At 40.2% G+C, this 144179-nt stretch overlaps 3 protein-coding genes across 4 annotated transcripts; 2 read left to right on the top strand and 1 right to left on the bottom strand.

Moving 5' to 3' along the window:
• Window positions 1-12110: 12110 nt before the first annotated feature.
• LOC126234465 (PI-PLC X domain-containing protein 3) lies at window positions 12111-16183 on the top strand. Its single transcript, XM_049943157.1, has 3 exons — window positions 12111-12584; window positions 13766-13940; window positions 15279-16183. Exons 1-3 carry the CDS (start codon window positions 12458-12460, stop codon window positions 15997-15999), a joined length of 1023 nt encoding a protein of 340 aa, XP_049799114.1. The 5' UTR covers window positions 12111-12457; the 3' UTR covers window positions 16000-16183.
• A 12072-nt stretch (window positions 16184-28255) lies between these two features.
• LOC126236463 (PAT complex subunit CCDC47) lies at window positions 28256-101992 on the bottom strand. Its single transcript, XM_049945782.1, is given in 11 exon segments — window positions 28256-28446; window positions 34108-34155; window positions 34157-34243; window positions 34963-35131; window positions 43030-43220; window positions 49406-49564; window positions 65301-65425; window positions 77367-77541; window positions 79232-79348; window positions 85893-86150; window positions 101974-101992. Coding segments are annotated over 10 exon segments (1428 nt in total). The 5' UTR covers window positions 86145-86150; window positions 101974-101992; the 3' UTR covers window positions 28256-28341.
• LOC126236464 (uncharacterized) lies at window positions 56344-61793 on the top strand. 2 transcript variants are annotated; one of them, XR_007544920.1, is made up of 4 exons: window positions 56344-59866; window positions 59998-61046; window positions 61136-61218; window positions 61402-61793. XR_007544920.1 is itself a non-coding variant. In XM_049945783.1 (3 exons), the coding sequence occupies exons 1-3, from the start codon at window positions 60863-60865 to the stop codon at window positions 61684-61686; spliced, it is 552 nt and encodes a 183-aa protein (XP_049801740.1). In that variant the 5' UTR covers window positions 56344-60862; the 3' UTR covers window positions 61687-61793. The 2 variants fall into 2 exon arrangements, 1 of the variants encoding a protein (XP_049801740.1); XM_049945783.1 differs by having other exon boundaries at window positions 56344-61046.
• Window positions 101993-144179: the final 42187 nt, after the last annotated feature.

Here is a 144179-nt window from a genome sequence, read left to right on the forward strand (position 1 = left end):
TATGAATACACCTGTAAAAGATCACGAAAACGCAAACTTCATGATGACGAAGAAGCGGACTGAAGAAGTTTTTCTGACTAGAAGGGAAAAATTTAGAGTCGAAGCATTTCTCCCACCACATGACAACTTGTACACCGAATTAGTGAGGAGGAAGGAAAGCTATAGAACAGTTGGACTCCTTCACAGTTTTCAGTAACCTTAAGAACAGTTCACCTAACGATATTGCTGAACGTGCAGCAAAACTCCAAGTGTCATATAACACAGATTTAGAGCCTTCCTTCCCTAGCGAATGTGTACATTTCGCGGAATCTTTGAAATCTTCTAAGATTAGTGATATACCAGTCGAAATGAGTAAATTTTTACGAAAAGAGCAGTTACAGTCCGTGTTTCTGAATGTTGACATTGCTCTTAGAATATTTCTATGTAAGGCACTTACAAATTGTTCAGCAGAACGCTCGTTTTTGGCTCTTAAAAGACTGAAATCTTGCCTACGTTCTACGTTGTTGGAGGAGAGATTGAATTCCTTGTCCATTCTTCACGTCGAAGCCGACCTCCTAATTGATAACCGTCTGAACTATGAAGATGTGATCAACGAGTTTTCTGCCATCAAAGCCAGACGCAAACTTTGCTGACTGGTGAGTTTGTTTATTTATTCATATTAGTTTTAAAAATTTATGATCATAACGTGATTTTTATTATAACTTAGAGCACATTCATTGGATTTACAAACTACGTATTACCTGTTTATTTTACGATTGCCGATGGCAGAAAGAGGAACTAAACCTCGTTTACGTGCAGACGTGACCGAAGGCGCGTGACAATGCTAAACGGTACCCGAATGATCCAGGCCGCTCGGCACTGTACTCCAAATCTTACTAACACTCTAGTATATTACAACTGATGCGTATTCTTGGCTTCTACTGAAATGTATAGTTATCGTAGAAACATATATTATGAGAGAGTACGCTCGGATGAAAAAGTGTTAATAACGTAGTTCAGTTCTGTCGATAAATACTTAAAAGCTTTGCTAATACTATTAGAAAGAGCTATGGTGAGAAGAGTAACTGCAGTACAAATTGTTCAGCCCTTACATGGACCAAAGGTATGGTGTACACTTATTATGCAGCATCTAACTACACAAACCCTAATGCTTTACATATTAATTATTAGATTATAAAACAAATTTGATTATTCCACACTAGTCTAAAATTATGTAATAGCAAATTCAGTTTTGTGTTTGTTCGTCTGTATTTAGTTATCAGTTCGTGCACCGAAATCTCTATTTCATTTTCATTTCTTATGCTTTCCTATAGATTCACGTATTAATACCGAATGTGCTTTTTTTATCTGCTACACATTCAAGTTATTAGATCGTAAAACGACAGTTTAATTTTAATTTTGAACGCATGTCTGTAAAAATACGTATTAATTTCTAATATATAACACGTTCGCTTCAATTTTTAGATCGTAACACAACTTCTCTGTTTTCATTTTCAACGGTTTCGTGCAAATGAACATATTAAAAGTGAATGTATAACAAAAATCCGTTGTCTCCTACACGCTCTGCCGAATTTTTAGGCCATAAAATAAAAGTCGCCCCTCATGAACCATGGACCTTGCTGTTGGTGGGGAGGCTTGCGTGCCTCAGCGAAACAGATAGCCGTACCGTAGGTGCAACCACAACGGAGGGGTATCTGTTGAGAGGCCAGACAAACGTGTGGTTCCTGAAGAGGGGCAGCAGTCTTTTCAGTAGTTGCAGGGGCAACAGTCTAGATGATTGACTGATCTGGCATTGTAACACTAACCAAAACGGCCTTGCTGTGCTGGTACTGCGAACGGCTGAAAGCAAGGGGAAACGGCAGCTGTAATTTTTCCCGAGGGAATGAAGCTTTACTGTATGGTTAAATGATGATGGCGTCCTCTTGGGTAAAATATTCTGGAGGTAAAATAGTTCCCCATTCGGATCTCCGGGCGGGGACTACTCAAGAGGACATTGTTGTCAGGAGAAAGAAAACTGGCGTTCTACGGATCGGAGGGTGGAATGTCAGATCCCTTAATCGGGCAAGTAGGTTAGAAAATTTAAAAAGGGAAATGGATAGGTTAAAGTTAGATATAGTGGGAATTAGTGAAGTTCGGAGGCAGGAGGAACAAGACTTCCGGTCAGGTGAATACAGGGTTATAAATACAAAATCAGATAGGGGTAATGCGGGTTTAGTAATGAATAGGAAAATAGGAATGCGGGTAAGCTAGTACAAACAGCATAGTGAACGCATTATTCTGGCCAAGATAGATACGGAGCCCACGCCTACCACAGTGGTACAAGTTTATATGTCAACTAGATCCGCAGATGATGAAGAAACTGATGAAATGTATGATGAGATCAGAAAAATTATTCAGATTGTGAAGGGAGACGAAAATTTAATAGCCATGGGTGACTGGAATCCGGTAGTAGGAAAAGGGAGAGAAGGAAATGTAGTAGGTGAATGTGGATTGGGGAGGGGGGGGGGGGGAAATGAAAGAGGAAGCCACCTGGTAGAATTTTTCACAGAGCATAACTTAATCATAGCTAACACTTGGTTCAAGAATCATAAAAGAAGGTTGTATACATGGAAGAAACCTGGAGATACTGGAAGGTGTCAGAAAGATTATATAATGTTAAGACAGAGATTTAGGAACCAGATTTTAAATTGTAAGGCATTTTCAGGGGCAGATGTGGACTCTGACCACAATCTATTGGTTATGAACCGTAGATTACAACTGAAGAAACTGCAAAAAAAAGTGGGGAATTGAGGAGATGGGACCTGGATAAACTGAAAGAACCAGAGGTCGCAGAGAGCTTCAGGGAGAGCATTAGGTAACGATTGACAAGAATGGGGGAAAGAAATACACTAGAACAAGAATGGGTAGCTTTGAGAGACGAAATAGTGAAGGTAGCAGAGGATTAAGTAGGTAAAAAAGACGACGGCTAATAAAAATCCTTGGGTAACAGAAGAGATGTCGAATTTAATTGATAACGGAGAAAATATAAAAATGCAGGCAAAAAGGAATACAAATGTCTCAAAAATGAAATCGACAGGAAGTGCAAAATGGCTAAGCAGGGATGGCTAGAGAACAAATGTAAGGATGTAGAGGCACATATCACTAGGGGTAAGATAGATACTGCCAACAGGAAAATTAAAGAGACCTTTGGACAAAAGTGAACCACTTGCGTCCGCAGCTCGTGGTCGTGCGGTAGCGTTCTCACTTCCCGCGCCCGGGTTCGATTCCCGGCGGGGTCAGGGATTTTCCCTACCTCGTGATGACTGGGTGTTGTGTGATGTCCTTGGGTTAGTTAGGTTTCAGTAGTTCTAAGTTCTAGGGGACTGATGACCATAGATGTTAAGTCCCATAGTGCTCAGGGCCATTTGAACCATTTGATTTTAACCACTTGCATGAATATTAAGAGCTCAGATGGAAACCCAAGTCTAAGCAGAAACATGGAAGGAGTATATAGAGGGTCTACACAAGGGCGATGTTCTTGAGGACAATATTATAGAAATGGAAGAGGATATAGATGAAGATGAAATACGAGATATGATACTATGTGAAGAGTTTGACAGAGCACTGAAAGATCTAAGTCGAAACAAGGCTCCGCGAATAGATAACATTCCATTAGAACTACTGACAACCTTGGGAGAGCCAGGCCTAACAAAATTCTACCATTTGGTGAGCAAGATGTATGAGACAGGCGAAATACCCTCAGACTTCAAGAAGAATATAATAATTCCAATCCCAAAGAAAGCAGGTGTTGACAGATGTGAAAATTACCGAACTATCAGTTTAATAAGTCAAGGCTGCAAAATACTAACTAGAATTCTTTACAGACGACTGGAAAAACTTGTAGAAGCCGACCTCGGGGCAGATCAGGTTGGATTCCTTAGAAATGTTGGAACACGTGAGGCAAACTGACCCTACGACTTATCTTGGAAGAAACATTAAGGAAAGGCAAACCTACGTTTCTAGCATTTGTAGACTTAGAGAAAGCTTTTAACAATGTTGATTGGAAAGCTCTCTTTCAAATTCTAAAGATGGCAGGGAGCGAAAGGCTATTTACAATTTGTACAGAAACCAGATGGCAGTTATAAGAGTCGAGGGGCACGAAAGGAAAGCAGTGGTTGGGAAGGGAGTGAGACTGGGTTGTAGCCTCTCCCCTATGTTATTTAATCTGTATAGTGAGCAAGCGGTAAAGGAAACAAAATAAATATTCGGAGTAGGTATTAAAATCTATGGAGAAGAAATAAAAACTTTGAGGTTCGCCGATGACATTGTAATTCTGTCAGAGACAGCAAAGGTCTTGGAAGAGCAGCTGAACGGAATGGACAGTGTCTTGAAGGGAGGATATAATATGAACATCAAGAAAAGGAAAACGAGAGTAATAGAATGTAGTCGAATTAAATCTGGTGATGCTGCAGGAATTAGATTAGGAAATGAGACACTTAAAGTAGTAAATGAGTTTTGCTATTTGGGGAGCAAAATAACTGATGATGGTCGTAGTAGAGAGGATATAAAATGTAGACTGGCAATGGCAAGGAAAGGATTTCTGAAGAAGAGAAATTTGTTAACATCGAGTATAGATTTAAGTGTCAGGAAGTCGTTTCTGAAAGTATTTGAGTGGAGTGTAGCCAAGTATGGAAGTGAAACATGGACGATAAATAGTTTGGACAAGAAAAAAATAGAAGCTTTCGAAATGTGGTGCTACAGAAGAATGCTGAAGATTAGATGGGTAGATCACATAACTAATGAGGAGGTATTGAATAGAATTGGAGAGAAGAGAAATTTATGGCACAACTTGACTAGAAGAAGGGTTCCATTGGTAGGGCATATTCTGAGGCATCAAGGGATCGCCAATTTAGTATTGGGGGGCAGCATAGAGGGTAAAAATCATAGCGGGAGACCAAGAGATGAATACACTAAGCAGATGCAGAAGGATGTAGGTTGCAGTAGGTACTGGGAGATGAAGAATCTTGCACAGGATAGATTAGCATGGAGAGCTGCATCAAACCAGTCTCTGGACTGAAGACCACAACAACAACAAAAGAAAAGTAATTTTCCTTGTGTTCGTTTTTGTTGTCTTTCGACAGAAGAATGTGTTAACACAATGCAGTTTTAAGTTTTTTTTTATCAACTGCCATACATCAAGTACAGTTCAGGAAACATATTACATTTTGATAGAGCGCTACTAGACCGGTGAATGCGTCCTTTAGAGCAACGAACATCGGAGTACGGAAACAGCTCACAGTGCTCCCATCCAAAACGGCAATTGTCAAGTGATCCGTTAATAGTAATTATTTAAAACATTTTTTTTTTGGGGGGGGGGGGAGGGGGCGCATATAATATGGCCGTAAATTTTTAAATCCGCCACTGCACAAAAGGTATGTGGTAGTGTGGTGTTGCGTCCCCAAGGTGGTGAATACAGTTGGCCAGACATCGCAACATGGAGTTGTACAGGTTTGAGATGCAGCCCTGTGACACTATATCCCATGCCACGTGGACCTGAGCGCGCCTAAAAGTAACTTTTCACTGCATTCTAAAGTGAAATGACCATATAAAACTAATTGCAGATAAACAGATGTCAGGCTGAAACTTATTGGAAGAATCTTAAGGAAATGAAATTCATCCGTAAAATAAGTGGCTTGCAAAACACATGTAAGATCGATTCTTGAGTACAGCTCATCTATCTCGCACCCTTAACGGCTTGTTTTAATAGAAGAGAGGGAAAGAAGATCTAATGAAGAGCGTCACATTTCATCTATGGGATCATGCAGTAAGTGGGAAAGTGTTATGGAGATATTCAACAAGCTCCAGTGGCAGACCCTACAAGAAAATTGTTGCGTATATTGAAGAAATTTACTGTTGCAATTCCGACCGCCTATGTCTCAAGTAGAGTTGAGCAGCGTATCAGTTCCCACCACATGCGTCTCATGAAATAACCACAATGATAAAATCATAACTCAGAAAGATTGGGACACACATGTCTAACTGTGTCAAGACCAAGCAGTATATATATGAATACAGTAACTGTTCTCGAAAGAACAGAACACTGTTGATGACCGTGCAGGGTTTCAGTTAGTCATCATTTATTCCAGGGAAAAGCTGCACGGTCATCAACAGTATTCTGTTCTTTCGAGAACAGTTACTGTCTTCATATACATACAGTAGTTAAAGGCTACCGAGCCATTGACCTTCGTCTGTGCGAATGCGCACTGGTTGTCCAAACTATTACGGGCATCGCCAAAGCGTGCGCGAGTAATGAGTGAATGGGCAAATGTCTATAAGGTACATTACATATATAGAATTGTGGGCAGTTGGGAATGTGAGTCTCACGGGAAGCGTGAGAGTGATAAGTCCCTGCAGTCGCGCTATTCATCTGTGTCCTCGGTGGCTCAGATTCCAGCCCTCTGTAATAAAAAAACTGAGTTAATCGATCAACAACGAACCTAAACGGCTGTCTTACGACGTCCGCCCCGAGCAGATGCAACGAACAAAAGCGAACAAAATGAGATTTAAAAAAAAAAAAAAAAAAAAAAAAAAGGTGGATAGAGCGTCTGCATGTAAGCAGGAGATCCCGGGTTCGAGTCCCGGTCGGGGCACACATTTTCAGCTGTCCACATCGAAGTATATCAAGAACACCTGTCGGCAGCTAAGGGTTTCAGTTAGTCATTATTTATTCAAGGCCAAGCATTGGACAAGTGATGCCTGTGCTCCAGCCTGTTCCTCTAGGAACTACATGTAACCCTTTCAGACTCTAAATATTAAACTTTTTTAAATTTTTTCTTGTTTTTATTGGATTATTGGACATATATTATCACAGAACAATGTGAAAAACAAAAGTTACATACATTAATTGAACTCAAACAGAGTGGTTTCAAATGGAGTCACTGTGGATGAAATGTTTTTAATTTTGGTGATAAGGTAAAATGCAGTTCCCTTCTGCAATTGGTCATAGGGCTACTTGATAGAGAGCACACTTCTATCTCCTTTGTGCTATAGTGTACACAATGCCTTGAGGTGCCATGTACCGGAAGATGCTTTGCTTCTGTTGTATGTTTTTCAACTGAAACAACAGTTTCACATTTTTTAAACTGGCAGTTCTTTGCTCTCATTCTCAGTATTATTGCAAGACAACGCTGATTTTTTCGTTCGAAAATCGAGATAACTGTCTTTAGCTAACACATCATCTCCACTTTCATTGCTACACTGAATCTGACTCAGTGCTGTGTAGACGCACGGTCTTGGGCTCATTGCCATGATTCACATAGCTCCTCCTGTTGGAGGTTCTAGTCCTCCCTCGGGCGTGGGTGTGTGAGTTGTCCTTAGTGTAAGTTGTATTAAGTAGAGTGTAAGTCTAGGGACCGATGACAGCAGTTTGGTCCCATAGGAACTTCCGCTAATTTCAAAAATTTCTGAGTCAGTATCAAAAGAAAACCCCTCTGAAAGGCACAACAGACTCCTTTCTTTATTCTGCAAGAGTACATCATGCAAAACTGGAAATACAACAACCTGTCACATCTAGTCATGTTGCCTTTAGAACTGCAGTGGTTTCGAAAGGAACCAACGCAATAATTATGAAAATAAGTACACAAATTTAATTACTTTCGCAATACACTATGTAAAAATTTGGACAGGACAGTTTTCTGTACCTAATATATGCGCAAAACATGCCTTATAGAGGTAAATTCGGCTACAGTTGTGCACTGCATACAAAAATTACTCCTATATTTGCTCACCAAACTGCTAAGGTTCTAAACATATGAAGTTGTTCAAGCTGCAGTCACTGCATGGCAGCATCTACTGAAGCCATGTGGGTGGCTAATGTGCATAAGCCAAGAAATTAGAAAACCCTAAGTGGCTTCAGACTGAACCACATCATCTGAAAGGGATAACCTTGGCTCGTACACGTTTCTGTTGCTCATTGTACTGTCTAAGAAGTGGTGGTCTGTGTTTCTGTTTGTGGAAGTTGTAAATATGTTCGCTAATTTTCGTAACACTGAATTAGGACCTATGGCACCTACTTTAGAGAAAGAAGAAAAGGAAGCAAGGCAAAAAATAAGAAACATGTGGATCCACAGAGCCTGCAAAACAAGACCAGTGCAGGGAGAGTGTCAAACACTACTTTCACATCTCATGGATTATGAGAAAAAGTGTTAGGGATATTTTAAGATGATGCAGCACACCTTCTGCCAACTTTTTTTTTTATCTTACCTTTGGCTTACAAATCTATTGCAGTTTCCTTCCAGACACTGTCTTTGTACTCCGTATCCCGATATTTTTCGTTTGTCTGACCGTAAAGCACAGGAAACTTACAAACTTCTGCAATTAGTCTTTCCACATCCATTTTTTGTATACAAAACAGTCTAGCACAGTTGCACAGCCTACAAAAGGATTCTACCATCGCGTCGTCCACAGCCTGAAAAATTAAAGCTTACTGAGTTTCCTCGAGCATGGAACAGTCATGTCTGAACCACTACATTTATTTTAAGGTCTGGTCACACATGTCCCGGCCACGTGACGACCGAGCGTCGGACAAGTTCTCTGGCCCGTTCCTGTAAGAACCACTCATAACCGAGGACTGTCCACGTTCCTGTTGTTCCTGTTTGTGAAGGTTGTAAATATCTTCGCTGATTTTCGTAATAGTGAATTAGGACGTTTTGCACTTGCTTTAAAAGTCTTATGAATGTTTAAGACGACGCAGCACACCTTCTGTCACCTCTTAAACAAATTAGAACCAAAATTGAGAAAAAACGACACATTTTGGATACTGTTCTTAAATTACAAGAAATTTACGAATTTGTTCAGGTAACCTACGAATTTGCACAGGAAACTTACGAACTTCTTCTATTAATCTTTCCACGTCCACTTTTTTGTACACAAAACAATCTTGCACACTTGCACAGCCTACAAAACAACTCTAACGTCACGTCGTCCGTCATATGAAAAATTAAACGAAACAAATTCCGCCTGGATTGCTCTCGGCTCACTGACGTTCCTCAGGTGCGGCCCGGTCATGTCTGGACCGCTACATATACGAGGCCTGTTCAGAAAGTAAGCTCCGATTGATTGCCAAATTGAAACCACAGTGAACATCAGAAATGTTTTACTTGTAACAATTAGCTACAACTTTCAGCTACTTCTCTACGTAGTCGCCGTTCTGACTTAGACTTTTGTCATAGCGTTTTAGCAACTTTTCAATAGCCTCATCATAGAAGGCAGCCGCCAGTGCTTTCCGCCAATTCTCCACGCTGGCCTACACCTCGTTGTCTGTGTCAAAATGTTGTCTTCAAAGACATCGGTTCATGTGACCAGAGATGAAACTCAGGGGGAGACAATTGCGGACTGTATTGTGGGTAATCTCACATTTCCATTTGAAAACGATGCAGGAGCATCTTCATTGCCCCTGCAGAATGCGGCTGAGAATTGTCTTGAAGAAGAAACAGCACGACAGTTATGTAATGTTAGCTGCATAGCTTCAGGCGAAATGTCTCACCAGGCCCTCGTACTTGGCGGCAGACACTATTTTCTAGACATCTTTACGCACTCACTGCGAGCTCAGAAATGAGAAGAGCGACGTGATGCTAACTGGGGTTATACTAGAGACACTAACCAACACATCTGTGCAAAGCTTTATCGGATTTTCATAGTCGTTTCCATTTCGCGACCGATCGGAGCTTACTTTCTGAACGCCCCTCGTAGTTTAATGGTATATTTCGTCCTCCGGGTGATGGCTAATACTCGGACGTGTCTCGACATGGACTTCGTCTAGACATGTGTGACCAGACCCTTAATGGTATATTTTGTTCTCCGGGTGATGTCTGATATGCGGACGTATCTGGGTGTGGACAAAGCTCGAACATGTGTGTCTCGACCTTGGGGGGGGGGGGGGGGGGTTAACAACAGCTGCTCTTCCCACAAACTGTTTGCAAATAGAACAGAGAAGGTGCAAATGATAGTGGTACCAAACGTACCCTACGCCACACACTATAAGGTAATGCACCGAGTATAAGTTGGAAGTTGATACTACGTGAAGTACTGATAACTGTGAATGCACATATCGATTGTATATTGTGTAAATATATTGTCTAAGTTGAGTGTGTTGTTATTATAAATATGAAATCTATTATACACCACTCAAACTTTTCAAATTTTTGGACAAATGCTTTTCAATTGCTATGTTTCTCTGAATTACTACTTCTTGTAAGGTACGCCAAGGCAATGTAAACAAATTGTTATTAGTATAATTACACAAAAAAATTATGTCCTCACATTGTTATTATTATCATTATAAGCATCTGTGGGACATTCAAAGTGGGGGTGATGCCATGTTATATTGAAGGAAGAGAGCGCAGGGAGTGAGACTTTAAAAAACTTTGACCACCCCAGAAATGAATCCTGGAGCTGCCTCTCATTCAAACTGACTCGATCCGTATTATCAGGATTTGCCTACCGAAAGCCAGGTATCGCAGCAGCATTTTGACAGCGATGTGTACCAAAAATACCTTGGTGAACAGATCGCGAGGACAATGGAGTTCGTGCAGAGACGGTTTGATAACATTTTTCCATTCAAGCGACTTACCATTTGGTGCCACCCCCCACTCCCTCGTTTCGTTCGTACACTTTCACCCGTGCCAGTTTTCGCAATTAGTTACGGTACTCACTGTATGCAAATCTTGCATTTGGGTGGCCCCAGCGCCCCTGGCCACGAGTTCAAGTCCCATGTAGGTTCCGTATTGTCTTCTTTTGTTACGTTTTTTCTTATTATTGGTGCATTACCTTGGATATCTCATGCTTGCACCCTCGTTCCCAAAGATAACTTTGTTTCTGTTATTATTACTTCATACGCTAAGGAGCTGGGGTGGACTAGGATTAGACTAGTATTACCAGTAGGTAATAGTGCTCTATTGACTGCATCACCTAGCGTTTGCTCAAAATTACGACCCCTACAGTTCAGACCACAGGATTACCTAGTTTTGTACATATACAATTGTTTTAAATAACTCCATAGGGAAAAAGTTTTTTGGTGGGTGTAAGACGTGGACATCTGGTGAACCAGTGGACCATTCCTCCCTTACATATCCCACTTTCACATAATACAGAGACCATTCTAAACGAGTGCTATCGAGTTCGGTTGATCTATATTAAGTAAGACTGAGGCTGAAGAAGAACTTTCTACGATAATTAGAGACCGGCTTATAAAAGAACTGATTAAAAGATTCACAGACTTGCGTGGAAATGTGTATATGTAAACAAATGTGCAACAGGTTACCGGTACGCGTTATAGCTCGGAGGCATTCATCTCACCCACAGATATCTCTGCCCAAGATAACCCTCTGACGAATTCGTGATTGACACAGAGTTTTATGGTCTACGGGTCCAGTCTTCGACCATAAATAGTATCTATGGTCGAAGGGTCCAGTTAAAAGTGCGGGAAAACAAAACACAATTAGCACAGCAGTGATTACTGCAGAAACCTTAGTGGGTGATGTATTCGGGATGCGAACTAGTAATTTTGGAAAATAGTCCTATATATTTACGAAAACTGAAGAGTTCAAATCTAACAAATGAGATACGTTGTGTATTAATCGAAATATTTCTGTTTCCTTCCTTTTGTTGAAATCTTGCTTAATTTCGAGTAGACACATCCTGCTGCTGTTCTTTGAACTGCCCATGTAAGAGCATAACTTAACTGCAGTGTCACAGCAACTACAGTTCATTATGGAGCCATGGAATAAATTGTAACATTATGCATTACCACTAAACACCTATTACACTTCCATGTGAACACCAGACGTTTTGTTTGCGAAATACTGCCTTACCGTCGACGTTCTTTTATTTTTGCCTATAATCCAAGCGGGAAACTTCACACGGGGGTGCTAGTTTGTTATCTCCTGGGAAAAGTTAATATGTTGAAAATCCAAATTTTGATTAGAGACTTCCGTCGATGAATTTTACAGGAAAATTGTCAAAAATGATATTGTTAAGGATTTTCTATTAATGCACTTTACAATGTAATCACCAGAATTAAATCACAAACAGGGAAATCCCAATGAATTCTCAATGTTGGCAACATGCCAAAAATTAGACGCTTGAATTTCTTGATTCGCAATTGCTCTGCGGGTTGAGTACCCGCAAGTGCATGAAATCGTGATGCCTGTGGGAATTTGGTGTGTTTGTTAGAGGCTTTGCATCGCATTCGACATGTAAACAGTAGTCAATGCGATGTATGATATTGATGTAGTCCGTCACACTTACAAAATTGCGTACAGTGTAAGGAGTCATGGATCTCATTCCCGTAAAAATAAAAGTTCGTCAAGAAATTTACCATCATAGTAAATAGGGCATAATGGCGAATTCTGCGTTACTTAACTAACGTTTTAAAATTTATTATACCTTGAGAAAGTGTCGGCTGAGGAGAAACACGAGAATGATCAAAGAAAAATACGGCGATTCGGACACAGCTACTAGTCCGGTCATTCTCGATTTAGAGAATTGGATGTCAGACCTCCCAGAAGAGTTGCAAAATTTGCCGATAATATGTCTGGCAATACCAGGTACATAAACTTTTTTCTCCTCAGAATAATATGTATGGAAAGTGGTGAATGACTAGCGAATATACATTAGACTTTTTTTGTAGGCTGTATTAATCTTCCATTGAAGGTTACCTATAATTTGTTTATAAAAATAGCGTATAATAGTGTTCTGGTAAATCCAGTGAAGTTTCCAAACCCAAGAATAATACAATTTGACATACTGACGTTTTTCATCGTTGCTGAAAATTGATGGTTCCAGAATTTTTATTTTGCGTGTTTCATATAGCATTTGGTATATTTTTCACAACTGTACCACGTACATTGTACTTTCATTCAAAATGTAACTGCTCTTCCTTTGAAGATATTTTGTATTGCAAGAGCATTGATTATTAAACTGTGCAATTAACATGATTTCTGTTACCTATCTGTTTTTTTCAGTCACTCATTCTTATCAGCTTCAGTGACTGTTAGTCATGCAAGTGCCCTATGTATTCATACCAGTTTGCATATTTTTTTCAATTTTGTGTACCACTTTAAATGAGAGCCAATCTGCAAAGTGCATCACATTGATTACATAATCTGTTATATTCTATTTCCAGCCGAAAAGCAGTCTACGGTGTCAAGAAGAGGCAGTGTATCACACTATAATACTCATTTAATGTGATACGTATTCCACAGGATCATTTCCTCAGATGGTGATTTTTCTGAACTCTTACTTATCCTGTGGTACATTCAGCATGCCTGTTAAGACTTCAATCACATGTGTGTTGTTTAATTTTATTCATTATTTTTTTAACTTCTGTCTACTCATGAGTAGATTATCTTCTGTTGCCATTATACATATTTTGTGTTCATTTCTTTCCACACGTTGGACTCTATTTTGAGCATGCGGTTGAGTTCTGTAGTAGCAGCACTGCGCTGTCCCCTGAAATATCTTTTCTATAGATGCTAGTTTTAGAATTCATCCTTTTGAATACTTCACATTACTTTCTTCGCCTGTAACATGATGAATGATTCTCCTTTTTCTTCTTCATATTCTATCCACCCTCTGTCATGGCATCAAAGATATCTTCATTTATTGATGTCCGGAACAGCCAAGTATTACCCTCTGAATGAAGTCTGATTCTGCTGATAAGGAATATTAAGATTGTTACTGTTATCAACTCCGGCAACACCTCTGTTAATTTGTTATTATTTGGCAGGTACTCATGACTCTGGTAGCAGCTCCATTACTCGAATGTCACCCATTGCCCCGGATTCAGGACCCCTTGTGCGGAGATTGGGGAAGATATTTGGACCAATTGTTAAATTCCTGGTTTACAACTGGGTTGTCACTCAGCAAACCTCTCTTACTGAACAACTGAAAGATGGTATCAGGTAATCACTGCAAATGTAACAACATGTAAAGCTCTGTAATAATGTGTAATTTCAAACACTGGATGTTTTTAAGTAGGTGACAACACTTGCTTTCATATTTTCTTTAAATAATATTTATCTTTCACTGTGTCTTTCCCATTCTTTAAACTGAGATGTTATTTTCGGTAACAACAAAGTTGTTTTGACCTCAGTGGCTATGAGCCTATTTTTAGACAATTCAGCCAGAAAATTAAAAGGTGCCCTGTGTAGAAATAGCTGCTACATAATTCTGAAGTGAAGGTGTATTAAAATGGTCAGTATTTTAAATAAAATAATCAGATTCCCACAATACTGCATAATAACTTGTTCCTGACTATCTAGAAATTTCTCTTCTAGTACTCATTCAATCTCTCCATTTTCTTGGATCACTTATTCCAGTCAACATCCAGTAGGCCCCAGCATATACCAACAACAACAACAAGAAAAATTGTAACAGCACGGTTGCTATAAGGGGAAGCAATATATATTAAAGTGTCAACATAGCTCACAAGCATATATTTGTACTGCCTTTTGTGCCATGACTTTAACTACTGAACTTCCCATTTATATGAATGGACAGGTAGAATGTGACCATGGCAATTTGTAGTACTTGGTTGCCCACCATGCACCTTAATGTTACATGTGTGCTATTTACTGTTCAACCCACATCATGTAGATACCCACACTGTCTTCCATCATAGGTTGAAATGATATGCTTCACTGTGTAAATAAGTGAGTGACTGCATGTGAAGTGTGTTGTACATTTATTGTTTGAGATAGAAATGAAAGTGAAACATAATGCGTGCCTGTGGTTTACAACTGTTTACAGATACCAAAGGGGTGTCAGATAAGTTACTTATATTTTTTCTAAAAATATTGCTCCTTTGTTCATCTGAATACCATTGAAGAATAAGTGGACCACCATTTCAGATAGTGTATTAATTTGTTCTGCTGATTGGCTTTGAGAAGCAAAAATTAGCAATCCACATTTTTCTTGTGCTCATTCATGATTTGTCCTAATTTTTTGCTAGAGTACTCACTTTTTATGAGCATAATCTGTGGTCCGCCATCAGTACACATAATTTTAAATTAATTAAAAATTCCCAGTGAATAAAGGAAGTTGTTATATCTCTAAAGTTTCTTGGCAAAATATATTTTTTCTGCAATAAGAGCAAATTTATATAGGCTATGTTTATTTTTTACAGTGGTTCAGGGTACTGTTTTATTCAAAGATTTAAAATTGTCATGTTTCATGCTAAGAATTTATTTGTAGTGGCTTGTAAAATATAGGCCTATACATTTGTTCTCTCTTTGTAACAGGTATTTTGATTTGCGAGTTGCAACAAAAAAGAACTGTAAGGAACTTTACTTTGTACATGGTTTGTACGGCAGTGAGATAAGTTCGCTGTTACAAGAAGTGCGTGCATTTCTTGACACACATCAAGGAGAAGTGGTGATTCTTGACTTCCAACATTTTTATAATTTCTCAATTGAAGATCATAGTCAGCTTGTATCACTTTTGGATTGTGTCTTTAATGGCATGATCTGTCCAGCTATTAGTGATGTGAAAAGTATTAGTCTTTCTTGGATGAGAGAGAAAGGGTTCCAAGTGATTGTAATATACAGGGATGCTGCAGGGCAAGGGTTTTGGCCAGCACGGCGCTGGCCTACTCCCTGGCCAGATACGACATCCCCACAGAAGATGCTTACCTTCCTCACAGAGACACTGAATCGACGTCCTGCAGGGTCTGGGTTTGTTAGTCAGTGTGTACTTACACCTAATATAAAGTTTGTACTGTGTAATCCATTATCCACATTGAAGAAAACGTGCGGTGAACCGTGCAACCGAGCTGTACTGCCTTGGATAGAAAAACAGTGCCCTGGTCCTGCTGGAATCAATGTCATAATAGCTGACTTCGTACACGCCAAAGGTTTCCCATTCACAGAGACAGTTATCATGCTTAACCTCAGACTGTTGCAAAATAATCGAGAATCTGAGAAGACCAACTACGAAATGGAAATTTATAGCTCAGAAAATTAATATTGCAGACATGTGGGACCACCAAAGTCGAGCACACAAAGAACTTTAAGGTATGGCGTATATACTTGTCTGCCCCTATAGATAGAACTGATATTTATCTTGAAAAGAAGCCACTGATATGCAAAAAAATGGCTTTTCTTGATCTTTGTATGTAAATAAGCACAAATAAAGGTATTAATCTTCACATGTCATTGAATAATAATAATAATAATAATGATGATGATGATGATGATGATAATAATATTAATAATAAAATAATAATGATGGGTGTATGACACACACACACACACACACACACACACACACACACGGTCATAATTTATGTAATTTAATAATTCATTCAAAGCAGTTATACGGGACATTCCATGGTGACTCATGTTATATTTTGAAATAATCGGTGTTTTATTATGTTATCAATCTATAAACCCATTTTTTTTTTTTTTGTAAAGCATCGTTATAAATTGTGTTATTAAGGCAAAGATTTTGAAGTGTTGTTTAAGCAGGGAAGGGCATTAAAATTAAAGAACAAGAATGTAATTTATGTTATGACTCATGTTACAAATTTGGGACATACAATTCCTAATGTGCATTTTAGGTCAAAGGTATCCTCAAACTATTAGGAGTATGGTTTTTATCACAGAAAATGTTTATTAGGTTGGCATTTAAATGACAGTTAAAAATTTCTAAAAATATTTATACCCTGTGAAATATTGTGATATATTGAAAAAGCCCCCCCCCCCCCCCATGAACCATGGACCTTGCCGTTGGTGGGGAGGCTTGCGTGCCTCAGCGATACAGATAGCCGTACCGTAGGTGCAACCACAACGGAGGGGTATCTGTTGAGAGGCCAGACAAACGTGTGGTTCCTGAAGATGGGCAGCAGCCTTTTCAGTAGTTGCAAGGGCAACAGTCTGGATGATTGACTGATCTGGCCTTGTAACAATAACCAAAATGGCCTTGCTGTGCTGGTACTGCGAATGGCTGAAAGCAAGGGAAAACTACAGCCATAATTTTTCCTGAGGGCATGCAGCTTTACTGTATGATTAAATGATGATGACGTCCTCTTGGGTAAAATATTCCGGAGGTAAAATAGTCCCCCATTCGGATCTCCGGGCGGGGACTACTCAAGAGGATGTCGTTATCAGGAGAAAGAAAACTGGCGTTCTACGGATCGGAGCGTGGAATGTCAGATCCCTTAATCGGGCAGGTAGGTTAGAAAATTTAAAAAGGGAAATGGATAGGTTGAAGTTAGATATAGTGGGAATTAGTGAAGTTCGGTGGCAGGAGGAACAAGACTTCTGGTCAGGTGACTACAGGGTTATAAACACAAAATCAATAATGAATAGGAAAATAGGAATGCGGGTAAGCTACTACAAACAGCATAGTGAACGCATTATTGTGGCCAAGATAGATACGAAGTCCACACCTACTACAGTAGTACAAGTTTATATGCCAACTAGCTCTGCAGATGACGAAGAAATTGAAGAAATGTATGATGAAATAAAAGAAATTATTCAGATAGTGAAGGGAGACGACAATTTAATAGTCATGGGTGACTGGAATTCAAGAGTAAGGAAAGGGAGAGAAGGAAACATAGTAGGTGAATATGGATTGGGGCTAAGAAATGAAAGAGGAAGCCGCCTGGTAGAATTTTGCACAGAGCACAACATCATCATAGCTAACACTTGGTTTAAGAATCATGAAAGAAGGTTGTATACATCGAAGAACCCTGGAGATACTAAAAGGTATCAGATAGATTATATAATGGTAAGACAGAGATTTAGGAACCAGGTTTTAAATTGTAAGACATTTCCAGGGGCAGATGTGGACTCTGACCACAATCTATTGGTTATGACCTGTAGATTAAAACTGAAGAAACTGCAAAAAGGTGGGAATTTAAGGAGATGGGACCTGGATAAACTGAAAGAACCAGAGGTTGTACAGAGTTTCAGGGAGCGCATAAGGGAACAATTGACAGGAATGGGGGAAAGAAATACAGTAGAAGAAGAATGGGTAGCTTTGAGGGATGAAGTAGTGAAGGCAGCAGAGGATCAGGTAGGTAAAAAGACGAGGGCTAGTAGAAATCCTTGCGTAACAGAAGAAATATTGAATTTAATTGATGAAAGGAAGAAATATAAAAATGCAGTAAATGAAGCAGGCAAAAAGGAATACAAACGTCTCAAAAATGAGATCGACAGGAAGTGCAAAATGGCTAAGCAGGGATGGCTAGAGGACAAATGTAAGGATGTAGAGGCTTATCTCACTAGGGGTAAGATAGATACTGCCTACAGGACAATTAAAGAGACCTTTGGAGATAAGAGAACTACTTGTATGAATATCAAGAGCTCAGATGGAAACCCAGTTCTAAGCAAAGAAGGGAAAGCAGTAAGGTGGAAGGAGTATATAGAGGGTCTATACAAGGGCGATGTACTTCAGGACAATATTATGGAAATGGAAGAGGAAGTAGATGAAGATGAAATGGGAGATACGATACTGCGTGAAGAGTTTGACAGAGCACTGAAAGACCTGAGTCGAAACAAGGCCCCGGGAGTAGACAACATTCCATTGGAACCACTGACGGCCTTGGGAGAGCCAGTCCTGACAAAACTCTACTATCTGGTGAGCACGATGTATGAAACAGGCGAAATACCCTCAGACTTCAAGAAGAATATAATAATTCCAATCCCAAAGAAAGCAGGTGTTGACAGATGTGAAAATTACCGAACTATCAGTTTAATAAGTCACAGCTGCAAAATACTAACACGAATTCTTTACAGACGAATGGAAAAACTAGTAGAAGCCAACCTCGGGGAAGATCAGTTTGGATTCCGTAGAAACACTGGAACACGTGAGGCAATACTGACCTTACGACTTATCTTAGAAGAAAGATTAAGGAAAGGCAAACCTACGTTTCTAGCATTTGTAGACTTAGAGAAAGCTTTTGACAATGTTGACTGGAATACTCTCTTTCAAATTCTGAAGGTGGCAGGGGTAAAATATAGGGAGCGAAAGGCTATTTACAATTTGTACAGAAACCAGATGGCAGTTATAAGAGTAGAGGGACATGAAAGGGAAGCAGTGGTTGGGAAGGGAGTAAGACAGGGTTGTAGCCTCTCCCCGATGTTATTCAATCTGTATATTGAGCAAGCAGTAAAGGAAACAAAAGAAAAATTCGGAGTAGGTATTAAAATCCATGGAGAAGAAATAAAAACTTTGAGGTTCGCCGATGACATTGTAATTCTGTCAGAGACAGCAAAGGACTTGGAAGAGCAGTTGAATGGAATGGACAGTGTCTTGAAAGGAGGATATAAGATGAACATCAACAACAGCAAAACGAGGATAATGGAATGTAGTCGAATTAAGTCGGGTGATGCTGAGGGAATTAGATTAGGAAATGAGACACTTAAAGTAGTAAAGGAGTTTTGCTATTTGGGGAGCAAAATAACTGATGATGGTCGAAGTAGAGAGGATGTAAAATGTAGACTGGCAATGGCAAGGAAAGCGTTTCTGAAGAAGAGAAATTTGTTAACATCGAGTATAGATTTAAGTATCAGGAAGTCATTTCTGAAAGTATTTGTATGGAGTGTAGCCATGTATGGAAGTGAAACATGGACGATACATAGTTTGGACAAGAAGAGAATAGAAGCTTTCGAAATGTGGTGCTACAGAAGAATGCTGAAGATTAGATGGGTAGATCATATAACTAATGAGGAAGTATTGAATAGGATTGGGGAGAAGAGAAGCTTGTGGCACAACTTGACCAGAAGACGGGATCGGTTGGTAAGACATGTTCTGAGGCATCAAGGGATCACCAGTTTAGTATTGGAGGGCAGCGTGGAGGGTAAAAATCGTAGAGGGAGACCAAGAGATGAATACACTAAGCAGATTCAGAGGGATGTAGGTTGCAGTAGGTACTGGCAGATGAAGAAGCTTGCTCATGATAGAGTAGCATGGAGAGCTGCATCAAACCAGTCTCAGGACTGAAGACCACAACAACAACAACAACACATTGAAAAAGGCGTTTGACTCAATGTTACATAACTCATGTTACTTGCTACTTTTTTCCTGCTAGCAGAGATATGAAAATATGAAATAAGGTAAACTTAACATTAACATTTCACACACTATGAAAAATTATAAGAGTATGACATCTGGGAAAATGAACTGTAAATTCAATTAAAAGTCAGAGAACTGAAAATATCCTCTTGCATTTACAACATCAAGTGGATTAATTTTCTTTATAATTTCATCACATTTTACAGGCCATTGCACAGATTAAGTAAGAATTTCCAAAAACTGCATGTACTTCTCCAGCATTGAATTTACTGTCTTATCATACTTTGTACCAGTCTCCACTTTTCACACTTTCTATAGTTTCTACAGTACCATGATCTGCAGCAGCAAAATTGTTTGGAGAAAGTAGATATGTTTGTAGTATTCCTTTCTTGTAGTGATAGCAGTCAATTCTCTATATGTTTGGTACTGAAGAAAGTGTTTGAGCCAGATTAAGTATTACATTGATTCCTTGAATTTCATGAATAGACACATGAAAAACCTGCATAGTTGTGGTACTTGCAGCTACCTGAGCAAAAGTTGATGCATCACCTACTATGAATTTTCGCTTTTTTTTTTTTTTTTTTTTACTGCATTCCCCAGTAGCTGTTCCACAACTTCACCAATTCCATCAATGGCTTTTTTACCATGGGATGTATCAAATAAATTCTAATAGTTTTCCACATTATGAAATTAAGGTACAGCAGCAGTAATATATTAGTTTTTAAATTGTGAGGCAGGTCTGTCTGACCAGATTGAAACTAGCTTCACATTTTCACAGGTATAATTGAAGTACGTTGCTAATGTAAGCAATTGTAGCATTCGAGCCATGGTGTTGTCCAGCACTAAGTGACTTATATGGTGACAAACTTGCTTTACTAGGTTGCTGATCTTACATCTTGTTTCCTGTGTTTTCTGACTCTCTCCCTATTTTTAGCTCTTCTTCTAATAACAGCTGTTGCATATGTTGACTTAAATGTAGAAACTTTTGTTTCTGCCTCTGCTGCCCTTTTCGAGCTTCTTCCAGATGCTGCTTCTTACATTCTTCGTATTTTCCTTTATTCTTTAACTTTTCCCTCCTCCTACTCAGTCTTTCTGCTGCTGCTAAGGGCATCCTCTTCTTCTAATCTTAAAATAATACAACTGTCACTCAGATTACGTGACCCATGTTTTCTGTTTCTACAATATTGGTTGAAACTGGGAAATTTTTAGTAGTGATATTAGTTCCACATTCACATTAAGAAGTAAATTACTAAACAAGATAAAGTTATTTCCAGTATCTCTATTTGTATAAAAACTTAATTACACGAAAGTGACTCATGTTACATGAAAGTTCATGCTATTGTATTATTTTGTTTACCCAAACCTATAATTTCCATACTTCAGTTTTAAATTATTTATGCAATACATTAGGGTATGTAATAGTAATATAAATAATGATATTCTAATTCTTACCTGCCAATTAGTTGAAATGAAGGTCCAAATCTCCAATAACTCACACTCTCATTACATGAAAAACATAAGGTGTTATAAAAATGGCTACAAATTATGGAGGGAAAGCAATAATGGGTCACAAACCATTGTTGCTATACAGTAGAAAGTCAAGCCCTTTCAAAAAAATATGTATAAAAAGTACCAAATTTTAAACTTTTAAATATTGTACGTGTGTCCTACGTTACATGGAATATCCCATATGATTCATTTTAGCTTCTGTTGCAATGCCATTATTTGGCTTGGTTAGACCAAAAATTCAAAGGTCAGGGGTTCACTTATTGCTGGTTTCACCTCTGGCAATGACTGTACACACAAAAAATGCAGGTTCCCCTATAACTAGCAGTTACTTTCAAAGACCTGATGGAGACAAGTGCATACCATATCCAATAAAGCAGTGTGATGTTAAAATCTTTCGGAGGGTTGACGACAACTTTTCCACAAGTATCAATAAAGGTATTGTTTGCTGAGAAAATGAAAACTGACATCCACTTTTAAATTCTGAAACTAATCTAACAGTTATTTACTGTAATTAAATCAGTAAAAAAGAAACCATGAAATACAAATCTTTCAACAAGCGTAGAAATTCATTTTATTACTTTCTACCTTCATAATAGATTTGACCTTCATTTGGTGAATACCGGCTTGACAAAGTAGTGTTGGACTGGCAGATGACTGCTCATGCTGTTACTTCTGTCTGTAAGTCAGTGCTAAATATTTAACATGATTAGCAGAGTTATCTTACAGTCAGTGGCAGTACAGAAAAACCTAAGAATAGGCACTAAAGATATCTTGAGCTATCTTTATTTTTACCTTAATAAAAAATAATAAAAGTCACTTGCAAAGTTTAAGAAAGGTTTATTTTAACTGACTATACACATATACACTGCCATCTTAAGATATAAAAAAGTTACAGTTGTGGTTCTCTTCCTTAAATGATTTCTTCTGTGTGCCTATTCTTCCAGGCAAATTGTTTAATTGCATCATCAATAGGGCAATCCATGTCAGGGTGAGTGTTCAACGGAGCTAAGCCATTAAGTCGGTCCTCCTCCATTGTTGATATCAGCCATGTCTTTGTACGCAGCAATCTTCAAAAATTTCTTTGTACTGTAGTAATAGATGCAGGTAGACAAGCATATATTTTGAACAGCATGTGCAAAGTTGGATAGTGAGCTCTAGGACAAATAGACAACACTTGCATAACAGTATCACGGTCATTAAGGGCATTTATGCTCATTTCCTTGTATTGAAGAATCTCCCCATTAGTCTCTTTTTAATCACAACGAATGATTTCTCTTCAAAGAATGGTAGTTCAGTTAAGCACCGATTTTTTGTGAGGGCAAAAGTATGGTGAATTTTAAATGATAAATATTTTCTTCAACAAAACGCTCTTGTGTGAGTAGTAACATGGCCCAGTGTTGGAATAAAGACAGTTCTTTTCCAATATGTCATAGCATCATTATTATGATCAGTTTTTGCCAGGCAGAAACGTATAAAATACGATGACGCAGAAGTGGATGCTACATACGAAAGTACAACTACTTGATAACTAGATTCAGTCAAGTTGACTGATTAAAGAAATGAACGAATAGTGTGTGGGCTAATTGAGGGCAATGCAGACGGCCCTGCAAGGGGGGGGGGGGGTCCCCCTTATATATCCGCCACTGCCTACAGCAAGTACTGGTACATCAAGTTTGTCGTCTGGCTCTCTTGAATAGTCAAAGATAAATGCCCACATCATGAAAGTTTCTCTGCCTGTTGTTAACGACAATTAGCTTTGACTGTACTGGACTCTTGCAATCTGCTGCCTATATTTTACCATATCTAACTTTACAGCTTACTCACCTTTTACGGAAATGCCAATAAATAAATCAATTTCCTCAAAAAAAATTACAACTGATTTTGGCATATTTATCATACTTCCTGTGTTTATTGTATATATTTAACAACAGCACACAAACAGATCCAAATATATTCTTAGGTTGTATTCATCTGGTGAGTTTGCTGGTGAAGTTTTAGGCCAACTGGTGCCTTAAATTCCCTTGATGATACTTGTTAGCACTTTTTTCCCTCCTTCCTCACTCATGCTCTGGTACAAATCTGTCTAACTGTTGTCATTTTGGTAGGTCTCTTGTCAAGTGTCAGTGTGACTGTAGTTGCATTTGCGTAACAATCCAAGAAATCTGTGTATGGATGGTGATAGGTGAATAGAGAATTTCAGTGCTGCTTCTTCGTGTGACATTTGCACAAGATACCGAAAGCATTGCTCTTTCTTATAGAAACGAACACACAGTTTTTTTTACATGGAAATATACTGACTAACATTAATCTCAAAGAATATATGACAAAATTATTAAATGAAGGATATTTCAGGTTGGGATATCAATATAAGGAGAAGGAATAGATTGCTACTCATAGTTAAGATGGCACACTGTAAAGACTGTTACACATTTAGCTTTTGACGTAAGCTTACTTCAAAAAAGGAAACACGTACACATTTGTCCAAACAAATTAGTACACCTCACATACACATGATGCCACCTCCGGTGGCTCGAACCAGAATGCAGTTGTCATGTCAATGAAAGCCATCACCCTGGACTGGAACAGCTGAACCACATCCTTTGTCAGGACTTTGATGACATATCATCATGCCCTGCAATGAGGGACATCCTAACTAAGATCCTTCCCGATCCCTCCTAAAATGGTGTTACATTGCCCACCCCACCTCCACAACTTCCTAGTCTATCCTTATGCCAAAGTCCCAATCCCTTGCTACAAGGATCATATCCCTGTGGAAGACCCAGGTGCAAAACCTATCCCATCCACTCACCCAGCACTTCCCGTTGCAGTCCTGTCACAGGATTATCCTACTCCAAAAGAGGGCGGGCCGCCTGTGACAGTAGCCTTGTCCTATACCACCTCTGCTGTAACCATCACACAGCTTTTTATGTTGGTGTGACTCCCAACCAGCTGTCCACAAGGATGAATCTCCACTGCCAATCGATGACCAGGAGGAAAGTAGACCACACTGTGGCACAACATCCAGCTGAGCATAACACACTTGATTTCAGTGGCTGCTTCACAATCCAGGCCATTTGGATCCTCCCCTCCAGCACCAGATTTTCTTAACTGTGCAAATGGGAGTTATCCTTAAAACACATTCTCTGCTACCAAAATTATCCCGGCCCTAACCTAAGATTACTGTGTCCACACTCTCCACCCAACAGTTTGACCCCTCTGTCCTATCACTTCCTCCCTATTCATATCCCCTCCCCCTCACTGTGTGCTTCCCTTTGTCAATGCACCTGTCCATCCTTCCCCATCTGTGCTCCTCTACTTTTCAGCTCTCCATCCTGCTCTCCCTCCCCACCCCCCTTGCATCTCAGTGCTGTGCCTAGTGGCAGTCTTCTCATGCCTCCATTTAGTCCCTGCACACTCTTTAAGACAACACTCTTCTCTCCCTCCACCTGTACCTTGCTATCCCTTTCCCTACCCTGCCCCCTCTTGGTTGTTGCATTCATTCACGTGACAGTTGCATTCCAGTCTGAGCTGCCGGAGATGGTGGTCATGTGAGCATGAGGTGCGCTCTCTCTCTCTCTCTCTCTCTCTCTCTCTCTCTCTCTCTCTCTCTCCTCTCTCCGCCCCCCTCCCTCCCCCCTCCAACATCCCTGTTTCACTCTCTCTCCCTCTCCCCCCCTCCCTCCCCCCTCCAACATCCCTGTTTCACTCTCTCTCCCTCTCCCCCCCTCCCTCCCCCCTCCAACATCCCTGTTTCACTCTCTCTCCCTCTCCCCCCCTCCCTCCCCCCTCCAACATCCCTGTTTCACTCTCTCTCCCTCTCCCCCCCTCCCTCCCCCCTCCAACATCCCTGTTTCACTCTCTCTCCCTCTCCCCCCCCTCCCTCCCCCCTCCAACATCCCTGTTTCACTCTCTCTCCCTCTCCCCCCCCTCCCTCCCCCCTCCAACATCCCTGTTTCACTCTCTCTCCCTCTCCCCCCTCCAACATCCCTGTTTCACTCTCTCTCCCTCTCCCCCCCCTCCCTCCCCCCTCCAACATCCCTGTTTCACTCTCTCTCTCTCTCTCCCTCTCCCCCCCCTCCCTCCCCCCTCCAACATCCCTGTTTCACTCTCTCTCTCTCTCTCCCTCTCCCCCCCTCCCTCCCCCCTCCAACATCCCTGTTTCACTCTCTCTCTCTCTCTCCCTCTCCCCCCCTCCCTCCCCCCTCCAACATCCCTGTTTCACTCTCTCTCTCTCTCTCCCTCTCCCCCCCTCCCTCCCCCCTCCAACATCCCTGTTTCACTCTCTCTCTCTCTCTCTCTCCCTCTCCCCCCCTCCCTCCCCCCTCCAACATCCCTGTTTCACTCTCTCTCTCTCTCTCTCTCTCTCTCTCTCCCTCTCCCCCCCTCCCTCCCCCCTCCAACATCCCTGTTTCACTCCCCCTCTCTCTCCCCCCCCCCTCCAACATCCCTGTTTCACTCACTCTCTCTCTCTCTCTCTCTCCCTCTCTCCCTCTCCCTCCCTCCCTCCAACATCCCTGTTTCACATTGAAAATCAACAATTTGTGAATAAAAGTGTAATTAAACATTGAAAATTTAATTTTTGTTATACTGTTTATTTAAGTAACTCTGTAGAACAAAAATGTTTCGTAGGTTAGGCGGCTTTTTATATATACCCACCGAGTTTCGAGACAATTCACCACTTCAGGTCTCTAGGGGAACCCAGCAAGACACCAACTGCATTAAAAACAAAAAGATCAAAATGGGGTAACGCCACTAGTAGGTATGCGACACGCCTCATATACTGACCAAGGCTACTAAGAAAACTACCATAGTCCATGGTTATTTATGATAGTGTACAGTAGCAGCTGGTAGAAACTTCTATGAACTATCTGCATTTATTCAGTATAAATGTAACACAGCAAAAATACGCAAACGTTGCTTCCTCAGTCTTATTAAATAGTTGGTCTGCATCTCCTATTTCTTGCTTAATACCTATGGTGGCAGCACTAATTTATCATATAACTGAACATTGTTTACACAACCAGCACTGCTATTTGGTACATAGCTAACATAAAGAAAAACTTTATTTAAAAAATTAAGATTCAATATTTGTCAATTAACATTGTCATTTGTTAATAAATAGAGAGTTTAAATAAAAGAAAGAAAACATGCTGCGACTACTGAGGTTCAAACTGACGACTTCACAATTACAATACTTCTGTGCCACACACTCAGCCACCAACGACAGTGAGTAAGATATTAATAGTGCTCGGAAATCTTCTAAAACATTTTTTTTCCCTATTTCATTTTATTTTTATAACTGTGACTTAATGCTTTAAGAAATTGATGTCTGGGCACTGAGCTCCAAATTTTAGTATATGAAGAAAACAGAAGAGAGTTGGTCCTTGAAACTGAAATCTGAAAATCATTTCAAGTTCTCACTACCTGCCTTTGTATATTGCTCATAATGAAGCAGCCACAGGAAACCTCAAACATGGTTGAAGAAATTTTGCCCATTTTAAGATCTTCCATTTTGATGTATTTCACCTTCACTGATAGTCACTATAAAGGAAGCTATGTGATCAGCCTGCATTCTTCATATTTTGTTTCTACTGTACAACTCACTTAACATATACGGGATGCAGGTTTGAAGATTTTCAACAGCTGGAGAAGGGACAACGGCAAGCACCTTATTTTAGGGTGCCCCAACCTTTCACCTTAGATATCCCTCAGTGTGCCCTTCCACTTCAGAGGACAGTATGAGGTAGGTCATAATCTTTTTATTTTTGGAAGATAATTTATAAACAGTCATCTCTGGCTAAAGTCATTACATGTAACACTTTGACTATACAACAAACTGAGATGTAAAAAGTTTACTCTCTAAAACATCACAGATACCTCACATAATAGGTACAGAAGCTCAAATTAAGGTTTTGTTTTAATTCAGAGCCAATGATTAAAGCAAGAAGCTCTGGATGTACTGGATCTATTGTTTTTGTGTGTAGTCAGTTTCAACAGAGAATGGCATTAGAAAGTCTTGTGATCTGACATACCTACATGACTAGCAATATGCGGTGAAATATCCTTGCTGCAGTGTCGAAATTATTGCAAGAAAAGATTGAAAATTGGGTCTTGGAGCCAAATGAGAGTAAAATTGTCCTAACTTTAACCCACTAACTTAAAATTCCCCACACAAATGAGGGTTTGCTGTACAGTTGTGCATTAACACATCTGAGTTACTTGTGTTAAATAAGGTACAAGGGGGCTGTTGGCATTATGTACTGTTGATTTTATGAAGATTACACTATTGATGTTTTAAGGACAATGACAACTATTTAATATTTAACCAAAATAAAATTCTTTAATAACAATGTTGCAATAAAGACACATACACCACACAATAAATAATATATTTATTGCACTTCATAAATACAGGTTGTAAAATATGAGTATGCTAGCTGCTTAATTTTCTGTATCCACTTTTAATTACAATTTTCCAAAATTTTGTTTGGAAGACAATAATAAATATGACAATTAATTCTAAAAAATGACCTAAAGGTAGGTATCAAAATTTGAAAATACTTTATTACAAAGAATTAATGAATATATGTATGGTATTCTTCATAAATAAATCTTTTTTTAGTTAAGTACTAAATGTTCACTTACAAAAGCATAACCCAGGCGGAGAAGTGTTCTCATAACTGTCAAAAGAAAATGGTGATCATATTCTTTGAAAATAAATTATTACTGTGACATAAAAAAATGAACTGATCAGGGACATGGGCACAATGAGAAAGATTACAATGCTTTTACCTTCAACTGCTTCATTTTTGGCGCCTTTTTCTTCATTTGGCGTTTCATTTCACGGTCTTCCCATTTGCGCTGCTTATCCGGGTCATCTTCCTACAAATACAATATTAACTGATCAACACCTTGGTGTTATTTGATTGGTGGTCAGGCAGAGAGAGATTAATTGTGCTAAGGTATATGGTTCCTCCTCTCAGCTTGTTCTAATATTATTTGCATGACATTTTTCAATATACCATGTATCGCAATTTGTCTGACCTCCAAACTGAATAGACAAGTAAGTTGCACCTTACGTCAAACAAGCCAAGAGCCTACCATTGCAGCAAGACTATACTTAGTGAAGCATTATGATGTCAAAACCAACCTATGGAAGAACAACTACTCTGCTGTACCTAAAAATTAATAACAGTAAACATTCACCATGTCTAACATTTATAACTACTAAACTAAATGTGTCAGGTCTGATCCCATTCACAGCTTAAATTTCAAACAAAAAATGAGTAATTTTGGCCAAAGAAAGACTTCCATGTCAATGAATTATCACATTTTGGAAACAGCCTTATTTAAAGATACAGAGTAGATGGTAAAGTTATGAGGTTTTAGGGAGTACTCTTATCCAGAGTGATAAAGAAGCCACAAAGTAAAGAGAATGTTATGAACAGAATTGAGGCTATCAACACTATAGTGGCCTAACCCACAGCACACTGGTTTGTGGGAATGGCCACTGGAAGATATTGACGTTTGCAGAATTGATGTGTAAGGTAGTGATTGTGGCATATAGCAATGATTGTGGTATAAATAACGTGGTATGGTGTCCGGTACTCGGCTAAACGTGGAGTTAACTGTAATACTGTATTTAGACCCTTTTTTGTGTGGGTTAGGCCACTATTGTTTCAGCGCACTTGGCCATAATACACGAAACATGCTTTAGACTGTAGTCGAACATTGGACAAGATACACATGAGGTTTTAATGTTAATCATCCATATCATCATTTGCAGGGATGGTGCAGTTGTCTTCAAGTTACGATAATAACCATGGTACACAAGGGTTACGAATTGCTGCGAGGTCATTAAATCGGTCTTTTTCAATGCGTTAATAGCATGTCCATTGGGATATAGTATGTCCAGACTCTCCATTACTTTCTAACCCCATTTAGAAAAACTGACGCCAGCATTCAGGACATCTGGCTCATTGGAGTACTTGTAAAACATGATCTGGGGAGAGGATGCTTTATACTGAAGCCACTGAATATGGAACCATTGCACCCTGGTATTTTGTGTCGACACTTTATGGTTACATATGTTTCTCTCTAAATGTACTGTGGACACGAAACCATTCTTTGTCATACGTATAGCGGTGAAGTGTTGCTGTTTTCGTGCAGTGATAATGACATTCATCCAGTCAGAGGGTGTGTGTATGTTTGGGTGAAATTTCCTGTTGTTTGCCATGATACCAAAGTCCTGGTCACATGGTAGGTATGTATGCCCACTGACTAGGAATTTACGGTGGATTACTTCCGGTGTGAAGTCTGCATGCAGAACCATGAATTGACACAGGAACGCCATTTTTATATTCCAATTTTGCCCGCCGCATTGATCCGAGTACATAATCAGTCGTTTTGTTTGGACATTATGTTTAATGTAATCCGTGAGACACGATCCAGTTTCTTGCGGTCTTCAGGATGCTTCGCCCTCACTTCATACAAACGTGGTAGCTTTCTTGGTACACAGGTCATGTATTCCAAGGCAGTATGTCGACAATTGCCACTTGTAGCAACATATCTGTCAGTAAAGTCCTCATCAAATCAAAGGCAATCACAGTTGTATCATTGTTCTGGTGCCTCCTTTCTGCTGCACTGTGATGCATTCCCGCCCGCACGCTCTGGCCTTTCGCTGATGTAACTCTCTTTCACGTTCCCATTTACTCTGCTCTTCCATGGCGTCAGCTGCAGCAAGTTTGATGTTACAGAGGTCACATTTACAGCAGGAATCACTTACAGGGGGATGAAAGGACAAATTAAATAACTGACCAAACATGTAGTACGAGACTCATCATGCTCGGCTTTATATAAATGGTATAACTTCCCCATGCTCAGGTCTGGTGACAAATACTTTTGATCCAATGTTTCATTTATTCGTGCATAATCGCTCCCATGGGCTGGAAACCATTTTATGAAGTTCTCTACTGACACCGTCTTTGCTATTGGTGTTTTGTTTTTTAGAAGGGCATGTACCTCACTTGTCGATGGGTGGGGTCTGGTGCTGCACTTTGTAATCCTGCAAAATGTTCTTAAAGAACGTTTTACACACCTTCATGTCCACTCCCTTTTCACTCTGGAAATGGTATAGGTGTGCTGTTACTCGTCGTGACGTAGGGACTACCTTCACTGTAGCAAAAATGCATGGCGGCTGCAAGTCGAAACTACCTAATGCATAGAATGACTCAAATAGATGTTGCTGGTGTTCAGGTGAAAAATGTCAACAACAATCCTTCTGACACGCGCATGCTCCAAGGGTGGGACATTTCTTTGGCACTACATTTCCCTGCATATTAATGTATTCTTCCCCTTTCCACCGCTTTTCGAATGTTCTGTGCACACAGGTGAGCATTTCGGACCTGTTTTGTTCCTCATTGTGGTGCAATCACAGTACCAGTACTACGATCTCCCTCCAATAAGTCCATGGTTGACGTAGTGGGTGCGGTATCCTTCGATGTACTGGGTAGACTGGGCTCTGCTAACATGACACGTAACTCATCCTATGTACCACTTGCACGCTGGCTGAATCGGCCAGGTGCACATTCCATGTGAAGCATCGGCACTAGTGTCTCTGATCCAAATAGGTCTGAAATGGAAATGTTCCTTATCCGCTCCGGTGTCCATATCAAATCATATGAGTCCACCATGGGAAAGTAACACTATCCTTATCTCGCAATGCACCTTCGACATCATCACCAGGGCTACTGCACACGTCGTTCTGTGGTACACACAGACTAATGACCATTCAGCAGTGTGCGACCACAATACTGTGAGTCTATACTGCAGCTATGTCCTCTGCCGGCCGTCACGTGCTGTATGACATATGGTATGCTATCCCACTGGCCTGCTTGTTATGCATACATGGCACAATAGTGACCTATGTGGCATAGGCCACTATTGCGCCCCATTTTGTATGGCACTGCACAGTGCATAAACGTCTAACGCTACCACATTGTCCATAGTGTCCGAATACATGTCCGGCGATTGTAGGATATAATGTTAGCGCATAAAGTGATGTTCTGTGTGAATATCTCATTTTTTCCAAAAATGTGGGTTAGGCCTACTATTGTGCTGATGGCCTCCATTATGGCTGATTTACACTAGACATTCTGTATGCATCTCAAATAGCAGCATTCAAACAGGACGGGACATTATTTTAACATCAATGTTTCTCAGGATGAAAGTTTTAACTCTGGTGTTTATGTGGATGGATTTTGGTATCCTCTGCTAACACATGAAGTTAACTCTTTCTCACTGCACTCATTCATGTTACAGTAGTGGATTGTGTCTCCATAGTCTTTATTTTCAGGTTTGCTTTGTTTTTAACATATTTAAAATGTTTCACAAGGACTTTTGAGTGTTTCACAAAAAGGTCAGATTTCTGGAACTGAAAATGGTTTTGGTTTTGGTTTTATAACACCCAGACAAAGAAAAAGCTTACACTGCTCACAAATCAGAACATAAATTAACAAAACAATTTTCATTAAATAACCTTTTTTAACGGTAAAAAAGGCAGCTCTAGTGGAGGAAAAAAATTCAGTGATTTAGCATTATTTGGTACCTTGGAATAAAACAAACAATGTATAAGCTGGAAAGGTTCTATGTATTGCTTGCTAAATATTGTTTGGTGTGTTTTTATACATGTATTTTCTATAGCAAATACATATAAATAATCTGAAATGTTTGCTTTTTATAAATTTAACTTCCAGCAGTTTACCACAAACACTGTCAAGAACATCCACTATGAATTTTACTTTGACCATTGCTAGTATCTTAGTTATGGTACTATATTCTGGTGATAATGGATAGCGTATTGAAAGGAGGATATAAGATGAACATCAACAAAAGCAAAATGAGGGTAATGGAATGTAGTCGAATTAAGTCGGGAGATGCTGAGGGAATTAGATTAGGAAATGACACACTTAAAGTAGTAAAGGAGTTTTGTTATTTGGGGAGCAAAATAACTGATGATGGTCGAAGTAGAGAGGATATAAAATGTAGACTGGCAATGGCAAGGAAATCGTTTCTGAAGAAGAGAAATTTGTTAACATCGAGTATTGATTTAAGTGTCAGGAAGTCGTTTCTCAAAGTATTTGTATGGAAGTGAAACGTGGACGATAAATAGCTTAGACAAGAAGAGAATAGAAGCTTTCGAAATGTGGTGCTACAGAAGAATGCTGAAGATTAGATGGGTAGATCACATAACTAATGAGGAGGTATTGAATAGGATTGGGGAGAAGAGAAGTTTGTGGCACAATTTGACTAGAAGAAGGGATCGGTTGGTAGGACATGTTCTGAGGCATCAAGGGATCACCAATTTAGCATTGTAGGGCAGCATGGAGGGTAAAAATCGTAGAGGGAGACCAAGAGATGAATACACCAAGCAGATTCAGAAGGATGTAGGTTGCAGTGAAGCTTGCACAGAATAGAGTAGCATGGAGAGCTGCATCAAACTAGTCTCAGGACTGAAGACCACAACAACAACAACATTCTGGTGATTTCATGGATGCAGTCTCATAATGTCATTTTCACCATCTGATACTGAGCTAACTGAACTGAATTTGTGTTGATGTTCTGTCTTTCGTGAACACACCACCATTTGATGAGAAAATCACCTTCTATTCCAGTCTGTTAATATCTAATGTGAATTGAGATTGAAAGAAGTATACAGAAGTAATTGTATACAGAGTTACTCAAATCAGTGGAAGGCACAAGAACTACATTATTTCATCATTCATTAAAAATCTATGAACCAGAAAGCTCACTATTATATTTTCACGAAAGTGTAATCACCATACCACTGAAGAAAGCATGAATGTATGGATGTAGAAACTATAAGAAATCTCGTGTAAGTTAAATTATGACTCAAATAATGTGTGGAGAGAGAAGAAAACATCTGCCTCAACTAAATATATAAGAGTAGCAATTCAGTACTTGCCTGCTTAGTAATGGATCGAGACCTGCTACCAAAGAACATGTGTTCTGTGTTTTGAAAAATAATGAAAAGAACAGCTGTCCTCAAGATTCACAGGTGAAAAAAAAAGTAGATACCAATTTATATAGAAACAAAGGGTGAGTGTTTAAAGTTCTCTGGACAACCTTAATCTGGCAGATCGAAGCTGATATTCAACCTGATTTCATATTCATGATAATCCTTCTGTACCTGAAGTGACCAAAGAAAAGAAAGACCATGGTCACAGAACAAACAGAATCCTCAAATGCCTAGTACACTTATTCAAGAGACTGATTTACACACAGCTCTACACTGACACTGGAAAAAAATTACGATCTTTCAACGTGACAGCATACTGAATACCATGAGTGTGAATGCAATGAAAGTCTTCCTGCTGTGTCTAGTAGTTACACATTATTATTGAACTTATGAACCAAATATCAGCTATGCATGAAACCTTCAAAATTATCTTTAAGTGTTACTGATTTTACAGTGGTGATGAACTGTAGTCTGTATTCAAACATTACCATTCCAGTAAAACTTACTTGCAAAATACGTTCCTTCTCCTGCCTCTTCTTTTCCTCACGGCGGGCCTGCAGCTGCTTCTGCCCTTGCAGCATGTGTCGTCTTGAGGAAAGCCTCATCCACACGGTTCCTATTTTTCTGTGCTTTATTCTTTGCCTGCATCAACCAGAATATTTTAAATTAAATGTCACATATTTACATCCATATGTCAACTGAGTAGGTTGCTTCAACCTTTACAACTCCGGTTAACTCACATCTGTCATTTGAAACATCCATCAATGGTCAGAAAGTGGCAAAGAGAAATACAGGTATCCTTCCAGAGTTCTAAGATACAGAATTGCAAGAGCTTGGAATCCTTTCTTCTGCTACCTAACTGAAGCTTAGGACAAACTGGACAGAATATGCACCTCATTTTTCTCTATCTAATTTTCTATTGAAATTCTGACTCCATTGTTTTTATGATACATGACTGTCTGCAGCCTTTTAGTCCCTTACATGTGTAAATTATACTATACTGGCTGGAAGTATCTACAGCTGCAGCTGCAGTTTACTCGGTTGTATTCTGATTTTGTCAAAATTAATGTTGCTGAATTTTACTGTGCTAGCAACAGAGAAATAATAGCAACACCAAATTGAACAACTGGTTGTATCTTTCTGTGATATGTCTATGAAAAGAGAAAAAGAAATGTCTTAATGTATTAACTGGCAAAGATATACAAAACAGAAGATTATGTAAATAGGACAATTTCCCCCCTTCCTCCTCTATTAATCCTAGAATCTAGTTGTATGCACATAATCATATACACGAGACAGGAAGTGAATGAATACAAATGCCAAAACTGTTTTGTGTGTTAATAAGCAATGATAATACACACCTCTCTGCTGAGACGGAATCTCTTAACTTTCTCCATGCAGTAGATAACAAGCATCATAAGAGGTTTCATCTGTTCCATGGCTTCATCTATTTGTCTTCCCTTAACAATCATGTTGAAATTGAACAACAATACCTTCTTTGTTTCAGGCAATTTTGTAAGATTTGCATCGCTGCAGAGAAAATGTAAATGACTGCAGTTAAAGTTATTTGTAGAATTCAATTAAAATGCTAGAATACTAAAAACATGATATGCTCAATATACCCTTCTACCTGCCCCCCCCCCCCCCCCCCCGCCCCCCAAAATTCGACAATCTGGAATTTGGTGTTTAAGAGCGAACACAACAGCTATCACAGAGGCCATAAATATACACACTATTTACATTAGTGGAAATGTGCCTCCTTTGTAGTGGCCATTTGTATTATGAAACAGTAATCTGATGCTTTGCTCTGATGCATTTACAATTACTGACACTCATAATGCCACAACAAACAAATGGCAGCTGCAAATTTAGTGGTCTACTTCCATGGCAGCAGAGGAAATTCAGGCACAGAACTTTTAAATAAAGATGAGAGTTGGGCAATGTTACACCTGAGCACCACTAGAGAGAGAGAGAGAGAGAAATGGCAGCAGGGTGGAGGGGGCAGGGGAAGACCTCACCATATGTTAAATTTGTTGTATCCCGTAAATAATTCAGAATAAAGCCTATGACAGTATGAAATATTCTATTTCAAACGGCTATTTTGTCATCTCTGGTGATATTGACCTCTCCTTTTGTACTAGCCTTATAACAAAACATGCAAGGACAATTTTCAATGAAAATATTTTTTTATTTAATAATCTAAGCTGGCACTTTCATAACTCTGTTCTGTCACTTTTTAATCACAAAAAGCACAGGTGAATGCACATGTGGGTATTAAATATAATTAATCAAACTCACAAATTGGTAGTGCAGCACTCACTGAAACTTGTCATAGACTTGCAGTTTTAACTACTAAAAAAATACATACAAGGCACTGAGAATCACAGTGGCCTTAAGCACATCAACATAAGCTTTGAGATTGCAGCAGGTATGCAGGTTCCTGACATCTATTGATATTATGGTGAGTCAGGTATATCTGTGTTGTAGGTCCATGTTACCTACATGAACATTCACGAAAAGCTATCTCACTTCCATATGTGCTTGATGACTATGTGCTTTAGGCCATTACGGTTCTCAGCACCTCATAATAACTCTGAGGTTTGCTGATGACACTGCGATTCTATCAGTGACAGCAAATACTGGGAAAAGCACTTGAACGGAATGTACAGTATTTGAAAGAAGAATATAAGATGAACATCAACAAAAGCAAAACAAGGGAACTGGAGTGTAGTCAAATTAAACCAGGTGATGCTAAGGGAATTAGATTAGGAAATGAACTATGTAGCCAAGATAACCACAAATCCCACACCTACCACAGTAGTAAAAGTTTATATGCCAATTAGCTCTGCAGATGAAGAGGTTGTAGAAATACACTTATATCTACACCTACATAGATACACCGCAAGCCACCATACAGTGCGTGGCAGAGTGTACCATGTAACACTACTAGCCATTTCCTTTCCTGTTCCACTTGCAAATCGAGCGAGGGAAAAAGACCTTCTATATGTCTCCATATGAGCCCTAATTTCTTGTATCTTATCCTCATGGTCCTTACGCACAATGTATGTTGGTGGCGTTAAAACTGTTTGGCAGTCACCTTCAAATGCCAGTTCTCTAAATTTTTTTTCGTAGTGTTTTTTGAAAAGAATGTTGCCTACCCTCTGTGGATTCCCATTTCAGTTCCCCTGGCATCTCTGTAACACGTACGTGTTGTTTGAACCTGCCAGTAACAAATCTAGCAGCCCAACTCTGAATGGTTTTGTTGTCTTCTTTCAATCCAACCTAGTACAGATCTGAAACACTCAAGCAGTACTCAAGAATAGGTCGCACCAGCATCCCTATGTGCCGCCTCCTTTAAGGTGAACTACTCTTTCTTAAAATTTTCCCAATAAACTGAAGTCGACCATTCACCTACCCTATCACAGTTCTCACACGCTTGTTCCATTTCATATTGCTTTGCGATGTTAACACCCAGAAATTTAAACGTCTTGACTGTGTCAAGCAGGACACTAGTAATACTGTATCTGAACATAACAGGTTTGTTCTTCCTACTCATCCTCATTAACTTATATTTTTCTACATTTAGAGCTAGCTGCCATTCATCGCACCACGTAGAAATTTTGTCTAAGTCATTCAACTTCGACACCTTACTGTACACCACAGCATCATCAACAAACATCTGCAGATTGCTGCCCACTCTGTTCATAAAATAATTTATGTATACAGAGAACAACAGTGGTCCTATCATTTTCTTGGAGCACTTCTGACGACACATTTGTCTCTGATGAACACTCGCTGTTGAGGAAAACATACTGGGTTCTATAACTTAAGAAGTCTTCAAGCCACTCACATATCTGTGAACTTATTCCATATGCTCATACCTTCATTAACAGTCTGCAATGGGGCACCGTGTATAATGCCTTCCAGAAATACAGAAATGTAGCATTTGTCTGTTGCCCTTCATCCATAATTTCCAGTACATCACGTGAGAAAAGGGCAAGCTGAATTCCACACAAACAATGCTTTGTAAAACCATGCTGATTTGTGGACACAAACTTCTCACTCTCAAGAAAGTTTATTATATTCAAACTGAGAATATGTTCAAGAATTCTGCACTGAACCAAAGTTAGGGATATTGGTCTGTAATTTTGCGGGTCTGTTCTTCTACCCTTCTTATACACTGGAGTCATCTGCACTTTCTTCCAGTCATTTGGATCTTTGTGGTGGGTGAGAAAGTCATGATAAATGCATATGGGCCTAATGCCATAGGGTACTTTTTGTAAAACCGAATTGGGATTCCATTGAGGCCTGGTGATTTATTTGCTTTCAATTGTTTCTCTATACCAGGGATGCTTATTACTATGTCGTCCATATGGCAGTCTGTCCTATGGTCAAATGACAGTCTGTTTGTAGTACGATTCTCCTCTGTGAATGATTTTTTGAATGTGAAATTTAAAACTTCAGCTTTTGTTTTCCTATCTTCAACTGCCACACCAGACTGGTCAACGAGGGACTGGATGGTAGCCTTAAACACGCTTAGTGTTTTATATAGGACCAGACAAAAGATATTATTCATACAGTTAAGGGAGATGAAAATGTAATTGTGATGGGGGGCTGGAATTCAACAGTAGGAAAATGAAGAGAAGGAAAAACAGTAGATCAATATGGACTGGTGGGAAGGAATGTAAGAAGCTGTTTGGTAGAATTTTGCACAGAACATAATTTAACCATCACTAACACTTGGTTCAAGAATTATAAAAGAAGGTTAGATGTGTGGAGGAGACCTGGACACACCCGAAGGCTTCGGATTGCTTATATAATGGTAAGACAAAGATTTCAGAACCATATTTTAAATTGTAAGACATTTCTGGGGCCAGATGAGAACTATCAGTCCAATTTATTGGTTATGAATTGTAGATTAAAACTTCAAACCACAAAAAGGTGGGAAAATAAGGAGATGGAACCTGGATAAGTTGAAAGAACCAGAGATTGTTGAGGGTTTTCGGAGGGAGGATTAGGCAACGACTGACTATAAAAGGGAAAGGAATACAGCAGAAGATGAATGGTTAGCTTTAAGAAATGGAACAGTGAATGCAGCAGAGGATCAAATATGTAAAAAGACAAGGTCTAGTAGTAACCCTTGGATGACATAGGAGATAGTGAATGTAACTGATGAAAGGAGAAAATATAAAAATGCAGCAAATAAAACACATGAAAGAGGATATAAGTCTCACAAATGAGTGTGACAGGAAGTGCAATAGGACAAATGAAAGAATTTGGAAGCACATTTCATTACAGGAACAATAGATACCACCTACAGAAAAATTAAAGAGACCTTTGCACAAAAGAGAAGCAGCTATATAAATATCAAGAGGGCCGATGGAAAACCAGTCCTAAGCAAAGAAGGGAAAGCTAAAAGGAATATATAGAAGAGGGTCCATACAATAGAGGTGAACTTTAAGGCAATGTCATAAAGCGAAATGTGGACAATAAATGGTTCAGATAAGACAAGAAAAGAGTAGAAGCTTTCGAAATGTGGTGCTAAGAAAGAATGCTGAAGATCGGAATTATGGAGGAAAGAAATTTATGGCACAACTTGACTAAAAGAAGGGAGCACTTGATAGAACACATTCTGAGACATCAAGGGATTACCAGTTTAGTAGCGGAGGGAAGTGAGTGGGAGACCTAGTTATTTGGAGATGAAGAGACTCGCACAAGATAGACCAACATGTAGAGCTGCATCAAACTAGTCATAAAACTGGTTCCTTATATCATGATTATCTGTAACCTAGTCAACAAGTAATATTTCACATTTGTTGATGATACCACTACATTGAGGTCTGTATTATTGCAAATGTTTCATAGAAGTCCACACATATGAGGGTCACTCCAAAAGAAATGCACACTATTTTTGTAAAAATAAAGTTTTCATTCTGCATTTGTGAAAGTTTTACAGTGGGTAGATACATCCTTCCCACTTGTTTTCAAACTTAGTTCAACCTGTTCCCGTGAGTGGCGCGGTCACAGCATGTCATCAAGATGGCTGCTACACTGGACGTTTGTCAGAAGCAACGTGCTGTCATAGAATTCCTGTGCTGTGAAAACGAGACAGTGGGAAACATCCACAAGAGGTTGAAAAAGGTGTACGGAGATGCTGCTGTCAATCGCAGTACAGTTAGTCGGTGGGCAAGCAGGTTACGTGATGAAAGCAGGCACGGCAATATTGAGGATTGTCCTTGCGGCGGTGGCCTCATACTGCACACACTCCAGACAATGTGACTGCTGACAGACGCATCACAGTGAATGAATAGTCACGCTATGTTGGGATAGGGGAAGGAAGTGTTGGCAGAATACTGAAAGTGTTGGCATTAAAAAAGGTTTGTGCCAGGTGGGTTCCCAGGATGTTTACAGTGGCTCACAAAGCAACAAGAAAAACGGTATGCAGCGAACTTTTGGAACAATACGAGAATGGTGGAGATGAATTTCTTGGAAGAATTGTGACAGGTGATGAAACATGGCGCCATCATTTTTCATCAGAGACAAAGAGGCAATCAATGGAGTGGCATCATGCAAATTCACCCAAGAAAAAATGATTCAAAACCACACCTTCTGCTGGAAAAGTTATGGCTATGGTGTTTTTCGATTCCGAAGGACTCTTGCTTGTGGACATCATGCCAACTGAAACCACCATAAATTCTGATGCATATGTGACGACACTGAAGAAACTTCAAGCTCCACTGAGTCGTGTTCGACCACATCTGCAAAAGGATGTTTTGCTTGCACGACAATGCGCGGCCACATGTCAGTCAAAAAACCATGGAAGCGATCACAAAACTCGGATGGACAACACTGAAACATCCGCCTTACAGTCTTGACCTGGCTCCATATGACTATCATCTCTTTGGGAAACTGAAAGACTCTCTTCGTGGAACAAGGTTTGAAGATGATGACTCCCTTGTGCACACTGCCAAACAGTGGCTCCAACAGGTTGGTCCAGAATTTTACTGTGCGGGTATACAGGTGCTGGTTCCAAGATGGCGTAAGGCAGTTGAGAGGAATGGAAAAATGAAAATATTGTTCCTAAAGGATGTATCTACACACTGTAAAACTTTCAAACATGTGGAATAAAAGATGGATTTTTAAAAAAATAGTGAGCATTTCTTTTGGAGGAGCTCTAAAATAATGATGCACTAATTCTTCGCATATCAAACAAACAACAGAAAAAGACTACTTATGTGGTCCACAAATAAATGCTCGGGAAATTTCTCAGCCTGGCAAGTGAAAGAAAGCTTTTTTAAATCTTTAGTTAATTAATGCACTAACTTTTCAATGCAATCTCCTTTAGTACAGTGCACACTGTTCAGCGTTTTTACTCTCAGTAGCTTCCATTCTTAGACTGTGATTCTGGAAAGTCTGCAAAATATCCATTAACTTTTGCCACATCTTCATTTGAAGTTAATTTCAATAAATATGAGAGGAAGTGAAAACAAAGATTCCCAGTATGGTGGATATCATGGTTGTCCCAATAATGTTTACTTCAGTTTTCCCATGTTTAGGTGCAATATTCTGATGGAAGAGTAGTATTAGTTTAATGCTTAACATCTTGTCACAGCAAAGTCACTGGAGACGGAATGCAAGCTCGGATTAGGGAAGAACGGGAAAGGATGTCAGCTGTGCCCTTTCGAAGCAACCATTTCAGCATTTGCCTGAAGCAATTTAGGGAAATCATGAAAAACCTAAGTCACAATGGCCAGACGCCATCGTCCTCCCGAAAGAGGGTCCAGTGTGCCAACCACTGTGCCACCTCACTCAGTGATGCAAGTGGATTTCATTCCTTTTTAAGTCCTGGTATTTTCTCACATATTTATTCACATATTAGTATAAAAGACTTCCATGACATTTACCAGTTGCTCTGTTATCCTTTACTAGGTAATCAAAAAGAAAAATCCCTTATGCATCACAGAAAACACTGCTTATAGTTTTTGCAGCAGATGAGTCACCTTTCCAGTGGGGACCACCAGCTTTCACTCACTGCTTTAACTGCTCTCATTCTAGCATGGATTGTAGATCTGTATCATGTTCACAGTAACTGCACGTATCCCTTACTGTCAGGCAACAATTGCTGTGGGACAAGAACCACCAACCAATGATATTTCAAGAGATATAATGTCATAAACAATGAGATGTGTGAAAAACTGCCACATCATGCATGATATTTAAATTTATTACTTCTGAGCTATGAATTCTATTCACAACCAATTTCGTAGACAGTCTCCACATATGTCACCCAATGCACCAACAAAATTATATCATGGTACCACACACAGTTCAGGAGATATGACGTCATAAACACTGAGATGTGCGAAAAAAATACCACATCATGCATTCTTGCTACTAAGACACTCCTACAGCCGAGTCACTTTGAGGAAATCCCTGACACCATTTCTGACAGCTTCTAACTGTGAAACTCAAATGGCTGTATATAGAAACAATAGCAATCTACAGAGCTATGAAGAGGCATTGCCACAGACATTTATAAAAACACGTTGTAAATGCGAGACACAGCTGTGTTCTGTGTACAGAAACTGAATGTTCCTCATAGAAAATTACTAAAATGAATGCCTGGGCAATGCCGGGTGGGACAATTAGTTCATCACGTAAAATACACTAATCTGTTTCTTTTGATATGCTTATTTCATACACATTTAACTGTTACAGGCTAATACCATACTGTGCAATTTTTTGGTGTTTTCATCTGTGAATCCACTTTGTGGGACAGCTTTTATGCCTCCCACTTCAAGGCAAGTATGATATATTTTAAATCAGCCACTCATTTCGTAATGGTTGCAAATAAACAGACCCCGACAACAATTTTGGATGAATTTCTGTTAGTGTTAAAATATGTACACTGCAAAGAATATTAATGGTGTAGTATTCCATTTTATCCATATGAACAAAGCAAAAACAACAAAATTACTTCAAAATACCTTATTAACAAAACTGTTCCACAAATGAAGCTGACACTTCACTAACATTAAACATTTACTTACATTGAACATTATCAACACAACACATGAAGATATGCTGATATCAGTATCATCACTGTGTCACACTGAGAAATTTTCTCCTTGCTCTTACATAATTTACTATATATCAGAAATTATTCAGAAACCCTTGAATTTTCTGAACAAATATAAAGTAGTTTTGTAACATTTACAAGTTACTTATATCAACAGGGAAATTCTGAACACCGCTTTATCAAAAGCGGATCTAGAGGTAAAGAAAAAAAAAGAACTATATGGAAAACATCATTTATGTGAGAACAACAATAGTATTCTCAACAGTCAGCAAGAATGCATTAACAAATTTTTGTATGTTTGACCTTCTTATGCTGCATTTAAGAAAATCAAATGAATTCCAGTACTTACTCTGGCTGCTTTGGGCCCGAATATTGATCAGAAAAATGAATGTAATCAATCATATCTGCGTGAGTTTTAATGACGTTTACAACTTTTGAATCCAAAAGAGCAGAAGATGCTTCAGCTATTTCAGATAGCAAATTAAAACTGGCTGGCAAGCCGTATTTCTCCACTGAACGCCTCTCTGGACAGTATACACTCTAAAATGGACAAAAAATTAGAAATGAATATAATAGAGGGAAACATTCCACGTGGGAAAAATATATCTAAAAAAAAAGATGATGTGACTTACCAAACGATAGACACACAAACATACACACAAAATTCTAGCTTTCGCAACCAACGGTTGCTTCGTCAGGAAAGAGGGAAGGAGAGGGAAAGACTAAGGGATGTGGGTTTTAAGGGAGAGGGTAAGGAGTCATTCCAATCCCGGGAGCGGAAAGACTTACCTTAGGGGGAAAAAAGGACGGGTATACATTCGCACACACACACATATCCATCCACACATAGACAAAGAGTTTGGGCAGAGATGTCAGTTGAGGCGGAAGTGCAGAGGCAAAGATGTTGTTGAATGACAAGTGAGGTATGAGTGGCGGCAACTTGAAATTAGCAGAAATTGAGGCCTGGTGGGTAACGGGAAGAGAGGATATATTGAAGAGCAAGTTCCCATCTCCGGAGTTCGGATAGGTTGGTGTTAGTGGGAAGTATCCAGATAACCCGGACGGTGTAACACTATGCCAGGATGTGCTGGCCGTGCAGCAAGGCATGTTTAGCCACAGGGTGATCCTCATTACCAACAAACACTGTCTGCCTGTGTCCATTCATGCGAATGGACAGTTTGTTGCTGGTCATTCCCACATAGAATGCATCACAGTGTAGGCAGGTCAGTTGGTAAATCACGTGGGTGCTTTCACATGTGGCTCTGCCTTTGATCATGTACACCTTCTGGGTTACAGGACTGGAGTAGGTGGTGGTGGGAGGGTGCATGGGACAGGTTTTACACAACCTGCCTACACTGTGACGCATTCTATGTGGGAATGACCAGCAACAAACTGTCCATTCGCATGAATGGACACAGGCAGACCAGTGTTTGTTGGTAATGAGGATCACCCTGTGGCTAAACATGCCTTGCTGCACGGCCAGCTCATCCTGGCATAGTGTTACACCGTCCGGGTTATCTGGATACTTCCCACTAACACCAACCTATCCGAACTCCGGAGATGGGAACCTGCTCTTCAATATATCCTCTCTTCCCGTTACCCACCAGGCCTCAATCTCCGCTAATTTCAAGTTGCCGCCACTCATACCTCACCTGTCATTCAACAACATCTTTGCCTCTGCACTTCCGCCTCAACTGACATCTCTGCCCAAACTCTTTGTCTTTGAATATGTCTGCTTGTGCCTCTCCTTCCCTCTTTCCTGACGAAGCAACCATTGGTTGCGAAAGCTAGAATTTTGTGTGTATGTTTGTGTTTGTTTGTGTGTCTATCGACCTGCCAGCGGTTTCGTTTGGTAAGTCACATCATCTTTGTTTTTAGATATACAAAAAATTAGAAATATATTTAACCACAAACACCTTTCATTTTGATAATATTGTTCTTATCTCAAGATGAATATACAATTATAAACTAAACAATGGAAAATCTGAGATGGAATGACAACAACTTGAAAATGATAGACGCTACTCACCACATAGAGGTGTTGAGGGGCAAAAAACCGCGCGCGCGCACACACACACACACACACACACACACACACACACACACACTGTGTGGTATCGATAGCAATGAGCAGGGCACGAGACACCAATGACAGTGCACTCTAGCCCCTAGCATGAGCGGGAGAGCTCCACTCCAGATTCTGCCCATTTGGATAAAGACTAGATGGTCGGGACACTTTGCTTCTGCTTTGCACCTATGAACTAAGTTATGTATGCCTCTGTAAATATTCGTGCACCAGTAAACCACTTTTACTCACTCGCAGTACCGACATGTATTACGTTTTCCTGATCCTACCCATGCGCCACCTTCCAGGCGGGATACAAAACACTGCTGTTTCCAGATCTTAGCATCCAGGGACAACACTGGCCAAGTGTCTGTGAGGTGTGCATGTGCGCTTGTGTGTGTGTGTGTGTGTGTGTGTGTTTGTTTTGTTTTGTTTTGCCTGAATCTGATGAAAGAGTTTGTGGGATGGCTACCAGTATCTAGCACTATTTTTCAATGTGCCTCCCTGCCACTCAATGCCTCATCTATGTTGCGAGTAGCACCTATCCTTTTTATATAGTATTGCTGAGGGTTGTAAACACAAAAGGACACATCAACATTAATGGCTTCCAGTAAAGAATGAAAGTTAGGGTTTAATGTCCCATTTGGTGAGGTCTGTAGAAGTGGAGTAATATCCTTTCAGCAATGCTTAACACAATCTTATACAGCGAAAATTAAAAGTCCACTGTCTAGCTTCCAGAAGCTGATGACAATTGTTTGTTGAGTGTTTTCATGTAACAAACCCTTACAACCCAGTGGTGTCGAAGTAATTAATTTGATTTGTTTTCCAAATCACCTTTCAAAATATATTGCAATGAGAATATTTGCAAGATTAGTGCAAATGTATTTAACAGAATGTCACATTCATATATAAAAACAAAGCTGCTCATGGTACACAAATGAATACCCTCATATCAGTTTTCACCTCGAAATGAGTCTTACAACAGCAGGACACTGTGTACAGGAACAGATTCCAAAAATTTACCAAACAAAAACAACAATGTAGTTACTGGCTGGTACAGTACATTAGTATCACTATAAAATTGTTTCTCTACATGGGTTGTAAGGCGTATTTTAATCAATATGGCTGCATGATACTGAACAAAATTTCTGTATCTAATGCATATGAACGTGGCCCTTGATAGTGGTTAATCTCATTAAACTAGGCAATCCACCAAGTTTCTCTGCCAGACTATATTGGTTTGATCATTTGAAGCACTGATTGGGCTTCCATTATATAAAAGTGACAACAGGAGACAGTTAAAACAAATAAATTCTGAGGAAAAAAAAATTTCAAGTGAGACTAAATATTACGCAAAGAATCAATTTTTTAACTTTGATAAAAAGGGTTCGAAACTAATGACCAGTTGTCCATTCATTTTTATTGCTGAAGAATCTGATCCCAGTTTTATGGCCACTAATAATCAATGCATTCTCATTTTCAGAGGAAACACTTTTAGGGAGTTGTAAACTAAATCTGTTTTTACTTACCCCAGGTCAGAGAAGACAATGACGTGATTTGGTAAGAGTAGGTTTTCTGTTCACGGAGGTGAACAGGTTGGATGGCATCTTCAAACTGAAGTGCTTTTTTTTTCCCAAAAAGAACAGAATAATGAGTTGAGGCACATTGTAAGAAATAAAAAATACTTTCCAAAACAGTCCTCCTCACTGGTAATGTTCCCAGCCTTCTGTCTCCAATTATTGAGTTGAATGAAAGTATCAATTTTTTTTAATGCCTTCTAACACTACTTCCAAATTGCACCCTATGAACCAAGGGGCTATTGTCACATTTTCAAAGCTTGCTAACAGACTGTGGCTTGAGGTGAGGTTACCATCAAGACATTCAGCCACAGTTAAAGATTAAGGTGGCAATCAATATGATTAGAGATGAATGGGACAATGATCACTCCAAAATGTATTAAAAGTTTTCTTTTGAAAACTGTCGTCTGATGATGTATCAGTTGCAGAAAATGAACTGGACATTAGTTACACTGCCAATGAATCAGAAGAAAGAATGGGAATGGCACAAACAGTAGAACTAGAGATGTCAATTAATAGAAAATGTAAGGCTCTGAACTCAAATTCTGAAGAATTGAGGAATAAGGATTGGGTGGCTATTACAGAAAGCAATGACATGGACGTAATCAAAGTTTAGGAGTCTCATTCTGTGACAAAGCTAACTAAAATGCAATTTTTGAAGACAGTGACCACACAAATGGAGAGAAGTGCTGAAGTGAGAAAGAGTTTGAGTGTGTTTTACTATGTTCCAAAAACCTGCACGACCATATGGTGAAGAATAATCATCACTCACTTGTACTCCCACACTTAGATGATTGAAATGGTCCACTTAAAATGAAAAACTTCCCAAGTCATTTCAGAAACTGGACTGGGTGCGGTATCATCAATATCTTCTGTTCAAGAAGATATTTAGGGTGTGAAAATCGAATTTATAAGGATAATCTACAGTATATGTTGAAAACATTTTAGTGAGTTGTATCACTAAAACACGGCATTTCCATTTTTTATCTCCTATATTCAAATCAGTGACAGAAAGATACTTTTAGAACAGAAGGCTACACAAAATGATTCTGAGGAACCTTTTTTTTTTTATTTATTGGACTTTAGCTTACACCACAATACTATAGAAAATAAACTATATAAAATATACTGCTATTGATAGAAAACTGATGTTACAATATTTGATTATTTGCATGTGCACACATATTGTAGACAGAACATACATAGTTACAGACAGACCAATACCCTGTAAACAGTGTACAATCAAATGATATAGACCAAATTTGAGCTTTTCAGCATCAATCATATATTGGTATTAGATGTGGATACCTGTGGCAGTGGTGAATCTGTACGTCACATTATGAAGTCTATGATTCTGTATTGCTAACAAAGGCATCATACAGGTTGGCAATGGATGACAAAGCTTCACAAGTTATTGTTCAATGACTGTAATACTTCCATGCAGTCTGGGGCAACATCAGAAAAAGTGATCTGTGTCCTCTTCTTCTCCAAAAGAGCAGAAATGTGTTTCTATCTTGTGCAGCCTGTGAAGATGTTTACAGAAACATCTGTTGGTTCAATCTGAGTCTGAATATTAGAGCGCCAAGGTGTTTAAGCAATGAATATGTATGAGATTTTGTGGAATAGGGGAGCGATGGGTGAACTGCATACTTCTGATCTTTGTATCTTGTTGTTTCCTCCCACTCCTGTTGCCATCATACTGGTAACACTGACCTGGGATTGCAGTGCAGGTGGTAATAACTGTCAGAGCAGCTTCTTTGGCTAAATGGTTAAAAGCTCAATGTCAGTGACCCACACTGTGATTTTACCCAAATGAAATTAACAGAATAGCTTTCTTCACACACTGATTCAATCACTTCAACAATCCTGTATAAAATGAGGTTTTAAGTCAAACAGCTGCTGAAATTTTTGAGTGAGTTGTCAAGTAGGAAATCCAGAGATGCTGTCATCTGCTAGGAGGAGTTAAATGCTTCTAGTACTGCAACTAATTCCACAGTTATGGTTCGTGCCTCTGCTGGTTATCTGATTAGCCCAGACTTCTGCAAACATGGTTTTAAAATCAGCAACAAAGTTTTATTGTTAATGTGAGCCTCATGGTCACAGGTACATCTTAGACAATTTCAATGTGAGTGGGATGCTAAAACTACATAGGATATCTGCTCTAATGATATTTCTTGCAATCGACCGAGTATCTACATACCCATGGACTTAAGGAGGAAGAATTCTAATTATCCAGGAATGTCGCGGTTAAGCACTGTAGGGTTAGGTCTGAGGAAATCTTTTCCATATTGCTGGATTCATGTTGATTCCTTTTAAGGAAAAAAAAAATTGGATGCAGAGATGCTACTGGAGTAGACAGACCGGAGGTTCATGTGCTTCAACTTAGGCTGCATTGGTAGGGGTGGCACGTGTTGTTCCCACACAAGCTCTCACTGCTTTACACTTGCATTTATTAATTCTACTGAGGTAATTGTCAGTTGCAGATACATAACTATCACTCCCATCAACCATAATTTGATGTACTGTTGTCAGCACCGTGCTGACATTTAAGCCCCACCCAAGTCATGTCATAACTCTAATTCTGTTGACAGCCACCTCCATTTCTTAGACATGTATTTTGTGTGTACCTTTGAGGTTAACTTATGTCTGATGAAGAGTCCCAGATAACTGACTAACATCTTTGAAGGGTAGTGGTAGTGGCTTAGTGCTATTACCACTGACAGATTTACTCTATGCCTTGAAAACAATATTGCATTTGATTTAGCTGTGGACACATACAGTCAGTCTCTTGTGAACCACTATTGGAGCATGAGGAGTGTGGTAGTCAGTTGTGACTTGCAGTCTTACTTGTACTTTCCACCTAAGTACATATATCGTCTGTTTGTTGCAAAATTTTCACCTTCTCCAGTAACATCCTATAACTTCATTTTGCACTGTGTAAAATGTGGAATGTATACACTAGCTATACAGGATCTTTTTGTATATGATAAACTACTTTTAATACTGGCACATTAATGGGAAGAGGAAAAAAATTAATTAGAAACTTGATCCTATTTCTTAAAAAAGGATTTGACCATACTTACCAGATCTGCCATTTCCTTTGAAAGTCTTAAAGCAGTTTTCTTAGCAGCAATACAGAAGACAAAACTGTCCATATCTTCCTTGTTCATATCAACCCTGATGTGTACCTGATCACTGGAAGGCCGCATCAGTTGTCCTATGACAGCAACAAGATCTTGGCGCTGCAACAGAACGATTATTGGTGAATCCCTCTAAGTAATGACAGAAACAACTTCTGCAAGATATATATAACAGACAAGAGATAAACCTCCGCATAAAATACAGATCAAAAGAAAACTGATAAATGTAACAGACAACAAACTCACTGCAATTTTAAATTTCTGTAAATAACAGTTTTTAACCCTACAACTTCTTCTCTCTTTGCAGTTTGTAAAGGTTAAGATACTAAAATTTCATCTATTAGGACTATATAAAAATGAAAAGCACAAATCCGTGTAGCACTTCAAGGTGAATAATGGGGAAAGGAAAACATATGTACAGGCTTTGTCTCTTCAATTAAAGTTTTACATCAGCAAACAACTTTAACTGTTGTTACGTGACACGAACAAAAGGAGAAGCAGTGAGTGGCTAAATCTTGGAAAGCACTCATAATGACTGGATTAATGCTACATTAAATACCACAATGTCACAGTAGCAAGTGATAAAAAAAATCCAACCAATAAGCAACAATAACTACACTTTGACAGCTGCCACACAATGACAGCTGTCACATCTCCTCCTCCAAACATTCCTTCCCTCGGAATCCGCAACAAAATGTGTCTGCTTTATCACTGAGTCTGTCAACACCTACACCAGCAACCTCTTCCAGACTTTCCTCTCCTGCATCTACCCCACTAATCTTATTCACAAGTAAGTCTCCTGGGCAATATCCTCCCTCAACCTCTGAGTCACATAGTTCCCACTTTAGAAAATCTAAGAAGCACTCCCCTCTTTTCCTGGCCTCAAATCCCTCAACACATTACTTCTCCCAACCTCCGTAACATCCTAGTATGACATTTCGGACATCAAGATTCCTTCCCCAGCTGTAAAAATTGCTTCGTACACCTATCTACTCTAGCCCCACCACTGGTGAATCCTACAATACCAAAGACGGAGCATCTTACAAAACCGCACATGTTATTTAACATGTCCACCTGCATCCACTGTTGAGCATTTTATGGAGGCATGGCCAACACTTACCTGGCTGAGTGCTTAAATGGGCATAAAAGAGCTGTCCACCTTGAGAACACCCAGTATCCACTTGCTGCGCATCTTCTACAGCAGGGGCTTTCAAACTTCAAGTCACATTCTCAGAGCCATCATGACCTTAAGGTTCGGGTGTCATAAAAATAATAATTTGTATTGTTTGCTTTCTGAGTAAAGGATCAACATGTGCACTAGTAGTGATGTCTTGCAAAGCTGGTGTATAAAGTGTTATTACTATTGGAGTTATGTAGATGACAGTTGAATCACACTACTTGACTTGCTTGTTATTACTCAGTAACAGACAGCACGCAGGTTAGTTTTGTCAAATGTAGATAGCTTTTAATTGCTGCTTGTCTTCCGTCATTTGTGTTTCTCTGTCAGCATGGACAAATTTTTACATGCAAGTTCAAAATGTAATATTTCCAATGTACCATGCAGTTTTAAAGATATGAATAGACAAAAATGAAAGAAGTATGATGACAGTTACTTGAATTTCATTTTAATGTGTACTGTCATTGGAAATGGAACACAAGCACAGAACATCATTTGTTTCAAAGTCCTAGCTATTGAAAGCATGCTTCCTAAAAAATGATACTACATTTGGAGTCAATTCACAGTAGGTTGGTAAACAAACCATACGTATGGTCCCACAAGTTAAATGACAGAACAAAAGAAACACTAAACAAGCTGAGATTCCAACAAAGGCTCCTCTTTCACATTACAAAGTTGCCTATTGTGTACCAAAGAGCAAAAACCCTCACACCATAGCAGAGGTGGCACTTTATTTTACCAGCCTGCCCAGCTATAGTATGTATAACGATGGGTAAGTCAGCTGCTAAGCAATCTGGAAATATGCCCTTGTCAGACAACACTATTAGTCGTTGAATATTCAATATGGCTGATGACGTTAATGAACAGTGTGATGTGCATCTAATTTATTACGTGTGGTTTGTACATGACAACAAAATTCACAAAGATCATCATCTTTCCTGCAGAAAAAGCAACATTTGGAACAAAAGCCACAGAACTCTTTGAAATACTACACTCTTTTATGCAAGAAAACAATGTTAATTGGGAAAACTGAATGGACTAGTATACAGATAGATGTCATTGTATGGCTGGTTGTTACACCAGACTGTAAGCTCTGATCTGTAAAAACACACCTCATGCTATTTAGATACACTGTTTCACTCACCAAGAAGCAATAGCATTAAAAAGCATGAGAGTGCTGTCCTTCATGAGGTTATTTAATCAGTGATTGACAAACTTTAAAAGTCAGCCACTTATGATGTTTTGACAAAAGTGTGTTGATATGGAGGCTGAGCGCATTTTGCTGATTTATTACAGTAAATATCACTATCTTTCATGTGAGGATGTCTTGAAAGGGTTATTGAATTCAGGAATTAATTTCTCATATTGTTCAAGAGAAACACTTAGATTCATTTAACAGTGACTGTTTTGAAGCTCATGCATTTTCATAAAACTCAATTCACTGGATGTATCTGTTCAACGTAATGAGACCAACTGTCTGCAATTGATATAAAATTTGTCTTCAGGGAAACTACTGTTGTGGGAGAAAGTTGTATGATTACATTTTCCTTGCCCTTCACACAGTCTTAGAAGACAATAACATTCAGTGGAGAGAAGAACTGAAATCTGTGATTTGGTTTGTGTCATTTAACTGAATTCAGTGACTGTATGAGTACTTTCTAGAACCAGACAAGCACACCAGGATCATACACCCTTTCAGTACTGAATTCTGTCAACACTTTCCACTGAAGAATAAGAGCAATTTATTAATATTTCTTCAGACACCATGGTGAAATCAAAGTTTGTTTCCTCATCACTGTTCAAGTTTTGGAACTTAGTGAAGCAGGAGAGTTAACATGAAATATAGATCACAAATGAATGTGGAGGAGGAGATGTGAGTCACAATTTCCAATCTTGTACAAAGACGTAAAGAACTGACGATGAAGAAGCAAGCTTATACTTCCCATCAATTTCATTGCAAGAATATGATCCAGTAACATTAGAAGTGGCTTAAAATGTGTTATGTTAATAGATACAAAAGAAATAATTACTCTTATTCATTTTTTTCTAAAGTTGAATTTATTTTCCCCATACTCCAAGTCGGAGGTCATGTGCGAAAGAAGCTGCGGGTGTTCATGTTCAGGTCAAAGAAGCTGTGGATCTAAAATGATCAAAAACCACTGCTCTATAGCATGACTCAAGGGAATCCCTGCTACACCATATGGGCTATTTAAATACTCCCACTCAATGCTAGTTTCCCTGAAATCTGGAGTAGGGAACATGGCCTCCAACACATCTCCGCATCCTGACATCCCCCTACAAGTGATCACTGTCAACACACATTCTCAAAGTTTTTTTATATTATACCTTTTATTATATTTTTAACACTTTTATTTTTTCATCTCTATTCGTCTTCTTCACCACCCCACCACCATTTCCCTCTTGTCACAGTTTTATTGCTGTCCTAGTTATTGACCGCATTATTCATTTCTATCTTTACTTCTCACTCTGCCTTTATCGTCTCTTGGTCCCCAATGCAAGCTGACCTTAGTGTAAGTAGTCCTTTTGCCCAATAGGGGCTTGTCCAATGAGTCGGGCAATCAGGAGAGATGCACTGCACAAATCCACAGATGGAAGGTTGTGGTGTTGGAGGGGGGGGGGGGGGGGGGGGAATGAAGAAGCAGCAGAAAATGATATAACAGGTGTAGGATTCATTATGAATAGGAAGGCAGGGCAGAGAGTGTGTTACTGTGAACAGTTGAGTGACAGGGTTGTTCTTACCAGAATCGACAGCAAACCAACACCGAGAACGATAATTCAGGTATATATGCCGCTGTTGCAAGCTGAAGATGAAGAGAGAGAGAAAGTGTATGAGTATATTGAAAGGGTAATACAGTATGTAAAGGGGGATGAAAATCTAATAGTCGTGGGGGGCTGAAATGCAGTTGTAGGGGAAGGAGTAGAAGAAAAGGTTACAGGAGAATAGAGGCTTGGGACAAGGAATGAGAGAGGAGAAAGACTAATTGAGTTATGTAACAAGTTTCAGCACGTAATAGCGAATACTCTGTTCAAGAATCACAAGAGTAGGAGATATACTTGGAAAAGGTCTGGTGATATGGGAAGATTTCAGTTAGATTACATCATGGTCAGACAGAGATTCTGAAATCAGATACTGGATTGTAAGGTGTACCCAGGAGCAGATAGACTCAGACCACAACATAGCGGCGATGAAGAGTAAGTTGAAGTTTAAGACATTAGTCAGGAAGAATCAATACACAAAGAAGTGGGATACGGAAGTACTAAGGAATGAGGGGATACGGTTTAAGTTCCTTAAGGCTATAGGTACAGCAATAAGGAATAGCTCAGTAGGCAGTACAGTTGAAGATGAATGGACATATCTAAAAAGGGCCATCACAGACTTTGGGGAGGAAAACATAGGTACAAAGAAGGTAGCTGCAAAAGAAATCATAGGTAACAGAAGAAATACTTCATATGATCGATGAAAGGAGGAAGTACAAAAATCCTCCGGAAAACTCATGAATACAGAAAAATAAGTCTCTGCGAAATGAAATAAATAGGAAGTGTAGGGAAGCTTAGATGAAATGGCTGCAGGAAAAATCTGAAGACATTGAAAAAGAAATGATTGTCGGAAGGACAGACTCAGCATACAGGAAAGTCAAAACAACCTTCAGTGACATCAAAAGCAAGGGTGATAACATTAAGAGTGCAACGGGAATTCCACTGTTAAATGCAGAGGAGAGAGCAGATAGGTGGAAAGAATATATTGAAAGCCTCTATTAGGGGGAAGATTTGTCTGATGTGATAGAAGAAGATACAGGAGTCAATTTAGAAGAGATAGGGGATCCAGTATTAGAATCACAATTTAAAAGATCTTTGGAGGACTTAAGATCAAATGAGGCATAAGGGATATCCAACATTCCATTAGAATATCTAAAATCATAGGGGGAAGTGGCAACAAAACGACTATTCACATAGGTGTGTAGAATGCATGAGTCTGGCTACATACCATCTGACTTTCGGAGAAGCATCATCCACAGAATTCCAAATACGGCAAGAGTTGACAAGTGCGAGAATTATTGCACAATCAGCATAACAGCTCATGCATCCAAGTTGCTTACAAGAATAATATACCAAAGAATGGAAAAGAAAATTGAGGATGAGCTAGATGACGATCAGTTTGGCTTTAGGAAAGGTAAAGGCATGAGAGAGGCAATTCTGACGTTGCGGTTAATAATGGAAGCAAGACTAAAGAAAAATCAAGACACATTCATAGGATTTGTAGGCCTGGAAAAAGCATTCGACAATGTAAAATGGTGGAAGATGTTCGAAATTCTGAAAAAAAAAAAAAAATAGGGGTAACCTATAGGGAGAGAGAGGTCATATACAACATGTACAACAGCCAAGAGGGAATAATAAGAGAGGAAGACCAAGAACGAAGTGCTCGCATTAAAAAGGGTGTACGACAAGGATGTAGCCTTTCGCCCCTACCGTTTGATCTGTACATCAAGGAAAGCAATGATGGAAATAAAGAAAGGTTCAGGAATGGAATTAAAATTCAAGGTGAAAGGACATCAATGATATGATTTGCTGATGGCACTGCTATCCTGAGTGAAAGTGAAGAAGAATTAAATGATCTGCTGAATGGAATGAACAGTGTAATGAGTACAGAGTATGGATTGAGAGTAAATTAAAGAATGACAAAGGTAATAGGAAGTAGTAGAAATGATAACAGTGAGAAACTTAACATCAGGATTTATGGTCACGAAGTAGATGAAGTTAAGGAATTCTGCTACCTAGGCAGTAAAATAACCAATGACTGACGGAGCAAGGATGACGTCAAAAGCAGACTAGCAACAGCAAAAAGGACATTTCTGGCCAAGAGAAGTCTACTAATATCAAATATCGGCCTTAATTTGAGGAAGAAATTTCTGAGAATGTATGTCTGGAGTACAGCATTATATAGTAGTGAAACATGGACTGTGGGAAAACCGGAACAGAAGAGAATCGAAACATTTTAGATGTGGTGTTACAGACGGATGTTGAAAATTAGATGAACTGAGAAGGTAAGGATTTCGGAGGAAAGGAACATGTGGAAACACTGATAAGTAGAAGGGACAGGATGATAGGACATCTGGACATCTGTTAAGACATGAGGGAATGACTTCCATGGTTCTAGCGGAAGCTGTAGAGAGCAAAAACTGTAGAGGAAGACAGAGATTGGAATACATCCAGCAAATAATTGAGGACATAGGTTGCAAGTGCTTCTCTGAGATGAAGAGGTTAGCACAGGAGAGGAATTTGTGGCGGGCTGCATCAAACCAGTCAGAAGACTGATGGAGAAAAAAAACACAGAGAAGAACTACAACTGCTGACCACTAGTAAAGAAGCAGGCTATATTTGATTATAATGAACAGAACATCACGGCATTACCTACCTCCCATCTCCATAAGTACTGTGGTTCTCCATCTCTGAATTCAGTTGGTCATTTGCACTGATGGCATTTGTACCAAAGCACTCAATTCAATGATTATTATGATGTAGTGACATCCATGCGTTAGATGTTCCAGCACTTCATGTGAATGTTCCTGAGATGGTAACATCCAAATAACCATGATCTGCCACTCGTCAGACTTCGCATTTGCCGCTGGGCTACAACATCGCTGATGAGGAGACTGAGGGTCTTCCAACACCAGTACATCTCGCAGTGCTTATCACATTAACAACATCGCCTATGCTGGGTGAGAGGACCATCTGGTACTTATGTTCCTGATTATCACTGTAGGCACTTCCGGGTGCCAAGGCAAGACCCTATCTGCCCAGTGGCCTAGGATCATCCAATTACACGCCTTCCAACAGTGCGGTACACCCCAATGGGTCATCGCATATCATTGACGTCTTCCAGAGAGAGATTGAGGATGCTGTAACACAGTTGGGGGCCAGGGGCATAATCTCATGCTATGGCTTTGCCTGCCAGATGGCAGCCTGCAACTGCAGGACTTCAGCCAAATGGCTGAAGCAGCAACCTTGCCAGCTGAGCCAAAAGTGGGAATTTCACTGTGTCACTGGCACAGGGTGTCAGTTGAGGCTGACAACAAGAAAAGAACTGTAAATCTGAATGAATAAATATTAACTTGCTAATCATGTTTCACTAGTGCCAAAAGATAGTCTACACTTTACACAACACCATCCTGACGAGGAGAGGTGTCTCAGCTTGGTACCACTACAATAACCATTAAAAAGAAAGAAGTATAAGAATATAGCATGTAACTGTGGTTAGCAAATCATTGAGATAGAATGTATGAGCCAGCCTCTCTGCAAATACTAAAATCCCCAGCCTGGAGTCCACACACTTCACAAAACTTTAAAATCTTCACCACACTTATCATATATCAGCTACAACAGAGGGCTGACTCCAACAGAAATTTGTTTCTGTGTTCTCATCACAATATAAATGCACTCAGGAAAAATGTGGCTTGCAGTGATTTGCACACCACAGGCTTCACAGACTGGGGGATCCTCTCACTGGATTATAGAGCCATGTGTTTGGGGACAATGCCCAATTCAGAGGTGTATCAGGGTCACATTATCCCACCTGTGTGACCAGGATGAGGAATGTCATGGCTTGGTATCTGGCTTCAGCGACCACAGATTAATATCGCTCACTGGCAACTACTCCTCCCCTACAACTGCATGGATCTCTGATGCAATGGTGAAATGACAGTCTGCAGGGGTGTGGCGCATTTTGTTGTGTCACGTTCTCTGCAGGCCTCTTTGGTGGTTCGGTCCCCAGATTCCTGTATGTGACGGTACCCGGCAGAATGATACCTACTTCCCACCTATTGAAAGAAGTATTAGCTGGACCAGTTTTTCTGCTACGTGCTGTGCAGCAATAATTGTAAGACAATAATGGGTCAGAGCAGAGACAAAATGCTTCCCCTGAAGATTCTTCATCTGCACGAGTGCCTTCAGGATTGCATGGAGCTCTGCATTAATTACAGTGTATTCATAGCAAAGGCAAATCCTGAAAACCGGTTGAGGAAGAGTTCCCTTGTTTGAAGCTGTCAGTGTACACAACTTTAAAAATTTGCTGCCTATCTAAAAAAGCAGATTTGGAAATGTAAACTCTGGAATGTAATCCTTCTTATACTGCATCAAATAATTCTGGGTCTCTAGGGGTTACAGTGGAGGTCTGCTACGACCTTGATTAAAGAAATTACAACCAACCACACCCATCTCTAAAAGGGAATACTTTGCACAAGCCCCATATGGTCTCATCACTCGTGTTGATTACAAAAAAACCTTTCCATTGGTGAACAAGCAATGGGGCAGGATGGTACGCAGATGTGTAGAGCGTGAGCAGTGTTTTATAGGCCTATTGCACCATGAGAAGTCATTGCCTGAAGTGAAGTGAAGTGTAGGCTCACCACTTCAGCACAAAGGCTCAATGTAGGGCTAGTTCAAAACCCCCGGTGGCCAGCCAATTTCTTTAATGAAGCACCATGTCCGACATCTTTAAATAAGAAGGTCATGCAGGCCCATACACCAAGCATCCATAATCAAGCTGAGAACTCACAAAGCCCCTATAAAACTTGAACAGCCATGTTCTGCCTGCTACCCATGAATTGTGCCTAAGACACTTTAAAATACTGAATGATTTAAGGGACCATCTTTTCAGGTTCCTAAAGTGTGGCAAGTCAAGTGTAAGGCCCAGAAACCTCACCACGCCTTTAAAATTAAGAACACTGTCCCTAATCCTCAATTCAAGAAAGTTTAAAACAGAATGTGAATTGTTACAGAGAACACACACAGACTTCTTGGTAGTGAAATTAAAGCCCCTCTTCTCTGCCAATTCTTCCAACTGACAAATAGTCTGTTGCAAGGCTTGAGGAGGAACAAGACACAGGTGAGAAGGAACAAAAGACAAAGAAGTCATCAACATGTAAAGAACACTGGACAGAATGTTCAACTACTCACGACACTATTAATAGCTATGCCAAAGTCAGTCACACTTAAAACACTACCGTGAGAGACAGCATTCTCTTGCTTCAAGCGATCAGAGAGGAAGTCACTGACTTGATATCTAAAATAGTGTACCAAGAGGAAGGACTGTGTAAATATGGGAAGACATGTGTCTCAAAGCAGTATCACAGGCCTTCTCGGTGTCAAAAAATGATGGCGCAGGAAAGCCTGTTGTATAGCTGCTTCCAGAAGGGTCCGGTCATCAATGGTGGAACCCACACTGAAAGCAACTAAGGAGATTCTACAATCCAGACAAGATGGCAGCTAACCATCCACTTCCAGGTCTTTCACAAAAAGCTAGTGAGGGCAAGACTAAGAAAACTATTAGCGTATATACCATCCTTCCCAGGTTTTAAAAGTGGAATTAAAATTACCTCTCTCCACAAGTTGGGAAAGTATCCTGATATTCAAATGAGGTTAAAAAGGGAATGGAGGATTCCTTTGCTCTGCCTTGTGAGGTGCTGTAAGCAACCATAATGGACCTTATCATGACCATGTGATGTGTATCTAGCTCCCACATGGGAGTCCCAATTGCCCCTCTCAACAGCCACCCAGTGGTTTCGGAATGCTGATTTCTGGCTGGCAGTGGCGGTAGCTGTGGCAAAATAGGCTGCCATACTTTGGGCAATTTCTCGCAGGTTGGTCTGGTGGTTTCCATTCCCCATTACAACAGCCACTGTGCAATTCCCTCCTCCCCATAAGTCATCCTGATGGTCTCCCATACAACTGTACTTTTGGTGGAATGGTTTATGGCAGGGCCGCACAAACACGGAAAACCGCACGCGTACAAAGCGAGGTGCAGCGAGTGCCTGCACAGTGCATCGGTTCAACTCGGCATACTTCGCCTCAACTCGGCTTGCTAGGTGAGGCCGACGCTGTGTGCTGCCGAATGCGCTGCCAGATGGCTTGGTCAACATTGGAAAACGTAAGCGCAAGACAATTACCGGAATAACAGAAAAAAAGGGAAAATTGCCGAAAGTCAATTTAAACCGGAATGGGAACTCTCCTACTTTTTTGTGCGTTGTGACGATAAAGTCAAATGTCTAATCTGCGGTACACTAATTACGTGTGTCAGAAAATCGTCTATTGAAAGATACTACAGCAAATTGCATTCAGAAAAGTATAGTGATATAACAGGGGATGCCAGAGAGGAAGAATTACGGAAGTTGCAAACTCTTGCAGAAGAGAATTCTGTGTCTACAAACGAGGTTTGTTGAAAGTACTTTAGCATGTATATTTTGGTTAAAGGTCATTCGAAACGAAATACCATTTGTTGAGATTCCTTAGTTTTTGTTTTCGCATAAATTATTTCTAACATATCTTTTTTTCTCTACTTTAGGGTGAAGAAGATGAGGGGTGTTGCGAAAGGACTCTCAGAGCTAGTTACAAAGTTGCTCTACGTTTAGCAAGACCTGGGAGGCCATTTATGGACGGGCCATTAATAAAAAACATGATGTTGGATGTAGTAGAGACTATGAATCACACATTAGCTCCCGCGTACAGCAGAATATCACTTTCCAGAATGACAATACATCGGAGAATCAACAACATTGCATGAACAACTGGCAGCCAAAATTGAAAACTTCCTAGCGTACTCCATCGCACTTGATGAGTCCACGGATATTAACGACACGGCTCAGTTAGCAATATTTTTGCGTGGCGTGGACGACGACCTACATGTAACGGAAGAGCTCCTGGATATGATTTCGTTTAAGGACACTGTTACAGGGGCAGATATTTTAGCAGCTGTTGAAATGGCAGCTGAAGGAATAGGACTCCCTTGGGAAAAGCTGTTTTCCGTAACCATAGACGGGGCACCAGCAATGTGCGGTAAAGCAAAAGGGTTTATTGGCCTACTGCGGAAAAAATTTAACATGCCGAATTTACCTTCCGTTCATTGTTTTGCACACCAAGAGGCTCTTTGTGCGAAAGTTATCGGTCTTCAAGATGTGATGAAGGTAGTGGTGCGTGATGAAGGTAGTGGTGCTTATCGTGAACTACATTCGTTCTCATGGACTCACTCATCGTGAATTCAAAGAATTTTTGATTTCCTTTGAAGAGGAGTATCCAGATATTCCCTACCACGCTGAGGTGCGCTGGCTGAGCAAAGGGAAAGTTATTTCCCGAATTTTTCGACTACATCACACTGTGGCTCAGTTTTTGGAGAGCAAAGGACGTCCGGAGCCACTTTTTCATTACCCTGAATGGGTAGCTGGTTTGGATTTTTAGCACACATTATGGCTCTCCTAAATGATTTAAGTCTGAAACTCCAAAAAGAAAACAATCTCATCAAAGATATGATCAGCAAAATAAACGCTTTCCAGTATAAACTGAAGCTCCTCAAAAACAACATTTCAGAGAAAAATGCGCAACACTTTCCTGAACTAGGTAAGCGAGATATAAATTGTACCTTTATTAAAACAGCCTGATTTTTATAACCGCTCTAATCAATACGGTACTATGTTTTTGTTTGACAGCATCTGTGCAGGAAGGAGCGCACTTTGAAAAATACGTCGAGGTGCTACAATCCCTCGAAAATGAGTTTAACGACCGATTCCAGGTAATGTGCCGGTATATGACATACAGCTAAATAAAGGAGATTGCGTTACATATGCAAGTGTAACATTACATTAAAACTAATAGTACACATTACATGTTTATTAAAATCTATCGCATTTTAGTACTTTGAAACAAAGGCTTACATTACATTCATTTATTAACATTGGCTTTGTTATTGTTTCAGGAAATTACATACCTGCAGCCAATTGTTGATGTTTCTGTGAAACCTTCTTTGATGGATATTGAAAGTGCGCCTTCAGATTTACATTTCAAACTAATTGATTTGCAAAGCGATGTTCACCGAAAGGATGTGTTTTACAATACAAAAGGTTTGCTCCAATTCTACCAGAATTTGCCGAAGGAAGAATTTCCCAAGTTACACAGAGAAGCATCGAAGATTATTTCTATGTTTTGGTTCCACTTGTGTATGCGAAAGGTTTTTTTCTGTTTTGTCTTGTACAAAAACTAGATTGCGTGCGAGTATTTCTAATTGTAATTTAAAAAAATCTCTCAGAATTGCTGTCAGCCAATCTCTTGTTCCAGATCTTAGTAGCATAATTGCAAATAAAATAAAGAGCACACAGGAAGTTACATTTGTGTTGAAACCAAATTTAAGATTGTTACCATTACAGTTATTATATAAATCTCTTTTGTACCGGTACACCAAACTAAGCTCTCCACCTAGTGCACATTAGTATTTGGCAATGACGAAGACAACAGGGTAAAAGCTTTGAAACAGGTCGAGACAGGCAGCGCGCAAGCTAAGGAAGTGAGAGGCAGCGCTGTTGCGTAAGCCGAGGAGTGGGGGGTCTGCACCGTCGTCAACATAGCGCAGCCGTCTTCTGTGCGATGCACTGGTGCATGCACCTTGTGCGGCCCTGGTTTATGGTGTTCAGGAACTGTTGCCACAATCTCTTTTTCATGTGTCTGGTAATTTGACAACTTTTTCCCCTCACTACCTAAGAGGCAGATTGATTCCCTGCAGTTGGCCGGCACTTGAATATACACAGAGCTGTCATCCTTGTCCTGATTGATTGCAGAATGACATTTCTTTGTCCATCATGGGACTGGCTGCCTTTTCAGCTGGCATGAACACTGTGGAATGCATGCTTCAGTGGTGTGACGGATCATTTTGATAATATGATCCACCCATTTCTCGATGATGTCACAGTATTCAAACACAGCAAGTTGGCTGTAAAGTGCCCTGTCTGACCTAATGAGCACCCATTGTTGCGACTATCTTTCTCGCACCACTCTGTCTGGCAGATGAATTCAGATTAGGAAGTGATCACCTGAGTACAAGTCATTGACCACTTCCCACTGAGTGGTGTGTGCAAGCACTATAAAGCATACCAAGAGATTGAGAGAGAGAGTGCGTGCTCTGCCCCATATTCAACAAACATGCATATGAGGACACTAGAAGCTCTCAATTGCTCTACATCTGGGGCACATGGCTGCAGAGCCCCAAAGCACAGTGTGTGCTTTAAAAACACCACGGAGGAGTAAGGGTTGGGGAAGCTGCATGAAGGCACCATGGCCAGTACTGAGCTAACAATGTTCACAGCATGTAGTCAACACACAAGTGTTCCATGGCTGTGTTGGTCAGATCAAAAGAAAATTGTTCCTGGCCTGCCATCACTAAATACTGCTACGCAGTGATAGTGTCCATTTTGGCTCAGCCTGTAATGTTGTCTGTTGTCTTTGTGTGTGTTCCTTTATGAAAAGGAATGGATAAGAAGCAAAATTTACAAACTTGTCACACTCTCTGAGACAGAGGAGTGCATCTGGAATGTTTGAAGTCATATTTAAAAATATATTAGAAAGAAGCATGACTCCCTACAAAAAAAGTACTGGTATTTTTAGCACCAGCAGCAGTGAAATATATATAAAAAAATTAAGTTTCTCCTTTCTCAATACGACAATGGCAGCAGCAGCAGCAGCAGCAGCAGCAACAACAACAGCAACAGCAACAACAATAACCCGTCACATTCATTGGAGAAGTTGTCTCTATTGAAAATGATATTTTGGAATAATTTTAATAAGAAAATAAGAATAAATATATAATAAATTAAGTACATGTTTCAGCAATACTAATATAGCTTAATTGTGTTTACATAATTCTTCAGTCCTGCAACCAAAGCTTCACAAACTGCATGAACTATTTGAGATATGGCTGGCTTTGAAATGTGGAATGAATGTACAAGGCTTCGATATGAATGTCCTGTTGCCAAAAAATGAAGGGTAACAGCAAGTCTTTGTTTCACAGAAATTTCTTTTCTGAAGTTTTTATCTTTCTTTGATAGAAATGGCCCCGAACTATTCACTAGAATTTCAAAATCAGGTGGTGACATCCTAGTGAAGTTACAAAAACCAGAACCAACTTAAAATATTCAGCTCACACAGTGTGTCATTCCTGCCACATATTTTATAACACGTCTTTGTTCACCAACAGTGAATTCGTCATTATCTTCCTCTGCTTATTTCGTCGAGTGTTGTTAATGCAGCACAACATATAATTAATTCTTCCTCTTCACTAGTCATAGCGTAGCACTTGATGTGAATACACAATGCAAAATGTTTCCTGCCAGTTCAGCAAAGCAGACAATGCGGATACATAAACATTCCGCATATTTCTATAGACTAGGGTTCAAAGGCAGTGCCCACTGCATTGACACCAAGGTTGAGTTACATCAATTCAGTGGCACACTATGACTTAGCTGACGTGCAACACATTAGTTCCCTAAGAGTTACAAACCGCAAACACAAGCTTGGTGGTTGGTGACTAAGTTAACTCTTTCAATTGGAGGATACAGCCCCTTTTTATGGCTTAGGTTTTCCGTACCCAAGTGGTTAGTGACAGTTGGTAATGCTGGTGGGATATATAAACAAGAAACAATTGAGGCAATCAGTGAGTGCACATTACATATGTCAGAACCAAGAGAAGCAAATATCAGTCTCTTGTGTAACTGATATAAATGGACACATCAAACTAGGTTCTGTTTGTATGTCCTTATCATCCCTGCAATGAAGCTGGCACAGTCCTTACTGGTGTTCTGATCTTCATTCTCTGACACTACCTCCTTCATCTTTGTCTATTCTCATCCTCACTACAGGTGGACCCTTCTCATCGTGGGATCTGAGAGACCTGCTCTTCCTTTTAACCTTCCCTAAGCTATCACCCTCCTCAAAAAGGAGAAATGGTTGCAAAATATATGACTCTGAAATTTAACAATGTTTTGAAAAGAAAAGCTGCCACTCACCATATAGCAGAGATGCTGAGTCACAGACAGATAACAACAAAAAGACTGTCACAAATAAAGCTTTCAGCCATTAAGGCCTTCGTCAACAATAGAAGACTTCTGTTGTTGACGAAGGCCTTAATGGCCAAAAGCTTTACTTGTGACAGTCTTTTTGTTGTGCCTATCTGCGACTCACCATCTCCACTATATGGTGAGTGGCAACTTTCCTTTTCATAATACTGTTGCATTCCATCCTGGATTTTCCACTGTTTAATTCTATAATTTTTATTTTATATGAGTCTATCAGGAGGACTAAACATTTTGTCCCGTGAAGGTAAGCCAGCAATTCTGTCTCATAATTTTGAGTACTGCTATAGCTTTGGCAGTAGTCAGCCATCATTCATTTTAACAGCTTCGCTTGACAGCCATATTTTTGCATATTGTGAGGGAAAAAAGAAAACATTAACACAGTACTTTACGGCACATGTGGACAGCAGTGATCACCAGCACGAATGCATGTGTAATGCATGTAAATACTGGAAATTTTGACATGCAATGATTTCAACTTGCAAATATGTTTTGTTTTTTTTTTTTTTTTACCCCACTATGCAATTAAAAGACTAATACAGTTGTTTCATTGACCTCTAGTCTTCAGTGCATCAAAAATGAAATAGTGACGCCAGCTGGTGACACTCAAATGAAATGTAATTTATGTGTTCAACAAGTCTGGTCAAGTCCAGCTCTTAGAGGCATAGAGTCTAAAACATTAATAAATTTCATAATTGAAATGCCTGAAAACAACAACTTTTTTTTATATTTTATTACATTTTATGACATGATATACCTTCAGTAACTTCAGTTCCACAAGCATTCCTTCACAACATGTTCGGCCACTGCACCATAATAGATACATGCTCTCGGAGTCTTTCATTAGCCCAGGATTTTCATTTTCAATTTTCCCATCATCACCTATGAAAGAGTTAAATATGGAAAAACTATAAAAAATGTTGACAAAACAAAAGTCATAATCTTGGACACTGCAATTCTAACATGGTTTAGAACTTCAGGTATAGCACATGTTTCACTGACAGATCAAACAGCCACTTAAAAACTGTGCATTTGTCACTACTAACTATGAATTGTTTATGAAAAGATAATTACTCAGCTGTCCCCAGGAAAAGTAAGTAAGCACAAGGGCACACAAAAAGCTGCAAGATGGGTTGTCAAGATTATCACGCATAAAATTATTCAGTTATCCATAATTATCAATGAGACCTGAATTTACCATTTTGAGGAATCAGTTATAATCTACACCTCATTAATTTTAACCGTATTATTCACATACCATTTCTTAATTTCATCAACAAAACTGCACCCTTCCTCTGTCTGCATTACCTTGATGAAGCATTTTTACACAATTTTTTATGATAATGAAACCATAATATTCAAGAGAGGATAAACTATAACTCTAGGATTAAAGATCACCAAACACATCAAAGATCAAGTTGTAACCATGAACAGATACAACTAAAGGGTTCTAACTTCATAAATCTATATTATATTGTCAAGCACTGAAAATCTGAACAATTAGCATACATATTACCACAGCTGCAGTATGAGTACTGTAATAAATAATAAATGTGACCTGGAACATGTCTGTAGCAGCAACAAGCCAATCAGACATAGCCGCAGGACACTTTTATGGTTTGGATATTAGGTGGCAAAGTGCCTTGTTCTGAAGTGAGAACAAAATGGTCAGGAAATATGCATGCAATGTAGATGGAAAAAATATATCATATAGCATTCAATCAGGAAGCAGTAGTAAAAATAAAACTATCCTCAATCAAAGACTTGTTTGTAGACCACACTGTTTTATTAGGCACGGTCCTTACCTTCCTCCGACCTCTCAACTTACTTACCAAGCCTCTTGTAATATGACCCACAGTTAAAAGTGGACTCTGAACCACACTGCAACTTGGTATTTGCGACATTAATAAATCACTGTCAGAGGTGAAAGAAGCAATAAATGATAGAAAAACTCCTTTGACTGACTGGGGATACAACCTCAAATCTTTGGATCTACCTCTGGTTTGTATAAAAGTTCTCATTTGTTCCTTTCTTATTTGAGAGCCAAAATGTGTAAAGTTGTGCAACTAGTAAAATAAAAAAGTGGTCAACAAACAAAATTATATTATTTAGTGTAATTATGATTGTAAACTCATATATCGACTATATATCATTTACTGACAAAATTTACCACCTAGCTACAATCAACTCAAAACTGACAAGGGAATGAATAAATGGTAGGATTCAAGGGGAGACAAGCTAAGTAGAAAATAAATGGACAATTTCAAAAGCTTACAACTATTAAAATTTTGCAGGCAATTAAGTCATGGTCAAATGTGTTTTCTTGGTACACCCAACACTGCACACCCATCTGAAGAGGATACATTCGTGGGAGACTTTGGCTTCATTTCATTGCACACAGTAGGTCACCTCTGAAAATCCACTTGCATACGCTTAATAGTCTGAAAAAAAAACTAACATTTCTGACTGTAAAAACATACACTTCATGGCGATAATTGCAGAAAAAGCTAATGACTCTGCTTCCCTTCACATATCTCAACATTTATCACTATCAGCCATCAGCTCTTCATAAGTTTCTAGATTAAAGCAGATGCTGCACACCAATAGCTGTATGTACTACTGCGGTTGATAATTTCCTATCACAACAAGCTACAGGACAAAAACTGTAAGAATTTTACCCTCCACTGACAATGTGATTATGTCTCACTGTACACTTCTTTTTCATTTTGAAATTTCTACATCACTCCTGGTGGTTACAAGCAGTCAACTTGTAATCACTGTATATAAAACACAATGTCCAGACCAACTGACTGACTCATCATTGCCCACCCCAAACCACTACGGATAGCAACTTGAAGTTTGGAGAAGGTGTGGATATTACACTGTAGGCATCATTTAGGAAAGGACTTTTCAAAATTCCAACCCTAAGGGGGTGAAACGGGGGACAAAATGAAATGTCCATATTAAGGCAATTTTGAAGCCAGACTGATGAAAACTGGTATTGAGTTTCTTGGTCAGAAATACAGAAATACGTATTTCATTATTTTTTGAAATTTAACCCATGGGGTTGCAATAGTGGGTGAAAGCTTTTTTTGAAAATATATCATTGGTAAAGAACTACTAAAGAATTTTTAAAGCTACAACTATGAACATTGGTATTTGGTTTCTTGATTACAAACGAAAAATGTGTGTTTTAGTTGTTTCTGGAAACTGAACCCCTAATGCGATGAAATAGGGGATGAGAGATTTTTACGAACATATTTTCTTATGGAAGCATTTTTAAAACTAAATCAATGAAAATTTAAATTTGGCTCCTCAGTTAAAAATAAAAAAATACATGTTTTACTGTTTTTGGAAATTCAACTCCCATTGGGGTCAAATGTGGGGGGGGGGGGGGATGAAAGTTTTTATGTATATATTTCACTGTGGGAACATTTTTGAATCTTGATGTATGAATGTTCATATTTGGTTCCTCTGTTAGAAATAAAACATATGCATGTCATTGTTTTTGGAAATTCAACCCCTTAGGAGGTGAAATAAGTGGTGAAATGTTCTATGAAAGTATTTCACTATGAAAATGTTTTTAAAGCTAAATCTTTGAAAATTGGAGTTTAGCTTCTCAGTTAGAGATGAAAAAAATATGTGTTTCACTGTTCATGGAAATTCACCCCTAAAGGGGTATTGGGTCAGATTGATTCACTGACTCATTATCACCCAGCCCTAACTGCTAAGAATAGAAACTTGAAGTTTGGAGAGGGTGTGGATTTTGTACTGTAGGCATCGTTTGAGAAGCGATTGCCCGAAATTCTGCTCCTAAGGTTATGAAGTAAGGGATGAAAGACTTATTGAAAATATGTCGCTATTAAGGAAATTTTGAAGCTGGAACTATAAAAACTGGTATTTCGTTTCTCAGTCATAAAATAAAAAAAACATGTTTTTCAGCATTTTTGAAAAGTCGACTACTAAGGGTGTAAAAACAGTGCGTGAAAGTTTTTTGAAGATAAAGAATTACTAAACAACTTCTCAAGGATGAGATTTTCACTCTGCAGCGGAGTGTGCGCTGATATGAAACTTCCTGGCAGATTAAAACTGTGTGCCCGACCGAGACTCGAACTCGGGACCTTTGCCTTTCGCGGGCAAGTGCTCTACCAACTGAGCTACCGAAGCACGACTCACGCCCGGTACTCACAGCTTTACTTCTGCCAGTGCCTCGTCTCCTACCTTCCAAACTTTTAACTTCTCAAGGATTTTTAAAGCTACATCTATGAAAAATGGTATTTTACTTCTTATTTCCAAATTTAAAAAATACAAGTTTCGGTTTTTCTGAAAATTCCACACTAAGGGAGTGCAACAGGGGATGAAAATTTTTAGGAAAATATTTTGTTACATTAAAACAATTTTAAAGCTAAGTTTACGACAATTGTGTATTGTATGGAACTGGGGACCTAGAAATGACGGAGAGGCTTCATCCTCGCCATAGCCCTCAGTGGTTCACAACCCCAGAACAGGCTACAGCAGTCCACTCACCCCATCACCGCCCCATACCGAACCCAGGGTTATTGTGCAGTTTGGCCCCCAGTGGACCCCCCCCCCCCCCTCACCTCCCCTTGGGAATACCAGACAAGTGTAACCCCAATGTTTACGTGGTAGAGTAATTATGGTGTATGTGTACGTGGAGATTGTGCAGGAATCGCTGACATTGTGTAACTGAGGCGGAATAAGGGGAATCAGCCCGTATTCGCCAAGGCAGATGGGAAAACGCCTTAAAAACCATCCACAGATTGGCTGGCACAACGGACCTTGACACTAATCTGTCGGGCAGATTCATGCCTGGGGACCGGCACGCCTTCCCACCCGGAAAGAAGTGCGTTAGACCACACAGATAACCGTGCGGGCCAAAAATGATATGTCACTCCTGTGTTAAATACAGGAAATATCTGTTAGAGAATAAAAGTTGCTATGAAAATATCTCCACAAGAACACAAAAGGTATGATTAAGAAAAACCTTGGACTCCAGCTACCAGAATTGCTTTTTGGTCAGAAGTATATTCAGAAAAGACCATGCTTATATGGCCTTAATTGGTGCAAAAAGCTTACAAGGAGTTGCAATTTGTGGACAAATAAAAATTCTATTAAATAAAAACAAACAATAGCTCTGCAGACCATACAGTCTATGCATGGGAAGCAGCAGGCACTAAGCTAATATGTATTAATCTCACAATCATTTACTTCTCACTTGTCTAGAAGCTCAACACCTTGTCCCAATTTAATTGCACATGGCTGTACTCTTCAAAGTAAACTTCTCTCAGAGCTTTATTGTAAATAGCTTTGTAAGATCCACAATTACATTTTGTTGTTAGAAAAGTCAAAGATTACTCATGCATATCATTGGCATTTATAGTGTCCCATGTAACTAAGTGCTGGGTTCATTTTACAGAAATATCATTTTGACCTGCTTCAGAAAACTTAAATTGTCCATTATTACTGCTCACTACCCTCTTAGAAATACTTCTCACTTCAATTTGACACTTATATCTGAACTGATTAACAATGTATATTAGAGTTTTGAAATTCCCATTGTGCCTAGATGTGAAGTTCCATTACAATGGTCGAATTACATCTAATGATTAATTTTACATTTACTAAACCTGTGTATTATTCCAGACAAATACAGTGAACAGAGCTATCCAGTGCTCTCTACTTGCGTGGCTAACATAATTGTGAAACATTTCCCATGCATCAACAGCAGAACAGCTTGTGGTAGTTTCTGAACAAAAACAGAACTTCAGTGCAATGAAAAATTCAGCTCATGGCACGTCAAATCTCAGTCATTGGTTTGTTACCCAATCTATGCTGAACATTCCATAAAACCTCCAGAGGTTATTAAGTAGTAACTGATTACTGTAAACCATTATTCAGGACCAACATATACTGTCAGGTTTCTGTCTGTCTTTAAGAACACCAAATTCTGATCCCTGTCTTTTCGGGTGAATCAGTATCAGTGTTCCTTATCACTCTTCCTTTCTTATTACTCTTATTTTGAAATCAAATAAAACAATTTTTTTTAGCTTCTATTGCCATGTCTATCTACCACAAACCACTTTTATGCTCACTACTGCCACCTTACTGTTGTTATTGTTGTAGTCTTCAGACTGAATATTGGTTTCAATCTACCCATCTAAGCTTCAGCATTCTTCTGTCGTGTCATATTTCAAATTCTTCTGTTTCATTATTCTCTGTGCTGTTTATCATCCATTTTTCTCTTCTGTACCAAACTACGTTGCTGACAAATACCTTCAGAAAAGAGTTACTAACAAATTTATATTCAGTACTAAGGAATTTATCATTTTCAGAAAGGCTTTTTTCCCCTTTGTTCGTACCTGATGTAATTTGATTACATTCAATTTGCCTTGTTTTATTTTTGTTGGTCTTCATCTTTTAATCTTTTTTCCCTTCTATTCCATTGATCTTCCAAGTGTTCTTCCAACTGTGACTGAACTACAAAGTTGTCAGCAAACCTCAAAGATTTTATTTCTTCTCCCTGAACTTTAATTCCATTTTCAAAATTTTTACTTGATTTTCTTTGCTTGTTCAACGTTTAGATTGAATAACTCCCTTCTTATTGTTTCCCTTTCATGTCCTCCTGTAATCTGCTTTCTGTACAAGTTGTAGATAACATTTTGCTCCCTGTTACCTTCAATATTTCAAAGAATATATTCCAGCCAACACTATCTGAAACTTGTTTTCCATAACAACAACAGTTTAGTTACAATGGAGAATTGGCTTGCGCAACACCGTGCATTCATCGTAGAGATGTTCTTTAAAGTTGCAGTACTTGTGGCCACCACTCAGAGGAAGTTCTATCCCCAATTCAACATTCCACATAATGGTGCAATTTCAACCCACAATAAAATTCTGCTACAAGTTAATAACTTCCTTGAAACAGGTTCTGCACTGAAGGAAAAACCAGGATGCAGTGCAAAGACGGCCACGTCACCTGAAAACATTGAAGTTGTGCAACATGCAATTCAACAGAGACCCAACCAATCTGCTAGATGACACACCATTCTCTTGGGTTATCAAATTCGTCCATTCAATGCACTTTACACTGTCTAAATTTTCATTTCCACAAAACTGCAATTGTTCAGGTGTTTAAGTCTCAACATTTTGTGAGAAGATGTTTCGCTAGAGCAACGACAGATGTGTTGGTGCAAGAACCTGGAATTGCGATTTTAATGTCAGATGGGGCTCACTTTTACCTAAACGGCAGTGTTTAAGAAAAAAAAAGTACCTGGTATCCAAACAATGCTCAATGACTGCACCAGTGCCCACTGCACTTTGGCTGTGTCACAGTATCGGTGCTCTTTGGCTGTGTCACAGTGTGGGTTGGATTAGGGAAATTTTGTGTCATGGGGCCTTATTTCTTTGAAGAAAATGGGAAAGCCACTGCTGTGAACTCAGAACATTATTTGACCATGTTGTGTGAATTTCTCACCCTGGAACTTCGTCGTCATGGGATAAATTATTGAAATGTTTGGTTTCAGCAAGATTGTGCAACAGCTCACACTTCCAATGTATTTATGTCTGAAGTAGGGAAGTCGTTTCCATGGAAAGTGATATCCGACTGAGGAGATGTTGAGTGGCTGCCCTGCTCTCCTGTCCTTATTCCGTGTGACTTTTTCTTGTGGGGCTTCCTCAAGAGCAAAGTGTACATCAGTAAGTCACATACTGTGCTTCAATTACAGGAGAGAGTGATGACAAAATTTATGCAGAGGGTCAATGCGAACACCAAAAAACAGGGCCAGTACTTGAAGGACAATATCTTTCACAAACAATTAATTTCTCTCAAAATGAACACATAAGATGTAAACATTTATTCACTGTGTATCTTTTGAAATAAAATAAGTTACTATATTTTAAAATGTCACTGGGTGCTATAAATTCAAAAACCATCAGACAATGCTGACTCACCCTGTACTAGTTTTCGCCAATGTTCTGTAAATAATTCATGTCAGTATTTTGCGATGATGATTTATTAAACTGATACTTTGGAAATATTTCCACCAGTTCTCACCTGTCTTGTTTGCAATAGGAATTATTTAATTATTTTTGAAGTCTGAGGGTATTTCACCTATCTCATATGTCTTGTACACAAGGTAGAATAGTTTTGCCTTGGCTGGTCCTTCCAATAGTGCATTAATTGACAGAATGTTGTCTACACCAGGGGCCTTGTTTCAGCTTGGGCCTTCCACTGCTCTGTCAAATTATTCTCACATTATCATATCTCTCATCTTGTCTTCTTTACTTCCTTTTCCCTTTCTATAATACTGTCTTCAAGTTCATTTCCCTTGTATAGCCACTGTATGTATCCCTTCCCCTTTTCAGCTTTCTGTTCTTTGGTTAGTACTGGTTTTCATTCTGAGCTCTTGATATTTGTACAGCTGCTTCCCTTTCCTCCAAAGTTCTTTCATTTTTCCATAGGTGGCATTTATCTCCCCCCCCTATGTTTAGAGTACAGCTCTGTATGGTGGTGCAATGTGGACTGCAGAAAAACCAGAACAGGAGAGAATCAAATCACCTGAGGTGCGGTGCTACAGAAGAATGTTGAAAATTAGAAGGACTGATAAGGTAAGGAACAAAGAGGTTCTCTGTAAAATCAGCGAGGAAAGGAATACTGTATATGGAAAACACTGACAAGAAGGGACAGGATGGTAGGAAGTATGTTAAGACATCACATAACAACTTCCATTGTACTAGAGGGAGCTGTAGAGGTCAAAAATGTAGAGCAAGACAGAGGTTCGAACACATTTAGCAAATAACTGAGGACATAGGTTGCAACTGTTACTCTGAGATTATGAGGATGGCACATGAGAGGAATACATGGTGAACCACATCAAATCAGTAAGAAGACTGATGCTTCAATTCTACAGCCTTACTTTTGTCCTTTGGCCATTCCTGCTTAGCCATTTTGAACTTTGTCAATCTCAATTTTTGACATCTGTCTTCCCTTATGGCAGCTTCACTTTCTGCATTTTTATATTTTCTCCTTTTGTCAAATTTAATATATCAGGTGTTAGCCACAGATTTATCTTGGGCATTGTCTTTTAGCCTATTTGATCATCTGCTGCCTCCACTATTTTATTCACCTTCTGCTGTATTCATTTCCCCCAATTCAGTTGCCTAACCTCCCTTTCAAAGTGTCAGCAACTTTTGAATATCGCAATTTATCCAGGTTCCATCTCCTTAATCCCCCGCCACTCTGCAATTTCCTCAGTTTCAATCCACAAATCATAGCTAATAAATTATGGGCAAAGTCCACATATTCCATTGGAAATGTTTTGCAACTTCAAATCTTGATTCAAAATCTCTGTATTACCATTATGTAATCTATCTGAAACCTTGAGATGTCTCCAAGTCTCTTCCATTTATACAGTCTTCTGTCATGACTCTTAAATTAAGTGTTATGAAAGATTAAAATGTGTTCAGTGCAAAATTATACAAGATGGCTTCACTTTCCATTCCATTTCCCCCACTCCATGTACTACTATTTAAATTTTCATGCTTCTTACTACCTGGATCACTTCTTTCATCTCCTCATATATTCCTTCAATTTACTCACCATTTACAGATCAAGCGGACACATTAACTTGTTCCAACACGCTTCATTAATTCCCACTATACCTAACTTCAACCTATCCATTTCCCTTTTTTAATTCTCTAACCTACCAGTCCATTTAAGGTATCAAACATTTCCCACTCCAAGCTGTAAAATGCCAGTTTTGTTTTTCATGATGACATCATCCTCCTCACTGTTCTCCACCTGGAGATCTAAATGGGGACAATGTTAACCCTGGAATATTTTACCCTTGAGGATGCCATCATTAAGCCATACTGGAGAGCTAGCTGCATGGCCTCAGGAAAACTAACAGCTATAGTTTCTCCTTTCTCTTGGTCTCCAGCAATACCAACATAAAGCTATGTTGGTTAATGTTACAATGGCAGATCAATCAATTGTCCAGACTGTTGCCCTTACAAGTACTGAGAAGGCTGATGACCATCTCTAGGAACCACAGGTTGGTCAGGTCTCTCCTCAGACATTCCTCTGTTTCGGTTGCGCCTCCAAATCTGCTACATCACTCTAGTTTAATTTCACATACATAAAACCTTGATTATGTAAATGTAACTTTCCTATAAACCTGCATACAATATGGAAACTATGGATAGAAACTAGTGTGATAATTCTCTCTCTCTCTCTCTCTCTCTCTCTCTCTCTCTCTCTCTCTCTCTCTCTCTCTCTGTCTGTGTGTGTGTGTGTGTGTGGGGGGGGGGGGGCATGTGCCTTCATTTAACTTCACATATTAATTTGCTAATTAAATTTAAACAAATGTCACCTGTACTGTTAAGGAGGCTAAGGTAGCTCTTACACAAAGAGTGGCAGCTATAGTATCATGCTTAATGATACAAATACTAGCTGTACACAGGAATCTGATTTTATCATCACAACTTGATTATTACCAATAACTGCTCGTCACACAGCAGCCATTTGAACTGAACGGGCAGCTGTGTGTACTAACATCGAAAAAATATATCATGTGCACAAACAAGATTTTTCGTACACTGGAAATGTACAGAGATGTCTACTATGTACATCACAAGACACAACAAGGGCACATTATTTATGTATACATTCTTTCTGTTATGTGAATGACATTTATTCAAAAGTACTTGGAAAGTAACCAATGCTAACAGAATCTTAATTGCACTTGTTACAGCTCAAAAGAACCACAGTCTGCCCAAACAACCACCACACCCAGCAGTACACTCCTGATTACGTGTGTGCAGATTATCTGCTTTGTTGATTATTCGTGCTTAAAAAACATCTGCACCTTTTTCTCTATTAAATAGCAAAGAACAACCCACAGCATGACAATAAGTGCCATTTCCATTGTTTAAACAACTGCCGTGTGGCAACAGAGTAACATTTCCACTGTTATCAGCCTGCTTGTTCCATGTAAATAGAAAACAAACTCTTGTTTTCTGATATTAGTCAGTGCATAAGTGACAAGGAAGCAACTTGAAAGAAAAGTGATGAGGGAGAAATAGATGAAACATGTTTGACGTTAAAACAAAAATTAGAATTAACTGAAAGATTTGAGATGGGGGAAACTGCTGCAAAAATAAGTGCTGATTATGGTACTGGAATGCAGACTGTACAGGACATTAAAAAGGATAAGCAGAAAATACAAGGTTTTGTCCCAAAATGCAATTCTAATTCTGGATTATCTGCACAAAAATGCATTAAGAGATCTATATCTGATGAATTAGATGCTGCTCTTTGGCTATGGTTTAACCAAAAATGAACAGAAGGTGTCATTGTTTCAGGCACAGTGTGTGCCAAAAAAGTTAAATTTTTTTCATGAAGCTCTATTTAAAACCTCATCCAGATGTCTAACCATATTCAAATAATGTTAGGGGATTTGCAGGCTTACCGTGCAAGAGGACAGGCTTAATTCAAATTTTACAGCAGCTGATTCTTTCCAGGATGAGTTCCAGAAATTTATGCAAGAAGAGTATTTCACACCCAACCAAATTTATAATGCAGATAAAAGTGGTCTGCACTGGAAATGTCGGCCAACTAGTACCCTAACTTTTAGGAGCAAAATTCGTGGTCTTGGATAAAAGTCATTTAAAGAAACCATTACAATTTTGTGCAGCCCTAATGCTTCTGGGAACCACAAAATGAAACTACTAGAGCTAATGGTTTCCCTGTGCATTATTACAACCAGAAACGAGCAGGAATTGATAGTAAAAATTTGTACCACAAGTTCGGCAATTTCTAGAAGAGAAAGGATTGCCACAGAAGGCTGTTCTATTGCTTGATAACTCCCCTTTTAGTTCCCGATGAGAGGATTCTCATATCTGATGATGGTCTCATTGAAACTAAGCTTTTACCTCCTAACATGACTGCCATTATACAGTCAATGGAATAGGCGTAACTGCACCAGTGAAACAACACTACCAGCCTTGTCTACTGAGAATGCTAGTTGATGAGGGTGATTTGGTGGCATTCTGGAACAGATTGACAGATCTAGATGCTATACATGGAATTCCTCATGCCTGACAGGAAGTCAAGCCACACACACTAGTTCGATGATGGAGGGAAATTTTTCCATATACAAAAGAAACTGATTTTCAAGATTTCAGTGATGAAAAAATAACTACACAAATAATGAATCTGACAATGGGTTTAAAATGGTTCTGAAGATGTCAATGAAGAAAACTTGACTGAGTGGCTGAAGCCTGATGCCTATAACCCTGCTTCCAGTCAGTGAGTGATGCCGGAATTGTGACCGCTGCTTCACAAAAAACAAAGAAGAGGACATTGAATGTGAAATTGGGGATGAAGACAGTAGCCCTATCGGTCATAGTACTGCATTGCAATGTGTCTGTACTCTCCGAGATTATATGGGTCACTGCAGGTTTTAGTACAATGACATCACTATTGCGAGAAAAATTCAAAATGTTGTGTGAAAAAATGTCATCTCTTCTCAGAAGCAGACTAACATCACAGATAATTCTAAGAAATAACAGACCTACAGTGCACACAACTTTCAAACAAAGAATATATATTTGAAAATTATTTTCCAATTACTCTGAATAATCAGGAGGATACTGTACTTATACTTCAGTTCCTGTTGAGCTTCAAAAATATACTGATCAAGCAAAATTATAAACACAATTTACTTCATAATAAACATAGACTAGACTAGCATAAGGATAATTAATTTTTAGAGTCTAAATTATGGGACACTCTGATACTAACCAACAAGACTGAAATTCTCTTCTAGAATGCCACGGTGTGCATTAAACCATGCATTTGCTAGTTTGCTATTCTTGCTTTTTCCACTGAAAAAATTTATGGCATAAACTACTAAACCAGCAATCATCAGCATTTCCAGGTAGAAACTGTCCCAGTTAGTTCTGAAGTGCAGTGGAACCTACAACAGATGATGCAATTCCTGTAAGTCCAATAACTACTAGTTTATACGTTAATTTAACCTTCATTCAATTGGACATTCATAAAAGAAACACACTCCCAGACCATATACTTATTAAAAGAAAAGATAGCATAATAAGCCAAAATGAAAATATTAATTCATAATAGTAATGAAACAGTATGAAATGATACAAAGAACTAACACAAGACACTATGCCTCGTGGACAGAGTGAGCACACAAATCTATTCACAAAGAATAAAGGAATTTTGGTATTATAAGAAAGCAAAGTTCACTGCGAAATACAATCATACGATCAGAGTCAGACTAGAGGACTAAATCAATAGTAAACATTTCATATACAAATGTACTTCATTTTACAAATCTCTATGTTTAGTTGCCCCACATCCCCCTACACAAAATGAAGAACTAAAAGTAACACGACGTATACAACTTTGATTGTAAAGGTAACTATATACATCAGCTGCAGTAAGTCATGAAGATGTACCTTCCACAGAAAAACAACCTAAATATAACACTTTCAGCATTTACTGTGAATATAAAGCATTCTCAGCAAGCACATCCATGGCTTTCAGTTCCTAGCATATATCTTAAGATCAACATGATAACCATATGATTTAACTGGCTGACATCAGACCAATATGAGTGACTCCCACTACACAAATTTGAGTTGGATTTCTGGAGCATATGTGCTACTTGCAAAAGTACTTCACAAGCCACCTCTCCAGTCATACTACACAGCAAGACATATGACAATACAATTCCCTGCTCCCTTCCCCTACACAAAATTGCGTCTGATTGCTGAAGCATTTTTACCAGTTGCAAACCGTACTTAACAAGCACATTATCAATCACATTACAATGCAAGTCACATAATTCTCTGCTCCCTTCCCCTATACGCAATGTCAAATAAACAGTTAAACACTAAAGCTTTAAATTGACGAGTAACTGCAACCTTCTTTTGGCAGACGGAAGAACCACTTCATTAGTTTTGCCTTGAGGCATACCACCTATAAACAGTGTCAGATTACTCAGAACAAATGTTGCTGCAGAAAATTTTTGATCGCACACTGTGTGTAGCACATAGAAATTGTTCCAGTCCCTCAAATAGGGGATTGCAGCCACACAGAAGAAGGAAATTTCGGAAATTTGTAAGTTTCTACAGGACCAAACTGCTGAGGTCATCGGTCCTTAGGCTTACACAGTACTTAATCTAATTTACGCTAAGGACAACACACACACACACACACACACACACACACACACACACACACACACACACAGGACTCGAACCTCCGACAGAGGGGAGCCTTGCGAACCATGACAAGGTTCCTTAGACCGCACAGCTACCCTGGGCGGCACACAGAAGGAATAAACAGAAAGGTGACTAGCACACTAGGTATGATACCTATGGGGAATACAATAACCATCTTGTAATTACGGTATTTTTCAGTGTCAGGTCAGTCTCAAATTCTGAGCAAGTCATCATCAGATGATACCAATACATTACACAGCAAATCATCTACTGGACAGGCCAGAATGGCATTCACTACAAATTTACTGGAAATGAATATTCATTAGTGGCAATTTGTTTGTGGTGCAATTGTGTGTAGAAATGAGTTGAATGTTGACAGAATGAAAAGAAGTACCTCCTGAATTTCGCTATCTTTACCTTTGTTATTGTAATTTTTGGTGCTTCTTTGTCATCTGGCTTGCCTCCCTGGCCAACAGTATCAAAACCTTCAAACTCTTCTTCATCTTGGAAATGATCAAATTCACCATCATCATCCTGAAACAAGAAACAGGCAATCTGCAATGAGACATCAAAGATATTTGCTTAAAATCAAACAAATAAGTACAATTTCATTCAAAGCTTAAAAACAAATTAATACTATTACTGCTTTAATATACCAGCATGCGCGCGCACGCACACACGCACACACACACACACACACACACAAAACTCTCTCTCTCTCTCTCTCTCTCCCCCCCCCCTCCCCCCTTCCCCCATGGTGCTTCAAAGATGAAAGACCCACAACCTCAGTACATCACCGAGAAATTGATTTTCATTCTTCATGGAAAATATTTTTAGAATATTCAGCAAAACAAAAGTACTGAATCTGGAAAGTAGTAGTTTTCAAGAAACAAGACAAACCATTTAAAAAATACAAGTTCTACATTCTTCTCCATTCACAAAATTTTACTTATACATAAAACATTATGGTCTCTAGTGTTTTCTTGGTGTGACTAACAGTGTGCTTTTGCTTATTCAGCAAAGTTGTGGATTCTGTTTTATGTACAATATTTCAATGACCAACCTAGTCATCATCTTCACTGTTGTTGATGTTGCAGAGCTATTTATAAAAGAGTTTGACTCCCAATACTCATTTATCTTTCAGAGCCTACACTGATACTCTGAAAAAGTCAGCATTTTCCCACTCTGGTGGATGGGGTAGCCAGTTGGATCTTAAGAAAGTGAGTGAAAAACTCCAAGCTTTGTTTAAAGTGAAACCTCCATCACGTACTTTTTCTTTTCTTTCTTTTGTGGGGGGTGTTCCAGTATCTCTTACTTTGGCAGGCTTCTTAAATATGCTGTTCCAAAAACTTAGCGTTCACACAGTGATACTGATCTCATCATAATTCCTTTCTTGATTCCATCTGCAGCAGCTTATTTGCTTGGTTGTTTCAGTCAGGTGTGTTACTTTTGTTTCTTGAACCTCTCTTTGACTGATCTAATTGTCTGCCACATATAAGATCTACTGCATTCACAAGGTCTGCAGGAAGACTAAGATGAGTATGCTGATGTTCCTAACAACCTGTCAAGATAAGCAAGTTGTACATATGTTTGCCAAAATCTATCATCCTATTAACACATGAGTAGCAAACAAAATTATGTGTCTTGTACATCCAGTACTAGTACAAGACAGAATTTGTGACACACGATGAACGCTAGAGATCACTCTAAAACTCTCTTCAGCTCCAGCTTTACGTGCCATCTACACACTCTACAGTTTCTTGGGAATGGGTTGAAAATATGACACAGTCACAAGCAGAATTCACGTTGCTAAAAACAACTGCGTGCCAGACAGCAGAATACGATCTCTTGTCCAAAAAGCCATGACAAGGAACAGGGACCCATACTGTAGTTAACCTCACTGAAATAAGTGTTATGAGGTTACACTGAAAATCCTTGCTACAGAATTAAATTTTGTGCTCACTCAAAACCTGCCACCAACAGCATGTTATATCAATTCCATGGAGCATGTTGAAGCTTTGCTCCCACTAGAAATAGCAGTAGCGATTCACTGCAAAATCTGTAGAAAAACTTACCAAGGTGCCACCAGCTTAGATCCAACATCTCCAAGAAACAACCAATAGCACTTAAAAAATCTGTGGGAGTACAAGGAAACTTCAGTCCGTGCGATTATTGGCTTTGGGATTACCTGAAGTCGCATGTGTATTGTGATTGACCGACATCTCTAGGTATGTTGAAAGACAACATCTGACACCAGTGCCTCACCATAACTCCAGACATGCTTTACAGTGCTGTTCACAACATTATTCCTCGAATACAGCTTTTGTTGAGGAATGATGGTGGACATATTGAGCATTTCCAGTAAAGAACATCATCTTTGCTTTGTCTTACTTTGTTATGCTAATTATTGCTATTCTGGTCAGATGAAGCACCATCTGTCGGACATTTTTTGAACTTTCGTATTTTTTGGTTCTAATAAAACCCCATGTCATTCCAGGCATGTGTGTCGATTTGTACCTCTCTATATACATTATTCCATGACTTATTCAGTTTTCAAATTTATACTGACTTTTTGATCACCATCTTAAGTTCCACCCAGTACCTCTCCAAAACTATAATATTTTGATTTTCTGATGATTTGTTAAAATGCTACAGACTTCTCAAAATGAGAGTATTTGTGAAAATGTTGTAATGAAAGGGAAAATTGTAATAAAGAAACCAAAAGTGATAGAGATCTGAATACTTTCAATAAATACTTTGTTTTGAAAATACAAATAGTCACAGGATGTCAACTGTCTTGAGAAATGATAAAGTGGAAGACTGCTAACTGTCGGCTATGGCATTAATGTATGAAATTCTTAAACTGTCAAAATATTTGTACATAAAGATGAAAGAATCTGACATTTTTTGGTTATTTAGAAATTATTTTCTCCAAAACCCCCATCCTAAATGTTATAAAAATTTCATGGTACTTTAGTTGGTTGTTTTACTTAGGAAATGTACAATCAGAGTGGGCAATACTTGTCTGAACAAAATGTGAGAATTTTATTACGTAGACCTAGCTCTACTCTCAAGGGGGGGGGGGGGGGGGGGGGGAATCATGGACATTTAAATATTTAAATTCCTTGCTGATTTTAAGTAAATATCATGCAAAACTGGTATTTCTGAAACAAAATAATTACCTTTTTTTTTAAAAAAAATGGAAATCCCTTGATTTACGTCATTTATAATTAAGAGTTTCATGTTTGTTACTAATGTCAATATGGTGTATACAAATCTAGTAGCATCTCTTATAGTATCAACAGCTTCAAGCTGGAGATTAAATATTGTTGCAAGATGTTTACGCATACCTCCTACCCCATCACATGCACCTTTTCCATGACCTTTTGCTGAAAATATCACTTTTTTTGTCTTAATTCCTGACCAAGCTCATAAAGCTGGAAGCAGTTTTTAAAATGAGATGCTGCACCGTCAGTGACATACAAATGTATATGAAATGCATGGCCTTTGATGCTATGTCATCAATTATCATGCTGCCAGCGTGACATGCATGTGCACTGGCATGACTGAGATCATCACTGACAATAGCAAAACATTGTGATGCTCCCAGGAAGTGAGCAACACATGTGAATATTGATACTTGTGATGTGTGCCAGCGATAACTTTGAATTTCGTTCTGTAAAGCAACAGACAAGTTCTCAGCAAAGTTGAAATGAGGTACTAATGTGGCAGTATTCTGGGATGTGGCTGATTTTACTTTTGCTATGGCCTGTCTCTGAATCGTCTGGATATGATGGTGAGCTATTCCTTTTATGACCCAATGCCTAACCTCTGTATCAAACTTGTCTGGCTCTACTGTCTTCTTCAACAACTCTCCTCCCTCCCACTACGCATATATTATGTTATTGTCAGTATCCTGAAGGTGTAATGCTTCAACAGTCATCACTTCAGTATCACGACACATTGCACCCTCCTGCAACCAACATTTATCTTGTATCTCTAGACATATACACAAAAGCATAGTGTCCATCTGTGTACATCTTTCTCGTGACACTGCTTATGGCAAAGCAAACAAGTTTCAAATTAGAGCAGTAAATACATGCGCATACTTCCTTCACTGACTGGCATTCTACCCATTTTGGTCGTAAGGAGGAGAATTTTGTGAGACCAATTTTTAAATTCGGGTTCTCTTTTTTTCATTAGGAGATACGTTTCTCTTATTGATCTTGTCATACATCTTTTTAACTTTTTTACCATTTTCACTAACAGAGATAACATCAGCCCGGTTAGGACCTCGCTGCTGCAATTTTTGTCATCATTTGGGTAATATTGCAGAGCAACAGTAAGCATATCATCTTGCAACAGATGCCCACAGTATGAATCTGGGCATGCCCACATACCTTTCTCATTCTTTATTTTACGAGCTTTTGAAATCAAATAGCATGTGGAAGTGGATATGTATTTCTGTATCTGCTGCTTAGAGTAGCTACCTGGTATCAGTGTCCGTAACTGTACTTTAGCAAGACCCATCTTGGGCACAAAACTGTGTTGTGGTTACTTTTCTGGGGACTGCACCAAAGAACAAATTATGTGCTCCCATCCTACCAATTGTTTGAGTGTTCGGGGCTCCAGATCACAGAAAGTAAAGCAACATCTGCAATAGTTACCTTCTGAGCTGCCTTACATTCACTTAATTACCCTCAGACAAACACATTGCTCATGTATGGTTTCCTTTACTATTAAGAGAGGAATTAAAGATCAAAGGTAACAGATGCTAATTCTTCTGTTCAGAGACAAAGCAGCCTTTCTGCATATCAGTAAGAAAGAGTTAAACTTACATCTTAGTACAGAATTTAGAAAAGAAGTGAACAGTCAAAAGAAAAGCCATTGCCAGATGAAGGGACAAATTCGTGAGACATGCTGAAACACATCCAATAACTGTAAACTTGACAATGAAAGAAATAGTTAAGAGAAAATAATACAGAGCTAGGAAGAACTTATATATGTAAAACATGATGGAAGGACATTGGGTGTGGGAGAGCTCCAAACTGAAAAAATTACCAGAAGATGGGTGTAGTTGAAGCACTGCATCAAACCAGATGAAAAAGTTGAATGAAGAATGAAGATTACACTTCAATGTCCTGTCAATTAGAGAATACATTAGCTTCAACAGGAGGAAGAAAAACTACAGAATTTCAAAGGAACCATTCCAGCATTTGGCTTAGGCAAGTTAGGGAAACTATGAAAAACCTAAATAACAATAATTATATGGGGATTTGAACAGCTTTCTTCCTAAATGAGAGTCCAGTGTTCTAATCACTGTCATCTCACTCAGTTTGTGACTGATCACAATAAACAAAACAGTGGCTTCATAGTGATTTCATAACTGCAATCTAACATTAAATTATTCCAAATGATCCTAAAATATTGATAAGATTATTCACTCTATCATAATTTTTCAACATTTGATTTAATCAGGGAGACAAAACAACAGTAGTGCCAGCCACCTGTTACCCACACTGTAATTAAGTTTATAGGCCTAGTGCAGTTTGTGTTCCAAGGCATGCAGTAAAGTTTGGAATGGACCTCCATTAAAGCAAAGAGGTTTTATCTGGACTTCATCTTACAAAGAAAGTCAGAGAAACTGAGCAACACAGCCCACACTGCCATTTCTATCACTCTTTTGACAGATACATGTGTGTCACAATTGTATTACTACATAACAAATGTACAACAGCTGTTCACTAAAGAATGGTCATAACATTTTTATTGTCATAATTTCTCATGCTAGAATTTAATCTTATGATATTTTGTTTGCTTAATGCATACAGAACATGCTATATTAGTTTCATTGTTGGCACTCCTGGTTCACACCTGTGAGAGGCACGTAAATTGAGACATATTGCAACCATGGTGGCAAGGTGTGATGAACAATATGCGACTTTGAAACTCTGCTTTTGTCTCAACTAAGCTTCAGCTGAGGTCTATGCAGTGTTGCAGGAGGCCTATGGAGAATCTGTTCTTCCCTAGAGCACAGCTCAAAGATGGTTTAAAATGTTTAAAGACGGGAGACAACCAATTTCATAGGAAGTTGGACCCAGTGTTCCAGTCACTGCTCTTACGGAATAAAACAACACTGCAGGTGTTACTGTGCGAGAGGATCGATGAATAATCTTACTAACACATTCTGGAGCATAGAAAATTCAACAGTATGCACCCACAAGTTGGCAAAGATAATTTACACCTAAAACATGTTTGTCATTGGTGGGTTCCAAGACTGCTAATTCCCAAACGAAAGGACATTCACTTGTAGGTCTGCATGCAGCTGAAGGTATGTTAGAGGAAAATCCAGAGTTTCTTTCAAAGGTAATCTCTGCTGATGGAACATGGCTACCTCATTTTAATCCTGAGAGCAAACAGCAAAGCTCAGCATGGGAATCTCCATCACCAACTTACAAAAAAGCAAAACAGGACTGCTTCTGCTGGGAAGTTATAGTCATTTTTTGATATTCATGGAATGGTTTATCACTATGTTCTACCTGCACAAACCATAAAATGAGCAATACTACAGGATTGTTCTGAAAAGTTTGGAAGTTCGTATCAAGTGCAAAAGACCACATATCTGTGAAACAGGTGGATGCTGCACCATGAAAACATGTGGCCACATATTGCAAATATTATTACTAAAAGTCTTACAAAAATCAATGTGAATTGCACTCCTCACCCTCTCTATACTTCGGATTTGGACCAATGTAACTTTTTCCTATTCCTTAATCTGAGAGAAATGCTTTCATGGGAGGTGTTTACCATCATCACTCTTTATTGAATAGCCCTCATGAAATTTAACAAACGAAAGCTGTGTCGTAATACGTGCCTTTATTGTTTGACTATTACTTTACTCGACATTTAATTGCAAACAAGTAATATGTGGATAATATATTTCCCATGTGATACAAAAGAAGAGAAACATTCCACAACTCTTTTTTTTTAAAAAAAAAGCCAGGTTATTGTCAGGTCTAATGGTGTCACAAAAAAACTAAAATCAACCAACAAGCATGCCAAGTCAAGTTTTACTTACTTCCACTACTGCTTCATCTTCTTCTTCTTCCTCCTCCTCCTCTTCTTCAATTTCTGGATGATCTGGAGGTACTTTGGATTTGGGCACCTGATTGGTTTCTTGTGAGTCCTTCAGTGGAATTTCTTCCTCATCTTCTTCAAAATCTTCAAATTCTGCAAACTCATTATCTTCAACTTCATCTCTGAGATGTGCAGCTACCCACATGTGAGTCGCAATAAGAAATACGTGAATTATAATTACATATGGCTTCATTATTCACTGCAACATTCAGAAAAAAGTGATCATTGGCATTATGTTAAATAATAATATATAACACAATTAATGATATGGAGTTTACTTATATGAGTATAGCCTACCATTAAATAACACTCAAAACAAGCATCTTCCAGAAACTGGGTGGAAATATCTATTATTTCGCAGTGAGCATACCACAACAGATTCCAATGTCAAATCCACAAATTCCCATTCACCTACGGTACGTCTATACTCTGCAAACCGCTGTGAAGTGCACGGCAATTGGATACATCCCACTGTAAAAGTTATTAGTGCATTTTCCCCTATTCCATACACATATGCAGTGTGGGAAGAATGATTATTTAAATTCCTCTGAGCTTTTTGTAATTAATCTTACCCCTATAATCTCTATGGGAGCAATGTGTAGGGTGTTGTAGTATGTTCCTAGAGTCATCATTTAAAGCCAGTTCTTGAAATTTTGTTAGTACGCTTTCTTAGATGTTCAGTTCTTTCAACATCTCAGGGACACTCTACCGCTTGTCAAACAAACCTGTGACACCCTCGCTGCCCTCCTCTGTATACATTCAATACCCCTTGCCAGTCCTACTTGGTATGGGTCCCACAGACTAGAGCAGTATTCTAGGATGCCTCACATGAGTGATTTTTAAGTAATTTCCTTTGTAGCTGGACTGCATTTCCCTAGTATTCTACCAATAAACCACAGTATGCTACCTGCTTCACCCATGACTGAACATATGTGATCATTACACTTAGTGTCCCTACTAAATGTTACACCCAGGCATTTGTATGAGTTTACAGATTCCAACTGTGATGCACTAATATTGTATTCATAGGCTAAAATATATATATATATATATATATATATATATATATATATATATATATATATATATATATATTTTTTTTTTTTTTTTTTTTTTTGGGACGGTATAATTTTACATTTTTGGACATTTCAAGCAAGCTGACAATCACTGCATAACTTTAAAATCTTATAGAATATTTGTATAGCTTCATTCAGAATGTATTTCACTGTAGATAACTGAATCGTCTGTGAAAAGTTACTATTAATATTGTCCGCTAGATCATTAACATTGTGTAATTGATAGTAAACATAATTTACTCAAGCTGAGGGATATCTTTGTGGGGAAGAAATACCAATGGTCTGATTATGAACCAACACTGCATACAGCACAGTGAGACAATGCCTGTAAACCATTTGATCAAAAAGCTTCTTGAGTCACATAAAGATTGACAGACACAAACAGCTTCTACTATATTTAGAGAATCTTAGGATGATACAAAGGCCAGTCAAGAAAAAATTGGAATTAACTAATATCAATTGGGATATAGGCCTAGTAGGATTATTAGAAATAAGTAAAACAATTAAAATCAGGACATGCATTCTATACCCAAGAAACAAAGCAAACAAGAAACTCAGGAATACACTTTATTGTGAATAAGAAAGTTAAAAAGAGTTTATAGATATTGAAGGAATTTGCCAACACAATATCAAGCCTTGTTTGGTAAAGAAATGAAAGATTTTTAATACATAGAAACTATTCAAGTCTTTGCCTTAACATATCCACATTCTGAAGTAAAGGTGCAAGACCATCACAAAGAGTTACAGAAACCAACAGGCAGGAAATTTCAGTACAAAATAATAGGTGGTTACAAATTAAATGCAAATATGTGACAAAATTAAAGAGCAAGTCTTCAGTGGGAAACTTTAAGGTATGGCAAATATCGTATGTCAGCAGAAACTGACAAGAATGATAATACATTTGTTCTAAACACATTCTTTCAGAAGAAAACAAATATAAAATGGATTCTGGAAAAGACAGAATCAAACTAAAATTTAAACTAACTTTATGAATGGCATCATAGTCCTAGGCCACCTTAGAATTTGTAAGTGATCACAGACTAGTGAGAAGCACAGTGAAAAACAGGTGCACAGCTCAAAAGAAACATATTATTCTGGCATGAAATCAGTGATGCAGGTACAAGAATTTATTTCAGAAAAGAGGAGGTACGCAAGTTTAAATTAAAGAGCAATTTCAGCATCTTAGTATACTGAAGAACATAATATTCGCACAAACAAAGTTGACACTCAGCGCTGTGGCTGATGGGAGCGACTGTAAATAGGAAATGCCGTTACGGTCGCTCCAATCAGCCACCGTGCACAGTGTCAACTTTCTGTGTGTGTGTAGTATGCATTGATGGTACAGCTAATATTAGACTTTATTAGAAGAAAAGTGATAGAGAAATATCAATAACTACCAGCCTGTTTCACTGCTGACATTTTCCAAAACTTTTGAGAAGATGATGAATTCCAGAATAGTATTTCACCTTATAAACAATAATATCCTGAGTAAATCATAGTATTGCTTTCAGAAGTGTTGCTCTACTGAAATGCAATTTACATGTTCACTCACCAGATTTCCAAGCATTAAATAATAAAATTTGGTATTTTCTGCAACCTATCTAAGGCCTTTGAATGTGTGAATTATAGTATTCTCCAAGGTAAATTAAAGTATTATGGGGTTGATGGGTATAGCCAAACAATGGATAATGTAATACCTAACCAAAAGAATGCAGAAAGTTGTACTCAGTAATTCAACCAATGTAGGCCAGGGACATAATTCTTACTGGAGAGAAATCATGTATGGGGATCCACAAGGCCCAATCGTAGTCCATTATTGTTCCTCATATGTGCATACGATCTGCTGTCTAATATAAAACAAGCAGAATTAGTTCTTTTTGCTGATGATGTAAGTATTTAATCAATCCAAGCATACATACAGAAACTGAAGAACAGAAGAAATTGTAAATGAAGTTCTTAAAAGTACTGACTGAATGGTCTCATCCTCAATTTTAAAAAGACACAACATGTTCAGTTCTGCACATCTAGGGACACTACATCAATGTTATAACACAGGGCAAGGAAATATTAAATAGAATGGAAACTTCAAAATTCTTAGTTGTTCATAATGGGATTTTACAATTGGTAAAAAGGACATTTTGGAACTCCTGAAACAACTTAGTTTCACTAAATTTGCACTTACAATCATTGCAAATCTTGGGGAGAGACAGATCAGTAAGTTGACATACTTTGCACATTTTTCATTCAGTAATGTTATATGGAATAATGTTCTGGTGTAATTCATCTTTAAGAAAGGAAGTCCTCATTGCACAAAAACACGTTGTAAGGATAATGCGTGGTGCTCATCCATGGGCATCTTGTAGAGACCTGTTTAAGGAGTTGGGCATTCTGACTACTGCTTCACAGCATATTTAGACCCTTACAGTGTTTGTTGTAAATAATCCACTACAACTCAAAAGGAATAATGATGTACATAATTACAATACCAGAAAGAAAACTGACATTCATTACTCTGCATTCAGGTTGTTTTTAGCACAAAAAGGGGTACACAATGCTGCAACAAAAATTTTTGATCACTTACCAAGTGATATAAAATGTCTGAAAGACTGCAAAGTAAAATTTGAAAACAAACAGAAAGTTTCTCCTTCACAACTCCTATTCCACAGAACAATTTCCAACACTGTAATGTGTAAAAGGTGGTGGGCAGGACTTACTAACCCACAACATCTGCACACCTTCTTTCCCTTTTTTGGGAAAAAACTTCATTGTTCAGAATGTAACCATATGTGCAAATTAATTTACGGTGTGAATGCAAAATGACTTATTCTATCCTGCAAAATGACCTATGGAACATGAAACTAACTAACTACTGAACTAAGAAGAGTCAGGTATGATAATTCCTTAACACAAAGACTGATCTCAATAGTTAAACACAAATTACCACATTCTCAAACTGAAAAAAAAGAATGTGTATTAGTGGAACATATCTGAACAAACTGACAGTCTGTTTACCGCCATTTTTGTTAAAATTAGACAATGAATGGAATAACTTATTACTACCACTTGTTAACTTTGATGTCCTACAACATGGGTTTTTGTATTTTGAGGGGAACTCGAGGTGACAACTGTAAGGGCAGGAAAAGAAATAAACATAAGACTTAAGACCTGAAGTCTTTTCGGCACACTAAATAGAGGTTTGAATTAAATAAGCTTCCAGCACACCTGAAAAAGAAAGTTTAACAATTGGCATGTATTAGCAGCTTTGACTCACAGCAGAGAGGTAAGGACTTCTAATGTAAAACCCATTCAAAAACCGGGGAGAGCTAAATACAGAGATATGGGTTGGGAATTACTAGGGTACACAAAACCACCAGAATAAGTGGACAAAGGAAACAATTTGGCATTACCTTGTTCAATGAATCACATTAGATTCATTTCCAACAAGTTGTGGAAACAATGAAAAACACAAAATGGTGTGGCTGTACTAAGATCCAAAAGATCAGTTTCCAATTTTAAGTGTAACAGTTTAGACACGGCATAGTCATATTTACTGATGTGAAAGGAGATATGAGGATTTTTGTGATAATTAAATAATGAAAACAAAGATGCCCTGAGTCACAAGGCAAAGTTGGATTGGTGCTCTCAAAGGGAGTATTAATAGATTTTGTGGAAAATCATGGGCTACCAACCTTTAAGCAACACAATTAATCTAAGTACCACATTCAAAATTTTATATTAAATATGCATACGTAACTGATCTCAACAGAAACAAGCGATACATGGGGCATCCTGATATATTAAAGCAGTGTGGGCCTACTACCTGTAATCTGAAATGTAGATATGTACTTTTTGAGGTAATACAGTACCACTGAGCTATATGAACACTTCTGACATAGCTACAGCAGCTCTCAACTGCATCTCTCCTCCCAAAGTGTACCCAGCATATCAAATAGCTGAAGCTCTAGACCTATATGGCTATAAAATGTACTTGCGAGATACTAGACACAAACTTCTGAGTACAGTCATGTGACATCCTTGGATGACTTTGTAAAATACCATTCTTGGAAACCACATAGTGAACCACATAGGTCATGTGGCATCCTCAGATGCCTTAGCACAATACACTTCTTCAAAACCAGACAGTTAAACACTCCTCGTACATAAACAAAAAAATATACAATTCAACATACCTCCCCTTACGACATACAGTGCGATCGTAAGATGTAGAATACAAAAGACTTCATCACCTTTAAAGATTATCCCCCCCCCCTCCCCACCTGAACCATGGACCTTGCCATTGGTGGGGAGGCTTGCATGCCTCAGCGATACAGATAGCCGTACTGTAGGTGCACCCGCAATGGACGGGTATTGAGAGGCCACACAAAAGTGTGGCTCCTGAAGACCAGTAGCAGCCTTTTCAGTAGTTTCAGGGCAACGGTCTGGATGATTGACTGATCTGACCTCGTAACATCAACCGAAATGGCTGAGCTGTGCTGGAACTGCAAACGGTTGAAAGCAAGGGGACACTACAGCCATAATTCTTCCCGATGAAATGCAGCTCTTCTGCATGGTCATATGATGATGGCAACCTCTTGGATAAAATATTCTACAGGCAAAATGGTCCCCCATTCAGATCTCTGGGCGGGGACTACTTAGGAAGACATCATTAACAGCAGAAACAAAATTGGCGTTCTACAGATTGGAGTGTGGAATGTCAGAGTCCTCATTCAGGCAAGTACGTTAGAAAAGTTAAAAAGGGACATGGATAGTTAAAGTTAGATATAGTGGGAATTAGTGAAGTTTGGTGGCAGGAGGAACAAGACCTTTGGTCAGGTGACTATAGGGTTATAAATACAAAATCCAATAAGCGTAATGCAGAAGTAGGTTTAATAATGAATAAAATAATAGGAACGCAGATAAGCTACTACGAACAGCATAGTGAACGCATTATTGTAGCCAAGATAGACATGAAGCCCATGCCTACCACAGCAGTACAAGTTTATACACGAACTAGCTCTGCAGATGATGAAGAGATTGAAGAAATGTATGATGCGATAAAAGCACTTATTCAGATAGTTAAGGGAGACTGGACTGGAATTCAACAGTAGGAAAAGGAGTGAGTGAATGAATATGGACTGGGGGTGAGAAATGAAAGAGGAAGCTGCCTGGTAGAATTTTGCACAGAGCATAACTTAATAATAGCTAACACTTGGTGTAAGAATCATGAAAGAAGATTGCATACGTAGAAGAGGCCTGGAGACACTGGAAGGTTTCAGATAGATTATGTAATGGTAAGACAGATTTAAGAACCAGATTTTAAATTGTAAGACATTTCCAGGGGCAGATGTGGACTCCGGCCACAATTTATTTGTTATGAACTGTAGAGTAAAACTAAAAAAACTGCAAAAAGGTATGAATTTAAGGAAATAGGACCTAGATTAACTGAAAGAACCAGAGGCTGTAGAGTGTTTCAGAAAGAGCATTAGGGAACGATTGACAAGAACAGGGGAAAGAGATACAGTGGAAGAAAAATGGATAGCTTTGAGAGATGAAATAGGGAAAGCAGCAGAGGATCAAGTAGGTAAAAAGACGAGGGCTAGTAGAAATCCTTGGGTAACAGAAGAGATGCTGAATTTAATTGATGAATTGAGAAAATATAAAAATGCAGTAAACAAAGCAGGCAAAAAGGAATACAAATGTCTCAAAAATGAGATCAACAGGAACTGCAAAATGGCTAAGCATGGATGGCTAGAGGACAAATGTAAGGTCGTAGAGGCATATCACTAGGGGTAAGATTAGATACTGCCTACAGGAAAATTAAAAAGACCTATGGAGGAAAGAAAACCACATGTATGAATATCAAGAGTTCCGATGGAAAACCAGTCCTAAGCAAAGAAGGGAAAGCAGAATGGTGGAAGGAGTTATAGAGGGTCTGTACAAGGGCAATGTATTGTACTTGAGGGCAATATTATAGATATGGAAGAGGACGTAGATGAAGATGAAAAGGGAGATATGATATTGTGTGAAGAATTTGACAGAGCACTGAAAGACCTAAGTCGAAACAAGGCCTTGGGAGTAGACAACATTCCATCAGAACTGCTGACAGCCTTGGGAGAACACCCATGACAAAACACTTCCATCTGGAGAGGGGCTGTTACATGAGAACATGGACACAAACCTTTAAAATTAAAAATATTTTTATTACAAATCTGATTATCAGTTCTGTTAGCTGAAACACTATTTTTTTAATTTGAAGCTTCATATTCAGGTTAAGAAATACTGAAACTGGACAAATGGCTTTACAGCTTGTCTTAAATTTCAGCTTCTAGTCCCTCTAAGAAATTAGTTTTCAAAAGTACTACAATGATGCACTGTAAAGCAATTTATTAACAGAATATATCGGAAAAACTTTACAAGTATCTAAGGGCAGCCCATTTCGATAGCTTATATTGATTTTATTTAATTAGTACAGTCCCCAAGTTGGTTTATTTTTTATTGTTATCTCCTGTCATTCCATTACTGAAAAAAGCCTGAAATTTGTTTTTCAGGGTCAATACAGTTTTATAGACTCCTGAAAATAGGCATGCAAATACAGATTTATGAGACAGATAAAAGTATCACAGCAGAGAAAAAGAATGTTCATTATAGACAATATTTTATAGTGGTAATGGAATGACACACTTGCGGTAACGGAATGACAATAATTTTATAACTGACATTCCTTAAGAAGTTGTATGTCAAATAAATTTGTATGTTGGCTATACTGCAATTTCGTATGTTGGATATACTATTAGTAAAAATTGGAGGGAAAATGGGGAAGTTCTACAAACCAACAATGTTCTTTTCAGAGTGAAGAAACTTACATTCAGTGAGTCTGAAGAGTAAACGCTGATAGGTGAGTTAATAAGCTTCCTTAGTAAAGATTACAATGAAATGACTAAATGGCTGCATACTACATATAGAATGGAGTTAATTATTTTGATAAACAGTATTTATTCTTCTATAACCTATGTTTTCTCTGGGAAGCAATAACAATGCCAAATTATAAGGAAGGCTCAATATTGTCTATAGTAAAAGAAGTTACTGACTTCCTATGTACTAGCAGTTATCTTTAAAGGTCACTACATATTATGCCTAAATAACAGAGACATTTTAATATAGTGTGTTGAACAGATTTTTTTTTATTGAAAATAGATATTAGCTTATTTCTAGCAATTACACTGTTTCCAGAATACAAGATATTTCATTTTTGCAGTTGTTATCATGCTCCTCACATCAGGTGAGGAAATGAGAGAATACCGGAAACAGCGTTAAGTGATGAGATTAAGGGGAAAGACAGGTAAAGGAAAAGGATGAAACAGTGAAGTTTAACTGTTGCTCAACTTAAGAAATAACGAGAAAAAGAGAAACTTCATCAAAGAAAATTCAGAAATAAAGTTAGAGCCCAGCAGTGAAGGCAGCGATAGTGATGCTTACGTCACCTACCCCAACAGTCCATATAAATCTCCCACTTCATTAACGAAAGCAGTTAAACATGTAGAAACTTGTTTACCTAGATGTTCAAGAAGGTGCAAGAAAGTTGTCTTGGAATTAGCTGCCTAAATCCAGGCACAGAAGAAGCTGTTGATACTTTTTATGTTTGAGATGATATTTAATGCCAAACTCCTAGGATGAAAGATTATGTGATAATGAAGGATAAGGAAAGTGGAAAAACCAAAGTCCAGAATAGGTATGTGATCATAACCTTGAAAGAAGCCCATGCTATATATCAAGAGGAATTCCCTGACATGTCCATAAAATTGTCCAAGCTCTGCAAATCAAGACCAAGTTTCTGTGCACCTTACAAGATACACCGCACAACGTGTATCTCTGCTATTACCATGAGAACGTAAAGCTACTTTTGAAAGTTATAAATGAGGTTGTTCCACAAGTGAAAACCATTTTTTCTGCCTTCATTAGCACAATAGCTTGCAATCAAGAGGAAGAAGTTTGCATGATGTCAAACTGTGAAAAGTGTGCAAATGTATCTTTGAAAGAAAAGTATTCTTTGGCTGAGAACTTAATGAAGAAGCTGATCAAATGGACCCGATGACAAACAGTGAACCTGTGAAATGAACCTGCGAATCACTCTGAAAAAGTTTCATGGTACTGTTGGTCAGAGTCTTGATGCTCTTTTAAACATGCTACCCCAATTTTCACAACATACATTTAATAAAAGACAACAATCAAAACTTTTTGAAAGCAAAAATAATTCTGCTAACAAGAACAACACCTCAGTGCAAGTAGATTTTGCAGAAAATTATACTGTTCACCTGTAGAATAAAGTCCAGAGTGCTCATTGGTCAAAACCACAAATCACTTTGATTACAGCACATGTTTGGGACTCACAAAATGATGCATATTCTTGTGCTGTTGTTAGTGATGAACTTTATAACAATAAATATTCATTGCATGCTTTCCTAAGTAAGGTTGTAGAGCACATTATGTCCACGAACCCAGAGGTAGAATCTGTCACATTCTTGAGTGATGGTGCAGCCAGTCAATTTAAGCAGTGTTTCCTGTTTGCCAACTTGACATTTTTAAGTGAACACTACGGAATAAATATTTCATGGAACTTATTTGCCACGTCACATGGATTGATGGAACTGTAAAGCTTGCAGTCTGGAATGTCTGCAAAACTGGCAAACACATACTATCTGGTGCTGAGGACTTTGCAAAAATTGCATGTGAAAGATGTTGTGGCATAAACATTTTTATATCTCTGCCCTGCAAATTGCAGAGAATAAGGAGGAATTAGATCAAACATGGATAGGAATAACTTCAGTAGAGCTGACCAAAACCATCCTTGCTGTTAAACCTGTTGTTGTTGTTGTGGTCTTCAGTCCTGAGACTGGTTTGATGCAGCTCTGCATGCTACTCCATCCTGTGCAAGCTTCTTCATCGCCCAGTACTTACTGCAACCTACATCCTTCTGAATCTGCTTAGTGTATTCATCTCTTGGTCTCCCTCTACGATTTTTGCCCTCCACACTGCCCTCCAATGCTAAATTTGTGATCCCTTGATGCCTCAGAACAGGTCCTACCAACCGGTCACTTCTTCTTGTCAAGTTCCATTCAAAACCTCCTCATTAGTTATGTGATCTACCCATCCAATCTTCAGCATTCTTCTGTAGCACCACATTTCGAAAGCTTCTATTCTCTTCTTGTCCAAACTAGTTATCGTCCATGTTTCACTTCCATACATGGCTACGCTCCATACAAATACTTTCAGAAATGACTTCCTGACACTTAAATCTATACTCGATGTTAACAAATTTCTCTTCTTTAGAAACACTTTCCTTGCCATTGCCAGTCTACATTTTATATCCTCTCTACTTCGACCATCGTAAATTATTTTGCTCCCCAAATAGCAAAACTCCTTTACTACTTTAAGTGTCTCATTTCCTAATCTAATTCCCTCAGCATCACCCGACTTAATTCGACTACATTCCATTACCTTGTTTTGCTTTTGTTGATGATAATCTTATATCCTCCTTTCAAGACACTGTCCATTCCGTTCAACTGCTCTTCCAAGTCCTTTGCTGTCTCTGACAAACAATTACAATGTCATTGACGAACCTCATAGTTTTTATTTGTTCTCCGTGGAGTTTAATTCCTACTCCAAATTTTTCTTTTGTTTCCTTCACTGCTTGCTCAATATACAGATTGAATAACATTGGGGAGAGGCTACAACCCTGTCTCACTCCCTTCCCAACCACTGCTTCCCTTTCATGCCCCTCGACTCTTATAAATGCCATCTGGTTTCTGTACAAATTGTAAATAGCATTTCGCTCCCTATATTTTACCCCTGCCATCTTCAGAATTTGAAAGAGAGTATTCCAGTCAACATTGTCAAAAGCCTTCTCTAAGTCTACAAACGCTAGAAACGTAGGTTTGCCTTTCCTTAATCTATTTTCTAAGATAAGTCGTAGGGTCAGTATTGCCTCACATGTTCCTACATTTCTACAGAATCCAAACTGATCATCCCACAGAGGTCAGGACTGGGTCTACCAAGGCTGTCAGTAGTTCCAATGGAATGTTGTCTACTCCCGGGGCCTTGTTTCGACTCAGGTCTTTTAGTGCTCTGTTAAACTCTTCACGCAGTATCATATCTCCCATTTCATCTACATCCTCTTCCATTTCCATAATATTGCCCTCAAGTACATTGCCCTTGTATAGACCCTCTATATACTTGTTCCCCCTTTCTGCTTTCCCTTCTTTGCTTAGAACTGGGTTTCCATCTGAGCTCTTGATATTCATACAAGTGGTTCTCTTTTCTCCAAAGGTCTCTCTAATTTTCCTGTAGGCAATATCTATCTTACCCCTAGTGAGATAAGCTTCTACATCCTTACATTTGTCCTCTAGCCATCCCTGCTTAGCCATTTTGCACTTCCTGTCGATCTCATTTTTGAGACTTTTGTATTCCTTTTTGCCTGCTTCATTCACTGCATTTTTATATTTTCTCCTTTCATCAATTAAATTCAATATTTCTTCTGTTACCCAAGGGTTTCTACTAGCCCTCGTCTTTTTCCTTACTTGATCCTCTGCTGCCTTCACTACTTCATCCCTCAGAGCTACCCATTCGTCTTCTACTGTATTTCTTTCCCCCATTCCTGTCAATTGTTCCCTTATGCTCTCCCTGCAACTCTGTACAACCTCTGGTTCTTTCAGTTTATCCAGGTCCCATCTCCTTAAATTCCCACCTTTTTGCAGTTTCTTCAGTTTCAATCTGCAGTTCATAACCAATAGACTGTGGTCAGGATCCACATCTGCCCCTGGAAATGTCTTACAATTTAAAATCTGTTTCCTAAATCTCTGTCTTACCATTATATAATCTATCTGATACCTTCTAGTATCTCCAGGATTCTTCCATGTATACAACCTTCTTTTATGATTCTTGAACCAAGTGTTAGCTATGATTAAGTTATGCTCTGTGCAAAATTCTACCAGACGGCTTCCTCTTTCATTTCTTACCCCCAATCCATATTCACCTACTATGTTTCCTTCTCTCCCTTTTACTACTCTCGAATTCCAGTCACCCATGACTACTAAATTTTCGTCTCCCTTCACTACCTGAATAATTTCTTTTATCTCATCATACATTTAATCAATTTCTTCATCATCTGCAGAGCTAGTTGGCATATAAACTTGTACTACTGTAGTAGGCGTGGACTTCGTGTCTGTCTTGGCCACAATAATGTGTTCACTAACTGTTTGTAGTAGCTTACCCGCATTCCTATTTTCCTATTCATTATTGAACCTACTCCTACATTACCCCTATTTGATTTTGTATTTATAACCCTGTATTCACCTGACCAGAAGTCTTGTTCCTCCTGCCATAGATCTTCACTAATTCCCACTATATCTAACTTTAACCTATCCATTTCCCTTTTTAAATTTTCTAACCTACCTCCCCGATTAAGGGATCTGACATTCTGCTCTCCAATCCGCAGAACGCCAGTTTTCTTTCTCCTGATAATGACGTCCTCTTGAGTAGTCCCCGCCCGGAGATCCGAATGGGGGACTATTTTATCTCCAGAATATTTTACCCAAGAGGACGCCATCATCATTTAACCATACAGTAAAACTGCATGCCCTCGGGAAAAATTACGGCTGTAGTTTCCCCTTGCTTTCAGCCGTTCGCAGTACCAGCACAGCAAGGCCGTTTTGGTTCGTGTTACATGGCCAGATCAGTGAATCATCCAGACTGTTGCCCCTGCAACTACTGAAAAGGCTGCTGCCCCTCTTCAGGAACCACATGTTTGTCTGGCCTCTCAACAGATACCTCTCCGTTGTGGTTGCACCTACGATACGGCCATCTGTATCACTGAGGCACGCAAGCCTCCCCACCAACGGCAAGGTCCATGGTTCATGGGAGGGAGAGGGGGGGGGCTGTTAAACCTATCATTCCATATATTACTGAGTACCAGCATTACTTGATAACTCCCCAGAGGTTTGTGCACAATTTCAAAAAGCGATCTTCAGCCAAAGAAAATTCACAAGGCCTGATTAATGATACGGCCTTGCATCAAGGTGATTTTGCTCTGGTTTCGTATGCTGGAAGAATCATATCAAATTTTTTTGTGGGGCAGGTGATTTACATTGAAGATAGTTACGAAAATTCTTTTCTTAGAAAGGATGATGCAAATGGAAATATATTTACACTTCCCGCAAAGGAATATAAATGTTGGGTAGAAAAAGACCAAATTGTAGAGAAACTAGCTGCACCTACTATAGACCAGAGTAATAAATACCATTTTCCCTACCCATTCAGCAGTGCAGAATAAAACTTGTAATTTTCAAGTGAAAGTGTAATTCCATTATTATTGGCTGTCATTCCGTTAACAGCGATTTTTTTTATTGTGTTAGTAAAATATTAGTTTCGTGCATTTATCTTCTATGGCATTTCGTTTTCCTTTATCCTCTTCACAATATAATTTTCGTGAATTTTTATAGGGAATGGACATGTTGAATTGTTGCATTATAAATGATAAAAATATGCATGTCTGAATTATTTCATTCCACTACCAGAAATTTTCTTTTACGTAAGTCTCTTTATATGAAAAAACTTAAACTATTAAATTAAATAAATTGTGTTCCTTTGGTTTTGTATAAAATACAATATTAAATTTTTTTGTCTTTTATCATGGTTTTTGGTCTTTTCTATGCTTTAAGTGCAGAAACAATCACTGAGTGTCATTCTGTTACTCATGGAACTACCCTGAGCAAGATGTATGAGACAGGCAAAATACCCTCACATTTCAAGAAGAATGTAATAATTCCAATCCCAAAGAAAGCAGGTATTGACAGGTGTGAAAATCACTGAACTATCAGTTTAATAAGTTACGTTTGCAAAATCATAACAGGAAATCTTTACAGACAAATGGAAAAACTGGTAGAAGCCAACCTCAGGGAAGATAAGTTTGGCTTCCGTAGAAATGTGGAACACCCAAGGCAATACTGGTCCTATGACTTAGATAAGATAGGTTAAGGAGAGTCAAACTTATGTTTCTAGCATTTGCAGACTTAGAAAAAGATTTTGACAATATTGACTGGAATATTCTCCTTCAAATTCTGAATGTGGCAGGGGTAAAATACAGGGAGCGAAACGCTATTACAATTTGTACAGAAACCAGATGACAGTTATAAGAGTCGAGGGGCACGAAAAAGAAGCAGTGGTTAGAGGGGAGTGAGACAGGGTTGTAGCCTATCCCTAATGTTATCCAACTGTATACTGAGTAAGCAGTAATGGAAACAAAAGAAAAATTTGGAATAGGAATTTAAATCCATGGAGAAGAAATAAAAACTTTGATGTTTTCAAACGACATTGTAATTCTGTCAGACACAGCAGAGACCTGGAAGAGCAGATGAAAGGAATGGGCAGTATCTTCAAAGGAGGATATAAGATGAACATCAACAAAAGCAAAACGAGGATAATGGAATGTAGTCGAATTAAATAAGGTGATCCTGGGGAAATTAGATTAGGAAATGAGACATTTAAAGTAGTAAATGAGTTTTGCTGTTTAGGAAGCTAAATAACTGATGACTGTTGAAGTAGGGAGGATATAAAATGTAGACCAGCTATGGCAGGGCAAGCGTTTTTCAAAAAATGGTTCAAATGGCTCTGATCACTATGGGACTTAACATATGTGGTCATCAGTCCCCTAGAACTTAGAACTACTTAAAACCTAACTAACGTAAGGACATCACACACATCCATGCCCGAGGCAGGATTCGAACCTGCAACCATAGCGCAAGCGTTTTTCAAGAAGAGAAATTTGCTAATATCAAGTACAGATTTAAGTGACAGGAAGCCCTGCGTGAAAATATTTGTATGGAGTGTAGCCATGTATGGGAGTGAAAGATAGACGATAAATAGTTTAAACAAGAAGAGAATACACGGTTTCGAAACGTGGTACTACAGAAAAATGCTGATTAGATGGGTAGATCACGTACCTAATGAGGAGGTACTGAATAGAACTGGGGGAAAGAGGAACTTGTGACACAACTTACCCTGGAAGAAGAGATCGGTTGGTAGGGCACGTTCTGACGAATCAAGGGATCACCAATTTAGCCCTGGAGGGAAGCGTGGAGGGTAAAAATTGTAGAGGGAGACCAAGAGGTGAATACACTAAGCAGATTCAGAAGGCTGTAGGTTGCAGTAGGAGATGAAGAGACTTGCACAGGATAGAGTAGCATGGACAGCTGCATCAAACCAGTCTCTGGACTGAAGACAACAACAATAACACAAAGTTTGTTTAAAGGAAATGTGTTTTCATAACAAAGGTTGTGTAGATCTATAACTACACAATACCGATATCACCGGTTTTTTAACGAGGTTATGAGAAGGTTACACATTGCCATTTACCTTCTAAATTTTGTGAGGTTGCGAACTCCAACTGCAAAAACTACACTCGTTCAATCCGATGACTTATTTCCTGCGGATTATGAAAACCTACAAGTTCTTAAGACCTAATTCCATTTGTGTCGCGGTAGGAGCACATCAATCATACGTTAAGCGGCAGACCGAATTTCCTATAACAATTTTTAAGTCTGAACATAAAAAGTTTGGGCCGATAAAACAATTCACATGGTATGTAAACACTGAATCACCTGACCACTACATGCAACCTAATTTGCTACAAACAATTTGAAGGGGAAATATGTGATACACTTATACTGATGATCTTTGAGAGAGTAATAAACCTACAAAGATATTGACCGAGCAATGCATTCGCTTCGTGCTTTTACTGGCACATGTAATAGTTTGGAAAAATAAAGTTAATAGACAGCTGAAAATGCCATCATACTTTGCTTTCAAACTCAACCTTAAAAAATTTTATTTTAATAATTTAGGTAACAGACAAACTATTTAAAAAAAGTTGTCAATACAAATGTATAAAATCACCTTTCATACGTAATTACACTGCTGACTAGGCAGCCGTCATCCGAGTACTGGGACACCTCATCGACTTATACTCTAGAAAGGCAAGGTAAGGTACACCCGTGAAAGTTCATAGCAAGGTAAAGTTTCCTTGCTCCCACTAACCCACATTTAGGCTGTCATCGCCAGAAAAGTTTTCCGCGTTCCCTGCAATCGTCACCTTCATCAACATCATGTTTCTTCAAAGCACCTACACTGCCAGGATCATACTTACTGTTATCGCTGTCGTAACGGTTGGTCTCTTCCCAGTCGCCGTTTACCATTCCTGCCCCCTGCTCCTCATTTCGAGCTGTCTACTCTGTCTCTGTTGCTGCCTTCTTCCGAACATTCACCGAAAAAATCAGCCATGGACAATACCACAACTACAACATCCAGTCATTTACACCCACTTCTGTTCTATTCCTACCGACACCCATAACTTCATCCCCCCCCCCATCCCCCTTCGTTGGCCCATATTTCCTGCATACTCCACCGCTAAATGACTTCTAGTCTTTATGTCACCTTACACACATCTACCACCTTATCCACCACAACTGAATTCATTTACTTGTCCTGTTGCAGCTGCCATTACATCAGCTCCTTGGTCATTGTCACTTCCAGTTCAGTAGCACCACCCAGTAACAACACCATCTGCAACAGTAACCTACAAGTTTCAACATCAGCAGCATCATCCCTTCAACCTCATATGCACCTGCAATAGTCATATCATTTTTATCTGCATCAACTGAAGTACATTCCAGGTATGATAAATTCAGTGTCAAACGAAATTCCACAGTTTCCTTGTCAAAACAAAAAACTCAGAGAAAATACAGGGTACTGATACTTCGTCCTTCCAAGAAGCCAAGGAAATCCCACATGAAACTGCCAACACTGAACCAATGGATATGACCTTCATCACTTTTTAAACATCTTCTTCAACACATACCTGTGCTGTGCTGACCATACATTCTTTATTCCCAGGACGCTATGCTCCAGAATAGAAAACATAAATCCAGCATCATACAGTTTTGGAGGACAGCACCTTAAATAACTGTCCAGACATCCAAATTTAGATTTTCCTAGATTTCCCTCAAGCCCTCAAGGAAATTTTTTAATGGTACTGTTGAAAGGCAGTCGCAAAGTTCCTTCCCTACCCTTTCTCAATCAGAGCTTATGTAATGGCTGCACTATCAATGGGACGTTATACTCTGATCTTCTTTCCATTCATTATTCAACTCATACTATGTAAAGAGTCTATGATCAATACCTGATCACTCTTCAATTCCTGCGTTCTGCTCTGTGTTGGTACAAAAACTCCCATCCATAACCTTGGCCCTAAGGATCATTGCACCATACAGCCTCCCCCCCCCCCATCCCCAAATCACAAATAAACCCTGGCTTCCAAGTTATCTGTCAACCTTCACAGCTGTTTTCTATGGGACAGAGTCTGAGACCACAGGAGGTTGATTAGGAACTTAACTCCAGTCCTGGTTCCTAGATCGAAAATTCCTCCATATCCACTACTCTTGTTCCCCATTCTCTGCCAGAATGCTTGTCGACTATTGTTAATTGTACCGTCATTTGGCACCATACAAAGAATATTGTCAATTTCAAACCAATGTATATTTCTCCTAAAATTTCTTATCTACATTTACCATCAAAGGCAGAAATATAAAAGCTCACCTAGCTGTCCTCACTGAAAATCCAATACCCTTCTAAGACAATGCCCTTCCATAAAGTAATACCTGTAACCTTTTACTCTTCACATATTTCTAGAAGTTGAAGATAAAAACCTCTCCCACATAATCTGAAATGACAGTGCCTATTTACCATGTTAAATTTTCACTCTGTCAAAATAATTCCCTACATCCCAGTCTTATCACGACTGTTCCTGAAAATACTCATCAGTTTGAGTAATCCCTTAATCTCCAGCAAATCACACTGGTCACCCATTCCACATTTCACCTGAATGCAATAACCACTTAATCACAGAACCACACACATTTTACTGTCTCCTGCATATATATTCTTGTTTTGTACCACTCAGGACATATCAGGTGCAGTATGTCCACTCCCACTGCACCAAATCTTCACAAAACTGCAGTCAGATCCTGATGCTTCACCCCAACTCTCGCAATCCTTACCTGACAAATACCCTTCCTCAACCCATAATCACCAACATCACATCCTGACTACAACCCACTTTCAAAATACTCTTCAAAGTCTCATCACCTCATTCCATCGAAAGTATTAACTAGATGTAGTTATCCTGACTCCAGATATTGTCCTTAAATCGACCTACACAGAAGTACTATCATAAACACACAACATAACAACAACATCACAACATTTATGTTGAAAATCGTTACATAATATCAAGACCGTCTGTTTTAACAACATCAATTACACGTTTTCACTTTTAAATATCTTTGTATTTTCGTATTTTAAGTAACTAAATTCCTTAACAGGAGTCACGATCTAGTGACAGTCTACACCTCTCCAGACAATGAAGCGACTGTCATCAGATTCAGAAGCACAAATTCTGATGTGCAGTAGTTTGTACAGGGACCTACAGGTCACAGATTATTTCCTTACTACAGCTTTTGACAGAAACTGAAAGATAGAACTATATTTATTATCAATATTGTTCAATATTTTGTGAGAAATTGCTTCAGAACTTGTTGAGACAAGGCTTCAGATGAGTAGATATCCAATTTGGATATGTGATGTAATGATTATTTGAGTACATGTCTTTGGCGACTATTGTGCCAGACAGATATATGGTTCCCAAACTCCCAAGATCTCAGTCAGACCCTTCATTGTTCAGCAAGCTGTACAAAAGCTTTCATACGGATACCAGTTGCCACAGAAAATATCATGCAGACTGACATCATCACGCCCTTTGGCCTCTTTGAATCGTTTTATATAACGTTTGACCTCTGGAATGCTGCTGAGAAATGGCTGCAATTCTTTGACAGTGTGTTGCATGACCTGCCCTTTACTTTCGCCTACTTCAACGACATATGGGTATTCTCTTCCTCACTGCAGGAACTCCATGATCATCTGACAGTAATGTTTCAACAGTTCAACGATTTTGGGGCTAGCATCACTCCCACCAAATGCATCTATGGTGCCTCCCAGGTGACAATCCTGGGCCACCAATTTGTGCAGAGAGCATCATCCCCCTCCCCTGACAGGCTCATGGTATTCAGGAAATTCAGCACCCACAAACCTTCCAAAAACTCTGCTGGTCTCTTGGAGTGCTTAACTTCTACTGGCATCATTTCTCTGGTACAGTCTCTATTCAAGAGAAACTAACAGACCCCCTTGCTGGTCTTAATACAAAGCGTAACAATCCTGCTTCTTGGACAGACAAAATGAACGCTGCTTATACCACTGCAAAGAACAGCCTTGCCAACGCCACACTTCTGGCTAACTCAGCACAGCACCCAGCTGGCACTAGTGATCTACGCCAGCCATCATGGCTTAGATGTAGCCTAGCAGAAACACCTCAGTGACCTTTGACAACCACTGGCTTTCTTTTCAAAGAAGCTTACACTTTCACAGCACAAATGAAGCATCTGTGAGAGGGAGTTCCTTGCCATCTATGAGACAGTTCACTACTTTTGTCCATCACTGGAGCGTAAGAACTTCATGATACTTATTGACTACAAATTTCTCATTTATGCTTTCCGTCAGACAAACATCAGTGATCACAACGCCAGTTCTGCCAATTTAAATATTCATTGAAGTGACAAAAGACGTGGGATACTTCCTAACATCGTGTCGGACCTCCTTTTGCCCCACATAGTGCAGCAACTCGACGTGGTATCGACTCAAGACGTTGTTGGAAGTTCCCTGCAGAAATATTAAGCCATGTTGCTTCTACAGCTGTCCATAATCGCGAAATTGTTACTGGTGCATGATTTTGTGCAGGAACTGACCTTTAGATTATGTTCCATTTGGGATTAATGTCGTGCGATCTGGGTAGCCAAATCATTCGCTTGAAAGGTCCAGAATGTTCTTCAAGCCAAAAAAAATCCATTGTTGCTTGGGAACATGAAATCCATAAATGGTTGCAAATGGCCTCAAGCAGGTGAACATAACCATTTCCAGTCAATGATTGCTTCAGTTGGACCAGAGGATCCAGTCCATACTATGTAAAAAGAGCCCATACCATTGTGGAGCCACCACCAGCTTGCACAGTACCTTGTTGAGAACTTGGGTCCATGGCTTTTTGTGCCACACTCAAAGCCGACCATCAGCTCTTACCATCTGAAATCGGGACTTGTCTGAGTATGCCACAGTTTCCAATCGTCTAGAGTCCAACTGATGGGGACATGAGTCCAGGAGAGGCAGTGCAGGCAGTGTCATGCTATCAGCAAAGGCACTTGCGCCGATCTTCTGCTACCATAGCCCATTAATACCAAATTTCGCAGCAGTGTCCTAACGGGTACGTTTGTCGCACATCTCACATTGATTTCTATGGTTATTTCACGCAGTATAGCTTGTCTGTTATCACTGACAACTCTACACAAATGGCGCTGCTCTCGGCCGTTAAGTGATGGCTACTGGCAAATGCGTTGTCGAACATGAGAGGTAATGCTTGAAAGTTGGTAATCTCAGCACACTCTTGATGCTGTGGATCTTGTAATACTGAATTCCCTAACGATTTCCGAAGTTGAATGTTCCATGCATCTAGCTCCAACTACCATTCCAGGTTAATTCCCATCGTGTAGCCATAATCACGTCAGAAACCTGAATCAGAAACATGAATCGCTTGCATGAAAATGACAGCACTGCCCTTTCATACCATATATACGAGAAACTACCTTTATCTGTGTACGTGCACATCGTTATCCCATGAGTTTTATAAGCTCAGTGTATCTCACAGTTCAGCACAGATATTTGGCCTGTCTCATGAATGGACAACATTGTTGCTGCCTGTTTGTCATGAGTTGCCAACAGGAGAAGTTGCACAGATTTTCCTGCACTTGCTGTGACACAAGAGGCTGATAAAGAGTTGTGTGCTTATCACCAAGATCCAACAACTGCCTTCAGACTGAAACACGTCTCTATCCCCAACGCAGACGCAAAATTGTTCTGTGATACCTCTACAGAGAAGCACAACCACTACCGCTTTCCACTGTCAGACCTTTGACAGCATCCACAACCTGAGACAAACTGGTGTTAAAGCCACTACCAGGCTTGTTACCCATTGCTACGTATGGCCTGGCATCTGTTGAGACTGTTGCACCAGGGTCTACTGTTGTGCCACATAGAAAGGTTGGCTGACATGTTCATGCTCCTTCTTGATGATTTTCCTGACGCCACAAGAAGGTTTAGTCACATCCATGTTGATATTGTCTGTCCTCTTCCCATCTTTGACACTCAATGGTATCTTTTAACAATCATCAGCCATTTTGCATGCTGACCAGAGGTGTCATCAATTTCTGACATCTCAGCCAAAACTGTGGGGCGAGCATCTGTGAGTATATGTATTGCTGATTTTGGCTCCCCAGTCCCTATGACCATGGATACCAGCAGACGATTTGGATCCCAGTTGTTCAATGAGCATACCCAAGTCTGTGGCACTCATAATCACCCCACCACTGCATATCTTCCAGTCAGGAATGATATAATTGAGCAATGACATCACAAAACCTCAATGCCTCAGCCACTAGCTTGATCTACAGTGATGCCTCTGGCATTCCAATCTTCCTGAATGCACTTTGTTTGCATACTGCACGTGTCCATTTGGAATCCACTGGCATGGCACACAACCTTTCTTTGTTCATGAAAATTTGGCTACTGCCACCCCTACAATAGTCAGGTATACACAACATAAACATGCATACTTTCTACAACTGTCGTAGAATGTTAGCCCTTTTACAAGATTTGAGTGTGAATGTGTGATTAAAGGATGTGGAAATTAGACTATCAGTAAAAATAGAATAATACTGAATCTAGGACCTTTCCATACCAAGTTCATTAAGTGGTTTTTCTAGTGGATTTAAGGTCGCCAGCCTATCTATGCAAAGAGATGGATAAGTTTCAGAAAAGCAGAAGAAGTAAATTTGGCCTATGATCCTGCTATTCCCTAACATAAATTCACAAATAAATATAACTTTTCACAATATGGTTATGAGAAATACACAGGAATCTTTTAGCTACTAAACCCATATACATATATAGTTCTGACCTAGAAAGGCCACGAATTTTTAATCACCACTATGTACTAAAAAAAATGGCCAGAGAGGACTTATATGTTTTCATTTTGTATAACCAACAAATTAAATACTTGAATATTCTACTAGCATAATACACACATTTAAATTTACTAAGTAACTTTGACTACGCCTTTCTGCTAATAAATGATCTGTCAAAAGCAAAAGGTAGGGTTTGGTCACTCTATATTGTCATTCAATATTTTTATGCATCCCTATTTCAGTGTTACTGAGGCACATAAGCAATTTTCTTCTTATAACTCTTTGTACTTTACTGAATTTCATTTATAACTGAAGGAATTTTATCTATTTCAGTAGTGAAGCAAAATTTCGCTTCAGCACTTCTGCTATGTAAATTATGCAGTACTTTTACTTGCACTTTAAAAGTTAGTACACAACAATTATTTATTAAACACATATCCTACACATTGTCCCTAAGTGTGTACCATTGTATAGAAATGACAACTTGCATAAGTATATAAAATTACATACATGAACATTTTCATTGCATCAATCCATGACAAAATATTATTTAGCAAATTGTACATTTCATATATTTTTTACATAAGTTACAAATATACATTACCAAAACCCTTCAACATCACACTTTCCAAATAGTCTTTTATCACAGTTATATCATGACAACTTTTAAAGTAAAAAAAAATTATAAATTAGATGACTGATTGAATAATAGTGTTATAATGTCAGGAGTCACTTGTGTAATGGGATATGTCCAGTGGTCTCAGTGATGGCTCAAGCAAGGATTGTGTATAGTGATGTCAGTGTTCGCTTATGTGACAGGATGTGTCCAATGATTTCAGTGGTCACATCTGAAGCATAGCATGTACAGTGACTTAGTGTTGTCCTGTGATGAAAAATGATCTGTGATATTTGGCCTCCATCTGCAAATAGTGTCTTGTAACCAGTCTTATCAATAAATGTCGACTTTGTAAATAGTTGTGCCTTTTATGTGCTAGAACACGCCTATCCCACCACCTAAGTAAATTACTCCAAATGTTGATAGACGTGTCTTGGAATATGATCTTAGTTGTCAATGACGCAAAAACGAGTGTCTGGCAGAATTTCTAGGCTGCATGAGCTAGGTATGGCCGCTATGTATGCATACTGGAGCTCATGATCTGGTTTTCCACACTCTGTGTAAAATATGCTGTAGGGGCATTCACAATGCACGGATCCCACACTGATGAGCAATACTCAAGTATAGGTCGAACGAGTGTTTTGTAAGCCACCTCCTTTGTTGATGGACTACATTTTCTGAGGACTCTCCCAATGAATCTCAACTTGGTACCTGCCTTACCAACAATTAATTTTATATGATCATTCCACTTCAACAAACATGTTATTTGGATATACTAATGAAATAGTCTTTCCTTTAGGACAGCGTGCCAGGCTGCACATGAGCCAGATGTGCAGACCATGTGCGGGCCGAAGCTCAGCTTGTTTCAGAACCACGGAATGTCACAGTTGATGATAGGCGTCCAGCAGCTCATTAAAGCATAATCCACTGCTGCATCAACTCCGCCACAACAGCCAGCCACATCCAAGGCATCGCCTCCACGCATCCCGTTGTTCAGAGCTTTCAGTGAACAAGAGGCATGGAATTAGTGGTTCACGTTCACTCACATCAATTGCAATGTCCTTCAGTGCTTTGTGGATGCGTACTGAATTTTACGCTTACTAATGCTGATGCTAGTGCACATGGTAATGGTTGAGTTACTGTGGCTGTAGTTCATGGTGGTAAAGTGGGGACTGTATCAGGGATGGAGACTTTTAACAGATGAGAAGTTATTGCTTATCGTACATTTCAGATATGTGAAGTGTATGACAGAGATCGTGGTTCATCTTACTATACAGGGTGTTACAAAAAGGTACGGCCAAATTTTCAGGAAACATTCCTCACACACAAATAAAGAAAATATGTTATGTGGACATGTGTCCGGAAACGCTTAATTTCCATGTTTGAGCTCATTTTAGTTTCGTCAGTATGTACTGTACTTCCTCGATTCACCGCCAGTTGGCCCAATTGAAGGAAGGTAATGTTGACTTCGGTGCTTGTGTTGACATGCGATTCATTGCTCTACAGTACTAGCATCAAGCACATCGGTAAGTAGCATCAACAGGTTAGTGTTCATCATGAACGTGGTTTTGCAGTCAGTGCAATGTTTACAAATGCGGAGTTGGCAGATGCCCATTTGATGTATGGATTAGCACGGGGCAATAGCCATGGCGCGGTACGTTTGTATCGAGACAGATTTCAGAACGAAGGTGTCCCGACAGGAAGACGTTCGAAGCAATTGATCGGCGTCTTAGGGAGCACGGAACATTCCAGCCTATGACTCGCGACTGGGGAAGACCTAGAACGACGAGGACACCTGCAATCGACGAGGCAATTCTTCGTGCAGTTGACTATAACCCTAATGTCAGCGTCAGAGAAGTTGCTGCTGTACAAGGTAACGTTGACCACGCCACTGTATGGAGAGTGCTACGGGAGAACCAGTTGTTTCCGTACCATGTACAGCGTGTGCAGGCACTATCAGCAGCTGATTGGCCTCCATGGGTACACTTCTGCGAATGGTTCATCCAACAATGTGTCAATCCTCATTTCAGTGCAAATGTTCTCTTTACGGAAGAGGCTTCTTTCCAACATGATCAAATTGTAAATTTTCACAATCAACATGTGTGGGCTGACGAGAATCCGCACGCAGTTGTGCAATCACGTCATCAACACAGATTTTCTGTGATCGTTTGGGCAGGCATTGTTGGTGATCTCTTGATTGGGCCCCATGTTCTTCCACCTACGCTCAATAGAGCACGTTATCATGATTTCACAAGGGATACTCTACCTGTGCTGCTAGAACATGTGCCTTTACAAGTACGACTCAACATGTGGTTCATGCACGATGGAGCCCCTGCACATTTCAGTCGAAGTGTTCGTATGCTTCTCAGCAACAGATTCGGTGACCGATGGATTGGTAGAGGCGGACCAATTCCATGGCCTCCACGCTCTCCTGACCTCAACCCTCTTGACTTTCATTTATGGGGGCATTTGAAAGCTCTTGCCTACGCAACCCTGCTACCAAATGTAGAGACTCTTCATGCTCGTATAGTGGACGGCTGTAATACAATACGCCATTCTCCAGGGCTGCATCAGCGCATCATGGATTCCTTGCGACGGAGCGTGGATGCATGTATCCTCGCTAACAGAGGACATTTTGAACATTTCCTGTAACAAAGTGTTTGAAGTCACGTTGGTACGTTCTGTTGCTGTGTGTTTCCATTCTATGATTAATGTGATTTGAAGAGAAGTAATAAAATGAGCTCTAACATGGAAAGTAAGCGTTTCCAGACACATGTCCACATAACATATTTTCTTTCTTTGTGTGTGAGGAATGTTTCCTGAAAGTTTGGACGTACCTTTTTGTAACACCCTGTATGTCTACAATGCCGTTGGTTCCTAGGACAAGGAATCGTCGTAAAGTAAATGAATCAGAGTCTGTGTCAGTGTGGGTTACAGGTGCACTGAACTGTGCCAAGATTAAATTTGTCGGTGATGTGACACATTACTATAGAAACTGAAATAAAGTACCTGTCCTTTTCTTGCCAATGGCCAGCACAGGAGTTCACCGTCTCACTCAGAAGCTATTCCCGACTAGCCGGGCGGAGTTGCTAGTCTTTGAAGATTGTTTCTGCCCTCACTAAGTATTATGAGGATCGGGTACAGGGTGCTGCAATTACTGCAACTCGTTACAAGTTCTTTCGACTGTGGGGAAAGCCAGAACACACATACCGTCAGTGGGTCACTGAGCTTCAGGGTTTGACACGACAGTGTCATCTTCAATGTAGCTGTGGACAGTACCTTAGGGACACAATTATACAAGATGCAATTACGTACAGTGTGCCAGACAGTAGGATTCGTGAACAAATTCTGAAGCATTCTGATCCTACTTTGAAACAAGTGTTACAAAATATTGAACATCAGGACTCGTATGATAGTGCTACGGAAAATTTTGCAATACCTCCCATTTGCAGTGTAACACAAAGTGAGAAACAGGTAGGCCGTGGTACTGACAGCCGTGCACAAATAGGCCACCCCACCACGGCCAGAGTAAACAAGTGTCAACGCATGTGCCTTCTGTGAAATCATGTCCCCGCTGCTTTTCCACGCATAAGAGACAAAATTGCACTTCGCGGAATGCGACTCGTTTGCATGTGCAGCTTGTGTGCTTGCAACAAAAAAAGAACTCTAGCGATGATGTGCCCTCACCCCACCCAAGAGCTGTGCGACGACAGTCAAATAAACTGTTCATGAACTTAGTCATTGCCGGACGCTGAGTGAGCCTTCAGTTAGACACTGGCCTTTTCGTTACATTGCTTAATTGTGCCATTTACGAACACTTGGGCTTACCACAGTTGACAAAATCTTGCACGCAACCTACTGAATATAACCGACATGATGTTCCAGTGCTTTGCACATGTAGTTTGCCTATCAACATTCCAGTCTCACATCAGAACAGTGACATTTACAATTGTACATTAGCGAGACTGTGAAAACATTTTTGGGTTTGATTCTTTTGATTTGTTTGGTCTTCGTATTCGAGACAATGTACTTTTGTTTCTACTTTCAACCTAAACGACAGAGTTACTCGTTCGACTGTGGAGTTTTCTGATTTATGACTTGAAGGACTTGGCAGAACGAATAATTTTGTTGCGCACGTTACAATGAAGGACAATACGCAGCCTAAGTTTTTTTGGGTGCACCCCATCTCTCACGCTCTTAGGGACAAAGTTGCATGTGAACCAAAAGAATGGCAAGAAAACGGTGTTATTGCTCCTATCCAGGCTAGTCAATGGTCTTCTGCCTTAGTTGTCTTACCAAAGCCATCTGGGAGGCTTCATCTTTGTGTTGAGTTTAAATCCACTGTGAATCCGCCAACAATAATTGTTATACATGAAAGGTCTCTGTTGGATTCCTTTCATGATAATTTCTTAAATATATTGTCAGTTACGGCATAAATTCCTCTTCTAAATTTACTGAGGTGTTTCTGACTATCTGGGAGGAGACTGAGCAGTGGAGCGTGTTACTTTTACACATAAACAGGAACGATCTGTCACACTACTACACTTTAAAACACAGTTTATATGTAATTCATGTCACACAGTCTCATACGGAACCTACATCCGCTTTCTTTTATATACTGTATATGATAAGATACTGTCATCCCCTTTCCCTTCTGTGTGAAAGAATGAATGAGCAAATGTATTTCTAGTTGCATGCTTGATGGTAGCAGACAAGCCTGTTTGCTAGAAAACAGTAGGACCAACGTGGGAACAGGTAGCTACGCTTTCTAGAAGCAAAGAGGTTTCTATTCTTAGTATGGTCCTGTCCGTCCCTTGTCATGTTGGTATAGGAAGCTGCCTCTCTGGTCACTTCCGTTTGCATTTGTGAGGCACCCCTCAGGAGGGACCCACAGCAGTCTGTCCGTGGCGAGCATCTGAAGTGGTAAGATCTCCGGCTAAGCGTGTCTCTGCTAAGTCCGTAGGGCAATGGATTTCTTAAGTTCAGCCTAACTGAAAATGTAATCACCTATATTTCAGGTTTGGATCTAAAAATATCTAATGTTATCTTAAATTGCAACGCAGTGTATTTCGAGTGTGAAGTTCAGAATATCTTCTGGTAGTTGCTTTGTCACTACTTTGTGAGTAAAGTGGAACCACGTGTTGATCAATAACTCTAACTAAGATCATCAATCTTAAATGTGAATGTGCATGAGATTATAACGTCTCGTCTTGTCAATATTTTTCAATATAGCAACTTTTCTTTATGTTCAACCCACGTGGGGTGTACTTTGTGAGACCAGTACCACGTGCTTATACAATTGTTTGACCCATCAGGTTAATAGTAAGACGAATAGTAACCGGTTCGAGGTTTTACTTTTGTAAATTGCTTTTCGTACTAATTTATTTTAATTATCAAAATTACTGTGGAGTTACACTCTTTGTGTAAACCAAGTTGACCACGTGAAGCATGTGGTGTAATCATCAAAGTAGCCCTCAGCTATTCTTTTTGGGCAGATTTCACAGAGTTAGTATGAATTTAGTATACCAGTGTGTGGTAATTACATGACGGACAGGATTGCGCTACGAACGTAACTTCTTTGGGTGAAAATTGAATCGGTTGGTTGTGGTTAATTTCCTCTTGCATATGTTTCAACGTTCTTCGTGTGTTATTTTATGAATGCAGTGTTGTATGCAGTCTCCCTATCTTGGCTCCATATTTGATGTGTTCCGTAAGATTACAAACTCACATTTTCACAATCCTAAATAAGGCACCAGTTTAGTTATGAATCAAGTTTAATATGCTGAAATTTCAATGATCAATGTTAAAATAAATTTCCAAATATAAACTGATTTATTTCTTTTCACTTAAATTCTCTTTTATATATATATATATATATATATATATATATATATATATATATATATATATATCACCGTTTGTCGTATGACTATTAAAAGATTATAATTAATGTTAGTCTGGTTGGGAATTTGGTAACCTAGACTGGATACCTGGTGAAACAGTTGCTCAGTAATGTAAGGTTAACTTTCTCACATAGCTCACAGCTTTTAACCCACTTTTATGGTCTTGAATATCAGCACCACTTACACCTCAAATTAATGCAACAACATTACACATGGCGACCCTGCCAGGGTGATTCCGCTAGACTCTGGAATCTCTGAAACGTTAGATTGCGAGTGTTGTATAATCTTAATGTTTTTCCCTGTAGCGCTCAAACAACTTCTGCGTTGTTTCTGAGCAGACTTTCAAAAGAATCACGGCGTTGTTGAGCTTGTAAATTGCACTGACTTCGATCAAAGATATAAATTTGTTTTGCGTGTGAAAAAGTGCGTACTAGGTTGGGCACCTTTCGTGTGACTGTCGTAATTTTTGGGGGATACATTTATTCTGATTAGTGTGTTGCATACCGGGTACAAATTGAACTAATGCAGACACGTAACCAAGCTAAAAGTAGGCGGTCCAACAACTTAAGCAACATGGAGCAAGGGGATAATTTGATTTCGAATATTAACACGTCCGACGGTTCTGAAACTGCAATGAGGAATACTTCAGAGGAAATGCAAAACAGGACGAATGGGCTCACATCAGAGCCAGAAATTAATTTGCCTCCAACTAACCAAATTGATTTGGCAGAACTCATGAAAGCCTTATTGCAACAAAATAAAGATAACGCAGAGAAATGTGAAAAATCGATCCAAGAGCTAGGCGAACAAATAGACGAAAAACTAGTCCAGCAGACAAATAAAGTCGACAAGTCGATGCAGAGAGTGTCTGATGATATCTCACAAAGAATAAACAATCTGGCAAGTGAAATAAAAAGTGATATTATGAAAGAATTAGGCCATACATTTGAACAAATCGATGATCGTCTGCAAGCCTTAGAACAGGGCAAGCGGAGGCGCGATGCGGAATCGAAAGAGAGCGAGGAACAGCTACTTAGGAAGTTCCAAGCGCTGAGAGAAGAATGTCAAAGGGAACGCCAGCAGGTACGCTCCAGGGTTCAGGAGGCAGAAACGCATTGTCCCGCGTCCGTTAGCAACACAGTAGCGGACAACAGTCAAGCGATTCACGCACTCGAACAGCAAGTAGAACAATTGTAGCAGACTGGGGCGGAGGACAACAGACAAATACATTATAAGATTGCGGCATTAGCGGATATCGTAGGCACGATGAAGGTGACGGAGAGCGATAACAATACTACACCAGCAGCGGTCGCAGAGACCAAAGAAGTGTGTTCGCTTCTTAGATTTCAGAAGGGACAGTTCGAAGTGAACAGGCGGCACAAAGCTGTAACAGGCGAATTACAAGAACGCGTGGCGCATCTGGAAATAGCCAATAGCACTAAAAATAGCTGGCCGAACAGTGCAGAGAGGGACTCCAGCCATGAGGGAGATTTTGACGACAGGGAAGAATGTATTTTGAGGGACATACATGAGAAGAATAGAAACATTCAAGGGCCTCGCTGGGAGGAAATGCGGGGAATTGATTTCAAACATTTCCTTACGGTGAGAAAGTTTGAGATATTTCGAAATTCGCAAAAAGGAATACGTCCACGAGCATGGCTCGAGCAATTTGACTTCTGTCTTCCCCCCGACTGTGCAAGTTCACATAAGATAGAATATATGTGTGGCTATTTGGAAGGCGAACCGGCGATTCGCATGAGGTCGGCAGCGCGTCACTGCAACTCCACTTGGGAGTTTCGACAAGCCTTTCTGTCCGCCTATTGGTCGGAAGCGGCACAAGATAGGGTCAAGCATGGCATAATTATGCTGCCAAATTTGAACCAGTCTGGTTTCGGCAGCCCAGCACGCCTATTCGACCACATGCTGCAGGCAAATCAATTTCTATACGACCCATACGGGCCTGCGGAACTAATTAGGATATGCATCACCAAATTGCCGATGCACTTGCGCCACGTCATTCTTGCTGGACGATGCAAAGAGGACGTGGAATCGTTTAAGACACTTCTCAAAGAGTTGGAATATAATACAGCAGAATGCCCGCCTAATCAGGCACAAAGTTATTAAGGGGCACAGCAGCGCGATCGCAGTCGTGGCCGTAGTACCAACGGCGTGACTGGTCGTCGCGACGCGAACGGAACAATAATCGGGACCGGCCGTATAGAAACTGGGGTAACAGTCGCGAACACTTGTGGAACAACGGAAATGATCGAGGACGTGGAGAGGATCGTGAACGCAACAGTTACGGCAACCAGAATCGATACTACGGTGAACACGGTAGGAATAGGACTGTAGGCGGAGCACCTCATGATGTTGAAATTCGGCCGGCTAACCCTAGACATAATCCAGCAAATGGAAATGAACAAAACCGGCAATGACAAACGATCAGCGCAGAAGGCGCCCAATCGGAACAAATGAGCGACATGGCAAATGAGTGCATACGGTATATAGAGAGGGAAGATATTAGAGAGGATTTGTTGCAAGAAACTACGAGTGCTAAAATTTCGGGAATAAATCCAGTCGTGACAGTTGCAGTAAACGAAATATGTTTTAAGTGTGTCATTGACACTGGAAGCCCTTTCTCCATAGTGAGCGAGGCAGCATTTCAAAAATGCGAAGGGACTGGGACTTGGCCCGTTTTTCAAGTGCGAGGAATAAAGGTGAAGGGCGCAATCTGCGGTAAGAGCGTAGAAATCCGAAGGCAGACACGACTTAATTTTACCTGCCAGGGAAGAGAGTTGAGTACAACTTCTTTGTGCTCCCAATGCTGAATATGGCAATGATTTTAGGAAATGACTTCATGAATGCCCACCATGCAGTAATTGACATGGGTGGAGGAGTAATGACAGTTCAAGTTGGGGATCAGCCAATTAATTTAGTATTTGATGAATGCATATTACGTGCCGAGTCAGAAATTAGTTGCCTAAAATTTCAAGCTCAAACCGAGTCGCAACCCAGACTGGAGCTACTCGTGAACTATGTAAGTGAGTCGTGCTCTACGTCTGGTGAGCAGGGGAAAGATATTGTTTTTGCTGATGCACTGAGAAAGAGCATCGCGGGTGTCAGAACCACGGACAGGGAAAGGGAGAAATTGTATTGCCTACTTAGGAATCATGAACGGGTATTTTCTGAGACTCCGGGGTCGATTAAGGGTTTTACTTGCCAATTCAGAGTACGTGACCATCAGAAGTTTTCTGTTAGACCATACCCTATTCCCGTGGCGTATAAAGCCCATGTGGAGAAGGAAATAAACAAGATGTTACAACAAGGAATAATTGAGCGGGCAGTAAGCTCGTACAACTCACCCTTGCTTGTCGTACCAAAACGCGACAACTCGGTTCGTTTGGTACTAGACTCGAGACAGATAAACACAATTATTATGTCGGAAACGGACAGGCCTGAGAGCCTTGAGGAACTCTTACAACGTTTCCACGGGGTAAAGGTACTATCATCTGTCGACCTCCGTTCGAGTTTTTGGCAAATCGTGCTACACCCATCTTGCAGATTATATACAGCGTTCCTGTGTTACGGAAATTGTTTCCAATTCCGGCGTCTTCCGTTCGGACTAAACGTCTCAGCAGCTGCTTTTATAAGGGGATTAAATAGCATTTTGCCTGATGATTTGAAACAGCGAGTGACAATTTACGTGCATGACATATTAATTGCGGAAAAGTCGTGGGAGGATCATAATGACGTTCTGAACAGACTACTGGATGTTTTTGAGAAGGCAGGTGTAACAGTCAACTTAGATAAGTCACAGTTCGGACGAGAGAACATAAAATTCTTAGGCCATATTGTCTCAGCAAATGGAATACAACCTGACCCGGAGAAAATTGCGGCGATGGCGGAGTGTGCATTGCCGATAAATAAAAAACAGTTTCGAGCATTCTTAGGCCTGTGTAATTTTTATAAGCGATTTATAAATTTTAGTGTAATTGGTACACCCCATCTATGTGGACTAACAGGGAAGAACGCTTTGTGGGTCTGCGATCAAGAGGCACATGATGAATTTTATAAATTGAAAAAGGCATTGGTAGAGGCTCCCATCCTCGTGCATCCCGACCTGACACAAGAATTCTGTTTAATGATGGACAGTTCCTTGTCAGCATTAGGTGCGGTACTGTTTCAAACGGAAGGAAATGATGATATTACAACTTGGAAAACAATCTCGTTTGGGAGCAGGGTGCTCTCTCGATGTGAAAAACATTATTCCGTGACAGAACTCGAAGCACACCAGGGTGTACACTGACCATCGTGCACTCCAATTTCTTATGAGCACATGGGAGACTAGAACGTTGGGCACTATACCTACAGGAATATAATTTCACTGTAGAATACATTCCGGGACAGAAAAATGTAATTGCTGACGCTTTATCGCTCATTCCTATAGGTTTGGTTCATACAGAAGAAGGGGAACTCGGTGAAAATAATTTTAGCGTCCTATACTTACAGAATGTAGCGTTCGAGAACTTTGTTACCACCTCTTTAGGGAGTATAGCGGACGAACAGGATAAGGACGCAGTATTGAAAGATATAAAGAAGAAGTGGGAGGACAAGGAGAATGTAGGAATACGCCAGTACTAATTAGTGCGCAATAGAATACTATTCAAGAAACGAGCCCCGGACGACTCCAAATGGGTGTTGGTGATTCCGGAGGAACTCGTAAACAAAATTATATGGTACATACATTTGAGTTATGGTCACTTCGGAGCACAGAAATGTTGTGAAAAACTAAAGGAGACATGCTATTTTAATAACATGCTACGGCGTATTCGTTGTGTACTTAGAGTGTGCGGACCTTGTCAGCGAGCAAAGGCGGCCACAGTGACGTATGCTGCATCATTGCACCCGATAATACCAAGCAAACTTTGTGGCCTCGCGGCCGTGGATCTATTTGGGCCACTAATACGATCTAAAGCAGGTTTTGCATATGTTTTCGTAGCGGTGGAGCTAACCTCCAAGTTTGTGTGTCTGACTCCGTTGAGGCGAGCCACAGGAAGGGCAGTGGCAACTGCATTTGCAAAGAAGTTTCTGCATGAAGTTGGGCGTGTGAAAAGGGTTATCTCGGATAATGGACCACAATTTAGATCGCAATACTGACAGCGGATGCTTCGAAAGAGAATAATTAAACCTATATATATATCTCTCTATTTCACCCCAGCTCGAACCCCAGTGCGCGTATTATGCGTGAATTAGGAAAATTATGTAGGTTATACTGCAGTCGTAATCACTGATCGTGGGACATACACCTAAAAGGATTTCAGAACATAATTAATGAGTTGCCTAATACGTCAACAAAGCTTCCGCCAACCACTGTGCTAAAAAACAAGGAGCCCCTGAGCAAAATCAAAGAGGTGGTGCCTTGGCCATAGAGCCCAGACTACGCCGGCACGCAGTTGTTGACTGAGCTTTACGCAACATCAAGCGTGCAGCAGAAGCCAGAGTCAAGGCATATAAGAAAACCGTGAGAAAAACAGTGTTTCATGTAGGACAAAAAATTCTTATCAGATCACACAAGCTGTCTAACAAACGGTCAGGTGTCTGCAAGAAATTTTTTAATCTCTTTAACGGCCCATATCGGATAAGGATGATTCCCCATGAAAACGCCACAGAAGTTGAAACTCTTCGATCGAAGAAATCAAAAGGGCTACACCATGTGTCAAACGTAAAACCATACATTGAGTAGAAAGGACAGTGAGGAGTAGAGAGGACGGTGAAGAGAAAGAATTGATTAGTTTACATTTGTGATAAATGCATTTTGAATAATATGTTGGTAAAAATAATGATAAAGATGTTTCTATGTGATTGATTGAAGTGATGTTTTTAGTTTTTTTTCTTTCCTTGTGCAATCAGGATTTAGGTTGGTTCAAATGTGAAGATAAAAGGTTTCTTTGTGAACGAGTGAAATGCTGTTTATGTTTTTTTTTGGTGTAAATTGAAAAGAGTCGCTCCTGAGAGAAGCAAGATCTGTGTTGAATTGCTGCAAAATTCAGGGGAATATCCGATCTGTGGGTATTATGGGTCTGGCAAACCCAGGTCCCCAGCTGTTAGTAGCCTTGTTTCTGATTTTCTGCTTTCAGTGCTACTATCTATCTATTACTATTCTATATCTGTCAGTATAAATGAGGATCTCTTACTGTAGTATGCGTGCCGTATGAATATTTTAAGATAGGAGAACTCTGAGAAAGGAATGAGTAAGTTTGGAATCTTGAAAACAGGATGCGATAATACGATTGTTTAACAAATGGCTTCCCAATATGCGCTAATATGTTAATATTGATGATATATCTTTTTTTTGTTCTTTATAGCTGAGTAGGTAAAGTGCAGTCTGTGGATTTCGTCAGTATATTGATTCCCTTCAAGGTGAAAGAAAAATTGTGGATTGTGTAATTTACGTGGCCCTGAAATATTATTGTGGTAGTCAAACGACGAGCAGTTTTCCAGAAAATGGAGAATGGAACAGAAATATGGATCCTTTTTGTAGTCTTGATTGATGTTGAGCCAGAGCCTGAAAAATTATTCTGCGTTAATACTTGTCCTAGAAAAGTGACGTTTATGTGTTTTGCTGATGCTGTGAGCATTACAGCTTACTGTTTTCGTTGGTGCGGGATGCACTGCAGCCTGTATGAGTTGAACTGAAGAAATTTCCCTCTTGAAGGTAGAGGAAGATTAAATAATTTTGATTATGGGACCGAAGGAAAGCTTGGTTTAATGTAATAAGGAGGAAGCAAAACATTCGTCATTTAAATTGCAGAAGGATTCGGATCTTTTGTGTCAGTTGTAAGTTCAATAGGATGTTAAGATGAAACTGTTTTACAGAATAGAGATGACCACAATTTTGCCATTCATGAGAAATGAATCCAGAATGACCACCACAGGCGAAATAACTGATTTGGAAGCGAAAGGTAACTTAAAGAAGGAACGAAATGGGTACGAAAATGTAGTATAACCTGTATGATGAAAATATTTTTACCCTTCTCAGAGTCATCTGTGTGATTAATTCTTGTGGTAACGTAATCTTAGATGAAATTGTCTTACTGTTTTATGTTTGAACATATGAGTATGATAAATGTATAATTGCGAGTCTCTTATCAGGTGTGTCAACTGGTATAAATGTTTTGGCGTGCAAATAACCATTGTTCTTTTTACTATGTTTGTTTAAGGAAAGTTTCTCCACATTTATCATGTGCAAAGACATATGCCGTGAGCGTCAAGAAGAGGACGAATTAGAACAATGTTGTAGTGGTATAAACACAGTGTTTAAGTAGCATTGAAGTAGCCTGTTGGATTAACTAGTAGTGGATTGAAGTAGAATTTTGAGTAATTCATGTTTATGGGTAGTTAGTTTGTAGAATAGTCAACAGGTGTGCATGTGTGTGTGTAAATAACATTTGAACCCTATGCTGTCCTGACCTATACTTACACAAGGCATAATCCTATTCATTTTAGTGAATTAATAAGTAGCATTTGATTTATTAAAACGCAAGTGAACCACATTAGTGATGTGAATTTAGATATTATATTGTCAGTTCATTTAATTTCTATTTTTATACTCTCAAGTCATTTCACTTTTATTTTTTATATTGTCAAGTCATTTAACTTTTATTTTTATATTGTCGATTCATATAACGTTTTTATTTAAAAAAAATTAAGTCTCACTTTTGTTCTTAAAAATTGTGAAAGACAATACTAAGTGGTATTATGTATGACATTGTGTAATCACATAACTATGATGAACAATTTCGTGAATGCAGTTGAGAACGTGAAAGTGAACCGGCTCAACTCTTATGAGACAACGGGAGCAGCGAGGAGGAGGACTAGTTGTAAACAGGCAGGTTTCCCAGCAGGACACACTGTCAACACTTCGGGAGCACGGTCACAACAAAAGAAGGGTACGGGACAAACACTTTCCCTTGCACCCAGAGCTAATGGCCGGCCGCACCAGTGCGACCCTTTGTGGAGGCGATGACCTGAGATGGCCGAGCGGTCCACCACGCGGAAATCCATCTGCTGGCAACGCACCACACGCACGCGACCGTGACGAGACGGCCGCGGTGAAACGACAGAAGACAGGGGATAAAGAGGCGTGGAGCCTTTTGACAGGTACTATCCAGAGAAACTTGCAGACGTCAACGACGACTATTAACATTTCTTGGCAGAAGCCCATTGTCAAGCGACAGTAAATCATGGTTCGGTGTTCTCTGGTTGCTAAGGGTGGCACAAAGAAGAGCCACTAAGTGTCATCCTTGCCCAGGAATATCAAACTGGCAAGCCAATTGAGGATAACTCAAGAATTTAACAACACAAGGGGCATGGAGCCTTTTGACGCGTACTGTCCAGAGAAATTGGCAGACTTCAATGACGCCTATCAACATTTCCTGACGGATGCCCACTGTCAAGCGACAGTAAATCATGGTTCGATGTTCTCTGGTCGCTAAGGGTGGCACAAAGAAGAGCCATTAAGTGTCATCCTTGCCCAGGAATATCAAACCGGCGAGCCAATTGAGGATAACTCAAGAATGTAACAACACAGGGGGTGTGGAGCCTTTTGTCACATACTGTCCAGAGAAACTGGCAGACTTCAACGACGCCTATCAACATTTCCTGGCGGATGCCCACTGTCAAGCGACAGTAAATCATAGTTCGATGTTCGCTTGTAGCTAAGGGTGGCACAAAGAAGAGCCATTAAGTGTCATCCTTGCCCAGGAATATCAACCTGGCGTGTCAAATGAGGATACTGCACCAATTTGACTACACAAACTTGGAACCAAATCGAGATGTACGTGACACGGGCCACCAAGAGAAACTTCATGAGAGGGCAGAGACGATGGGATTGCACGCAACAGATGGACAAAAATCCCTACTGACAGCTGCGGCGACGAACCCCCCCCCCCCCCTCCCCCTCTTATATTGTGCTTCGGAACAGTGGAACTACTGAGTGCGCCAACGAACAGTGATTATACAGTTCTGAGTCCAATGCATATACATGTGTTCTTTCAGAGAAACTTTGATCGTGTATATTACAGGGGTTCGATTTATTGGCGTTTTTTTTATTAGACTGACTCTTGTATTTTGCAGGTGTTTTATTTATTGGTGTTTTTTTTAGACGTTGACTACTGTACTTTCAGAGCTGTTTTATTTCTCAATGTTTGTTTTTGTGTGTTGTATTAGATTTGTGATATTTTGTTTCCTAAATTCATTCCTGTGGCATTGCTTCGTTTATCAGTCAGATAGCTATTCATGCTCATCGGACTGTGATCGATTAGCCTTGGCATGGGGCATATTTATAGTGAGGAACCCCTTAAGGGTAACAATCACATAATTAATTGTAGTTTCAGTATAATGACACAGTGATCATTGTTTGCTAACTAAATGAAATATAGTAGAGTGATTAAATTAGTGCCACAAAGATATATTAATTCTAAAAATTATTAGTTTTATAAGATATAGAATTTTTTTCGATAACCACTTTGTAAAACATGTTTTTTCTCTTATCTTCTTTTTGCTTTTGCGGATTGTGCATTGTAATGTTCTGCTTTATAATACTGATGTTATTTTCATGTTTTTTTTTAATTGCTGTCGCACCTTTGCTATTTTCATAAATTTTACTTGTTAATAAACAGTCATAAATTTTCCTGTGATCAGTTGGCTCTTGCAATGAGCAAATACTGGTGAACTCCATAAGGGTAACATCCAGAAATTGTTTTCATATTAATGACACAGGAATCATTGTTTTTACTTGCTGACCGAATAAGGTCTACACTATCTTTTAAATAGGTGTCACAGATTGTTTTCTTCTCTTTGAAATTGGTAGATTCTAAAGATGTGTTGAAATTATTGTGTTTTAGCAAGTAGCTGGTGACCTTTTGCCTTTTCTTTACATTTTTGGTTTAAGTTGGGTGTGAGAAGCCTGCTTGGGAAAGTCCTAGCATGGCAAGAAAATTCCCTGCACATCTTTTCCCGGAGCGTTTGGGTTATGAAAGGTCTCTGTTGGATTCCTTTCATGATAATTTCTTAAATATGTTGCCAGTTACGGCATAAATTCCTCTTCTAAATTTACTGAGGTGTTTCTGACTATCTGGGAGGAGACTGAGCAGTGGAGCGTGTTACTTTTACACATAAACAGGAACGATCTGTCACACTACTACACTTTAAAACACAGTTTATATGTAATTCATGTCACGCAGTCTCATACGGAACCTGCATCTGCTTTCTTTTATATACTGTATATGATAAGATACTGTCATCCCCTTTCCCTTCTGTGTGAAAGAATGAATGAGCAAATGTATTTCTAGTTGCATGCTTGATGGTAGCAGACAAGCCTGTTTGCTAGAAAACAGTAGGACCAACGTGGGAACAGGTAGCTACGCTTTCTAGAAGCAAAGAGGTTTCTATTCTTAGTATGGTCCTGTCCGTCCCTTGTCATGTTGGTATAGGAAGCTGCCTCTCTGGTCACTTCCGTTTGCATTTGTGAGGCACCCCTCAGGAGGGACCCACAGCAGTCTGTCCGTGGCGAGCGTCTGAAGTGGTAAGATCTCCGGCTAAGCGTGTCTCTGCTAAGTCCGTAGGACAATGGATTTCTTAAGTTCAGCCTAACTGAAAATGTAATCACCTATATTTCAGGTTTGGATCTAAAAATATCTAATGTTATCTTAAATTGCAACGCAGTGTATTTCGAGTGTGAAGTTCAGAATATCTTCTGGTAGTTGCTTTGTCACTACTTTGTGAGTAAAGTGGAACCACGTGTTGATCAGTAACCCTAACTAAGAGCATCAATCTTAAATGCGAATGTGCGTGAGATTATAACGTCTCGTCTTGACAATATTTTTCAATATAGCAACTTTTATGTTCAACCCACGTGAGGTGTACTTTGTGAGACCAGTACCACGTGCTTATACAATTGTTTGACCCATCAGGTTAATAGTAAGACGATAGTAACCAGTTCGAGGTTTTTCTTTTGTAAATTGCTTTTCGATCTAATTTATTTTAATCATCAAAATTACTGTGGAGTTACACTCTTTGTGTAAACCAAGTTGACCACGTGAAGCATGTGGTGTAATCATCAAAGTAGCCCTCAGCTATTCTTTTTGGGCAGATTTCACAGAGTTAGTATGAATTTAGTATACCAGTGTGTGGTAATTACATGACGGACAGGATTGCGCTACGAACGTAACTTCTTTGGGTGAAAATTGAATCGGTTGGTTGTGGTTAATTTCCTCTTGCATATGTTTCAACGTTCTTCGTGTGTTATTTTATGAATGCAGTGTTGTATGCAGTCTCCCTATCTTGGCTCCATATTTGATGTGTTCCGTAAGATTACAAACTCACATTTTCACAATCCTAAATAAGGCACCAGTTTAGTTATGAATCAAGTTTAATATGCTGAAATTTCAATGATCAATGTTAAAATAAATTTCCAAATATAAACTGATTTATTTCTTTTCACTTAAATTCTCTTTTATATATATATATATATATATATATATATATATATATATATATATATATATATCACCGTTTGTCGTATGACTATTAAAAGATTATAATTAATGTTAGTCTGAAACTTCCTGGCAGATTAAAACTGTGTACCCGACCGAGACTCGAACTCGGGACCTTAGCCTTTCGCGGGCAAGTGCTCTACCATCTGAGCTACCGAAGCACGACTCAGGCGCGGTACTCACAGCTTTAATTCTGCCAGTAACTCGTCTCCTACCTTCCAAACTTTACAGAAGCTCTCCTGCGGACCATGCAAACTAAGTTTGGAAGGTAGGAGACGAGATGCTGGCAGAAGTAAAGCTGTGAGTACCGGGCGTGAGTCGTCCTTCGGTAGCTCAGATGGTAGAGCACTTGCCCGCGAAAGGCAAAGGTCCCGAGTTCGAGTCTCGGTCGGGCACACAGTTTTAATCTGCCAGTAAGTTTCATATCAGCGCACACTCCGCTGCAGAGTGAAAATCTCATTCTGGAATGTTAGTCTGGTTGGGAATTTGGTAAGTTGGTAAGCTAGACTGGATACCTGGTGAAACAGTTGCTCAGTAATGCAAGGTTAACTTCCTCACATAGCTCACAGCTTTTAACGCACTTTTATGGTCTTGAATCTCACCACCACTTACACCTCAAATTAATGCAACAACATTACACTCATCCATTGCCTTGCCCTGCAGAATTAATGGACAGGATTGGTGCAGGCCGCTATTTTTCCAAAATTGACTTACGCGATGCGTATTTGCAAATTCCGCTCGATGAGGAGTCTCAGAAAGTTTTTGTGGTCAAAATATATTTAGAGTAGTTCAAATTTTTACGGTTACCCTTTGGCAGCGCTTCCCCACCTGCCATATTGCAACGCTACTTAGAACAATTTACTACAAAACTTCCATTCTGCTCAAATTACTTGGATAATATTGTGTTATCAGGACGTATACAGGAGGAACACATGAGTAACTTCGTACGCTTTCTCAAGCGCTTTCAGCTACAGGTTTGAAGTGTCACCTGGACAAATGTGCCCTTTTCAGTCTGAAATTCAGTACTTAGGCCCTATTATTGATAGCCAAGGTGTTCTTCCTCTTCAGTCGCATTTGCTGGCCATCTGGGATCTCCCTGCTCCACGGCACGTGACGGAATTGCCCTCAGTTCTCGGGAAGTTGACATATTATATCCGGTTTATACCCAGCGCAGCCCAGATCACGGCTCCGTTGTATCGTTTGCGCCGGAAGAATGTGACTTTCATTTGCACCAAAGGTTGTCAGGATTTATTCCAGAAACTTAAAGATGTGACAGGTGCCTTGTTCATTTCGATCCCGCAAACCCTGTGGTTTTGCAGTGGATGCTTCTTACAAGGGAACCTCCCCATCGCACCCCCCTCAGATTTAGTTATAAGTTGGCACAGTGGATAGGCCTTGAAAAACTGAACACAGATCAATCGAGAAAACAGGAAGAAGTTGTGTGGAACTATGAAAAAATAAGCAAAATATACAAACTGTGTAGTCCATGTGCAACATAAGCAACGTCAAGGATAGTGTGTGCTCAGGAGCGCCGTGGTCCCGCGGTTAGCGTGAGCAGCTGCGGAACGGGAGGTCCTTGGTTCAAGTCTTCTGTCGAATGAAATGTTTAATTTTTTATTTTCAGTTTATGTGACAAACTCTTATGTTTTCATCACTTTTTTGTGAGTGATTATCACATCCACAAGAAAACCTGAATCGGGCAAGGTAGAAGAATCTTTTTACCCATTCGCCAAGTGTACAAGTTAGGTGGGTCGACAACATATTGCTGTCATGTGACGCACATGCCGTCACCAGTGTCATATAGAATATATCAGACGTGTTTTCCTGTGGAGGAATCGGTTGACCTATGACCTTGCGATCAAATGTTTTCGGTTCCCATTGGAGAAGTACGTCCTTTCGTCTACTAATCGCACGGTTTTGCGGTGCGGTCGCAAAATACAGACACTAAACTTATTACAGTGAACAGAGACGTCAATGAACGAACGGACTGATCATAACTTTGCGAAAATAAAGAAAGGAAACTTTTCCCTAGAGGGAAGACTTGAACCAAGGACGTCTCGTTCCGCAGCTGCTCACCCTAACCACGGGACGACGGCGCTCCTGACCTCAGATTATCCTTCATGTTACCTATATTGCGCATGGACTACTCAGTTTGTGTATTTTGCTTATTTTTTCATAGTTCCACACAACTTCTTCCCGTTTTCTCGATTGATCTGTGTTCAGTTTTTCAAGCCTATCCACTGTGCCAACTTATAACTAAATCTGAGGGGGTGCGATAGGGAGGTTCCCTTGTTAGTACGAAATCAGAACTATGCTCTCGCACATATTTGGTTCATAGGACAGGCCGTTTGCTTTCGCTTCCAAGTTATTGACCAAGACTCAGTGTAACTACTCCCAAATCGGGAAGGAAACGCTCGCTATTATCTGTGGCGTGACAAAGTTTCACCATTATCTGTATGGTCGGAAGTTTTACCTAGTGACGGACCCTAAGCCACTTCACTGTTTATTTCATAGGTCCAAGCCTGTTCCACCCTGCGAATCAGAAGCTGCAACATTGGGCTTTGTTATTGCCGCAGTATGAGTACAAAATATTGTACCGGCCCATGCCGAAGCAAGCAACTGCTGACGCCCTTTCTCGCCTTCCTGTTAGTTCTGATTCTGAATTCGACTCTACTGCCGTATCTTGTCAGATCGATGCGCAGGGCACTGAACTTTTACAGACTTTTCCACTGAACTATAGGAAAATTGCACAGGCCACGGAAGCAGACGCTGACTTGCACATTTTGTTGCTCTATATCTGTACTGCTTGGCCTCGTCCAGGGAAAACATTCAGAATTCTTTTCTGCGCCGATATCTGGCTCGTTGCCATAGCCTTTCCGTCCAGTACAATGTGATTTTATTGCAAAATAACTCTGGACGTTCACGTGTGCTTATTTCTAAAGTGTTGCAAAAAGATGTGTTTGTAATGCTGCATCGAGGGAATTGGGAAATTGTACGCACAAAACCGTTTGCACGTCGGTACTCTATTTGGCTGGGCATGGACGCCTGCAGTGAAAAGATGTCACAGTGTAGCGCTTGTGCTGAAAATCTGTCGGCCCCGCCGCAAACTTTTTCAGCTTGGACAGAGTCTCAATCGCCATGGCAACAAGTGCATATTGAGTTCGCCGGTCTGTTATGGAACACTCGTTGGCTTATTGTTGTGGACTCTTTTAACAAATATCCGTCTGCAGCGCCCATGAACGCGACTATGTCGCGTTGTACCATTCAGGCTTTGTCATTTATTTTTTGTTTGGAAGATTTGCCTAAAGTGTTGGATGCAGATAACGGACCACAGTTTACGGTTCAGGACTTTGAAGAGTTTTGTGCTGCCAATGGTATCACTCACCTTACCAGTGCTCCATTTCATTGCCAGTTGAACAGAGAAGCTGAACGATTTGTGCGTACGTTCAAGCGATAGATGAATAAACTACGTGCTCCCACAGACGGTAGCGAATGCTGCTGCTCTTCCTCGCAACGTACCGCTCCGAGCCCCGCGACGGTCCGGCGCCGGCGAAGTTTGTACGTGGCCGGCGCCACAGCACGCTGCTCCAGTTGCTGCACGCACCGCAGAGCACGGCGCCTGACACGCCCCACGCTTCGCAAGTATCGCTTTGCGACTAATGACTATTCTTTCCAGAGTTTTTGGTCGCACCGTGCGCTGGGAGAAAGGAACAATTCTTTGAAATCTGGTCGCTTGCACGTATTCAAGGTCCTGCTGGGTTGCTGCGCCGGCATCAGAAGCAGATTCGTGCTTGTCGATTGCGAGATTCTTCCACAGATTTTCTGTTTCCACATCCGCATCCCCCGGGGGCCTCTTCGGCACCGCCTGCGGAACCGATGAAGCTGGATCCATCGCGTTCGCCACCGCAGCAGCTCAAGTTCCCGGCACCTCCCGTGTACCCGACGCCATCGCCGCCCTCTCCGTTTTCCTAGGACCGGCTCAGGAAGCGGGTGGCCGCCTGTCCGGGAGTTTTCGACCGAGCCTACCCTCGGAGCGTAGGACGGATGTCGAGGCGTGGCCAGGACCTCAACTCCCGGTTTTTCACGCCACCCCGCTTCCTGCCTCCCCGTTGTCGTAAGATGGCTTCCCACACGACAACGGTGCGGTGTTTTGTGTGTGTAGGGGGGGGGGGGGGCGGGGAGAGGTATGTACAGTCCTCAAGCATCTATTGCTCAGTGACCAGCGGAGAACCGCGAAACGGCATCAAGAATGCGCTGACCCGAACGCCAATGGAAAGAACGGGCAGGAAGACAGAGTTCAGCGCCCCCGGTCAACGCCGATCTAACCAGCCGCCCATCGCTGGTCGACTCAGTTAGGTCGCAGAGAGCACCAGTACTAATAGTAAGGCGTTACTTACCCTGCGTTCTGCAAGTAGTAATAGTGAACAGTAAATGCTTATAGGAGGGACAAGCAGCACCTCAAGTTAAGTTGTATTTACTTTCTTTTTAGAAATATAGAATTATATTAATCTTCAAGTGTTTTGTCAAGATGATTTGGATTCTTGTCACCAGCCATCGCAACTTCTCTCCCTTCTTGTTTGTGTCGGTGCCGACTTCCGCACTAGCAGATTCAACAGAAAGAACAAAAAATTACTACGATCGACAGATGGGATTCGTTATTCTGTTAATCAAGAAGCACTTTGCGCTAAATTTGTAGGAGCATATGAAGAAAATGGTGATACAAACTGCAAATTTTCTGAAGTTGTAGGCATTGTTACACCGTCAGTTGCAACAGTTACCAATGGAAATGAATGGACAGTGTGAAGGCTTTATATATTACAGCAAACTACATTGGTTAAGCAAGGGGCATACCTAGAACGATGTTTCGACTTAAAACACGCTGCTGTTTATTTTCATAATGAAAAACGATTGCCTGAACGAAAATTGGAACATCCTGAATGGATTGCAGGCCTCGCAATTTAAGTGGCCATGACTGCACCGTGCGCACAGCAGCACACTTACAGCACTGTACTTGGAAGGGCATGGACGCCCACATTCAACACATGACTCACAGTGTCGTGCATGCGCAGAAAACCAATCAGCTCCGCCACAGACACTCTCAGCTTGGCCTAAGACTCAATCACCATGGTAACGATTGCATATACACTTTGCAGGAACATTTTGGAACACTTGTTGGCTCATAGTGGTAGACTCGTTTAACAAGTTCCCATTTGCGGTGTCCATGACTTCTTCCATATCACATAACACCATTCAAGCGTTGTCCTCCATATTTTGCATAGATGGTTTGCCAGAAGTACTTGCATCGGACAACAGACCATTATTCACTTCACGTGATTTTGAACAGTTTGGTGAACGTAATTGCAGTCGTCATCTAACAAATACTCTGATTCACTGCCAGTCCAATGGAGAAGCAGAAGGCTTCGTACACACTTTTAAATGACACACGGCCAAGCTTCGAAAAAAATGGTTCAAATGGTTCTGAGTACTATGGGACTCAACTGCTGAGGTCATAAGTCCCCTAGAACTTAGAACTACTTAAACCTAACTAACCTAAGGACAACACAAACATCCATGCCCGAGGCAGGATTCGAACCTGCGACCGTAGCGGTCGCGCGGTTCCAGACTGTAGCGCCAGAACCGCTCGGCCACCAGCGGCCGGCCGGCCAAGCTTCGCACCACCCACACAGGGAATAGGCGCTGCAATTCTTTTTCGCCTTCTATCGCTTCCACCCAAGAGACAGACCATCATCGGTGGAACTTCTGCATGGTCGAACCATCGGACGCTGCTACACTCGCTACACCCGCCGCAGCATCTGGCTCCGCAAATCGTCCCTTTGCGCCGCGCGATCTTGTTCTTTTCAGGGTTTGTGGCAACCATGGGCGCTAGGAAAGAGGCGTGATCCGGGAATGCATTGGCTCTTTTATGTATTTGATTGCAGGTCCCGATGGTTTGCAGCGCCGCCACCAGAACCAAATTTGTGCGTGTCATTTGCCCCGTGATTCTGCTGCTTTTCTTCCCCCAGATTCACATCCTTACGGGACAGCACGACCTTCGCAGCCACCCGCTGGTTCCACCAGGGCACCCCAAGAGCAACGGATGGACGATGCGCCCTCGCCCCTGCCGTCCCCACTCGCTGACCCAATGGACCAGGACCCGCCGACGCCGTCGCCGTCGCCCTCATCGCCTTAGGACGCGCCGCCAGGTCTGGACGCGTGCTCTGGCAGCAGTTTTCTGGGGGTGTTCCTGTTGCCTCACAAGCCAGATGGTGGGGTATGATCGGGAGTATGCTGTCCTCCACAGTCACATCTCCCAGCTCATATCTACGTCCACCGTCCTGCCTCCCCTTCCGTTGTCGTTCGCATCCTCCCTAAATGACAATGGTGCTGCATTTCGGGGGGGGGGGGGGGGGCGGATGTGCTGGCGTAAAATGTCCCCAGCACACAGGTTGGCAAAGATTTAGCACAAAGATCGATAATACGTGCTGGATCAAGCATGCCTATCACGAGAGAGGTCGAGGACAGACTCGCAAGCAAAACGCTGCCAATGCCTTCTCGACCACAAGTATTTAGGCTGTCGGCACTGACCCGAGGACCTCAGTCTCAGTCACTAGCGCACTCGCTCATTCACTGACACACCAGTTTGGCGTCTGTCATTAACTGCATAGCGGGACTTGTACTTCATCAGCAGTGAGGCTGGCATGGACTACTGCGGAAGAGCTTGCACCACAACACATTGGCTCTCTTAAAGATAAGTAGCTTCCTGTTCATGTAACTAAAGAACCTAGTCAATACATGTGTGCAGTTGTGTTGTAAAAAGAGGATACCAGCCACCAGAAAATATCCTCTCCCATGCTTCCTATGGTACAAGAATCTACAGTGTCGACGAGGACACTACACAAACACCTATGGATGTCCACAGAACTTCATCCAAAAAGAGGTAAGATTCAAAAAAATACCTTTTCTTATATACCTTTGTGGACTTTAAGAAAGTGTCACGCCTCAAAATGTAAATTTGACCGGAAGTACACAAATTTACTGTATCTTATATGTCTGAAGGTTATCCGGTCAACATTTTTTGGAGGTACATTAGGGTTATATCTTAAAACATGAGCGGCCCAGCATTCGGCTTGTGATCTATGCTCTGGCTTGCGAGCCAAGTCGTGGCTTGTGAGCCACAGTGCTCAGCCTCGTTTTGCACTTCCCCCACTGCCATGCCACACTGTCTGAACAGGAGGAGAGGAAAGAGGCCGCAACTGCGACAGCGTCGTATTTGTATAGCAGTGCATTAACGCTGCATTTACATGGTTTCATATTTTATGTTTTTTAACAACTTAGATCACAACGAAAGAAATTTTGAGTATTATTTAACTATTTTGGCGCACTGAAGGCATAATTTTTATCTGGTACAGATTGTCATCATATGAACAGATGTGGTTAACTTCACAGATTTTCGCTCTCATATTGACACATAATCGTGACTTACTTAATTTCATAATCGAAAAAAATGTCTTTCACACACATATGTTGATCGAAATATTGTAGCGCTTTTGCAGTATCATTACAGAGACGTGGAAACTCAACCTGAGGAAAGCAATGTAGATGCTCTGGACGGTTATAACTTACGATGATTTGTCTTTAAAATGGGAATTATTTAGCAGATGAGTCAGTTACATCTGCGTATGCACGGGGACGCTTTCGACCGAAACGGCAAACGGTCTCGAAAATAGATTTAAGATTGTTAGTGTCCTCGAAAAGTTTAAAAAAACTATCCTTTTAATTCTTCCAAGACCACAATGAATTCTTCAGATCGCGCGTTTCCTGTACAATTAAAAACGACATGTGTGATAATTCTGCCACTGTTTACTAAAATTTCAAACGGTGTTTTGGGTTTGTATGATCACACAACTTTTACTTGCTTCTAATGCCACAATAGGAGAAAAAAAGAAAACTATTTCCACATTTATTTATGAATAAGGAAAATAACGTGAATAGGCATCAAATATCCCGTAGTCGCATTTTTGCAGCTGCTATTCAGTTTTTGAGATACACGATCAAATTAATTTATCTGAGTTTCGTAGATGAGGGTTAAATTGCTGAAGAAATACAGCAACCAGCCACTTTTTAAGTACCTTTATTTATCCCAAGACCCGTTTCGAGGTTTCACCCACCTTCAGTTGCCGTAATATATCTACATACTGATGATCCAAAACATTATGAACACTGCCCACATGGTGGACCCCTACAGGAGACTGAATGTTACCTATTACCATTTTGGACAAGTGATGCATAAGGAAAGCAAACAGTTCAGTCACATTACTGTGATCACTGCCTGTGTTTGACGTCAATGTGCAATAATCACTCAGAGGCGGCAAGTGCAGCATTAGCAGTGGAGAATACATAAAGCAAGTCAGGGAGATGCGGATTACAGTGCAGTCAGGTATCTGATGTCCAAAAGGGCAAGAGCACTGACTGTGGGTCAAGGGTGGAAGCATTTCCGAAATGGTTAAGTTTTTAAACTATTTGTGTGCCACCATGGTTAAAGTATAGCATGCGTGGAAAAATGCTAGATCCCAAATCAGGCGCCGAGGTAACTGTGGTTCACCACAGGCCATAGATGACAGGCCTGAACAATGGCTGCGGAAATGTGTATGGGAGAATAGATGTGCAACTGTTCAGCAACTGTCCTCCCATGTGAACCAATGGGCTACCAACACAGTCTCCTCAACAAGTGTTCAGTACACATTGCTGGGTATGAGCCTCTGCAGCAGGCGCCTGGTTCATGCGCCCATGCTGACTGCTGTTTCTCAGTGACGAAGGCTGGAGTGCCGCAACTGGATGTCCACGGAGTGGCAACAGATGGCTTTTTCAGATGAATCACGTTTTATGTTCCATTTGACAGACGGCCATTGGCAAACACCCCGCAATCATGAGGGAGCGTTATGGTCTGGGGAATGTTTTTGTGGCGTTCCTTCGCTGACCCCATCATTCTGGAAGACACAGTGGATCAACAATAGTATGCATCTATCTTTGGGGACCACAGTTTGTTTTCCCTCTGCACAATGGCATCTACCAGCAGAACAATGCAATGTGTCACAGAGGTCGCAGTTTATGTTCATGGTTCAAAGAGCACCAGGATGGTTTTTACTGTACTCTCCTGCGACCAGTTCCTCGGATTTAAACTCAGTCATGAATCTGTGGGATTACCTCAGACCAGCTGTTTGCACCATGGATCCTCAACCAAGAAACGTAGTGCAGCTGGCCATGGTACTGGAGTTGCAATAGCTCCACAACCCTGTCAGTGCGTCCAGAACTTCATTGATTCACTTTCTACACCTCTCCCAGTGGTCCGCAGTGTATAAGGTGGGCAATCAGGCCTTTGACAGGTTGCCACATTAATGTGACTGGGCACTGTATTTAAACTTATCAGTCCTTATGTAACATATATGCTATATCTAATTTTTTTCTAGTTCAAGGAATAAGCTGAACTCCCTGTGCCCTACTTTATACGACGTGTTTTCTGTGTATCGCTCGTTATCGTCCCTGCATGTTCCCTGTAGGTGGCAATATCTGCACAAAGAAAGCTGTTCATCGCAGTGTCAGCACGTCTTCAAGAAATATAGTTAATTTTTTTTTAGTAATTTTGTACTAGGATGCGTTTAGGATGTGTTAAAATATCCTATAACACCCCTCTCCATCAAATAAGTGGAGACGATTTCCTTCAAAACAAAGTTTTCTTGGACATAACAAACACTCGCTGCTAAACTCTCAACACTCACCTTAGGCAACTTTTAGGGCAACCATCGTTCTATAAGTCATTCAGAAGAAATCCATCAGATTTTGCACGAAAACAAATTTTCCGCCTTATAAACTCGTAAATAAACTAGGCCAAGACCCTCGAATAACGTTTCATAATAGATCAAACATGACTCTCACATGACAATTTATGAATTGATACACACTTACAGACTACACAAAAAATAATACTATACGTATATCTTACCCCATAATTTTGCTACTCATCTGTCGCACAGTCCCAGGTCAGACAGGTCGCACAGTCACCAAGCATGGCCATGCACAAGGCCCTGTGGAGCTTCTGTTGTTCTTGCGACCATTAAGCTTCTGGCGCGAAATCACTCTAGCGACGATATGGACTGCAAGCTGGAAAATCCATTGACGGAAGCGACTTTGACAAAAGTGCCTGAATACTATGGCCTGGAAACGAGCACCTCGAAAAGTGCGAAGCTGGTCGACTGCTTGCGTGCTACTGTCCTGAATATTTACCGAAAATGGGTGAAGGACAGTAAAATCACGAGCAGGCGAAAATGTGGTGGATGATGAAGTCTTCTCGCGTTATCAGCTGAGTCAAGGCGTCGTTCTGCGGCAACATTTCGACAAGTTTCCTACTCGTGTCAGTTCTGACGCTGACGCCAAATGATGGACCTACCCTTGGTCCAAGATGTAACTAGTTTGGGCAGGTAGTTGCCGATCCTCCTGTTCCTGACTGGTTGATGTTGATGGTGACCTCTCTTTGATGGGTTGTCCTGATGGTTACCTGAAGCAAATAAATCATGGGCTGCTAGCAAGCTATCGGTTATTAGAACTCTTGGTCTTCTAATCCTTTTCTCCTTTTTGTTCGTCTGTTGAAGGATACACATCTCTTCTGGGCTGGTCTTCCTTCTTCCCAACTGGTATCCTCTTTATCCACTGAACCGAAACATTGATGACATGCATCCAGTCCTTTGGGCCATTGATGAACCTGAGCTTCTTCTTTGAGATGACATCATGCATGATTCCTTGTGACCCAGCGAAATCATGCGGCTTGATTACGATGTTTGGTTTGTGGGCCGCTCAACTGTGTGGTCATCAGCATCCGTACAGAGTCCCAATTAGTACACAATCCATTTTTTTTCACAACTCAATCTAGTGACCATCACAAATGATGATGATGATGAAATGATGAGGACAACACAAACACCCAGTCCCCAGGCAGAGAAAATCCCCAACTCGGCCAGGAATCGAACCCGGGATCCCATGATCCAGCCGGCCGCGGTGGTCTCGCGGTTCTAGGCGCGCAGTCCAGAACCGTGCGACTGCTATGGTCGCAGGTTCGAATCCTGCCTCGGGCATGGATGTGTGTGATGTCCTTAGTTAGGTTTAAGTAGTTCTAAGTTCTAGGGGACTGATGACCACAGCAGTTGAGTCCCATAGTGCTCAGAGCCATTTGAACCATTTGAACCATGATCCAGAGGCAGCAACGCTAGCCAACAGACCACGTGCTGCGGACGAAATAATACGGCTTTTGGGAGTGGGGAGGTTCAGGATTATTAGGAGGGGTGAAGGGATAGTGATTATCAAGGTGAGGATAGGTTCTGTTACAGCCTGACTCATCCTTTTTCTTTAGCACCGCCTGCATGCTGTGCTTGTCAGGGAGTGGCATATCATTCTTCCACCAGTGCAGCCTCTTCTTGGGGGACTACCATGGTAGGTGTCTCTTCGTTTCCCTGTGAATGATGCGCGACCTTCCCAAATGCCACCCTTTCCGCCTCCATGGTAGCTTTGACAGCAGCCACTGGGCCATTGGAAGCTGCACACGATTTGGCTTGCTTGTCTTGTTCTTCTTCTTCTTCGTGGCAGCAAGGCCCACTTCCACCTCTTGGATGGCCGCTGTTACTTGCTCCATGTTACAAGGGGCCGCCTCTTCAAGGGTGGTGACCTTACATTTCTTCGTTCACGGCTTCTTCCCGCGGCTCCAGCTCTTGATGTAGGTGTGGCTGCGTGAGTTGGCAGCGTGAGCGCCTCCACAGTTCACGCACATGGCAGCGTCATCTGGTGCTTTGTCACGTTCGCTTTCGCGCACTTTAAACACGCGACTGTGCCCCTGCATAACTTCACGATTTGTCCAATTTCTGCAGCAGCAACACTGTTCTTTCTTCCCCTTCTTCTGCTTCCTGTCATGTTCGTTTCTGGCCAGCTGGAGCAGGAACTCGACCACGGTGGTGACTTTGCTTCCGTTTCCGGGTCCGGACATGTCAGCGATGTATAGGCGAGCGAGACGAGTGACAGCAGCGAGTCGAGCAGCAGAATGCAATCAGGATGGTGACGATAGATTTTCGTTGTGCTGGATGGTAGCAGCTATTGGCTTTGTTTAGGTACAGGTCCCTGCGTGTCTCGCAAACCTCTGCTTACCATCCTGGTGCTCAGAGCATGCGAAATATGTGGCGCGGAGAGTCTACCCACCGAGTTGCAGCATCACGGGGAAACCTTTTGCAAGAACGGCCACTAAAAAACACAAATAAGACGCGCTCTCCGGCCCAGCAAGAAGAAGAAAGATGATCGAGAAGACATAAAACTTCTGGCGTTCCTTCCATATGCTGGACCACTTAAGGCCAAGATTGCCAGGATACTGGAGTAGAACAACATCAAAAATATACGTAACTCAAAGTAAGAGAAACTAGGACTACAGATGCCTGGCGTCTACAGCATCGGCTGCGAATGTTGCAAGTGATATATCGGCTAGATGCAACGGTGTATTTTGCAACACCTCTCAGAATATGTGAGAAGCGTTCGCTCGGCCAAACGGACAAATCTGCAGTGGCAGAGCACAGCCTCAACGAAAGTCATATCTTTGATTTTCAACAGACAGCGGTGTTGCACTGAATGCGATCATCTAAGTCACAGAGGAGATAAAGATCCACAATGATCTTGTCAACTGGCATAGCAAAAATGTTCAAATGTGTGTGAAATCTTATGGGACTTAACTGCTAAGGTCATCAGTCCCTAAGCTTACACACTACTTAACCTAAATTATCCTAAGGACAAACACACACACCTGTGCCCGAGGGAGGACTCGAACCTCCGCTGGGATTAGCCGCACAGTCCATGACCTGGGATAGCAGTTGCCAATTGAGCTCTGTATGAGATGTAGCGCTAGCAATAATACATCAAGAGCGTTTCAATGTTAAAGCGGCGAAGGCAGCTGATGGAATAGACAGGCAGCACCAGGGCGCAATGCCAGGACCCTCCAACATGCTGGAAGTCCCTCCACCACCATTCGCAATCGCTTCCTCACTTCCGCAACACCCATTCCAGAGGCGCGCGATTGGCCCAGACATTGCAGCCAAGACAGAGGAGCCTGCGATCCATTGTCTATAAAGGTATGAACTGGACATGAACCTGACACTGCATATCATTCTGCCACTCAACTCACTGCAGGTCGCATTGTCGCTACCGCCACTCATCTCGCTCGCCTATACGTCTTACATGTCTGGATGTGGATGGCGAGGCAAAGTCAGTAGTTGAGTTCCTGCTCAAGTTGGTCGGGAACAGCCGCGACGGCGAGAAGAAGAAGACAAAGGCAGAGCAGGGCTAAAGCTATCAACAACTTGGCCATGCGGATGCGCATTTTAAGTGTGCAAAAGCACATGACACACACAGTTGCACCAAGACACATGATGATGCTGTGTTGTGTATCAAATGCGCTGGCACACATGTGGCAAACCATAGCGGCTCCAGTTATATCAAGTACTGGAGCTGCGACGACAAGAAGAGGCGGCGACACTCTCGCAAGGCTGCAAAAGAAGAGGTTGTGGTTCCCTGCAACATCAAGGAAGAGGAGCCGCTTCCCTATCACGTTGTTGCTGGCTGAAGAGGGGGAAGCAAGTCATGCTGCCATGAAGAAGAGTGGAATGGTGACTTCTGCACAATGTTGCATTAAGCCACCGATGACAGAGTAGCTGCACTCAGATCCACCATGGTGGAGGAGAGAGCGGCCCTGCAGGCAGCGTTGGACGAGGCACAGATACAGGTCTGGCACCAATGTGAGTCCCTGGCTCGTGTGCATCGCACAGAACAAAAAGAGGCATCCGACCCCACCAAGAGGGGGGTAGACACAGAAGCAGACACAGTGACCACCCTGGCCAATGTGGGAATGTAGGCACCTGAGATGCTGGCCATGGAGACACTTGCTACGGTCACAAAGGACAGCAAGGGTGCAGCTGCCTCATTGGCCCCTGCAGTGATGCAAGAGGCTGAGGAGGTGGCCTCACTCGCCCCCTCTCCCGAAGCTGGACAACGAAGACCAAAGAAGAATAAGAGGAGTACCTGGCCCTCCCAGACAGGAACAGCATGAGGGTGGTGCTTAACATGATCGCTGTCTCTCTCTAGGACAGCACATATCCACACCATAACTTTTTCTATCCCTTCCCCACTACCAACATCCCTAATCTCCCACACCAACCCTATGACTTGCAATGGGGTTGTGAATTCTTGAATTGGGAATTCATGGGCCACAGCAGACCTTGAACTCATCAATTCCTACCTTATTTTGACCCACCGAGACTGGATATACGTGACTGAGGAAGTGGTCAAGACTTTTCTGGATAATTCACCACCAACGTATTATTCCATTCTCACTGAGATTACATTCAAGCCACCTAAGAAGAAGAAGAAGAAGAAAGGAAACCTTCACTAACGCCAGCCTAACTGGTACCCACGTCTCTTTATGATTTCGTTCGATAACATTCAAGCCAATCCACTAAAGAGAGGTCGGCATCATCACCAACCCAACAGGAACAGGATGATTGGCAACTATCTGCTGTACCAGCGTCGACTCGCCCACACCGGCAATTATGACGGCAGTGAGCACAGGATCTTTGAGACTGGACCTGGATCAATGTAAACGTGTCGCCTAGTCTCATGAATCACTTTTTTTGTTGCAGCAGGTCGATGGTCGTGTCAATTGAAGACGGCTGAAAGACCGAAATGCGCCTTGACATATATAAAGGTACATAAAAAGTGTCTGGTTGCTGTATTTTTTCATGTAACACAATCATGTATTCAGCGTTAAGAATGGCCGCCTCTGGGAGACAATACCAAATTCTGTGTAACTCGCAGCTATATTAATACTGTTACCCCGAATGAAGCCAAACTATTGCTTCTTTATTAGTCCTGAATCAACATTGGAGTTTACTCATGGAATTTGTGTTTTTAATAAAAGTAAGCAGAGGCTTATAGAAAGTTTAGGGAATGATTTGAATTTCGTTGAATATGCATGTGTCCCGAAAGTCAGTGTTTACATGGTGTTATTTCACAACTTAGTTATGGGTTTTCATTTAAAATTTCACTGCTCTAGCTCTAAGGCTTATCGAGACGGAATATTTTTCCGTTTTGTAAACAGAGCTAAAAATCATGTTTAGCCGACTACGTACTTTCTTTCTAGAAAACTGCCAGTCCTGCAGCTATGAAAATTTTGCTGCTGTTTTATTATAGCATAGAATTCATAAATATACACACATCAAAAGAAGTTTTGCATCACCTCGGTTCCGAGAGTTCTGGAACCTGTACAAAAAATTGGAATAGACATCAACATAAACATCATTTCAGCCTTTTTTATTGCTCATGAAAACTATACGCTGAGTGTTGTACTGCTATATAGCGAGACCATCAGAGGTGGTGAACCAGATTGCTGTACACACCGGTACCTCTAATGCCTAGTAGCACGTCCTCTTGCATTGCTGCATGACTGTATTCGTCGTGGCATACTATTTTCATCAAGGCACTGTTGGTCCAGATTGCCCCACTCCTCAATGGCGATTTGGCGTAGATCCCTCAGAGTGGTTGGTCGGTCACGTCGTCCAAAAACAAGCCCTTTTCAATCTATCCCAGGCACTTTTGATAGGGTTCATGTCTGAAGCTGGCCACTCTAGTCGAGCGATGTCGTTATCCAGAAGACATGCACGATGGGGGCACGCATTGTCGTCCATGAAGACGAATGCCTCGCCAATATGCTTCCGATATGGTTGGATTGCGGTCGGAGGGTGGCATTCACGTATCGTACAGCCTGTAACAGCGCCTTCCATGACCACCAGCGGCGTACGTAGGCCCCACATAATGCCACCCCAAAACATCAGGGAACCTCCACCTTGCTGCACTCGCTGGACGGTGCGTCTAAGGCATTGTCTCCAAACACGTCTACGACGATTGTCTGGTTGAAGGCATATGCGACACTCATCGATGAAGAGAACGCGATGCCAATCCTGAGCGGTCCATTCGACGTGTTGTTGGGCCCATCACCGCGCTTCATGGTATCGTGGTCGCAAAGATGGACCTCGCCGTAGACGTCGGGAGTGAAGTTGCGCATCGTGCAGCCTATTGCGCGCAGTTTGAGTCGTAACACAACGTCCTGTAACTGCACGAAAAGCATTATTCAACATGGTGGCGTTGCTGTCAGGGTTCCTCCGAGCCATAATCCGTAGGTAGCGGTCATCCACTGCAGTAGTAGCCCTTAGGCGGCCTGAGTGAGGTATGTCATCGACAGTTCCTGTCTCTCTTTATATCCTATATGCCTAATAACAACATCCCTTTGGTTCACTCCGAGACGCTGGACACTTCCCTTGTTGAGAGCCCTTCCTCGTACAAAGTAACAATGCGGACGCGATCGAACAGCGGTATTGACCGTCCAGGGGTGGTTGAACTACAGACAACACGAGCCGTGTACCTCCTTCCTAGTGGAATGACTGGAACTGATCGGCCGTCGGACCCACTCCATGTAATAGGCGCTGCTCATGCATGGTTGATTACATCTTTGGGCGGGTTTAGTGACATCTCTGAACAGTCATAGGGACCGAACTGTGATACAGTATCCACAGTCAACGTCTATCTTCAGAAGCTCTGGGAACCGAGGTGATGCAAAACTTTTTTTGATGTATGTAGTAATACTCCGTGAAAAAATTATCGCTACTCATTTGGTCGCCTCTCGAACAAAATTTATTTCACTGGTAAATTCGGTGGAAAAATTGGGCAGTTTCGTTCCGCGATAACTCTTGACTGGCAACACTTATTGCTAGGCATAATCTAACTAAAGTCCAACATAACAGTCGCGACACTCCACTCCATCTGGTTTTTGCTATCCACTGCGATAGCAACGCGCCAAGCGGCCAGCAAGTGACACTTCTGAGTACGATATGGGATGAGTGCGAATACTACAGTTTATAATGACTTATAACACAGTTTTCACAACAGGGAGCGTAATTAGTGCCATAAAAATTGACAACAATTAAAAAATGACACCACATTTGTCGTGCTTTAGTTTCCTAGAGCCCTTGGAGGTACGAAATGGTAGATTGCAGGACAGGATTAAGATTCTCTTGTAAAGTATGGATACTTCCTGAAGAATGTCATTTTTCTTTAATAAAAAAAATTGCCACTAAACAACAGAAGACTTACTTTTTGCAGGAAAACGTAATATATCTACCCAAGGACGCGGAGTTTTGTTCGCTGGACTTCCAGCCAAACCAGTGAATGTGGAACATAGGAAACATCTATCGAAAGTAGTACCTAAATTACTTAACACACCAAATAAGCTACCTCGCCTGTTGCTGAAGGGTAAACTGCGCAGACGTTATAATAATACGTCAAAAAGCAATAAAACTGTTTCGAAACAGGGAAGATACCATTTCCACAACTGCCACCACACGCTAAGAATCTTCAAGATACTAACTTTTTAAGCAAAATTAATTATATTTACAAAAATATTCGTTTACCTGGAAGTCGAATGAAGTGTAGATTCTAAAAAAAAAAAAAAAAATACGTGTCAAGGGAAGTGGCTATCATAATAAGAACAGACAACAACAGAAATATATGCTTCTCATGCATGAAATAGGTGTTTATATTGTCTTGCTGTCACGGAAGAATGCTGCAATTATGCGCATATTCGAAAGAATTTCTTCATAAATAAGTTGTGCTTACGCCATTGAATCAGTGAAATTCGGTTGTTTTTACATTTATTTCACGATAATCCATGTCCCTTGCTAATTTATTAATGCATGGAACGCAATAATATAACAATTATTTCGTTAATTATGTAAGCGATACTCTGACATCTGACAAACGGGAAGTTGAGAGCTGAGCT

This window comes from Schistocerca nitens, chromosome 2 (assembly GCF_023898315.1).
Source record: "Schistocerca nitens isolate TAMUIC-IGC-003100 chromosome 2, iqSchNite1.1, whole genome shotgun sequence".
NCBI classification, from domain to species: Eukaryota; Metazoa; Arthropoda; class Insecta; order Orthoptera; family Acrididae; genus Schistocerca; species Schistocerca nitens.

Coding starts and splice junctions, on each gene's coding strand:
- LOC126234465 (XM_049943157.1), top strand. CDS start 12,458: ATGATCAAAGAAAAATACGGCGATTCGGACACAGCTACTAGTCCGGTC. Junction 12,585..13,765: donor AATATGTCTGGCAATACCAG/GTACATAAACTT, acceptor ATTATTTGGCAG/GTACTCATGACTCTGGTAGC. Junction 13,941..15,278: donor CAACTGAAAGATGGTATCAG/GTAATCACTGCA, acceptor TCTTTGTAACAG/GTATTTTGATTTGCGAGTTG.
- LOC126236464 (XM_049945783.1), top strand. CDS start 60,863: ATGGGTAGCTGGTTTGGATTTTTAGCACACATTATGGCTCTCCTAAAT. Junction 61,047..61,135: donor GCAACACTTTCCTGAACTAG/GTAAGCGAGATA, acceptor TTTGTTTGACAG/CATCTGTGCAGGAAGGAGCG. Junction 61,219..61,401: donor AGTTTAACGACCGATTCCAG/GTAATGTGCCGG, acceptor TTATTGTTTCAG/GAAATTACATACCTGCAGCC.